This window comes from Podarcis liolepis, assembly GCF_965112155.1.
Source record: "Podarcis liolepis genome assembly, chromosome: 12".
Lineage (NCBI taxonomy): Eukaryota > Metazoa > Chordata > Lepidosauria > Squamata > Lacertidae > Podarcis > Podarcis liolepis.
This window is the reverse complement of record NC_139563.1, coordinates 35,187,235-35,320,213: the sequence shown is the minus strand read 5'-3', so window position 1 is coordinate 35,320,213 and position 132,979 is coordinate 35,187,235. Positions and strand designations below refer to the sequence as shown.

The 132,979-nt window shown below is 41.6% G+C and overlaps 3 protein-coding genes across 4 annotated transcripts; 1 reads left to right on the top strand and 2 right to left on the bottom strand.

The window, feature by feature from the left end:
* The first annotated feature begins 22,957 nt into the window (after nt 1–22,957).
* Nucleotides 22,958–93,876, top strand: IGF2BP3 (insulin like growth factor 2 mRNA binding protein 3). Of its 2 annotated transcripts, none has more exons than XM_083468228.1 (15): nt 22,958–24,355; nt 26,242–26,302; nt 50,810–50,858; nt 69,460–69,511; nt 69,615–69,678; nt 74,962–75,246; nt 77,104–77,238; nt 78,367–78,489; nt 82,743–82,878; nt 83,547–83,630; nt 87,507–87,626; nt 88,804–88,878; nt 90,291–90,422; nt 90,544–90,657; nt 91,238–93,876. In XM_083468228.1, the coding sequence occupies exons 1-15, from the start codon at nt 24,181–24,183 to the stop codon at nt 91,337–91,339; spliced, it is 1,707 nt and encodes a 568-aa protein (XP_083324354.1). In that variant the 5' UTR covers nt 22,958–24,180; the 3' UTR covers nt 91,340–93,876. The 2 variants fall into 2 exon arrangements, with proteins under 2 accessions (XP_083324354.1, XP_083324353.1); XM_083468227.1 differs by having other exon boundaries at nt 22,963–24,355; nt 83,547–83,678.
* A 3,002-nt stretch (nt 93,877–96,878) lies between these two features.
* Nucleotides 96,879–102,780, bottom strand: MALSU1 (mitochondrial assembly of ribosomal large subunit 1). Its single transcript, XM_083468588.1, has 4 exons — nt 102,426–102,780; nt 99,707–99,885; nt 98,432–98,513; nt 96,879–97,271 (listed from the first exon to the last, which is right to left on the bottom strand). The coding sequence occupies exons 1-4, from the start codon at nt 102,682–102,684 to the stop codon at nt 97,114–97,116; spliced, it is 678 nt and encodes a 225-aa protein (XP_083324714.1). The 5' UTR covers nt 102,685–102,780; the 3' UTR covers nt 96,879–97,113.
* Nucleotides 102,781–105,384: 2,604 nt separating this feature from the next.
* On the bottom strand, nt 105,385–126,721 carry GPNMB (glycoprotein nmb). The gene is made up of 11 exons (XM_083468245.1): nt 126,497–126,721; nt 119,941–120,093; nt 118,104–118,247; nt 117,154–117,336; nt 115,760–115,918; nt 115,023–115,331; nt 113,653–113,784; nt 111,713–111,815; nt 110,793–110,995; nt 109,135–109,228; nt 105,385–107,781 (listed from the first exon to the last, which is right to left on the bottom strand). Exons 1-11 carry the CDS (start codon nt 126,573–126,575, stop codon nt 107,628–107,630), a joined length of 1,713 nt encoding a protein of 570 aa, XP_083324371.1. The 5' UTR covers nt 126,576–126,721; the 3' UTR covers nt 105,385–107,627.
* Between the last annotated feature and the right edge of the window lie 6,258 nt (nt 126,722–132,979).

The following is a 132,979-nucleotide window of genomic DNA, read 5'->3' as shown; positions in this document are numbered from 1 at the left end:
TGCCTATTGTTTGTCTCACACACACAATTTGTTTGTTTGTGCATGTTTGTGTAATGCTTGAAAGAACCCGCTGGGAAGAAAAGTAATGTTACGGGCAAGTAGAGGCAAGTAGTGAGGAAGACTCACTAAATAAGATCAGAATCAGCCTGTGCTGATGTGCATTTTTTTTGCATCTATTATAGAAGCATAGAGTTCATCTGAGAATCATCTATGTCCCATATAGGGATCGAACCTGCAGCCTTAGCATTATCAGCACTGAACTATCCACTTGGATTAATAATAAAAGGATTAGGTTACATGATTTGTTGAATATGTCTGCTGTTACCACTTTCATATCCCGTTCCACAAACAGTTTAACATTTAAAATACTTCGCCTCAAAACGGTAAAGAAACGAAGCATTTTAAAGCAGTCGACATATTTTACACTACCACCACTCAAAGTCTGAACACATTGGTTTAGCATGCCTACAATAAGGCCCAAGTCATGTGGTCATCCCTAGCATGTAGGATTTTTTAAAAATCAAACTACAGACATGGGTCTCTGATCCAGAGTTAGAGCGCAGCATGGGTGGAAGGGGCCTTTAACTCTTCTCCCCCACCCACCAAAGGCGATCCTGTTTCAAATCAACAGACCCAGTTGTGCAACTTCAGAGAGCTCCCCAATCCATTTGATCCTCACAACCCTGCAAGGTGGTTGCTGGGTAGCTACTGATAGCTGCCTCCTACTTGCTCACATTCTAGGAGGTCCCATTAAATGTACTGAGCAATTCGGATTACAGTGGTACCTTGGGTTACATACGCTTCAGGTTACATACGCTTCAGGTTACAGAGTCTGCTAACCCAGAAATAGTGCTTCAGGTTAAGAACTTTGCTTCAGGATGAGAACAGAAATCGTGCTCTGGCGGCGGGAGGCCCAATTAGCTAAAGTGGTGCTTCAGGTTAAGAACAGTTTCAGGTTAAGTACGGACCACCGGAACGAATTAAGTACTTAACCTGAGGTACCACTGTACACTTGGATCACTTTTGGTGTGGTGTCTCTCTCCCATTCCTTTTACACACAACCGTCCCTTTCACAAAACTATTACTGCTTCGGCAGAGGCACCCTGCATTGTAAGTGAGGCTGAATGTGGGAGCAGAGAGTTGATGCAGCTACAGTGGTGCCTCGCAAGACGAAATTAATCCGTTCCGCGCGTCTCTTCGTATTGCGGTTTTTTCGTCTTGCGAAGCACGGCTATTAACGGCTTAGCAGCTTTAAGAAAAAGGAAACAAACTCGCAAGACGTTTCGTCTTGCGAAGCAAGCCCATAGGGAAATTCGTCTTGCGGAACGACTCAAAAAACGGAAAACTCTTTCATCTTGCGAGGCATTCGTCTTGCGAGGTACCACTGTATTTTATTTTATTAATCCAAATAAGGTAAGTAGTGGTATTGATGAAAAACTGATAAAGATGTTTGAACCAAATCACTATGCTAAATGTGCCTGCATGTACAGGCTTTCACATTCTATGGAAGCCTTTTCACACAGCCTTTAAAACTGTTCAAGCCATGGGTAAGCAAACTAAGGCCCGGAGGCTGGATCAGGCCCAGTCGCCTTCTAAATCCGGTCCGTGGACAGTCTGGGAATCAGCGTGTTTTTACATGAGTAGAATGTGTCCTTTTATTAAAAATGCATCTCTGGGTTATTTGTGGGGCCTGCCTGGTGTTTTTACATGAATAGAATGTGCTTTTATTAAAAATGCATCTCTGGGTTATTTGTGGGGCATAAGAATTTGTTCATCCACCCTCCCCCCCAATATAGTCCAGCCCCCCAATAAGGTCTCAGGGACAGTGGACCAGCCCCCTGCTGAAAAAGTTTGCTGACCCCTGGTTTACCTTGTTTAAGCCTTTTGAGCTGTAAATGTTTACGTTTAACTGTATAACCAGCTTACAGTGTAGACTGCTATTCTCAGACACAGCCTTAGGTGGCAGTATTTCTTAAAAGTCAGCACTTTAGCTGCTGCAGCAAGGAAGCGGGAAAGTACTTCTCCTTCCTAGTGATGTGTTGGCAAACATCATTTGCCACTCCCCTAGGGAGCAGGTTAAAGGAGAGGGATAAGGGCTCTCCGAAGCACCCTGGGGTACATCCCAGTTACATTATAAATGTGCCTGTAATTGCCTTAACAAGTGTACATCAATGGAGCTGAAATACAACTTTGAAATTGGTACTAGCTTCCTGAATGCAGAGGGAGCAGCACTGGCTAATCTACACTGAAAAGTCTGGTGTGTCTTAAGAACATGGGAAGCCATACCAAGTCAATACACTGGTCCATCTAGCTTAATATTGTATGCATTAACCAGCAGTGGCTTTCCAGCGTTTAATGGGTTTTCTGGGATCCTTTTGCATGCCAAGTTTTAGATCTGCTGCGGGGGTTTTTAATGCTGTTTTTAATGTATGTGTTATATATTGTTGTGAGTTGCTTGGGTTACTTTTGTTTAAAATGTTTAACCCTTCTTTAGAATAACTGAAATTCAAATGTCAGTGCTATGTTAGTTTGTGCTGTTTGATCTTAATCCAAGGAGATTACATTGCTGCAGAAAATTCAGGCAAAATGCGTATTTTTGTTAGATGGAAAAAAGGAGAGTGATGGAAATAACAGTTGATTGTCCTTCGGCAGAAGAAGAATCAAGTCTTCTAAGAACTCCCCAGAAGGGTTTTCAGTTCTTCCAATAAGCTAACTCTGATTCCAGCACAATAGCCATTTAATGTGACACAGAATTTCTTAATTTTTCAAGAACAGGGACACCAACTTGCAGTTCGTCAGATATCCATGAACTTGTGTTTGTAAAATATGGACGTTGCTTTGTGATTCTTCTTCTTCTTTTGTCTGTTTTGTTTCTTTTAACCTGTCCTCCCAGTGACCCTGAAAGGTTGACCCTTCAGTCTTATGCTTGAGTTAATAATGTGTCATATCTTGTTGATAGGAGCAATTTCTAGCCAACATATTGCGTTATTTTATCCCATAGTTCTCCAGCTGCCTTGATTATATCAATTATTTTGCCTGTCTTGCTGTCTTCTCTTACAATTGTTGCTGGAAAATCCAGTACATGAAAAAATGTTGATCTTTTATAGAAAACACCTGTATATATGTACAGTTCTGGTCACCGCACCTTAAAAAGGAAAATGCCAACTGGATCTCCACGTAATTAGCTTCAGGACACACAACTGAGCTTAAGTCATTGATTTTTTAAATAAGCTTTTTGGGTGACTTCATTAGCAAAGGTGCTACCTAGCTTAAATTTTTCACATAACAGCACCTAATCTTCCTGTGCCATTTAACTTCATTTACCCCATCTCTGCACCACCTCTGCACTGTTAGATGAAATGCTTAGTTCACATTGTGATCTTATTCAGAATCCTTGTGCCCAAACACACAGAGTATTTCTTGGGCAGTGGGGCTGGCTCCAAAGAGGAATGGCTTGATTTTAAACATTTTCCGCAGTTCTGGTTTTTTCCTCTTTTACGAGATGTGTGAATGTGGTGGTGGTGATGATGATGATGATAATAATAATAGTAACTTATTATTTCTACCCCACCCATCTGGCTGTGTTTCCCCAGCCACTCTGGGTGGCTTTCAACAGAACATTAAAAACAGAATAGAAATTCAAACATTAAAAACTTCCCTAAACAGGTATATAAAGCTTCTAGCTTTATATGATACACATGAACAAAGCTGCTTTTCAGCAAACCATTGCTTGCATTTTGTAGCCTTGTGTTCCAGAGACACTCAAGAGTCACCTAGTAGCACATGTGTTGGGTTCCTTGATAGTGTATACTAGCAATTTACAGTAACAAACCATATTTTGATCCACTCCAGGGGACCAGCAGCCCTGGAGCAACAGAGAGCCAAGGGCAGTTTAGCGCACGAGAAAGAGCAGAGCAATAGTGGTAATAAGGAAGCAGATAGTTCTTGGCCACAACCCAAGTGACAGCTAAAGCATCTCACTGGCATGATTTACATCAAAGCAGTTTTGAATCGGTAGCAAGCTGAAAACAGGCCTTTGGGGTTTTTTGCCTTGCAGACCCACTTTAAACCCCAGACAGCTCAGTCAGTAGAGCAAGAGACTTAATCTTAAAGTTGTGGATTTGAGCCCCATGTTGGGCAAAAACATTCCTGCATTACAAGGGGTTTGGCTAAATGACCCTTGTGATCCCTTCCAATTGTACGATTATTTTCAAACCAGTACAGTATCTGAATACCAGCTCAGTGCATACACATCCCTAGAGTTTTAAGTTGCAAACTATAAAAGGGCATGCAGTACTCAACCTGTAAATAAAACTCAGTACAGGCAAGCCCCTTATCAACCATTGTTATCTCTAGAAAGGCTGCGTCATATGGTACACATTTCCTACTTGGAAAGCACTTTGCAGGGAGGGAAAGCATCTACCATGACACATGCTGATTATCAGATGCAACAATAACGTATCTGCCTTTTTTGAGTTTGTAGTCACGTCGGACTGTGATTGGCCCTGGCTTTCCAAGCATGCGTTTACTGTGAGCATGCATACTGTCACTGAGGCATGTGGATGATTGGCACAGGTGATGATGCATCTGGAGGTTTTATTCTAAATCCTACGCAAGAAGCCTTCCAGCCCCTCGCAAGCTGCACAGAACAATAAGCCTTTTTAGTCCTGCAATTCAACAATTGATATCACTGTAGCAAGGGCAGTGGGGAAGTATGCATAGTCAACAACAACAAAAATGAAGCTGCTAATTATTTGGCTGCCTATATAGTGAGACCATTAGGAGGGAGCACAGCAGGGTGGCAAAATATAGGCTTTGGATTTACAAGGTCCTAGGGGCGTGGGTGGTGCTGTGGGTTAAACCACAGAGCCTAGGACTTGCCAATCAGAAAGTCGGCGGTTCGAATCCCCACGATGGGGTGAGCTCCTGTTGCTTGGTCCCTGCTCCTGCCAACCTAGCAGTTCGAAAGCATGTCAAAGTGCAGTTAGATAAATAGGTACCACTCCGGTGGGGAGGTAAACGGTGTTTCCGTGCACTGCTCTGGTTCACCAGAAGCGGCTTAGTCATACTGGCCACATGACCCGGAAGCTGTACGCAACCCCAGAGTCGGTCACGACTGGACCTAATGGTCAGGGGTCCCTTTACCTTTACCTAGCTTCAATGCCTGCTATCGCTAGTTTAAAGGAAGAGATAGCAACTGGTTACAAGGAGCTGCTGGTAGTCAAACGAGATAGTAAGGATCTAGACCAGTAGTTTTCAACCAGTGTGCCGTGACACACTGGGGTGCCTCGAATGATGGTCAGGGGTGCTGCAGGCAACACTGGCCTCTGCCCCTCTTTCTTGCCCTCTCTCTGATGCAGTCTTGTCTCTGCCTCCCAAAGGCTTGCGTAGCTGTTCGTTGCAGCAGGCCTGGCTCCCCAGGTGAGTGGTGCCTCTGGGGTTGGCCAGGGGGTGCTTCCCAGGCCCCTGTGGGACAGTGTGAGGAGGCACCTCTTTTGGGGACAAGGGGGCAGCTCAGAGACCAGGGGCCACAGCTGCGACTGCCCAGAGGATTCCCAAGGGGAGGGGAAAGGAGTGGAGGAAACACTCCACAAAGCAGGGTGTTCAAAAAACGGTGAGGCTGCCAGCTCTGCAGGCAAGGGGTGATGTGACTGGGCTCCTGAGTCCTACAGGGGTGCCTCAGAAAGAACGTACAGTGGTACCTCGGGTTACATACGCTTCAGGTTACAGACTCCGCTAACCCAGAAATAGTACCTCGGGTTAAGAACTTTGCTTCAGGATGAGAACAGAAATCGTACTCTGGCGGCGCGGCAGCAGCAGGAGGCCCCATTAGCTAAAGTGTTGCTTCAGGTTAAGAACAGTTTCAGGTTAAGAACGGACCTCTGGAACGAATTAAGGTACTTAACCCGAGGTACCACTATAGTTGGGACGCGGGTGGAGCTGTGAGTTAAGCCAGAGCCTAGGACTTGCCAATCAGAAGGTCGGTGGTTCGAATCCCCATGATGGGATGAGCTCCCGTTGCTCAGTCCCTGCTCCTGCCCACCTAGCAGTTCGAAAGCATGTCAAAGTGCAGTTAGATAAATAGGTACCACTCCGGCGGGAAGGTAAACGGCGTTTCCGTGCACTGCTCTGGTTCACCAGAAGCGGCTTAGTCATACTGGCCACATGACCTGGAAGCTGTACGCCTGCTCCCTCAGCCAATAAAGCGAGATGAGCGCTGCAACCCCAGAGTCGGTCACGACTGGACCTAACGGTCAGAGGTCCCTTTACCTTTGACCACTATAGTTGTGTCAAGGTAGCCATGGACTCAAAAAGGTTGAAAACCTCTGGTATAGACTGACAAATGATCTAACCAGCTTCCTATAGGAAAAGGAAATTGGGGAAAGGAAATCAAATCGTACTGTGGCCAAAATATATTTGCTAAATTAATAGGTGTACTTAATTAAAAAGTGAGAGAATTGGAAATAAGGCTTAAGGAAAGTTTATGGTTCTGCGAATGATTGTTGTGTTTACATAAGAGTAAAAAGCTGTTGTGAGTGGTCCACGTAGAGCCAATGAAAAGCAGTCCCAGAGAACCTAGTTTATGAACACACACAACATGAAATAAAGCAGAACAGTTAAGCAGCTGATTAGAGTAACCAGGTTGGATTCAGTCGTTTTGTAGCTTAGTAGGAAGGGATCTATCATACATAATTAAATAATTCTGGCATTTCCAGGGATAGTTAAAAAAGGTAGAGGTCCCCTGACAGTTAAGTCCAGTCGCAAACGACACTGGGGTTGCATACACAGAATATCAAATGTTTGCACAAAGGATGGGTACCAAATTGGGCTTGAAGATTTGGCCTTTCTTCACGCCCTAAAGGTGGGTCGGAATTATGCAGTGTGTGTGTGTTTGTGGAAGCTTCCACATCCAAGTCTGCTTGTTTATTTACTTGTTAAGACCATTTGTACCCAGTCCTTCCATTGCAGTACTGAGGGCAACTTACAAAAAATAAAGTTTTAACAGAAATTGATTCAAATAGAACAGCGTTAAGACAGAGGCAATATTGCACAGATCACTCCACAAAAACCCCTCTGAAAATACTGTTCGTCTGGAGGAGAGACATCTGAGATGATAGGATCTCCATCCATTCTGCTGAGACACCAGCTCCATCAGGATCATCGCTTAACAGTCATCAAGAAGACGTTCCACTGGGCTTCAGCAGAGGAAGAAACACAGCTGGAGGGTGTCCATTGGCTCAGCAGAGAGACCATTTGGCTCCTCTCTTCAATGGTTTCCATTCCTGGTCAGGAAGGCATATGAGGCCTCTCTGCCTTACCTATTTCAGCAGCTCTGGGTTTGGTCATTGCCTGCATGGGAGCCTACCTAACAACCATATTTTGGTTGCCTTGGATTTCAGGATAGGTGGGATATAAATGGGGAAATAAAGCATCCAGCTGGCTGCTATAATTATTTTGTAAATAAGAACTAGTGCCTGAGTTTTTTCCTCTCTCCCAATCCTTGTTTTGTCATGTCTTTTAGATTGCAAGCCTGAGGGCAGGATCTGTCATTGTCATTTCTAAACTGTTTTGGAGTCTCTTTTCAGCTGAAGACCAGGGTAAAATAACTTGGATATATATACATATCTCAGCCTGGTGAGTAAAACCTTTGGAATAAAAAATGTTTTCAGTAGGTGGCGGACAGGAGAGATGGGGCCAAATTAACTCCTTGGTAGGGAGAGCCAGTCTGGTGCAATTGCAAATCCCAAATCCATGATTTAGGTTTTATTAACACTATATCACATCCCATTAAAAGGCCCAATGATTTATAATTTTCCCTCTACAACCATTGAGCCCCAGAAGAGCCTCCCCTTCAGATCTGAATGAGCCAGTAAATTGAGATGCTAAGTACAAAATTAAGAATGTGACAAAACAATCAACAATGCTGAATATAAATCATGCATCCTCCATGTGCAGACTTTAAAACACTGCAGGGTGTGTAATCTGGAGGTTTGTATATGGGTGCAAGAGCCCTATGCCTCTAATCCACGTTCCTGCCATGATGTTAACATAACTCTTCTCCCATTACATTTGGCAGGCCTGGGATTGTCAATCAACTCCTATGCAGCAGAAACAATGTCAAAATTCAGATTTAAGCCCATCTGTTCACACAGGCTGTGAACACACCATACATTTACAGCACATTGTCTCCGTTCAAAGACTCCTGTAGTTCACAGGAAAGCTAAGATTCCCAGTACCCTTAAACTACAGTTCCCAATGCTTGGGAGTGCTTTAAATGTATGTATACACATGCATACATGCTTATAGTCACCTCCAGAATTTAAGGTGCCATCTTTTGATGGGACCCTCTCACCACACCATGCCACTAACAGCTTTCGAAATTCCCTTTGATTTTAAAGTCTTGCCACTAGTGCCCAAAGGTTCAAGAAATGCAAGTCCGAAGTGCTCTTAGATACATGGAACTAGCAGGGCCAGTGCAAGACATTTTGCAGGCCACAACGATGGACAAAACGTTGACCCTCCCCAATTCCACATACAGAAACCTGGATTGGCATTTGAATAGGACTTCAATACTTGCTGCAGGTTAGCTCTCCCAAGGGTAGCTGGCTAATTTAAATGAAGCAGGACAGCACAGGTGGCATGCACAATTCTAGGAACATAAGAGTCCTGCGGAATTAAGCCGGTAGCCCATCAAGTTCAGCATCCTAATTTCACAGTAGCGGCTTGGATATGCCTGTTGGATCTGTTCTCTGTTCTCCAAGGGGAACCTCTGGGGACTCAGGAGGAACAGCCACTAACTGCTGCACCCACCCACTCCCACCTGCCGCTTGAGGTTATCTCCATATGCCTAATGGTAGGGCCAGCCCTAGGAACGATTTCTGCCATTCTCTCAGCATCAGTCCCATCTTTCTGTACCTCTCCCAGAAAGAACAACATGACAGGTAACCCTGATGCACAATCCTAAACCAAATTTTTATAAGCAGCAGGCTGCCCAAATAATGGACCTAGTGTCCATGTGCCAGACATCAATCCAAGTGAGGCTGTGGGGCTCGGCCTCAAAGTGGCACCTGTTATACCCAGACCAGCTGTTGCGGGTCATGTTTCTGCGTAGCGCATTGCCAGGATGCTTTTTGCACAGGTGCAAAAACAGGACTGACCATCCCAGGCTTTCAAGGGTGAATACGCAGCGCACAAAGGAGACAGGCTTGGGGTAAGCTACTCTGTACGTCTGGTTCCATGAGGAAGCCCTGGAGGGGGAGCCATCACTGCCTTTTCTTCGGAGATGGTCACATCCACACCTTATATTCAGAGCACATGTTAATTCATGTGGCTTCCCACAAAGAATCCTGTACGGTGGGGATCAGACCCCAGAAAGATGAATATCTCACAAAATCAACTGCTGCTTGAGCTCATAATTTCACTTGCCTGGGTTGTTGTTATAAAACGGCTGATGCAAAAATGTGTCCCACATCATTTACACAAGCTCCTGACCGAACCGTTTTTTCAAATGTGGGCACAGAGCTCTACCTCTGAAGCAGTGAGACCTCTTGATCATCATTTATTTTCTCTCTCCCAACTCCCTTCCCTTAAGCCCAGTCCTGGCTGCTGAAGCTTGATTGGGGGAGGGATGAAGGAAGGAGCCTGGTCTGATGGAGAAGGACATTTGGCAGCTGTGTGGGGGATGGGAGGGCTAAGACAGCTGGGAGAAGGGTGGGGGAAGGGCAGATGGTATATCTGCATCCCCAGAGAGCCAGGCTTGCATATCTCTGAAGGTCTCCCCTCCCCACGGTGTATTATTATAAGGCTGCTCTTAGGTTACGAGGGTTAACATTCTCATCTCATCTCAAGAATAGTTTCTTCAAGCTGAAGTTCCATGGGATTAGTTTTATGGCGCACATATACATATGCGCTAGTTTTGAAATTAGTGAACTACAAACACAGGTTTTTTGGGGAGGGTCACTCATGAACAGTTAATTTCCAATTCCAACAACAGTTATGTACAGCAGGGTTCAGGGAAGGAACATCATTTTCTTCATAAGCAACACCTTCAAACCGACAATTCAGCCAGAAGAAGAACCCTTCAGAAACAAAGCATTAAAACACAGCTGAAAATCTTACCCCTGCTTTTGGAAATTCAGTCTAGCCCAAGGCTCCGCCAAGCGCTTTAAAGGCAACCTGTGCACCCAACAATTGTGTCCTATTTTGGCTTTGCTGTTTCCATCCTTTCAATTGCTGGCAGAGTGATGATTTTCATATTGATCCATATATATTTACCTGGTGCTATTCCCAAGTGTTTAAAGTGCTTCATATACATTTACTCAATGGTTCTGACAGTAACCTGAAAAGTAGGTCAAAATTATTATCTTCAAGGCACTGAATCTGAGACAATAGAGATTTCCTGATGCGACCAACTGACTTTCGTGGCTGCGATGAGATTTGAAATCGAGGCTGCATACGCATCACACATTTAAAGCACCTTCCCCATCACACATTTAAAGCACCTCTAGTTCCCCTCCCCCAGGAGCTACAATCCCCAGCACCCTTAACACTCTACAGTTGCCAGGATTCTTGAACGGTGCGGATGTGTACTTTAAATGTATGGTCTATATGCAGCCTCAACATTTCTGGTTCACAATTCACACGGTTAACAGCACAATATAGGGTTACAGTCTTACACCAAGGTAAATATTCAGGATTGACATGTAAATCCTCTTCACTGTAGGACTTGCACTGATATGCTCCACAAGCTCTCTTTCTGAAAGATTTCAAATAAAACAGGTAAGTCATCGAAAAGATTACAGTACACCCATTTTTATTTTTATCTACTGTGGGTTATATATAGATATAGGTATTTATAGATATGGAATATATATATTAGGAAGTGAAAAGGTCCAAATTCAGTTACTTTCCGGCTCTTTTTCTGCTTATTTCAAAATTGTGAATATGAACACGCTACCACTTGCATATTCTAGATCAATTTTTTTGTTTGGGAATACCCAAAGGACTCCTGTCCTTCTAAAGCCAATTTTTGCTACCATCCTTGGATTATCTCCTGGATTGGCCCTAAAACAGTTTAACCAGTTTTATAGGCTTGTAAATGTCATTAAGCATCTTGGATCTTAGCATCCACTGCAGATCTCAATTTAGCCTCTGTTCAGGGGTTGACCAGAGTAAATCTGGAACAGAAGGGGTTGTGGATTTTACACATAAGACATTACCGCCTGCAAATACTGTATAGCGTTTGTCTAATTGTAACAACATTAGCAACTTGCATCTTTCTCAAAGGAAGGTGAGCAGCACCCTGGTTCCAATTATGTTACTTGTTAAGTGTGATATTGAGTTCCATGAAATATACTGAGTCAATTAAGTCCGCTGGATAGATAACCAACTTTGACTCTAGACCCAAATTAAAAAACATTCCCCGTAGGTCCATTGTGTGTGGCCATAGACCAGGTACTGTATACAACCTCCCACTCCCCATTTCTAAAGTGGGAACAACAATGACCTACACCTACCGGTACATCAAAGGGTTCTTCTGCAACAGAGATAGGAAAAGCACTTTATTTGTATCATATCAAGTTACGAAACCTGTAAACCCGCATCTACAGTTACAAGAACAGTCCATATGTCCCTGGACTGGGGGTCTGAAATTCAGCCTACGCAGACCAAAATTTCCACAATGCATATTTAGGATGGCATTATTTCACACACTTGCCCTAGCAGTGATCAGATATTAAAATGTAATAGCTTCTATTCCATTGTGCTTTTTTTTTCCCTTACAGAAGAAATGTGATTGCTTGTTCGGAGGAAACGGCTAAATTTACTCCTTGCTATAGTAAATATTTATTTCCATTCAGGTTTGCCATTATGCCATTACAGAAGCTGACAATGGCAGGTACTTAAGGCGTAAACCGAGCTACTTCTCAAAATCAGCCTCTCCCCTCTGCTTACTTGTTATTACTGCAGGATTAACTTGCAGGTAGTGTCGCCACCGATTATTACGACTATGAATTCTCCAGGATCACTATGGAAACATTTTTGGGCAACAGCCAACGTTTGTCATATTCAGACCACCCATTAAAATAAATACTGGGGAACTCCCTCCCCTTGAATATTAGGCAGCCTCTCCTGTCTTTTCAACACCTCCTGAAGATGTACCTCCTTCAACAAGGCTTCTTTGCAGAGATCTTTTCCAGTCTGAATTTGTAGTGAATTGTTTTTAAGATGTTCTTATTGTTTTATCACTTGTTTGCTGCTCTACATTTTGGAAGAGCAGGATATAAATTTAAATAAGTCCCATTTATTTCAGTGAGCATATTATCAAGTATAATGGTTGGCCACCGCCCTTTGTTAACTTGAGGAAATGAGCGAGAGTCGTGGACTTTTGACAATTTTCAGCATGCCACAGTATCAGTCTTTAATAAATATAATTCAGATCTAGTTCACTGGTGTTCTGTTTTAAACATTGCAACAGAAAGAGAACATTTCTTGTCCAGCTGGAAACATAACAATGGACACAGAAAAAGAAGATAATGTTGTAATAACTTTTGAGGAAAGGCATTACACACATGTACTGGTCTATTCAGGGGGGAAACTAACCAGGGACCATAAAACGGGTGGTTACCATCTATTTTGAGTGGTCTGCTTTAAACAGATGTATATATTTAAAGCATTTTTTAAAAATATGAAGTATTTATGTACTACCTTTCATCTTACTAGAGTTCATAGTAGTTTAGAATGGAAATACAGTAAATACGTAACAATGCCCAACCAACGTTTTAAATATTCAAACCTAGAGAGCATACTCAGCATCTCTCAGTAGTTCTGACATAACTAGTATGTGTTAAATAGCCCTGAGCACTTGCTTTAAAGAATATGAGGATTGCCTTTTCCGGATCAAGGTCCACCGAATCCAACTCTTTGCAAGAATCCGAGTGACCAGCCGGCATTTGTGGACACTGTCTTGAGTTCTCCTTACGCCTTCCATAAAACACCGCCTTTATTGGGGCTAACAAAAATCTTTACAGGGCTTTCTCCATTACCACCATGACATTACTTCAGGCATAGCTTGACACTATGCTTCCTCTCAGAAACACATTTTTCTCCCTTTTTTCTGATAGGAAAATGCAACATTTAGTTTGTGGAAGAGGTTTTGGTAACTCAAATAAACAAACAAAAACTGGTGCTAAATAAGACATCAGTTTACTGTCCCGGTATACAAGCAATTTGAACTGCAAGATCCTCAGAGGTTAGTACTGCTATCTGAACTTTTCAAATGTATGTTTATCATTTTGTAACGACCTTGGACACAACTAAACGACAACAACAGCTTCACACAGGTTGCAAAAAAAACCCCCAAACCCCCATGTGTTTATATATCTCTAATGCAGGATAAAACCTCGTGCATCTGATGTACAAACAGGACTCTGGCTTATAGCATGACCATCTGTTAGCCCCCAAGGCACCACAACTCTTGGTTGTTTAAGACAAATCACATTTCTATACTCTTGCTAGTCTGGATTTTACATGACAAAGTCAGTGCTTAATATTTACACCGCAGTTGTGTTCTACTTGGTGAAAGCCTCTTGGTTAAATTTCAGAAAAGTAGAACGTCTCCCAAGAACTATAAAAGTTGGATGTGAGATTGTCTATTTACAGAGATAATTCTATTTGTTCCAGTACCAATAATCTGCTATCCCCTGCCACCACTCCATCACTATAAACACATGAGCTTTGAAAACTTGACACAACTAGTTCTCTCTGGCAAAGGAAAGTGAAGGAGAAAAAATAGATGGATAATTAAAGCTGTAAACTTTTTATGAGCTTTAAAGTTACATGGGAGGTAGATACCCAACATGTGCAACTTTCTCAGTTCTTCATACTGGTAAACACTTAAAACTGCCTGCTTCTGATTTAAATTCTCATTCTGAGCATTGCCCAGAAAAATTAGAGAGACCTATATTTGATTTAGAAGAAATTGCCAGCAAAACTTTGCCTAGCACATTAAATGTGCACTTTTCAAGAATATTCTCACTGATTCCTCCTAGCTAAGAATTGATGCTTGTTTTGATTGAAAATAAAATAGTAAAGGTATTCTAGTATACCCTTGTCCTCCACACCTTGTGTCTTACATGAACTCATACCTGAAGACTGCAATAGAAATTCCACTCAAAGATGGAGCAATCCAAATCACAAATGTTTTAACATTTCAGCCATCTGAAATTAATAGTTTTGTTTCTTTGCGTTATCTCATCTGTCCTTCTCTTCTTAAGGCTGTAAATTGAAGTCTTGATGCACTTGCAATAAACAAATTTTATTGTAGCCTTTGTAACTTTCCCTCTTGGATATTTTAACTACTGGTTTTGATTAGTCTGGAGGGGGAGGGTTCTTTTTTCACCAGTTTCAAAATCATCATTTCAGAGGAGAGGAATGATTCTGCACTGCCAGTGTGTGTATGTGTGTGACATGTTTTAAGATTGAAGAATGCAGCAAAAATGCCTGCACTCAATGTTAGACACCACCCGCACTAGACCCCTATGCAAACAGGATTTTTGGGGGAACAAACTTAAATTGTACAAATAAAGAAAGCAGATCTTCCTCCCAGGGATTTCTCAAAAAGTGTATATTATTATTATTATTATTATTATTATTATTATTATTATTATTATTATTCCAATGCATATACCAGAGTTTTAGAAAAAGTTAGATGCAGCAGGTAAAGTGGATATTTACTTTCCCTTAGCTGCTAGTAGGATAGTCTTGTTTGCTCATAGGTTGCTGCTTTTCCACAGGTCTGATGCAACAAAACTCCAGTTTCCCTCTGCCCTCCGTGACCTCTATTGTGGAACTTTGTAAACCTGCATTCTCAGAAGTTACTGCCCATGTGTGTGAGAGAGTATTCTTCTGCAATGTCCAGCTCATAACAAATGAATGTGACCACTGCTTTGGCTAGGATAGTTGAAATTTAATTTAGCTAAATCAACTACAGTACTGAAACTTATTTTCCTGCAATGTTGTGTGTTGCTACTGCTGTTTCTAGCTGTAGGCTTACTGATATTGCACTAACAATTCTTTAAAAAAATAATTAAAAGCTGTGGCATGCAGCAGTAGGATTTATTTCAATTAAAAAGGTTTTCATGAAATAAATACCAGTGCCAAGGAACATATTACATTGCCCTATAGATAATAATCTTCAACAAATTTAGAACCAAAAATTGGTTGATTTGGAAACAGAACTATTGCAGGGAGCATTCATCTGTAAAATGTATCACACTGAAGTGCTTTAAGATGCTTGTCAAGAATGGAATAGTCTGAAGCTCTAGGGAGTAAAAACTTACTGACTGAAAGATACCTCCCCAACTATTATTTTTCAGGGAGTTCAAATTACTTGAGCCTGAGTTACAGCCAAGTAATATTTTACAACATGTGATAACCTAAGTAAACTGATACCTATCTGCTTAACTCTTGAATTGCCAGGTTCAAGGTTAACAGAAATGTATTATCATTGCGGTTTCCACCCCAAACCCCACTTACTTACTTACTTGGAAGTAAACCTCACTGAATACAATAGCACTGACTTCCAAGTAGACATGGTTGGGATTGCAGCTGAAATAATCTTCTTACCCATTATTTTTATACTACAGTACTTACTTTATATTTTGTATATGAATTGCTTCAGAACTAGCAAATGAACTAGGGGGGACGACCAAATCACAGATTTACTAGGTAAAAATAATATACCTTATACTAAACTATTTTCAAGCACGTTTCCAGGTTCTAATTTTCAGGTTCAAATGAACAAATTGAGTAGAGAACTAGATAATATTTAAATTCACAAATTGCTTTGTAATGTTGCAAAGTATAAACACAGCAGCTTATAATGAAGACTGAATTCATCTGACAATGTATTTAGTATAGTTTTTCATGAGAGAATGTGTAGAAATGTCTGGCTACAAGAAGAGATATAACACAAAAGAACTGCTTTGCTTCATATATATCAGTATATTCCTGAATATCATATAGTGGTTTGGATCCAGACTAAGGATCCAATCTGATACACACCAACCTATAGGAGAAAGTTCCACTGACCACATGGAACATACTTCTGAGTAGGTATGCAAAGGATTGTGCTGTAAATTAGCTGTAGCTAATTCCCATTAGGGTAGTCAGGTGAACAAAACAAAACAAAACAAAACAAAACAAAACAAAACAAAACAAAACAGGACTCCTATACCTTTAATGGTTATCAAGAAGAGGGAACATCATCAGGTGTAGCTTCTATACAACTATAAAATATATCAGAGCCTTGTCCTCTTTTTTTTAACTGGCCACCTTGGCTCCACTGAAATAAATGGGACTCAGTCATGACCAACTGTTCACATTAATTCAACAGCACAATCATATGCATTTCTACTCAGAAGTACTACTAAGTTCAGTGGGACCTACTGAAGAGTTTATAGGATTGCATCCCTACTCTGGATCCAGATTAATGGCACAATCTTAACCATGTATGCTCGGAAGTCAGTCCTTCTGAATTCAGGGCTATTTACTCCCAGGTATGTGGGTTTGGGGTTGCTGCCTAAGTGGATCTTAGTCTTTTAAAGTCTTCAGTCCTAGATATACTTATTTGCAAGCATATCTCACAGAAATCAGTGGTTCTTGCTTCCAAGTAAATAAGCTTTGGGCTGCAAGAGAAAATGCCAGCATAACAAATATTAGCAAATTGTGCAACTATAAATTATTACTAAACCTCATCATTCAAGGTATTTCTCCCATTTTGTCGTTCTTATGAAATGTTTTAGAAAGGAATGTAATAGTGTTAAACTATTTTGACATTTTAACAGAATTACTAGTATTACCTGAGTATTGCTTTGGAAGCATAAGGAAGGAATCCATTTTATGCTTCTTATTCCTGAAATGTAAAAATATTTGCCACAGGTATGTTGATTCTAAGAAAAGTGAAGCAACTGAGATGCAAACACTAAAAGTAGTTTATGAATCTAGAACAAATCCTAGCAAGTTATTAAACAAACATTTAGGCTGAAACCCCAACACACACTTACTTGGGAATAAGCCTCACTAAACACAGTGCACATAATTATATTTCACAGATGCAGTCCTAAAATTACCCACATAAAACCAATCAGTGGTATTCACTCCCATTTTTTAAAGACTGGTAGTGAGACAGCCCATCAGCTACTTATGATGCTGAATGATGTATGGAATATCAAAATAATTTACAGGGGGATTTCATACATTGAATTAAATCCATTGAAATCAATGAGACTTACTCCCAGTTAAACAAGAATAGGACTACAGTTTATATAATCCAACCCCTTTGCAAAACCTTTATTTTATTCAAATGATAATCAAAATCTTAAACTAAGTGAGATTAACCCAGGCATCTGGAGTGTCTGCAGCACCTATGAAAATACTAGTGGGGTGGGATTCCTAATTCACAAACACCCATCTAAATCCTACACATATTAAAAGCTATACAAAACAATTACTATTCTCATATATTTGCTGATCATCTTAATTCTTCAGAATCTAAGCTTTACATAAGTTTTATAAACTGTTTTACAGACACCTTGTCTACTGAAAATATAGAAGTACAATACATATTTTTGTTTCATCCTGCAAACTGTTAACATACATTTTGCTTCAAATTTCATATATTTATGTCACATTGCTTAATCTTTCAGGACTATTTGTTTTTCGTTTGTAGCATGTGTGAATCCAATGCAGACATGCAAACAATATTTATTTCAAACATTTTTAGCCACTTAATTGCAAAACTCAGCAGTAAATCAGTGGACAAATTGTGGATATTATTGCATGTTGTGGCTTTCCAGCTAACAGAATACAATATTGTTTACACACTTGAAAGTACTATATTAGATTATGCCAATTCCTATAAAGAGCTTGCAATGTTATGTTAAAAACACAAATGAACAGTTGAGCTACAATAAACTATGTAAGCAGACAAGTTAGTAATTAATTTCTATAGTGACAAAAAATCTGGTTACTTCTGAATTTGTTATGCTAAGGAAATTAGTTACTCCCTTTATATAACTCCAGATTAAAAAAATACATGGAACAGTAGAATGCAAACAAACATCCTATATATTAGATAACAAGAGAGAACTATTCCATTGAATTTACCATGTGCTATGTTTATTTTGACCCCAACTGGTATCACTTAAGAACCAAGCTTGTCACCTCTCTTTCTGGCAGGTTCTCTGCACGGTCCTTTTCATCATTGTGAAGACTTCCCTGGTGTAGACATGCATCCAAGGACAGCCTTTCTTTCACCTGCTCAATTGTTTCCTTCTCATGCAGCTATTTAAATCTACAGAAGCCCTGGCTGACAAGAAAGGTGCTAGCATGTACTGCATTATCAAGCTGCTGCAGAAATTTAGCAGCAGCACACTACTGGAGGGAACTTTTAAGCTTCCACAGCTAACGATGAGACCCTTTTTTAAATACTAATTTTTTAAAAGACTGCTGAGTAGTTTTGCCTTCTTTCCTTAGATCCTCCAGAAAACTGCAGTGCACAGGAAGAACGAGCTGTTCACCTCTGCTGAGCCTTTAAATGGTCTGTTATTCCTTAAAGTGTTACCACCAGACACGTTTCATGGAAGACTCTGCACCTTAAACATTTCAGCAACAAACAGTGCAGCTTCCATTCGAAAAAGTGGCAACTGTCAGTGGGGGAAAAAGACAACCATTGTGGGCGTTTCCTCGTTGCATATTAGGCAATATCCCAGGCTCCCAAACGAGTTAAGGAAAGCCATAAGCCGAGTTTATAACACAATTCCCTCCCCACCCAATTCGAATACTAAAAGCGATGTACAATTCGGAATACTTAAAATACCCAACGAACCATCCAAAATTGCAAGGTGAGGCTGCCAACTTGCAAAGTGTAGGGAGAAGCGGAGCTCTGTGGAAACGCGCGTGGGGGGGGGGGAAGCCTCGCCAAGCCAGAAGCTACAAGTTGAGGTGAAATGGCAAAGCCCCAAGGAGGAGTCCTGGAGCAGCCATTATTGCAAGGCTGAGGGGAAAGGAGGCAGGAGGGAGCGCAGGAAGCCCCTGGGCTGCGAAGGAGAGCCGCGCTTCCTCCTCTTTATTTCAAGGAGCCCCCTCAGCGCAGCCAGAGGGGGAAGGAGGAGGAGGAGGAAGGGGAAGGGGAAGGGAAGCCGAGCCGCCCTTGGCGAACAAAAGAGGTTCCCCGAGCTGCAATGGCGCGAGGCGGCGAGCCTCCTTTTCGCGCCACAAAGACAAGAGCGGCCGCGACGGCCCACGGAGCCCGTGAATGGAGAGAAAGGCGAGCGAATCAGGGAGCCGAGGGCGCCGGCGCAAACGAGGCCGAGCGCGCTGGTAGGTGCAGCCCTCGTCCAATCGGGAGCCGGCCTTGCTCCTCTCTCTACACACACAGCCGGGGAGTCTCATCCCGGAGCTCACGCGCGGCTTACTACGATTACTACGGCTACTCCCATGCAGCGCGCGCGCGCTTGTTGCTGAATTGCAACCTCGTCTCCTGCGAGATCGAGGCTGGGGGGGGGGGCGGGGAGGGCGCCTCCTTCGCAGTTTCCACGGAGCTTGCATAGGAAAACCTAAGGCCAGCTGGAAGAATGATCCCCCCCCATTTCTTTTTAAAGGTTACATATATTTTAGAGGTTTTTTCCCCATCCCCCAGCTGTGGGTGGTGGGTGGGTGGGGAGTAGAGGATCTGCGCGGTTTATGCGATTATGACACACAGCGCAGGGGCAAGAAACGTGTCTTAAAAAGGGTGTTTCGCGCATGAGTCAGCTGTGGGTATGTTGGAGCCAATTAAATCTGTGTCCATGGCATGCTAGGGGAAGCAATGCGTTATGCCCAAGGCAAAGCGAGGGGCAGGGTGGGGGTGGCAAAAACACACACACACACACAAAACCCCAAACCGACGTACTGCAATGCTAATCAAGGGCACTTTTTATTTAAAATGGAATAATGCCTCTGACAGGTTTGGGGGTTAGCTGCTTCTCCCCGAGGTGAAGCCATTTCAGACATCCAGACCCTCCCCCCCCCCAAGCGCGTTGAAAAACAGGAGCTTTCTCGACACGCGCGCGCTCTCCCAACCCCCCAAAAAACAACAGTTATAGGCAGCTCAGCTGTATTCCTAAAAGCAGGGTGAATGTTCTCCATATTGCTTGCAGATAATCCCGGGAAACCCAACAGTAAAAAATAGGTCATAGTTCATTAGATCAGGCCCAGGACTTCATAACAAGAGTAGACAAACACACAGGCTTGCTTTTTCTACAGCAAGTGTACCATTATTTAGTGTTTTTATCATTTTTTAATTGAACAACTGACAGCTTAGTCTTGGCTTTCATAGATAGCCTTTCAAAACCCTTTCCAGTGTTTCTACTTCCAATATTACACTTCTGCTCAGCCATAAACAACTTTTTGAAACCCATTGGCCACTTGCCATGTGAACCCATGCAAGTCTACTCAGGAGCAAGTTCCATGGAATTCAGGAGGCTTAGTACCAGCTGAATATAGCATTGCAGCCTTAATTAGAAGATAAATTCCTCATTTAGGCTACTGCAACAAAAAACATCAATTTATATTTAATCAAATTGGTTTGGTCATCCAAGAATGTTTAAGATATTTTTGGTTTCTGATCCTTTTTAAAAAAAATAAAAACCAAAGACCTACAGCAAGACCTATTAACTATTCATACTACTTACAATATTAACCTCTTCAGTCTGTTCTGATAGAAAACACTTACCAGTTAATGCAATAGAAATCTTTGGATGTTTTTATTTTATTCCCAAGTAAAGTTAAATGAACACAGCTTATTACCAGGAAGCTCCCCAAATCAACCAAACTAATACATTAGAGTCTTGGAAGTATTTTGAAATACTATAAAACTAGACCACTGCATTTTCAGCATTAAATGTATATTTATCAAATAAATTGAAACAAATTAACTTGTAGTTAAGAAAACATTAGTTTAGTGTTTACTTAGTTTAATTTTTGCAAGTCAAGCTGAAATAATTTGCTTGCAGATTGGGCTCTTAATTTTCTCTTAACATCAGAAATGTTTTTTTATATACTATCAGGATTTTAATTTTATAAAACTAGCCAGTCCTTGGCCTGCTTCTCTTTTACAAAAATGAATTCAATTATTTTAAAGAAAACATTTATGGAACAATCTGATTTATTTTTTAGAAAAGTGGCAGATTCAAAACATGTTTGTTCCAGTGTAGTAAATTCTGTTGAGATCTGTGGAACCAATTCAGTGGAACACAATGCAACTTACATCTTTGAATAAGCTTTCTTACATTTCAATTTAATTTAGTTATTTTTAAACTAGTGAATGTAAAATAGAAGAATGTTTAAGTCAAGCAAACAATTATACATTTATAGTAAGCTGTGTTCGTACCTCATATTCAAAGAAACATACATGCAGTTTTTGCAGAATAATTGCAGACCAAAACTCCCAACTTAATTATTGGTAAAATGAATTCTAGAAAAACCCATATTCAAAGACTTCCCCCTTTTTTATTCACAAGTATTCTATCAGAGACTCAGAAACAATTGTACGAAATTATACACTTCAACACTGAACGAAGAAAGGTTAGATTTCTGAACAATGATCTAAATTATAAGATTTTTCCATAAATTAGAACTTTTGTTCTAAATTAGAATTTTGTTCTATAACAAAGTCTAATCCATCTTGTCTAAATAAATTTTTGAAATAATACCTGTTCATGAAAAAAGTTGCTTCGCTATAACAATTAGTTACAGGGGCTAGTTACAACTTTTACATGGTTTAAAAGACTCTACATTTCTGCATCTTGTCATTCTATTGCAAGTACTATCCTGTTTTCCATTTGCAAAGCATACATACCAAAACATTTGATCGCTACTTTTGTCTGACAAAAGCACAGCTCTAACAAAGGCATTCATTAATGATACTTTTGCAGATTAAAATTACTTTTGCTTACTTTATAGTTTTAGGACTGGAGTTAGTAAATTATAGCAACAACAACAACAACAACCCACCCCTATTTTCTCACAAAAATATAGTGAATGTGATTGTCACTATGTAACTAATAAAAGTACTTAACTGTTTACTATACCCATTATGACCCAATTCCTCCCTCCCCAGTCTTTGCAGCATAAATGAACCCATTTACTAAAGTGAATTCTTAAACAAAACCTACTGGATTCCTATATATTAAAACAGTGTTGGCTTTCATTTCCGTATCCTTTTCTTCATCTTCAGGCAACATTTTGTTTGCTCTGGAACAAGGCTCCTCACACTCTGACCCCTCCCCCCACAAACCCACCATTGTGCTTTACAAATGTTGAAAATTATGAATGGTTCCTTGAACCAAGAGGGGAGGGGGGAGGGGAGAATGGGGGTAGGTGGGTGGATTTCTCTGTGTGCTATGGTAATCCGAGGGCTATGTTGTCCAATCATCCCCATTTTTTTTCTGAGCTAGAAAAACCACCATTAACTCGGTTTAAAAGAAAAAGGGGAAGGAAACAGCTTGGGGTGGAGGTGGGGAGGGAAGGAAAGGGGGGGGGGATGTGTCCGGAGTAGCACGCTCATCTCTGCCCCTGCGCACTCCCACTTTTTAATCACCCTCCAACTGGCCTCCACCCCCTTTGTCCTCTCCAATTCATAACGTTTGAGCGCTAGAACCGCTGCAGCCAACGCTCATCAAAACGGCCAGGAGCATTACTATGCAGGAAGGAAAGGCGGGTGGGTGGGGGTGGGGGTAGGAGCTGTTTCAAGGAGACCCTCGCTTCTCCCTCCCTCCCTCCCGCCCTCGGCGAGACCCCTCGCTTTTTCTCTGGCGCGCAGCCAATGGCGAGCGAGGGCGCAGGCAGCGCCACCAAACACGAAATCGCAGACAAAAAAGTGGCAGTGGAGCACATGGGTCGCCCCGACGAGGAAAGCATTGTAAGGCGGGGTCCCCCTTCCCCAATCGAGCTCGCCGGTTCCCCTCGACCACGAGCTGCAGTTGGCACCCCGCGCTAAGCGGTGGCACTTTGCGCCAGGAAAGGCACCGAGTGGCCCTTTAAGGCTGCATTTGGCCTCCTTCCTTGTTCTATCTCGCCCCCTCCCTTTAACCAACCAACCCTTTCCGATTGCGTTGCGAAACGTAGAGATAGTTCCCGCAGCCCTTGCTGTATAAGGTTGCTCCTTTGCCCCCTCCTCCTCCTCCCGGCGAAGGATTTATTATTTTTTGAACGTCGGAAGCGAAGCTTTTGATATGTGTGTTTGTGCGCGTGTGGAGCAACCAAACGCCGCCGCAGAAAGTAGTAAACAGGGGGAGGGGAGAGAGACCACGCGGTCCGGGCTCCGCGCCCATCCAACCTCCCAGTCTTAAAAACTTGTCCTGGACAGCCAAAGCCAACTTCGCTTCTCCTCCTCCTTTGTGTGTTATGCGAGCTTAAAACCTGCAGCTATCTAATTGAGGCGTTGGGATTCCTCACGTGAGAAGTTGATTTGTAGTTTGAACACGTGGCTCATTCAAAAAGCCGGAATATTCAAGTGATTTCTCTCTCTCTCTTTCTCTCTCTCTCTCCTCCCCTCCCCTCCTCCCACTCTGTTTTTTTTTTCCCCTTCCCTTCCTCCCTTTTTGGGAGGGGCGGTGCCTACATTCACGTATTGTAACATTTTCATACTCCGCCTGCTGCTGCCAAAGGGGCTTGGGGGCAAGACAAAAAAAGTAGTTTCTCTGCCCCCCATCTCTCCTCCCTTTCCTATCTTTTCTTTTTTTAAACCGCCATCCTAGTTCCAAAAGCGTCGTGATTTCCACTATCGGTTCGGATAACGTTGTGAACCTTCAGTATTCGGATTTGGTCACGGGCTTCTTTTCCTTTTTTTTAAAACTGGTGTGTGTGAGAGAGAGGGAGTGAAAGAGGGAGAGCGAGCGGGGTGGGTGGGGGACGGACGGACGGATACAAGCTGCAGTTGTGTGTGTGTTTTTAAAGCCCCTTGGCATTTTTATTTTACTCCCTGGATCGTTTGAGGGGGCGTTTATATATATATATTTGCATTATTGTTACAAGACGGCGCGTGGTGGTGGCGTCGTCGCCGTCGTCGTGGTTTTTTTTTTTTTACAAAAACATTATTACTATTAAGCAGAGCTCTATTTTTTTAATTAAAACGAGAAGATGAACAAGCTGTACATCGGGAACCTGGGCGAAAACGTAAGCCCTTTGGAGCTAGAAAGTCTCTTTAAAGAGTCCAAGATCCCTTTCACCGGCCAGTTTCTCGTGAAGACGGGATACGCGTTCGTGGACTGCCCCGATGAGAACTGGGCTATGAAGGCCATCGAGGCACTTTCAGGTGGGTCCTTCTCCTCCTCCTCTTCCTCCCACCGCCGTCTCCGCTTTTGGTCCCCACTATCCATCCTTCTTTCTTCCTGGGCGCCATCCTGCCCCTTCTCCTGCCCAGACCCCGAGCTATTACTCCCACTCACCCACCCACCTCGGGGGGCCGCTCGGCTACACGCAACGCTTTAAATCGAAATGACCGGCCGTGCAAGGATGCCCCGGGTTGTAGCCGAGGGCAGTTGCTCGGCCAGGGGTTGCCGCGCTGGGTTGAACTGAATTTATTTCGGAGGGCTTCGGCGGCGTTATAATCTGGGGCCTTGAACGAGGGGGTGGGGGGAAGGCTAAGGCTGCTGGTGCTGCTGGGCCGGCCTTCTGCTCTCCTCTTCTCCCCCACCCACCCCCATTTGCAACTCTTAGACGCGCAAACTGTTGGCTTTAAGAAAACCTCGCCCCCCTCACCCCCTCCCCTCTTTCCAAATGGGGAGCGGGAATGTGGAGCGCGCAAGGCCGCTGCTGCGCTTGGAAGAGCTTCTTCCCCACATTCCTAGCATGAGTATATAATCTTAAAAAAAAATATTGGCGGAGAGGTGTGCGCGCGCGAGGTGAAAAGAGAGCTGCGTTTGCGGGAGGAGGAGGGGGGTGGGGAGCGAGGCGCGCAAAAAACATCGCCCCTTGCGCGCGCGCGGGCGGGCACGCTCCCGTTCGCTCGCCTCAGACGCATGCCAGGGCCCAGCCAGCAACCGCCAGTCCCCCCCCCCCCCGTCTTGCGAGGGGTTTCTCCGTTCGCCACAAGAGCACCTCACACTCGCGCACGCGAAAACCCTCGGCCTCCTCGCGCTCTGGCGGGAGATGCCGGAGGGCAGGTGGCGGGGGAGCAAAGTAAGGGGGGTTCCCCCACACCCACCCACCCCGCCAAGGGCAAACGCCCTCGGTCCGCGGCGCAAAGACGCGCCAGCCTCCCTCCAATTCGGTGCCCTCGCTCGGCTCTCCCTCTGAGCGAGGGCGCGCAATCTCCCGGCTTGCTCAAGCAATCATTTTCCCACAGCTCAAAGCCTTGGCGTGTTAACACGAGACGCCAAACTTTGGACGTGTAAACGGAAAGGCCCCCTGTTTTCCCGTTCCCCACGGCGCGCTTGGGACAGAGGTCGAGGCCTGGAGGCCCGCCTCGGGAACGCGCGCGCCTGCACCTTGGGGGTCATTTATTTCGCTTTCGCTTTGGGCCATCGCGCCCCGAGTAAAGCATGTCAGTTTTTCTTAGCTTCTCTTCTACATCCTGTTTTTGTGTGTGCGCGCGCGCGAAAGGCAGCTTGGCGGGCTGAACGAGGGAGGGTTGTTTGGTTGGTTGGGCGGGCTTGTTTGGGTCTTGGTTTTTGCTCTACTCCGCTTCATGAGGGGCGATGTGGGGGGGGGGCGACTTTGGCCCAGCGGGTCGTGGTAGGAGGGGGCGTATGAAAAGAGCTTAAACGGGTGCATTTCCAGGGAAAAACGCGTGGGGAACACACTCCCTTTTCACCCAAACCACCAGTTCCTGTTTCCTCGTGACGAGTTCTTAGAGGCCTGTTAATCTCATCAGGGGAGGCGTACATATATGCATGTGTGTGTATGTACAACTGAGTTTTAACGTATAGGTTAAAAGAGAATAACTTCCTGCTTGAGAGTTGCCCTGAATACATTTTCAACCATTTCTCTCGGAACTGGCTCTACTGTACGCCAGGTTCTTGGCGTGTGGCTATTTATCATTCCCACCATGCTTCAGTTTCTGCCCTGTAACTTTTGGTGAGCAAACTATAACATGTTGCATTTGTGTTTCCTTTGCTGTTTTACATCATCAGAAATTCATATCGGGAGTAGGGGTGGGAGAGCACCCAATTCTAAAACGACTTGTATTATTGTTTGTAGGTAAAGTTGAACTGCATGGTAAACTCATAGAGGTTGAACATTCAGTTCCCAAAAGACAAAGGTACGTAATGAATTTATTTTCTTTTATCTCCCCCCCCTTTGCGAATGGAAATCATCATTCAGAAGAAACTGGAAGCAAGTTGATCTGATGTTTAGCAGCCTAAACATCAATTATTACTTTGTGATATTAAATCACTCATTAATTTGTGATATGCAGTAATGTTGTTCTTATATTAATGATGAATGCTGTCAGGTAGCTGTGGCTTTAAAAGAAAGTTGAACAGTCATAGATGGTCAAGAGTAAAACATTTGAACAATTTCATATTGTAGTTAGGAAGTAGTGGAACATTAAGAATCAGTGTGTTGAACTGTAGAAATAGACAAACTACAAACATCTTGCCCATCTCGTGTTTTTGTTGAAGTTCGTATAATATTTATGTAGAGAAAGTTTTATTTGAGTCTGTAACCCCACTTACCTTGGAGTAAGCCCCATTGAGTAGACATGATTAAGATTGCACTGCAAGCTGAGGTATTTCTTTATCACCTGATATTTCTGTATGGCAATATGGGAGACTTTTTTTTTTAATGCAAGGAATAGTTGATACATAGTTAACTTTTTCTGTTTTTTTGTGAAAAGAATTCTTTACAGAATAATACAGCTTCTGTGGGCCAGGTAGATACAAAGGTTGCCTGAATCTAAATCAAAAACTTTCCTGGAGTAGTTAAATCTGCTTTCATAAATGCATAGATTATGAAGCAATCTTTATTGTGCTAGTATCTCACATTTAGCAGATGCTTATTTAAAATCTTATTCTGTACCTAGGTAAGAATACAGTCCAGATGAAAAAGCTTTTCTTAAAGAGACAGGCATTTTTAGGCCTCTAAAATAGTTGTTTGGAAGTGTTAGCTGCTGATTGTTATAATTTACTTTGGAGAATTAAAATATGCAAGGCTTATTGAACATTGTATGAAAATTTACGTTGGAACCAGAAGAGATTTGTGGACTAATACAATTAGGAAGCAACCTCTGTTAATGTACTGAGGCATATTGTATCTATTGGCATGCATTCTGGTATGCTTAATACTTGTTTGGTTTACACACTGTCTTCATTGAAAATGGGGTAATTCAACTTCTTTACTAATAATATGTATCTGTTTACTTAAAGGATCAATTCTTTTGTGTACCCTAGCCATTTTCAGTATTTTCAGTATAGTATAATGTAAGGTAGTAAAGTAATGGTTGTATGTGTAAATGGAAATCTTACTGTACTCCAGAAATACTTGTAATAGTGAATTTTAATTACCGTATTTTTCGCTCTATAACACGCACCCGACCATAACACGCACGTAGTTTTTAGAGGAGGAAAATCCGTAGGCATGCCACCCGTAGGCATTCCCTCCATAACACGCACAGACATTTCCCCTTACTTTTTAGGAGGAAAAAAGTGAGTGTTATGGTGCAAAAAATACGGTATGTTGTCTTGTTGCTGTGATGTAATGAAAATGTGATTTTAAAATATTCACTTCCTGATTAATTCTTACTTTTTTCTTCCTTTCCTCCTGCTTTCTGGTCTGCAGTTAAAAATGATGTGCATGAATGCTACAAGTAGCTTTGAAGAAACATGTGAAAATTTGTTTAAAGTAATTTTGTGATGCACAAAATTTTCTTTTTAAAGATTTTTGCTATATGTTCATCCTTAATAGAATTTTATATAATGGAGATACAAATCTTTAATGAAATATACAGACACATGTGCTTTGTGGACTTAAGCATCTTTGATATGGAACCTAATTTAAAACATACACTGCAATTCTAGTTATGTTTTGGAATAATTCCCATTGAACTCAGTGAGACTTGCTTCATACTGAATCATGCATTGGACTCTGTGTATAGTCTCTGTGTTTGTGTTTTATAGCCAACATTTCAAAAGTGTGCCATTCTTCCACTTTGTATCTAAGGAATGGACTTTATGTGTCATGGAGCTATCTTGTGTAGCGTACAGATAAATAACTGTCGTAATGTCCTACCCAAAAAAGATGAAGAAATAATGTTATTTACAGATGTTTCTCTGAGTTAATGTAAGACTTCCAGATCAATTGATCTGTACATCATAAGATGTATCTAGGAATTTGCTGTTTTGGAACCCTAGGTGAAATTGCTTCTTCACCCTTTCATTTCTTAAATTCTCTTCCTCCCTCCCTTTTTCATTTTAAACAGAGGGTGCATGCAGTTATTACCAGTGGGTCAGGGACTTTTGGTTGGCTAAATGCTTCAGTTAAAATTAAGAAGAAGTTTGATACAGAATATGGTGAAGTCCCGTAAAATATATTTATTAAAATGTATTGATATTTTTCAAAAAGTTCAAAGCAGTGCACAGTAGTATATTAATCTTTATCATTGAGCACTACTGATATGAACGTTCTCATCTATTTAGTTATAGATCTACTACTATAGAATATATAGTTCATGCTGTGTAGTTGTAGATATTCTCCCTTCATTCATTGTGGTGAGATTGTGCACTAGGGGTAGACATGGGGATATTGTTAATCCATATCCTCTCATAATAGTGTTAGGAGCTCTTACAAAACTAAACTAAATTAAATTTGAAAGGCCAGTCTCTAAAGCTAGCCTGGTTTGTTATTTAAAGGGAGTTTTAAGGCTCAGCAGTTGCATTCCAGCAGTTTGGACTTTTAGATTGAAAGAGGACACACCCACACTCGCAAAAGCAACCTTTATACCTGCTGTGAAAGGCTGTTTAGGACTGTGGTGTTCTAGAATGGTCGTTGAGACAGGCAAATAGGCTGTATTGTGATTGAGTTGGGATAGAGGGAATGGTCTAGATTTTAGTTGAGAGCAGAGAGAGAGAGAGCTGTTTATAATATGGCTCTAGCCAGAAGCTGATTTCTGTCTTACTATGGAAACCTCAAGGGAATATGAAAGGAATGTAAAATTTTTGCATTCATAACCTCATGGATCATAGAAAACCTCTAGATACTTTAGGGAAGCTTGGATCACTTCATTCAAAACTTGGAAATGGCATTGTAACAATGCGGGCTGCTAGTCACATGTTACAAAAAGAATGTGGAGTATTCTTAGCTGTGATCATCAGCAACCACAAATGTTTGGGAAAAAATTATGCAAAACAAGATAGTACATGTATATTGGAAAACTTTTGTACAAGCCCTTTAGATACTCCCTAGCTTGCCACAAGAGCAGCTGTTATCTTGGTGGGGCAATATACATACTGGAAACTGATTATTCAAATAGCACTGATGTCATTTGTTGTGTGATGGATGGTTTAGCTTGGCAGGGAGGTGGGTGGGGATCTGATACTGGCCAGCTGGGGGCTGCATATTGATGAGCTTGAGTCTTGTTAAATCCTTACAGATTTCATATTTCTGACATTTATTCACTAAAACTAGAATCCGTATTATAGTACTGTTTCTGCTTCAAGGTTGGATGCCAACCCATTTTTGTATCACTTTTGTTTTCCCCTGTGGGTTTGAAAACAAAATTTCATGTTTCCCTAACCACATGGGAGTGATGGTTTGGTTTTCAGAAACTGAACCACAACATAAGGTTGGGCTGTGTTGTAATCAGGATTTCTCTTATTCGTTGCGAATACCGTGCCAAGTGCAATATAGAATCTATGGAATCAGCAAATTTTAAAAGCAAAAACGGCTTAGCCTTTGGATAATATGGTCCTGGAAGTATTTAGGCAAGGAAGAAGGCTGAGGATCCAGTGATGATTTGGGGTGAGGTGGGAGCTCAGGTAGCTATTACAGTTGTTACATTGAGCAGATGTTGTGCTTTATGTTCCTCTTCGTGTCTTCCATGCAGCAACACATTATTTGCTTCTTGTGCTTCATTCTACATTTGCCTTCCTATCCTATACAGAACTGGTCTTTGCAAAAGATATCAAGTTTTGTTTAGAGTCACTTCAAGCAGGCAGGTTACAAAATTCAAGTTTATAGTTTCCAGATATTTGTTTATCAAAACATGTATATCCTTCCCTTTTGGTGGGCTAACAACATTTTTAAAAATATAAAAAGAACAGTATAAAACAGAACAGTTTAAAAACAAACATAAAAATATTATCTGCCACATATACCAAAAGCCTGTCAGAATAAAACAGTTTGTTTCTACATTAGTTATTAAAAAAATTATGTGGATACCTCAAAGATCTGTTGAAATGGCATGTCCTAAAATGGGATGGGGAATTTATGACCCTCCAAATGTTGTTGGACTCTCAACAACCCAGCCCACATGGTTAGTGATCGGGAATGATGGGAGCTGTAGTACATCATCATCATCATCTGGATAGCCACAGGACTCTTGCCCCTGGTCTGGAGAAAGTACAAATCTTTTATAAAGTGTAAATTTACAGTTTGCAGTCCTTTATATAAAAGAAAAAAACCTTTAATGTCTGTGGCAGCATGATAATCTTACTGTATTTTGGGCAGAGTTCTAAGTAACATTCAATATAAATTATACTAAACATCCATAGAAAGTATATGGCTATTTGGACCTTTTTAAATGTAGGAAACTGAAACTCTTCTGACAGTTCTTGTTAATTTCTACAGTGTGATACAAAGACTGACCCTTCCAAAATGGAATGTAAGGTATGGTGCTGCTGGAAAATGTCTTTTCATCAATATGTTTTCATGTTAGTAGATAAGCTTGAGGATGCTTCAGTAAGACAGTATGACTAAAAGAATAACCATGGGGAACCACATCTAACACCTTATACTGAAGCAGGATTGTCCATTTCTAAACCATCCCAATACATAGATTTGGTTAGTAACACACAGTTAGCATTTAAATTTGTTTCCTTCCAATGTAAGCCTTTTGTATATACAAAACTTCCTAAACTAATACAATTTCCTAAACTAATATTAGTTTAGGAAATAACACTTCTGACCCTTGTTGCTCTTATTAATTGGTATCCCATTCGCACTTTTTCCTGATAAATGAAGCAAGCCTAAGTTTGTATTCATATAACGTGAATCTGCCCCTGGCTCCTTTGAATGGAAGGGCAGGGTATGAATTTTATAAATTCAAATAAATAAATCTGTCCTCTTACTTGCTGTTGCTATTCTTCTAAAAATAGTGTTTGTAAAACCCAAATCCAGGCTTAATTACATGTCTGGGTTAGAATAGGATGCTTTTTCTGAGTAGTAGAAAATGCAATTATATTTTGTTCAAAAAGAATGACATTATTTCAATAATTCCTTAAAGAAATGAAATGTGGCATTGCTGAACTGCGCTTTGCAAGTTATAATTCAGGAGGTGATCAGTGCCTTTCTCCCCTTAAAGCCAGCAGAAACGGAGGGTGCAAGGATGTGCAGCTGCTAACTACTTGCTCTTGTAGCTTCTTTTCTACTTTGTGGCTGTAAAGTCAGATGGCAGGGGAGGGACTGACGCAGTCTTTGGTTGTATATGTTGCTGTACTAGGCTTCCTTGCTAGGAATAAATGCCGGCATGCTGTGGCTGCCCACGAACTGGGCACACTCTGTTCCTGCCAGGTCTGAGGGAGACAGCACAGACATGGCAGCCACTGTGTAATGCTGTATTTCACCAGCTGGATTAACACAGATGAACATTCTACAACATATTCTGAGGGGGCCCTCAGGCCCTATAGTTAATACTTGTAGTTAATTAGTACTCAAATTTATTAGTTAAAATAGCTTTTCCAAAAAAAGTTTTCCAAATTGGTTTATGTAACAAAATACACAGGCGCCAAACAACAAAATTATATAAATAACAGTATAAAAACAGGCGCAGGGGATAAAATTGTTACAAAAGCCTTATGGAAGAAGTGTGCTTTTTCTTTTTTGATTGGGGAGAAAGGGTCTAATTAGGTTGTGATTACTTGGAAATCAGATCTCAGGGGCATTGTAGATAGAAGGCTGAGTAAAATGGTACAGTGTGATGTGGCAGTGAAAAATTGCAAATTAACTTGTTAGGAATTGCTGGGTAAGGAGTTGAAGCTTTTAAGTACCTGTGACAAAAACGTTATTGAAGGGGAGAAGAAGGTCAAGACAAAGAGGATGAAATTGCTTTCGTCCTTTTACCATCCCATTTTCCCACACTGCCCTGCTCAATAGATAGCTCAGGTTCTCCTCTGGTTGAGCAAAGGAGTCAGAGTAGTGGCCTTTCAGTCCCTACAATGCCTTTGTTGGCTGAATGTTGTATATGTGAGCGCTCTCACTCCTGACTAAGCCTCAAAGTCATCTTAGAGGTTTGTCTTGGAAATGAACATAGCAAAGCATACTGCTGATCTCAAAACACTCAAAACAGTGGCATAGTTAATGAAGGGGAAGATCCATTCTCATTCCTTTTCCCCTCTGGCAACCTCCCTATTAAACCCAACTCCAAGGGAAGCAAATTTTGTGATGTGTCACTTCCTGAAGCCAGCACACCTCCCCAACATCTTTACGTTTTGAGATGGAATGGTCCCTCACGACTTTAAGGATATTCTTTGGCACCTTGGGAGGTGCCCATTTCATGGGGCCAATTTCATTTTACCTTGTGAGATTCCTGAAGTTGAAGAGTAGGTTCACTCTGGTCATTTAAAGGAGTCTGTATGTGGCGAGGTGATAGGTTTGATGAGGTGCATATTCTCCAAGGCTGCATCTCTCTCTTGCCTCAGACACGAAGGCCTGCCAGTCTCAGCTTTCCTTCAGCCTTGATTCCATAGCCTTTGATTTCCACGGCTCCTTGGGTATGCTAATGTGCAGGAACAGGAGCAATCTGCTGCCCTCCTCCTATGCCTGTTAGTGTCTTGTATGTTTGTATGTATGTATGTAACATGCCATTTCTGTAGTATAGGATGTGATGGTTGAACCTAGAATTCTGTGTGTGATTCAGTTTCTCCCCAACCGAAAAAGGAAGACCTGGAGAAAGTATAATAAATGAAATTACAAATGCTTCCCAGGCAAAGGAAGCTTAATTAATGCTACCTGTACCTCTTGGGTGCTGAGTTGAATAATATCCAGAAGAATCTTACTTTCGATCAGTGTTACATTTAGTTATATACTCATCCTCCATGTTGATTGTTGTAATGTGGTGAACAGAGTCTACGGTATTTGTCGTCCTGTTTTTTAAAAAGTAAATCAGAATGCTCCAAAGCAAAAGTTGATACCTGAGTGTGGCTTCTCTAGATATTGTGGACCTACTTCAGGATTTCCAATATTTACTCTGCTAACTTGGATTACAATCATTTAAATGGAACCCAAAGGTTCAGGTTGCTACAAGTAAAAAGTAAAGTGCTTGCAGAACAGGTATCACTAGTTGACTGAACTGGCTGTTTTCTTTAGAAGATACAGTTGTACCTTGGAAGTTGAACAAAATCCGTTCCGGAAGTCTGTTCGACTTCCAAAACGTTTGAAAACCAAATCACGGCTTCTGATTGGCTGCTGGAAGCTCCTGTAGCGAATCAGAAGCCCCGTCGGATATTCGGCTTCCAAAAATAGTTTGCAAATCAGAACAGGCACTTCTGGATTTGTGACGTTCGGGAGCCAAAACGTTCGGGAACTAAGCTGTTCGAAAACCAAGGTATGACTGTTCTTCGTTTATTTAATCGATACATTGACTACTTTGAATGTGTACTGACTCTTGGACCTATGCACGTCTCTCTTTAATGGAGAAGTAACAAGTACCAAAGTTGCTCTAGTCAAATGTCTGCATTAATTAGCTCATCATGTTCAGTTTGCATATTAAGAGTAGTTTGCCAAAGTGATTAGTCCCTGTTTGTCTGTGAATGGCAATGGACACATTTTCCTGTATCTATTAGAAAAAGAAAGAAAAGAAACCACAGGCACAAGGGCTATTTTGGTGGTTAATATTTCTGTGCTGGCTGAGTAAACTAACATTGTCTCAGTGGGATGGTTCATTTGAGATTCCTAATGTGTAGTTTTTGGAAATGCGAGTGCTAAACCTTATGGAACTGGACAGATGTTCTTCAGTACTTTGAGGTCTAATCAGCACAAAAGAACACTGGACGCTCCATGTGAACATTTTCTAAGTATTATACCTGTGCATTTACATTTTGCTTGAACACTTCATCAAGAATTCCTCTTTAAAGAGAGTCTGGAGAGCCTGTGGTAGTGAATGCTTTTGATTATTACTCCTTGTCCATATAATTTGTTTCCCTCCTCGGTCAAATGAAACGTGCTTCATTTAATCCTGAATAAGGTGTTCCTCTTTCTCTGGCTGTGTGCAGACACAGGGGACGCTCAGAGAAAGAATGATTTGCTGCTTGTAGTTTGTGCTCTTACACTGTCGGTGCACTTTGAGTTTATCATCCTTCGGTAGTACACAATCATCAAATGTAGATGATTCTATAAATAGTCATTCTATAAATAGGCAGGAGTAGAAGAAAGTTACAAAAAAGCTAGTTTAAATTGTGTAGAGAAAATGTACAATATGTTTTTAGAGAAGCTTTCTGATGTTCCTTTTATAAGCCATACAAATGCTATTATTTTCCTGCATCTTTTAAATACGTAAAAGTTTAAAACACTTACGTTAGAGCCCTTTAATTCTAGAAATCTAAAAGATGAGTCTGTTAATGGGGCTCAGTTCTTGCCTATCAGATGTGTCTGAAATGGCATTTACTTTACATAAGGAATATTTTGAAATGTTTAGTTTATATAGAAGATGTCATTAATTTTGGCTTAGATGTAGCATATTCATGTCTTGCTTCAGACATGAAAGCACTTATCTATATGTAAGAATTTCAGGGAAACTACAAAATTTATCTAAACGTGTGATTTAATATTCTTCTTTTTACACTGTGTGTATGCCTGCCAGGCATAAGTGTGTATCTTTGAGTATCTGTGTGTGGTTATTTTTTTATTTGCTTGGAAAAAATGTATTAACTGCTTAATCAAATAGCTTTCTAAATGATGTACATAATAAAAGTGTAGATAAAACACAGTTAAAATCCACAAACTGTTTTTAAATATATATACATAATTATAAAATAGATAAAATCAGTCAAATTTTAAAAATTAATATAGTAACTAAATCATGTGCTTGGATAGGCTTGCTGCAACTAAAAAAAAAATTGGCAGGTGTGTAATACAATGTAGTGAGGGTATCTGCCTAGTTCTATCCTGTGAACACACAAATGCCTTTGAACTGGGATTTGGTAAAGTGAATTGCTCCTCACTTTTTTTGAGATGTGTGAGATTAAAAACCTCATCAGTGCATGCAGGTTTAATTGCTTGTGGATGTGCCTAGAACTTTTCTATCCTGGAAGCAGTGTAGAACTTGTCTACGCTGGAAGTAGAAGTGTATTGTCTCATGGATAAGAATTTTTAGCAAGCTTTTTAAAATTACAAGGTTGAGTACTGCTAAGAACAAATCTGCAAAATGGCTTTTTGTTGACTGTATGCCCTTTTCTTGATCAAAGCTTCCGGAAACTGTCTAAGGAGCTTTTTAGTATAATAGATGATTTGGTGTCTTTTCTATGTTTGTGCTTTTTAAATTATGTACTGCTAAGTTGATATTAAGCAGTTCCGAGTTTGTAGTGCATATGTAGTCCAATAAAATGGAAAAGTCACACTGGATAATGAAGGGGAAGTCACATTTTTAAAACTTTTGTCTATATATATCGAAATCACTTTGCAGTCAGAAAACTAGCACTGCAGGAAATGAGCAGGATAGATCTTTTTTTCCAGTGGTGTTTTCACTTGCGGGAAGTTTTGAACATGTGAGAGCAGTAAACCACCCCCCTCCGAAGTTTGAATTGGTGTAGTCCATCGCAGCACACAATATAGTTTGGGATCTACCGGTTGCATCTCAGAATGGGCTTCCAGTTCCTAGTGGTTTAACCATAGCAACAATAACAAATCTTTTTTTTTTTTACTGCTTTGGTTGTATAAACACTATACCTTTAAGGCACATTTGAAGCATATTTCCGTCCACAAAGAATTCTGGATACTGGAGTTTGTAAGGGCTGCTGGGAATTTTAACTTTGTAAGGTGTAAGCTACAGTGCACAGAATTGTTTGTGCTTTAAAGGTATTCTGTGTGCGCAGCCTAGTGGGCTGCTGAAATCTAGGAAGCTTGAATTCTCAGCCTGAGCATGTTCTCAGAGCACCTTGTGTCATAATTCTGTGTCTGCCTTCCTGAGCCACACTTCACAGCTCTAGTTAGTGGGAAAATGAAGTGCCTCTTGCAAGCCTTAAAGCTGCCCACCCTATCTGTTGTCTTAGGACTCTACCAGAATCTGCTGCATTTAGATGCTGTCAGAATGTGACAGCAGCCACACCCTGGAAAACTGCTTTATCTGGCTTGCTAAACCAGGTGAAGGTAGTTGATGGGTCTCAATCCCTCAGTGAGTTAGGCTCTGGTGGATTGAGCAGAAAAGACCAATAGTGGGTCCAACAGTCAAGAAGGTGGTTTCTGCACATGGCGCCAGATGCATTTTGCACATGGCTGTCAACCACTTGTGACCAAGTGAAGATGCACTTGTACTAGGACGGCGTCTGAGATCTCCACGATTTAGAGTTGCATGCCTGGGGATCCTTGGATCTTTCCTGTTTTCACACACTAACAACACATCCTGTTGAATTCTATTTGTGGTATTTTACCCGCACCATCAGAACGAATTTCAGGAACCAAAAAGTCGTGTTGAAAAATAAGATTTTCAAGCCGTCTGGCCCCACGCTGGCAACCAGACATTCTCTTTTGGTGACACTAACCCTGGTTTAAGGAGCTATTTGACACCTAGCATATATATCTGAGTTTCTAACACAGCTGGGAAGGTAGCCCGTCTAAAACCTTTGCTGCCTTGTGGGATCGCTTCAGGGGAAGAAAAGACTTAAGAAGTAAATCCTACTCAAATCTGCAGTTGAGTCCCTTGCACACCTCTTTCCAGCAACTCCTGCAGCCAAGCTGGGCTTTCCTTTGGACCACATCAGCGAGGCTGAGGGAGGCGGTGTTGTTGTCTGGGCAGTCCAGGACCTCCATACACACTGCCCAGGCTTGTGTCCCAGGAAGGTAACTTCAGTGCTGCTAAGTCAATAGTTTGACCACCCCTGGAGGCACACTCCATTGTCTCTTGAGGCAGATGGATGCCTGCAACAGCAAGAGGCAAAGCCTCACTTCAACCAGTTGTCTGTAGCTTTTCTTCTTCCATTTCTTTGTTTGGCTTCTCTTTATGTATTGCTTCTCAAGTTGTATATATAGTAAATAAACCCCTTTTTCCAGAATAAGAATCAGTGGTTGAGAAACCTTTTTAATTTGTGCTAATGTTAAGGAGGTGAATATGGTATGTATTGTATTACAATACATAAATTGGCTGAAAGATTGATACGTGTGTGACTTTCAGCAGTAGGCAACTGGGGATCACCTGTGGAATTGGGCTAATGTTGGAAACTTTAGTGCAGTAAATACATGCATGCAGTGGAAAGACTAATGTAACATCAGAACATTAATGCTATTGTGCTACCACCACCCCCCATTGGCTAGAGAAACAGGGTGCATAGTTTCTTGGTGTGCTCTGCAGTCTTGGTTCTCTGTAATAACACTGTCATTTGTATGCAAAACAGACTAGCGTTGACCATTTTGGGCTAGGAGTACTACACAGAGGAAACGCTGAAATACTTGCGACTGATGCCTACTGTATTTAGCACCCCTAGCCTTCACATTTAGGCTAGCGTTTGCACAGAGAGAAGTAGGCAAACAGTATTTTAATGAAAATATGTCATTATCCCATTTGCATTTTGTGTGTCCTTTTCCCTGTAAAGAAATTATCAAATATTGGCAGGGCCCTTTCAGTATGTTTGATGACAATTGAGGCAGTGTTCAATTCTGAAAGAGCTTTACCAAACTCTTGCTATTCTCCCCCAACACCAAAAATTGTAATTTTAGTAATTATGGTGTTCCCCGTGGTATTGAGTTAACATCCAGTTTTCAATAAAATGATTGTTATCCATTTCTTATTCCATCAAAACTCATTAGCTTTGCCATTTATTCTTTCTGTCAGGTAGCTCCAAAAAGTTATCTGAAGGTTTCACTGTTGTTCCTGTATATAATAGAAACGAAATAAATATTTAAATTCTACCCTTCAGATAGTTTAAAAGCGACAGGCGACTCCAGTCATCCACATGCCCCAAATCTTTGTAGTTGTTATAATTATGTGTTTAAGGAAAGCACCGTTTAAATTTTTTTGCACTGCATCTCCATACAAATAATACCCTTTTAAAATTGGGCATTTCGTGGTTTTAAATGGCAGAACAGCTTCTGGAATGTGCTTCTGTTTGATTTCAGTCAGCCTCCCAGTTATTGCAAAGTGCAAGCTAAGCTAAGGTTTTGGTGATAGTGACAATACAGTTGCATGTGCATTAAAATGTAGTTTAATCTTATTTTTAAGGTATAGAGCCAGCACTAGTATCTTTACCGGGGTAACAAGAAAACTGTACCTCTGTTAGAATACACATTTCATAGTATTTAATGTCCTTAGTTCAGATTTGTGCTTTCCCACCATAACTTTTTGGAAAGGGGATATTGCCACTTGGTGAAGAGCTTGCAGTGTTGCTTGTTTTTATGCTGTGTAAAGTTCTCAAAATGTAGATTGCAACTATCAGCTATGTTGGCCATAAATTGAGTGCCTTTCTTCCATCCAGCCCCCTAAAAATAGGTTAAAGAAACAAGAAGCCCAAAATGGATAACATTCAGTTTCAGGATTGGGCCCCAAGAGGGTTCAATTGGGCTGGACATAAAAAGGTATTGAAATGATTTTTGGGGAGCTTCACTATAAAAATGTAAGACAAAAATATATTGTTTTTTAGATTTTGCTTATGGCTAAAATTGTTCCTAATGTGTCTTCAAATTGTTTATCATTCCCCACCCCGATTTAGCCTGTTATCTGACTGAATGATTAGTGACTGGTTATACCCCCATTGTGACAACATTCCTGGTGTAAAACAATACTGTTTCTTCCCACCCCACCCCCTGCAAATCTGTCAGCACAGTTCCTTCCAATTACATTGGCCTTAAAATGGGGTTGTCAGTAACTTGTGGAATTAAGCTAGGTACTGTTTGTTTTATAGCTTATGATCCTAGTAAAATTAATAGCTGTAATGCAGGTCAGTCATGAATAGATATCACAGAAAAAGCACCTTGGCAAAATACAACCAGATTTTAAATTAAAGCTCTTATTTATTCATCCTTTTTGAGGTTTTGTGTCTGCAAGCCCTTTTGATTTTGTATTTGATTCCTCTCCTTTTGGTTTGTTACTTGGTAAAGTACAGTGTCTAGTGCTATTTACATTCATTTTACTTTCCATATTTATATAGCAACCAAACACTTTGGGTGGTTTGCAAGTAAAAAATCAAAGCAATAAAATGTCCAGAAAAGCATTTACAGTTTTCAAGAGAAATCATTTGATTTCTCCCAGTGTTTTGTGGCCAGTTGATCTGAAGTGGCTCACAAGTTAGAAGCCTCTCAAATTATATAGAAATAGGTCCAGGGTTTTTTGTGCAAGAGGTATTTAAAATTATGGGGTGTTTGTGGGGGACGGGGGAGGAATTTGCTGTGGTAACTTTGTAGGTTCCAATTCAATAGCCTCATACATGCCCTAGGTTGTACTTCAGCATCCTTCTGTTTAAGCAGAAATGGGATTGGAGAGTTCTGATAAAATCATTACCTCTGATTACAAGCTTGTCCTTTCTCTTCCCTTCCCTTCCCTTCCTCCCTCTACTCTGACATTTTCAGTGTATGGTAAACTTTACACTATTTTCAGGTTTATCAGATACTTGTGTGCTGTGTTTTTTTGAGGGGTGTGATCTGAAGTGCCATGAAATGAAGTCCTTAATTTGGTATGGAGAACCTTGGACACTTCCAGCTTTGCTGGATTCTTTGAATCCACTGCATGCCGGTACTAAATTAAATGTTTAATACCAACACTCTGAAGTGGGCACAGAAACAACTGAAAATCAGTTTTTACACAATGCATTGTCAATATATGACTGTATCAGCCAGTCCTTGTGGGCAATCTTGCCTCCTTCTCTTCAATGGGATGATGCTTCCAGACCACATCCCCATGTACGGTACATTGCAGTAGACCAAATGGATAAGTGTAGCTAGGCTGTCTGTCCAATACAATGGTATCTCTGGTTACGTACTTAATTTGTTCCGGAGGTCCATTCTTAACCTGAAACTGTTCTTAACCTGAAGCACCACTTTAGTTAATGGGGCCTCCTGCTGCTGCCGTGCCGCTAGAGCACGATTTCTGTTCTCATCCTGAAGCAAAGTTCTTAACCTGAGGTACTATTTCGGTGTTAGCAGAGTCTGTAACCTGAAGCGTATGTAACTCGAGGTACCACTGTAGAGTTGTAGTTGGTATTGAGTCACCGAGCCCAGATCACCCTCAATACAGTGGTACCTCGGGTTACAAACACTTCAGGTTACAAACTCCGCTAACCCGGAAGTAGTACCTTGGGTTGAGAACTTTGCCCCAGGATGAGAACGGAAATCGCGCACTTGCGGGAGGAGGCCCCATTAGCCAAAGCGAGCCTCAGATCAAGAACGGATTCGGGTTAAGAACAGACCTCCGGATCAAATTAATTTCATAACCCAAGGTACCACGGTATATGAATCTGATAAATGATACTTGAAAGCACTCACAAGTGTTTCAGAGAAGTAATATTTATTCAGATGAAACTGGCGATTTGTCCCATCAGCAGATATTGGCTCAGTATCCAAGGTAATCGGTTGTCATGTGGAGATAAAGAATTTGGGTTTCTCTTGGAGGTTTAATGTTGCCAGCCAGTATCTCTCAGCTCTGGTTCCTCATCTGTAAAATTGTAACAATAGCCTATATGTGGGGGCTCTTAACAGCTGCTGAGCTTTCTCGGTTTATTTCCCCTATGCAGTCAGTTCAAGATGACAGTTGTCTGCTGCTGCTGCCCAAGGATAATGCTGGAAGTTGCTGGTCGTTTGGGAAGTTGGGGCCTCGGTTTGATTTATTATCAAGCTATATTGTAGTTGTTATTTTGGGGCATTTCATTGCATAGTCAACACTACGCCTTAAATACATTAACTGAAATGGGAGATATGTATGATATACTTTAAGGAATTATTCACAAGAGACACCATATAAAAATTAATGCTTTAAAATTTACACACTTTTTTCTGATATACTTTACATTAATTTTAAATTACTTATAAACAATATACATTGAAATGTCAGATCTTGGCTCATAGTGCAGTTGCTGATGGTTTTCTGTTGAATCTCCCAACTAACCTACTCTGGGAATTTTAAAATTCTTAATCATTAATGCTTACTCACAGATGCAAACATTGTTCTACCTTTATTGATGGAACAAATTTTACTTTTAGAGTTTGATTCTATTGCCACTTATCTGCATGCACATGGAAACTTTCTAGCTTCCCGTACGCTCCATTGCATGAGGAGTTGGTGCTAAAAGGGGGGGAAATCCTCCATACGTGCCATACTCATATAAGTACTTTGCTTATGTGCATGCTTACACAAATGTCCTCTCTGTATCTGGCATTTGTTTGCAACCTAAGAATTAAATAGAGATAAATTGAACTCACATGTAAAAACTTAATAATAAGACATTGTTAAGAAATAATTATTATGCAAAAAGTGCATTAATAGAAATAATTTATGTACCAAGTGGATTTAGATAAACTGAATAATAAGTGGTAAAGCTAATGGATGATGTTTTGAATATGATCCTTTAAGTGTAGCCTCTGACCTGGTTTTAAAGAGTAGCCCTGTGATTTGAAATATTGCCATCTGGCAGTTATATTAGGACAACCTTAATGACTCTCAAAATGAAATTGTTAATTTTGAAGATTTTGTTTTTGTTGTGTATTCTTGGGTAATACTGGAAGCTTAAAGAAAAAATAATTAAAGCATTGGTTAAAATACTGCTTTTGTTTGCTAACGTAGATCTGCAAGGCATCTTTTGTATATCAGCTCTACAGGAATTGAAGCTACCGTCAACCACATAGTCTATTATGAATGTATAGTGATTGATAACTTAATGGTAAACTTCTATATGTGTAGTTCTTGAGTACAGCATTTGTAATTTTCATTAAATGATAAAAAGTCATTAAATGATCTACAAATTGGGAAGTGTCAGAAAGTTACCAGTTCGTAGAAATATTTACTTAATTGACGATGCTTGTGTGTTGTATACAGTTAGGAAGCTGTTGTCCTAGCTTCCAGAATCCAGGGGAAAGGAATAGATAAAGGAAAGGTGAAGCATAAATAGCAGTGTTTCCTGGTTGATCAGACGAATGAATGTTCCCTGGAATTTTTATATATGTTACCCCATTCAGCAGCTGCTTGACCCGCTTAGCCTATTGCTAAGAGGTTTGCTGGATTTTATGTATTGAGATGGGTTAAATAATTGATTGCTGAGGAAATGAAATCCAAGGATTTTAACCAGCAGAGGAGCAAAAGAGGAAATAGGTGTTGGAAGAGAAGCAGGTTAGCCCCTTCAGTAGAATACAGTGGTGCCTCGCAAGACGAATGCCTCGCAAGACGAAAAACTCACTAGACGAAAGGGTTTTTCGGTTTTGTGTTGCTTCGCTAGACAAATTTCCCTATGGGCTTGCTTCGCAAGACGAAAACGTCTTGGGCTTTTTTCTTAAAGCCGCTTGAAGAGGCGCAGTTGCGACGGACCGTGCTTCGCAAGACGAAAAGACTCACGAAATGAATTATTTTTGTCTTGCGAGGCACCACTGTACAGACATTCCCACAATCATGACCACCACTGCAAGAGGCAAGAGCTACTTTTATGGTTTTAAGCGCAGGAGGGATCCATCTAGCAGCCTTTCTAGAGATTTGCTTCATTCCTCTTGTGGCCCAGTTTTTAGGCATCTAGAAGAGCATGGTCATCATCCCCAAAGTCTCAATCTATTCCCAGTAAGTGTACCGAGTAATGAAATGGCACCCCTGTCGATGCGTTTTGTCTTCTGAGCTAGTTACCTCTATCATCTCTTAAAACCAGGAGAAGGATGAGTGGTAAGTGTTCATTAATGCACTTGCTGCTTGCAGGTCCATCTTTTAACATGGCATGTATAATGAGAGGAAGAATGCTCACACTTCCTTCAACTCTGGCAAAGGGAGAGGTGGCACTGTTTTCTGAATGTCTGCAAGGTTCAATTTTATGGGAACAATCCCTTGCCTTTCCTACCCTTTCCAGCTGTGACCTCCTAGAGCATAGAAGTGGTCCTCTCTTCCTTTAAGGTAGATGTAAGCTTTTGGTTGGTTTAACACTTTCTCCGCAAAGTAGAATCAGACTAGTTGGAGGGAGCATTCAATTCTAAGGTTCATTTCTGCTTCCTCACATAATGTCAAGCCATGGTTTTGTGTTGCATCTGAACCATCACATTGGATACAAGATTGCTGATGATATTTTTAATGTTTTATGTGTTTACTAGTGGGGATTTTAGTGATTTGCCTTGACTTTTTAAAACATAAATTACCACACTCTACACTAACTAGATGGAAAACTGAATTACGCATTTTAGAATAAACCGTGAAAATAGACAAGAAATAACATTTCTTTCTCAGGAGTCAAAAGGGCAGTTTTTACAAGTGGAAAAGCACCACCTCCTCTTCAGGAAATTCCTTCCTTCCTTATTGGCGCTTTGTTATGGCTTGGAAGCAAGGTTGTTTCAGAGTTCTGTGGTAATTATTCCACTATTTTTCCTTCTCACCACCCCACCCTAAGCACTGTGCCCCTTTCCTCACTGGCCCAATGAGGGATTAGGGTTGGAGGAAACATGGAGGGACCTTTTGTTACAGGGTTTTAGGCCACAAAGGAAAGTTCGCACCCAACACTTCCTTTCCCCTGAGCTAGGAGGGTTGGGGCTTGACAGTTGAGGCGTTTGGATCCAATGTATCAAGAGAGGAGTAAGTGACAGTGGGAAGAGATGGGAAATCTCCTATGGTTGAGATAGGTTATAAAGGCACTTGGTATTGAAATTTGTAAAAGAGGCTCATGGAAACTGTTGAACTGACATAATCCCTGAACTGAAGTAGAGTTGGTTGTCTGTCTGTCTGTCGTAGTGCTTTCCACACTTTGGTAAAAAAGCAATCCGTATTTCTTTACGTGTAGATTCTCAAATATATGGTGGGGAAAATAGGATGTGAACCATTTTGCTGAAAATCAGAATTAAGAATGGAAGGAAGATGATGCAATGTTGATAGATTGCAGTGTTTACCATAAACCATGTAAAGTTTTCTATCACTTTTTAAAGACTTGTTTCAGTTGTATTCCATAATGGAAATTGGTAGGAAAATGCAAAGATATATTTAAGTACTTGGCACAAGAGTTGTAGCTGCTTTACTAAATCCTTTTGCTAAGTCACACTTGGGAATTATCAAATTATGAATGTAAGTTTTTATAGCCTAAGAAGTGTGAAGAACATTTGGAAGTCCTTGTGCAATACTTTCAAGTACACATGTTGTACAGAAGTTAATTTTTTTAAAGACAGGACGGCACTATTATAAGCTTGACTCCTTACAAGCATGGGGAAGTTGGCAGGTCCTGTGCAAGCAGCCTTCTTCAACCTAGTTCCCTCCAGAGTAAAAACAGTATTCAAAATATCTGGAGGGTACCAGGTTTAGAAATGCTGCTGTTCAATTTTCCTTCCATGTGTTGACCTCATTTTCACATCTAATTTTCATGAAGGAAGATACAACTTTTCTGCTTGCATTCCATCTTGTATGAAATTGCTCCGCTCCCCCCCCCCCCGTTGCTTGGTTTTACTATAGAATAGTGTGGCTGGTATATTTTAGCTCTTAGCCAATATGGTTCAGAAGAAAAACATAGTTCCATGTACCCAAGGGAGGTTGTGGTTTTTGTTTTTCAAACTGCAGGCCACCTAGGAAGACACTTTTGAAATGGAACCAAAAGTGGTGGTTGTGGGCAAGGGTCTACTTATTGAAAGGGGGAAAATCGCACTGGGCATGTTCCAAACCCTTGGACATGTCTAAAATAGCTCTTTTGCTCTCAGCCATGTTGTGCTAGTCATAATTCAGCATCCAAAATGGTTTGTGTGTGCCCAGAAGTATGTCAGTTTTTGTTTTGTATGTTTCTGGAAAGTTGTCTTTCAGTGCAGTCTTATACTCCAGTGGTGGCTAATCTGTGGCCCTTCAGATGATGTTGGATTTGGATTTCTATCATCCCTAGACAGCATTACCAGTGTCTAAAGTCCAACAGGATAGAGAACTACAGGTGAAGCACTCCAGCTATACATGTCTACTCCATTAGCCTATTGAGTTCAGTGAGATTTACTGTAAAGGTGTAGACTGCTAACCTTTCTGGCCTCACAGACACATTTGGGATATTAGGAAGAACCTATGCCTCAGATCTGTTTTTGCACGATGGCAGTACTGAGCTAATCAGTGGTTTAATGGTTCAGCCAGTGGAGACAGATGTAATCTGTTATTTGATTGGGTGAAGGATAGCTTATGCAGTTTCAAGAGCATCCATTTTATGAGATCTGATGTGATTGTGCATTTGCATCCTTTCTGACGCTCTGTCCTTCTCGTCCTGTGGTACTCCATTCCTGTCTCTCCACCCCTGCCCCTGTTGCTCCCTTCCCAGTCTTACCAGATCAGTCTTATTTTCTTCCTGCCCTCTCAGTCATTCTGCATTCAGATTTAGCTGCTCGGATGCCAGTCAGCGCCTTGATAAAGCAGTTATGGAAGAGGAAATGGAAGAGGAAGTGGGAGAGAGCATCACTCTTCTAGCTTCTTCCTTCAACCTTATGTGCAATATTAGCGACCTAATATTGAAACTAGAAGGCTAGTATAGAGGGTGGAAATTCTTAAAATAACCGTGTGAAATTTGTCCTAGCTGCTTTTGATTTTGGCATCTAAAAATACTTCTGTGGAAGAAAACTGCTATATTGTGTTTATTTTTGAAAGGACATTTACAACACTATCACATGTATGTTTATTGAGAACTGAATTCTACTGTGTGCTATAGGGCTTGCTACCAAAAAGAGGTATGAAGGCTCAGGAGGAAAACAACAGCAATGGGAAGGCGTACCCCATGTTTTTTCTGAGACTTCTCCAAACTTTTCAATCGAAAAAATGGAAATTTATGGGGATTGCTGTTGTTGTTTCAAAAAATGAGAACCTGCTTGTTCTTTGGCAAGCAGGAATTATATTTATTGCCTTTTAAGAATAATGCACGATGCAAGCTCCCACTTGAATGGGTTTAAGTGGAAGCAATTCCTTCAGAAAGCAGGCTTGCATTCAGCAATGATGAGTTGGTTGGTGCTTATTGCTGGGACTGGCAGCACTCAGGAGTTCCCTATCAGGAGCTCCCAAGTGCACGCCCCAATTTTGGCAGGAATCTTCTTTTTAGCAAGGAGAACTGCTGTTTTGCATGTGCTGTATGAAGCTGTGCCTGCAACGAAAGAAAGAAAAGAATCAAGAGCATGTTTAGAATTTGCCCTGATCCTTTGCTTTTGAAATTGGACCACCTGACATCATGGTGATTGACAGGTGCGCCACTGTCAGGGGGGTGTATTGTGTATTGTGGATATTATATTTGAACTGCCAACCTTCTGATCGGCAAGCCCTAGGCTCTGTGGTTTAGGCCACAGTGCCACCCACATCCCCCCCCCACTACATATCTAATATGCATTCGTGCACCTAGAGGGTACTGCTTTCATGAAAGGAGCAAAAGGGTGTTCTTGCTTGTGAATTGCTGCTTGCCTTCCTTAGGTGGCCATTTGATCTAGTGGCTTCTACTTTTTAAGTGTCTATTTTTTGCTACTTCTCAGACAGCAAAAAACTAAGATGCATGTGCCTCAGTACATAGGGTGCAGCTACTCTCCGTTATTAAGTATATATATTCACAATTATGCTGATAAAGAACCCAAGGCATGTATACTTTTGAGGCCCTGAGCACATTTGCCTGGTAATAAGCTGAATAAGAGTGCATCTTCTGAGAAAACTTGCATAGATAGCTTTATACATCTCATAACCCAACTAGTACTATTGCACATGCCTAGATATAAATGATGTAGAAAAGCAGATTTAGGTTTCGTATGACAGTAAATACAGAATGTATTTCAATTTCCCCCTCAAATTAGTTTTTTCCCCTCAGAGGGCTTATGTGGCAGAAAAAACCCTTATTTTCTCATGTCTTCTAAGTTTCAGGAAATCTTAACATTTACACTTCCAGGTAGGCGTGCATAGGATTGCAGCCCCAAGTGCTACTTAACAGGAAGAGTGACATTGTTCTTCAGCTATATTCAACATAAAGTCTAAATACTTACTCTGTTATCAGACAAATGTTCTTAAGCCTAAGTATTTTGGTGAAATGCACCATGCACTCTAATTCACATGTGCACATTTCAGCTAATCCTACAGTCTTTCTGTTGAAAAGTATATACTGTCCTTGGTTACAGACTCAATTGAATTCTGCTGCTTTAAAGTAGTGTGAAAATTACAACAATGCATTAGTATTCTGATTATGTTCAAGTATTTAGTAATGACATAATTCAAGCCACTAAAAGTTCAGTACACAGTTGCTTCCATAAATTACTTTTAAGATTTATGCACCTTGGGTACATAAGCAAGAAGCTAATCTTACTGGGTAATATCTAGTGTAAGTCATACACAGTGTAGACTTTTTGAAACCAGTGGATTTAAGTTACATATGGTCATTTTCAGTTTACTGATACCTGGCATATGAACTACCGCAACTTACGCTGATTTTACTTATGTGCTCATAGCTTTATACGGGTCCTCAATAAATAGATAGATAGATAGATAGATAGATAGATAGATAGATAGATAGGGGGCAGGAGGCTGTTACTTATTGGGCTCTGAAGGCTCTCACAGGGCCCTGTGAGATCTCGTGGGAACCTCCCAGAGCATTTGCACAAGCATCTCAGAGCCCGGCAAACTTTTTGTACAGGGGGAAATTGCGCAAAATAGCTTTAGTTAAGTTATTCACCTTACTTACCAGGCTTTGGGAGGCTCTGAGTTCTTGGGTAGTGTGAGTAGTTCTGATGTTGCTTTTACACTCAACCCCTGGTAGGATAATCCTTGCATAACTTACGATTGCACTGTACTTAAATACAAAGTCTAATTTAAAAAGCAAGTTATTGTAACAAGGTTATTAGGTGTTCAGTGCTGATACTGGGGATAGTGGACTGCCAGTAGTTGTGAAAACTTCACCTCTCGAACACAACTGGTACCCTCTCAACTAGCATGTTTCCTCAGTAACAAATTATATTGGCCAAATATTTAGCTTTTGATTGCCTCTTTGTGGGCATGCCTTATACCCTGTTAAGCATTGGCACAATGGTTTTGATGGAGGATTTATTATTATTATTTAAAATCGTAATAGCACGAGTAAAGATACTGGATTCATTTAAAAGCAGTGGGTTTGGACTGCATCTTGTCTGCTGTCACACAGTCCATAAAGCTAAATTGCTTGTGATCAAGTTAGACATGAAATGTTTTAAAGCAAAATTAGAAGGAAGGTCCAAAAAGGACACCAAATAGTTAATGATGAAACTTCATTACGAAAGTTAAAACCTCTTTTGTAGGAAAGGAGAATTTATTCCATAGCATATCAAGCGGTAGTGCATGCATTTCCCTATGCTCATTTATGTAAGGCTGCTAGAATTTATGTTTAGGATTATTGCTTTATCTTTTAAGGGGTATAGACCTTGGAATAGGAAATAATGACATTGAAAGCAAAGCATATCTAGAACTGAACACATCTGTTAGGAAATTCTCCTTTCAGCAATTCCTGCGCAAGAGAAATTTCTGTTGGGTTGTATGTAGTGGACAAAGCTACTACTGCATCCCTGCAATATAACAAAGTAGAATCAAATATTTTTTTAAATAAAACTTTTCCAGGTTCTTCATTTATAGCAGCCCTCCCAACTGAGTGCCCCCAGATGCTGTTGGACACAACTGTCATCCCTGATTACTGGCCATGCTGATGGGAGTTGTAGTTTGAAAAGGCTGGGTGTATAGCAATTCACCTAATGCAATTTCCTGATGCACCTTAAACACTAGCGTTCATTGTACCATATAACATTTCATTGGTTTACATTCCTTTTCATTAGTGTAATCCATGAAAACTTAGGCCATAATTAATGTCTTAGTCTTCAAGGTGCCACAAGATTTTAGTTGTTTTCACCTAAATCCAGTTGACGAGTGAGCAGTTCTTACGTAACATTAAACCACAGTTTAAAATATAAAGTATGGTTTAATGTGCACAAGAGCTTTGCTTCCACCACATTTCTGACTGTGCCACACAGGGAGGGAAGCAAGTGAACCCTAAACAAATCAAGAGTCTTGTGGGTCCTGTGGGCTCATTGTTTGTTTCTCTCCAAAGAAACAATGAGAAGTCAACATGTTATGAGTGATAAGCATTTCATGGAAACAAGGCTTTGACTTGTTTCCTTTCTCTCGTGTGGCATAGTCGAGAGTGAGGGAAGAGTGAATTGCTCATGCACATTGACTATAGTTTATTTTGTATATGTTGTATACGACAAAGTCATACTCATTTAGGTCAGTGGATATGACACTGAATATGACAAGTTCATTGAATTCAGTGGTTCTACTCTTAGTATGACTTAGTTGGTTTAACTTTTTGTGAACCACACCAATGTAACATTTGCAGTATAATCCTATGTCTGTCTGTTCAGAATTAAGTCTCGTTGATCTCAGTGGGACTTATTACTGAGTACGTGTATAGGGTTGTTGCCTTGATTATATTTATTGCATTCTTTTTTTTTTGTCTATCTCAAGAAATCTCCTTAATTGTGAATTTTCTGAGTTCTTGTATGAATAAGCCTTTCTAGCTTTGAAGAAGTACATACACTTCCCATGTGATGTACAGAACCTTTTTTATCTGTACATTGCTGAAGATCCCAAGGTTATGTAGCATTCTGGGTGTGCATTTATTCTTCTTCAGGTGAAAAGGAATGAGAGGTGAAGAGACAAAAGGTTTGGCTATTATTCCATTCCGGATGCCACTGGGCCTTGTTTATACTATTACAAAGCAAATGCTTTTATTGCAAGATAGATGAGTGAGGGCCAATATATCTTTGAAACAAAGGTGACAATACAACAGCTAGTCAAGATTTCAGAAGCGTGGAATGTTAGGAATTCAAGTGCTAATTAAACTGACCATGGTTTTAGAATTTACATATTCTTTCTTTCTCTCATGCACCATTTTGTGAAGTTTCAAATTTGGGGATAGTTTTTACAAGTCTAAAAATAATGCCACCATATTTAAACAGTATGATAGGAGACACAATATTCTTGAAGCAAAGATGTTTCATGTGTTAAGAAATGCTTCAATGTGCCAAGAAAATACTGCGAAGAGGAGCGTTAGTAGTATCTCTTCAATTGACTCTTACTGGTGAGCATAAGGTATATAATTATTTGTAGGCATATAATGAAATTATTTTGTGATAATTGCTTCTTACTATAGAACTCATTTTGACCTAGTAATTTTCAGAGATGTGTTATGGAGTGTACATTTTTTGTGTTTAAATAACAGGCTCTCTCTCTCTCCATCCCCAGGAGTCGAAAACTTCAAATCAGAAATATCCCGCCACACTTGCAGTGGGAGGTAGGCATTCATCTTTGTTTTCAACCTGTTTTAAGAGGATAAATTGGTGCTTTGTTTTTCACCTTTTGCCTCTTTCGCCCTCTCCCTTGTTTTCTCACTCCTTTTTCTTGGTCTTCTAACACATGCAAATTGTTGGCAAGAGCAATTTTGTTCTTTGAAGGATAATTTGCAAAACTGAATAACAGAACCTTCCAAATATTTCTTAACAGCTGCCGTTAATGTTAGGCAGTTGGAGATATATTTCAGGGTTCTACAGTACATTTCCAGGTGACTGAAATATAATTGTAATTCTTCTGCCACTAGTTATTTCCATAGCAGCACATCATAATTTCAGAAGCTCTATGATAACTAGGTTACAGTATATAGATTTTTGTAAAAACATGTCTTTTTATTTGTGCCTCTTAACCTTAATATAGGGACGCGGGTGGCGCTGTGGGTAAAACCTCAGTGCCTAGGACTTGCTGATCGTATGGTCGGCGGTTCAAATCCCCGCGGCGGGGTGAGCTCCCGTCATTCGGTCCCAGCTCCTGCCCACCTAGCAGTTCGAAAGCACCCCTAAGTGCAAGTAGATAAATAGGTACCGCTGTATAGCGGGAAGGTAAATGGTGTTTCCGTGTGCGGCACTGGTGCTGGCTCACCAGTGCAGCTTCGTCACACTGGCCATGTGACCCAGACGTGTCTTTGGATGGCGCCGGCTCCCGGCCTCTTGAGTGAGATGAGCGCACAACCCTAGAGTCGGTCACGACTGGCCCGTACGGGCAGGGGTACCTTTACCTTTACTTTTTAACCTTAATATGCCAGGGACATGGATGGAGCTGTGGTCTAAACCACAGAGCCTAGGGCTTGCCGATCAGAAGGTTGGTGGTTCAAATCCCCGTGATGGGGTGAGCTCCCATTGCTCAGTCCCAGCTCCAGCCAACGTAGCAGTTCGAAAGCACGTCAAAGTGCAAGTAGATAAATAGGTACCGCTCTGGCGGGAAGGTAAACAGCATTTCCGTGCACTGCTCTGGTTCGCCAGAAGCAGCTTAGTCATGCTGGCCACATGACCCGGAAAGCTGTCTGCAGACAAAACGCCGGCTCCCTCAGCCAGTAACGCGAGATGAGCGCCACAACCCCAGAGTCGTCCATGACTGGACTTAACAGTCGGGGGTCCCTTTACCTTTTTTAACCTCAATATAGTTAAATATAAACAAGCCCCTTACTGCTGCAATTTGATGACACACACATGAATTGTATAAACAACTGATCAAGCAGAGGTTTGTGTAGAGAAGATGCTCAAGAACTGGCAGTATTTTTAAAGCCAAAATTAGAGAATATATGTATATTAACTTACAAATTTTGTGCCGCTCTTTAGTATAATATTTCCAAGATGACTTTTAACATAAAAGAAAAAAATGCTTCAGTGAATTAACAGAACATTTCTCAACAATAAAACAGCAGATAAAATAATAGGATTAAAACAACTTGTAAAATTTTTAAAGGCCTGGGGAAATAAAAAGGTATTTGCTTGATGCAAGAAGGATATTGAAAGAGGTATAACACAAACCCCCACCTCACCCTTCAGGGAAGAATTTGCATGTGGGGTGCCACAACTATAAAAGCCCTTTCCTTAGCCACTACCTGTGTGGCAACTTCCCTCAATAAGGATGGGAGCGATGTAATGTGACTGGATTTCTTTTAGTGTTTTTAAAATGTACACTCTCTCTGTCAGAACACTTGAAAGGTCTGTTATTATTTCTTAATAACAAGCAGTAAGGTATGACAGTTATGTGAAAGGAGAATTTGTCCTCACCCAGAGAATCAAAGTAAGGATGAGGCACTTTCAGAATAAAACTAGAATTTTATTTACATACAGATGCTGAGGGTTATATCTTAATAATTACTCTAATAGGCACAACATAGGGATGCGGGTGGCGCTGTGGGCTAAACTGCAGAGCCTAGAGTTCCTGTTGTTCAGTCCCAGCTTCCTAGCAGTTCGAAAGCACGTCAAAGTGCAAGTAGATAAATAGGTACCACTCTGGCGGGAAGGTAAACAGTGTTTCCATGTGCTGCTCTGGTTTGCCAGAAGTGGCTTAGTCATGCTGGCCTCATGACCCAGAAGCTGTCTGCGGACAAATGCCAGCTCCCTCGGCCTGTAGAGCAAGATGAGCACCGCAACCCCAGAGTCGTCCGCGACTGGACCTAATGGTTACCTTTACCTTTAATAGGCACAACACTTTGTTTCAGATGCATGTTCTTTACAGAGATAGCTAAAAATATCCTTAAAATTAAACCTGTCTCTGAATTGACTAATGACTCTTAGAACGTCTTGTAGGACCTTTACTTTACCCTCAGGAATACAATCTGGGTTGCCCTGTCTAGCTAATCCCTAATTCAGCCCTAACAAGGTTCAAAACAGATCCCTATATAGGCACTTACCAAGTCCTAACTAACTGACAAACAAGCTCCATTTGAATGTTTAATGGTTCAAGCTCACTATTCTTTCCTGATTGGACAAAACTCCCAATCCTGATTGGTTTCTGGGCTACCAGGAGGCTGACCCAAGGTCTGTCTGTTATCACAACCTGCCTCACCTTAGAGAGCAAGATCTGGAACAGGCAGGGTTATGTCGGAAAAGGCTTTGTCACTGACACCTCTTGGCTTTCTAGGCTGGATCTATGAGCATTCCCCAGACTGCAGAAATCATCCTTTGGCTGGGGCAGTGAACACTACTACCTGAACCAACTGCCCACTAAAAGTAGTCACCATTTTGAATGCACAGAGAGAAGAAAGCATATCTGTTCCCTTTTGGGGTTACCAGCAGCTAAATCTCAAATTAAATTCATAGTATAAAACATGAATGTTAAATATTACTTAATAGTGATCCACATTTTGTAGGTTTTTCTACAAGTTTATTCAAAACATTGTCTCTTTAAAAAAGATATTTTGAGGCAGCCAGCTTGTACCATACTAAGAAGGACTTATTTTAAGGACTGCCTGCCGTCCCTATCGTAACCTGCCTGCGCATTGAGATCAGCCTCAGAGGCTCTGCTTATGATCTTGCCTGGCAGGCATGAGAGATGGGGCCTTTTCTGTGGTGGTTTCCATGTTGTGGAACTCTCTTCCCTCAGATCTGCATGATCTCTGCACTGTGGGTTTTTAAAATGGTGTATAAAAAGTTTTATATATATATATATATATATATATATATATATATATATATATATATATATATATATATACACACACACACACACCGTATTTTTCGCTCTATAAGACGCACCAGACCATAAGACGCACCTAGTTTTTGGAGGAGGAAAACAAGAAAAAAATATTCTGAATCTCAGAAGCCAGAACAGCAAGAGGGATCACTACAAAGTGAAAGCAGCAATCCCTCTTGCTGTTCTGGCTTCTGGGATAGCAGTGCAGCCTGCATTCGCTCCATAAGACGCACACACATTTCCCCTTACTTTTTAGGAGGGAAAAAGTGAGTCTTATAGAGCAAAAAATACAGTAAATGTCTTTTATTTTAAAAAAATTCTGCAGAGCTGTCTTTTGTTAGTTGCTGTACTGTTTGAATTGGCATTTTAATGACTCAGTGATGTTGCCTTTGTTAATTTGGATTATTTTGTATTTATAGCGTTGTAAGCTGTTTTCAGTGGGTTATGCCCCCAAAGGCAGCATATGAATTACTTCATAAGTAAATAGAGAAAATAAACCACCTTTGCTATGGTTCTTTGTGGTAATTGGCAGGGATGGGGCAATTGCTTGCTGTGGTTAACATGTGCAGTTACTAAACGTGTGTACCTGATATTTCTAACACAAGGTTGCCATATAGGGTCAGCTTGGCTTGATTGTGACATTTGGTTAAACCTTGATGCCCTTGGTGGATAAGGTCTAGAATTTCTTGCCTTGTAGATTGTGGTTCAGAAAAACCAAAAATAAAATACATTTCCATTTTGTTATTAGGCCTTCCAATTCACTCACTTGTCCATGGTCAGGAAAATGCTTTCTAGTCATCTCTGACACATTGCTAAGGTATTTGATCTGATATAGTATAAAAAGATGTGAAGTTCTGGAGCGCCATGAATAGTTGTTTTGATCTAGTGAAACTGACTTACAGATGGTAATAGAGAAGCATGTACAGCACAAATGTAAGCCTTAACCTCCTTCTCTAACTTGTGTTTACTTACATTGTGTGGCAAAGTATCTGCTGTGAGGAGCTCTTTTCTGTCGAGTTGCAGCTCGGCATCCAGAGAAAAATCAGTCTCACACCAAGATAGGTTCCGAATTATGGCTGCTCCTAGGGAAACATGGCAGCTCCTAGGGCTAATGCAGCACAGCTTTTATTGTGTGAAAATCAGAAAGATACAAGCCAAGTAAGGATACAAAAAATACAAGTCAAGCAATTTGTTCTAGCCAGCAGATAAAGACCTTGGTACTAGACCATGCGAGCGATCAGACCATACTACGTTAGCCAATCATATGGGACAGCACGAGCTGTTCACGCGCTATTCATGCTCCAAGGATGCTTCTAGCTATGAGATCACCCTGTAACAATAAGAACTTTGCTCATGCTCTCATGTACAAGCAATCATTTTCCCACATGTCCCCTTTTCTTATTTATATTATTAGAGGAAAAGAGGGACCATTAGTCCAAATCGTACACTTCATTGCCTAAGCGTCTACACTTTGCAACATAAATTCCTCTTGTAACCCCTGTGGTGGGCCGTGGTCGGTACCACCATGCAGTGCATTGGGAAATCAAAGAGGGTATGCATTGAATGCAACAACACACCATGATGAAGCCAGCAATACATGCAATTACAATCAATAATATTTTTCTTAACCATACTCCATTGGGTAACCAAGAAGACAACCACTCCCATGGATCAAAACCTTCAGGTGGATTCAAAGGATTATGGGCTATCATTTGTTCCATATGATCAATAGTAGCAGAGATATTGGTCGATTGATCAGTTATATACATGCAGCAATGAGAATGAATTAAGGCACAAATTCCACCTTTAGAAGCAAGGATCACATCTAAAGCATAATGATGTTGAAGAACTACATTTCTTATTTCTGATATTTCTTTGTTAATCATTTTTAAAGCCAAAATGGTGGAATTAAACAAATTTTCTGTCCAGTTTGCCAATTTATGCAAATCACGGTAATTCATGGCTGCACCTAAAGAAGGCAGAAGGGACCTAGAAATGGCTGTCCCTGTATATTGAGAAATAGGTGATTGTACTTCCCTTCTGTTACGCAAACGAACCTCTGGGAGCTTATCTATCAGGGGTATCAATATTCCTAGAGTGTAGGTTCCAGAAAAGGCAAAAGGGATTACTGCAAGCAACAAAACACAGGTGATAAACTTATACGATTGTCCTTCATATTATTGCTAATCTTATATGAAACATTTACTGGAATGCTAGAATACCACCACCAAAAAAAAAACCTCAAAGCTTCAAGAAGCTTTTAAAAATCATTTTTCTCAGCAGCTAAAAAAAGGCACTAGCCAAGCATAGTCCGCTTCAAGCATATTCCACTTGCTGTAACTAAAAAGATTGCAACAAGGTCGAGAACAGAGCCCATTGTAGTCGCGGGCCGTGCTAAAGAACCATATTGTAACCTTCTTTCTGTCCGGGAACCATGCCAAAGCACAAGAATGAAACAACTGGAACACACTAAAATCCCTCACCCCCTCCCTTGCCAAGAGTCCACAATAGTTCCAAGACAGCCCTCTGTACATGCTCAGGGGAACACATCATAAGGCAGGACTCCTGAGGGAGGAGAAAAAAGGAAGAGATCTGGGGGGTAAAATCCAAGTGATGTCAATAAGGATGAGAATGGTAAATTAGTCCAATGGCCACAAGGTAGAGGTGGGCAGGTCCAAATAACTCTTTATCCAATTCAGCTGTCCAAGGATTTGTTGTAAATCCACCAGTTTAAAATCAGGAAACTGTAGTTGAGGCGTGACTGGAATGGCTGCAGATGCTGTCAGCTTGTGTCCCAGGCACGTAATAGGTAAAGTCCGCTGGATTTTTCTTTAGCCACTGTCAATCCAACAGGTTGTAGCCTTTGCAGGATTTTGGGACACGGCGGAGGACCAGGCCGTGGCTAACAGGCTGTGGCTAACAGTGCCCACTGACTGGCAGGCTTTAAGCATATCAGCAATGGCTATATTTGATGTTGCCATTAGAGGGCGCAGCACTTGCTTACCGTCCTCATGATCAAACGCAAGCTGGCGTACAATCAGTTCTTGTGTTGCCAGGTCCTGAACTTGCCGCTTGAAGGTATTGTACAAGCGATCAACAAATTGTCCATAGGGCTTTGCAGGATCCTGTCTGATGCTGTCCCACCGGCCATTGCGCTCATTCTTGTCATCAGGGACAGAGGCCAGAGTCTCTTGGGCTGAGGCTGTGGTGGCTGCCCAATACTGAGGGTCGAGAGTTGGCTGTTGGGCAATGGTAAGAAAATTGCTTCCTCCCGTCAGCCCATCGAGAACATCGGTTTGGGTCAGCATGACGGGGGCTGGGGGTGCAGGAGCAATCACAGGAAAGTGATTTGGAGTATCAGAATCAAAAGGCAGCAACGGAGCGGTGGTACAAAGAGTCTCTTCTTGGAGAGGAATAGTAGGAACGGTGCCAAATGCCTTGGGCGGAGGGGGTGGAAGAGCAGGGGGTGCTGCAGAATTTGAAGAATGCAGGGGAGTGACAGGAGGAGGCGGCGGTTTAGGAGGTAGGTTTGAGGCAGGCAAAGCGGGAACCGGGGGGGTGTTTGAAGAAGCTGTTCCAGCAGCCAGAAGAATGTTTGAGGGAGTTAAGCACGACATAGCTTTGTAGACGTTACCCCAGGCATGCAAAACCTCTACATCAATCTGCGGATGATTTTGAAAGAAGTGTCCAATTTTTTTCCAATCGTCTAACTCCCAGTTTCCGTCCTGGGGGAACCACGGACAGTGAGTGTCCAGGGCTTTTATAAGGGACTTAAGGTCAGCTTTCCGAACAGCAAGGTTGTTACTGGCCAAAAGGAATTTAAGGTCTTTTAAAAAATTTTTCTGTGGTGCAGAGAGAGATTTTCCCATGATTGCAAGAGTTGCAAAAAGAGCAGGGAGCACTTACCGAGGGATCCGTAGGAGGATGAGAGAGAGGCGCCTTTTTGCCCTGTCCGGGCGGAGATAAGTGCTGATAAGTCCGTAACGTAGTCCAGAATCACATTCACACGGGAGCTCTCACCGGGGATCCACTACGTGGATGAACGACGCGTCTGCAGCCCTTGCGGGGCGAGGTGAGAGCTGAACGTTGTACACACGGGAGCACTCACCAGGGATCCACTACGTGGATGAACGACGTGTTGGTGAGTGCTGAATAAGCAGTCACACGGGGCACCAATTGTCGAGTTGCAGCTCGGCATCCAGAGAAAAATCAGTCTCACACCAAGATAGGTTCCGAATTATGGCTGCTCCTAGGGAAACATGGCAGCTCCTAGGGCTAATGCAGCACAGCTTTTATTGTGTGAAAATCAGAAAGATACAAGCCAAGTAAGGATACAAAAAATACAAGTCAAGCAATTTGTTCTAGCCAGCAGATAAAGACCTTGGTACTAGACCATGCGAGCGATCAGACCATACTACGTTAGCCAATCATATGGGACAGCACGAGCTGTTCACGCGCTATTCATGCTCCAAGGATGCTTCTAGCTATGAGATCACCCTGTAACAATAAGAACTTTGCTCATGCTCTCATGTACAAGCAATCATTTTCCCACACTTTTCCAGGAACATACTGTGCTACTGGGTTGAATCATTCTTCTTAGAAGATGTTGGCATCATAATTGTACTTGGTTCAAATAATTCGTTTTCATCAAGGTCACCAAAGGTTTATAGTCAGTGATGAGTCATGTCCCTTTATCCTTTCCAGCTTCATTTTCACCTTGTGCGGAGTAAGGGATTGAGGATTCCACAGAGTGTTTGTACACAGCATGGTTTGTCATAAGGGCTTAAAACAATGCCCATAAGATCGGCTTTTAGGAGTGTAGATTAGTGTCGCCAAAACATTCAGTTTACTCCCATTGTTTTCAGCAGTTCATTCTAGCAGTTACTCCACAATTTAGTAGATTGTTTTTTGTTTCTGGGTTATGACCTTGTATCACATGCATGTTGAACACAAAAATCCCCTGCTGATAGTAGTAGTAGTAGTAGTAGTAGTAGTAGTAGTAGTATTTTAAAAATTGTACCCCCACCCATCTGACTGGATTGCCCCAGACATTCTGGGCACCTTCCAACATATATAACATCATAAGAGATTGTAGGTGATCTCTTCCTTGTGCATGTCTGAAGGGTTCTGAAATCCTATGTACATATTCTGATGTCTGCTACTGAATTTATTTTTAAATAAGTTGTTATACCAACAATAGGTAGGTTTGTTCTCCAGGGATAGTGCCTTTATCAAATATGATGCCTTAGAAATGCTTGACACACTACTGCTATGATCACCAGTACCAATGCAGTGTAGAGATTAGATTATCAGACTAGCACATGGGAGTAGGCGTAGGGTTAGGGGTACAGTCACAGGTACGCTTGCTCAGCCAGTGCTCGAAATTCCCCAGGTGCGTTTTGCTACTGGCGTGGGTCCAGTTGCAACCAAGTGGAGATTTCTGGGTGCCCAGTTAGCAACTGACTTCTGCAAGGAGCCAGCTGACTCACGCACAGTCCTCCATCACCACATCAAGGAAAGTAAGGGCAGAGCTGAGTGCAGATATATTTGACACTGCTGCAACTTTTCCACAGGCCACCCAAATGGAACTAACGAACCACAGTTTAAAAACCTCTGCCTTAATCCATAGTTAATCCCATTTCCATTTCCACTGTGCATGTTTCTCCTTCTTGCATACTGGGACAAGTGAATTGTTGAAAGAGCAGGCTACAGTCAAGCAATGTAGTTGAGACCATAGAATTGCAGTGTTGGAAAGGACCCTAAGGGTCATCTGGTCCAACTCCCTGGCGAATAGACATTCTGGTGTGGTGACTGTAATCTAGGTTTAAGATGCCGTTTTGCGCCTAGTTTATAGATACATGAGTTTCTAACACTGCTTGCTATGGGCCTTGGAGGGCTAAGCTAGCCAGAGGGTCACGTCAAGGGCCTGCCAGACTTATGCTATCATGCCAAAAATGCCCTGTATCTTCCATACGCTCCCAGCCTCATACCCTGATTTAACAAGGTTAGAAAGTAATATAAAAACTAGGTATATTTGTGGCATAAAGCTATACATTGCGTACAAAGCTGGTGCAATATCTATAAAGAACTCAAACATTTTAAAGCTTTCCTCCCTAAGGAAGGAAACCTTTGACTCAAACCCTTAATTTCTGCAGACAAAGTACAATAATAATGGAATGACAGATTTCATTAAGTCAACAGCAGATTTCTGCTCTTAATTTTCATCAGCCCCATACTTACCACATCACACTACAGCGATCAGTGCTTCAGTCTCGCCATCGATTCCGCACTTCTTGGTTATAATTCAAGCTTTCCTTCCAACTATTCAGTCCCTTTCATATTCCTTCCTGTGTCCTCTCAGTCCCCAGTATTATGTAGTTCTGACATGTTGCCAAGCTTACTGAACTTCTCATTCTGCCTAATGCACACAGCAGTAGAAGGAAAATAGTTTGATGGTATATATGTCAAGACTCCTGGATAAGGGGCAAATCCAGATGCAATGGCGTAATGATAATGGAAGTGCAGTGAAGTTCCTGATATTGAAATTAATGGTGTGAGAGGAGATATCTGACTTTTGAGAGTGAATGGGAAATGGACATGGAAGATTGTTGTTGTACATACAAATCAGATCTGATTTTTTTTAAAAAAAACCTGTTCATTATACTTATGCCATAAACAAGATGCTTAAGAAATGCCAAAGTTTTTTTAAAAAATAGTTTTTATTAAAGATTTTCATGAACTACAAAGAACTTTCAATTTCTTTCTCTTTTTTTGATCAGATTATAAAGTATTTTGGTACATTCAATGTAAAATGTAAAACAATATGTTTCTAAAGGTAGGAGAAGAGGGGTTTTCACGTCGGTGTCAATTCTGTATATTTGTTGGTTTATATTGGCGATGAAAGAAGATTTGGAGGGGGCAGGGCATGTTTGTTTGCCTTTAATTGCCTTTGATTAACTGTAGTGAGATTTGTATGTGTTTGCGGAAGGGGGATATGGAATATTGGGTCAAGTTAACCATATTGATCAGTATGCTGGTGGAAGATCCCTGCTATTACTGTTGTCAGTTTGAGCCATACCGGGGTGAATGTGTCATCCTTCTTTTGTCCTCATGTCAGTTTTAGTTTGTTGGTTAACTTTTCTAACAAGGCCGTTTCCCATACAATTGGTACCAGTGGTCCATGCTTACTCCAGACAAGTCACTTCAGTGTCTTAACTATGACATTTCTGGCTGCTGAGAGTAGGTGGGTTATAAGGTCTTTATGGTGCAAGTGAGCATTATTGTCTTGGAAAATATTTAGTAGGGCCAATTCTGGGGTAGGTTCTAATAAGTGTTTAGTTGTGTTACATACTTTTTGTAGGGCTTCTGTCCAAAAGGGTTGGATTCAGGGACGTTGCCACCACATGTGAAGGCATGTGCCTGTATAAGTACAGCCTCTCCAGCATTTTGGTAAGCTTCCTTGATGTGTTACAGTGGTACCTCCGGTTACGCCTCGCACTGCTGCCATACGACTTCCGCTCGCATCCCGGGGCAAGGGGATCCACTTCTGGGTTAGCGGAGCTCGTAACCCGCCGCGTTTGCAAGGAGGATGATACGTAACACGAGGTTCCACTGTAATTTCAATTTCCTTAGTGTCAGATGCTATTGTTAATTTTCAAAACGAGTTTCCTTCTTTTGGCTGAGATTTGAAGGGAGATTTGGACCACATTGGGTAGAGTTTATTTTGTAACCTTTGTCATGTTCCCATTGTTTTTTAATAGTGTCAGGTGATAATATTGCTGGGTTGTGGAGCAGTATATCGTGGATATCATCCCCCTACTATGTCCATCTGCCAACAAAAGAAGGCTTTCAAAGGTGGTCAAGGGACTAGTGGCCACTGCTTTTACTGCTAGGTTATTTAGACTGCTAGGTTATTGGGAGTAAATTTGTCTGAGGGTTTGTAGTACAGAAGGACTGAAGTTCATGCTGGTAATACTGCTAGTAGGTATTTCCACTCGAAGCAATCAAAGGCTTTTAGTATATCTAGGGACATAATTGTCGGTGGGTTTTTAATTGTTTTGCTATGGTTGATCAGGTTGAGTAACTTACTGATGGGATTTGTTATGTTGCAACAAGGGATGAAGCCAGCTCAGTCTGGGGCTATTAGTTTGTGCAGGAAGACTTAGCCAGGATTGATGTGAATATTTTGTACTTCTGATTTATCAGTGAGATCGGGCAATATAATTCTACTTTGAGGCTATCTTTGAATGCTTTTGGGATAGAGACTATTTTGGAGGAGGTCCAGGTTTTTGGGATGGGGGGGGTCCTTATAGGATGTCAATAAATAGGCGAGTCATGTAGGGCGCCAGACTTACCTTGATATTTTCTTTTATAGAATTCTGCTGTGAAGCCATCTGGGGCTGGGTTTCAGGTTTTTGAGGAGCATCTCTAATTCCTTTGAGGTGATAGGACTGTCCATGAATTCGCATTGCTCTGCAGTTAAAATTGGCATGGATACTCCTGCTAAAAAGGTTTTGATTTCTTACTCATATGGGTTCTGAGAAGAGTACAGATTAAATTCCACAAATTCTGAAGTTATTTCTTTAGAGGATAATGTTGTGTTTCATCTTTTTTAGTAATGCAGTGTAGTCTTGTTTTAAGTGATTTTTCCCCTGCACCTGTTTGCTAATAGTCTAGAGTTTTCCCCTCCATACTTGTAAAATTGTTGTTTTGAGTATAGAATGTTGATCATGGTTTTATTATTTTCTGGTGAGTCAATCTCCCTTCCTTTTTGTTCTATGAATTTATGCAGTTTTTTAAGCTCCTGCTTGTTTGTATCGTGTTGAAAGAGCTGTGGCGTCTTATTCAAGCTTGCTAATTTTTGAGGAGGTTTGTTTTTTGAGTGATGCTTTCTCTTTTATGCAAGCTCCTCTAGAGACCACTTTCATTGCGTCCCAGAGAAGGGGGCTTGTTAAGTTGTCTGCATCATTTTCCTTGAAATAGTTTTAAAGAGTTTTCATGAGACTTTCTCCAGTTACTTGGTTTGTGGTTAGGATAGGGCTAAAGGACCATGATGGAGTGGTTTGTGTTCCCTCTCCTAATTTAAGGGTAGTTTCCACAGGGCATGGTCTGTTACCTTGATGTTACCAATGTTTGTTGTTTCAACCAAGGAGATCAGGCTTTATGTGAGCAGAATGCTATCCAGTCTGAACGTTGCACCATGGCGCCCGGACTGAAATGTGTGACTGGTGTCTCCTGGGTTTTTTTCACCCCAGATGTCCTGTAGGCCTCCATTTTTTAGCATTTTTTAATGATTTCCAGGTGGAAATCCTGCCACCCGCTCACATAAGTTGGAGCTTGTTAAGTAAATGGTAAGAATGAAACCTTGGTAAAATCCTTGATTGTTGCTTGGCCTCCAGGATGCTCATTATCCTAGCACAAAAATTTCAGGAAGGGACTGGTATAGTGGATTACAGCTGTCCCATTCCTAGCTATGTGCATTTGAATCCTACTGAAGACTGAGCTTGTGTGTGCTGAGTGTAAGATTGAACCATTGTTTTTGAATAAGCTGATCACTCTTAGACACTCTATTCACTGCCAGAGCTGACGAGTAAGCAAACTAGTCTTAGCGTTCTTCTGTGGATAAAAAGCATTGCACCTCTTTAATTTGTGCAGCAGAGTAGAAAGCTAGTTCGTAAAAGAACTAACAAATTTAAGAAAGGCTTATTTCACTTACCTCTTGTTCCTGCTCCAAGGAGCTTGGGGCCATGTATGTGATTCTCCACTAACCAAGTTCATCCTCTCAGCACCCATGTGATGTAGGTTAGGTTATGAAGTGGTTCACCGACTGAACAGGAATTTAAACCCAGATCTGTCTGATCCTAGCCTGAGCCACAAATTGGCTATTCCTGCACTGTTCACTATTTCATAATTCTTCTATCATATTATTTTCACATGCATATCCCAAATGCTATTTTCAGTTTCTCAGAAGGAAAGCTAGATGCATTCTGCTCCAGTGGTTTTCCTGAACCAGTACGCTGCCACCATTTAATATCGTTTACACTCTTTGCTGTCTTAACTTACCAATATTCCATGGAACAAAGCCAATCAGGTCTAGGTACTATATTTAACAAAGATATTAAAAGTTTTATTTAATACAGGATTATATATTGCACAGGTTTGCGTGGGTACTTTAATATAGTACTGTCTCTTTAAATGGGTTTGTTTGTTTATCTATCTATCTATCTATCTATCTATCTATCTATCTATCTATCTAAATTTCTATCCTGCCCTTCCTCCCAAAGGAGCCCAGGTAAACACATTGATAACTTCTTACTGCCGTTTTAAATGCCAACAGCTTATTTTGCACTACTGTTACTAAACTAAGAGAGCTTAGAGGAACCAGTCATTATGAAAGCTCCTCTGCTAGACTGCTCTTGTATTTACTGCACCCCATTTAAGCCCCACCAACACATTTGAGAGCTCTATTTCAAACCCTACTTGACCTATTGAATCGAAGGTCTGTTTTTGCTGTCCTGTCCTGGACTCTTTTCTCTGCCTCTCCTGCCAGACACCAGAGCCTAGTATTCCATACTGCCTCTCACTTCTGCTCTTCATAGACAGGTTATCTTCTCATCATCCATGCCAAGTGATTCAGCTACCCTAGTAAGTCTTAGGCTACCTAGTCACTCTGCCTTCCTTTCAGGTCTTCTTCCTTCTTCCTCAGTTCTTCTCCTTGGTTGTTGTCATCTTCTTCTGCATTCACCACAGAGGCCAACCATCAACCAAAACAATCCGACCCTGACTGACTAGCACCCAGCCATATATTCATTTTTTCTGCCTTCCAACTCCCAGTCTAGCCCCAGCCAGTCACAATAAGAATTATGGGCCGCAACCACCAAGATCCTATGCATACTTTCTATCCTTCTTTTGCATACTGAGAGTTCTGTTTCCAACCCCTACTCAGCTGTCACTTAAGGCCCCTCAGTGACAGATAAACCAAAGTTCACCTTACCAGACTTCCCCCATCAAACACATTGCAACATACATCACAATGTGACTGACACAATATCCATTAAAAGCAGTTCAAACAAATTGGTTTTCTTTACAAGGTCTAAAAGGGGTAGGGGGATTGTGGTGTTACCTCCAGTCCTGCTACTGCTGTATACTAGCCCTCCCTTAAGAAGAAAGGTGCAGCTTCAACAAAAATCTGGAAGTTTGTGCTGCCACAACTATAATGGCATCCTGTGTAGGCAGCTTTTCTCCAGCCAGTATTTCCTTTTGTATAAAGACCAGTTCTGTATACATCAAAACTTTTATCTATCCTATTCATGAAAAATTTGGTTTGATGCAGATATCAACTAGTGGGCCAGCTACGCATTTCATGTTGAACATCCTCCCTGTGCAGCAATAAAACTGCTAGCACATTTGCAAAGTTAAGTAGAGTCCAGTATGCTTTCACATTGGATGAGGAGCCACGTCTTGCAGTTCCTACATTGCTGGGGGTTGGACTAGATGACCCTCTGTGCCCCTTCCAACTCTGCAATTCTGTGATTTTGCTAGTTCAGTAAAATGTATTTTTCCAAACTTCCATTTTTGCCTACCAAGTTACTACATGTGAGAGTCTTTTTCCTGACGTAACTACCACTTTCTGTCATCACTAGTTTTCCATTAAATTACAAATATGCACCAAGTACGTTTGGATGTTCTTATTCCATTACCCCCATTTCTAGACTTTAGTTCGGTGGTCTAGCATTAAATTTTAAGAATGCCAGTGTAAAAATGTGTAGGCTTGCCTTTTAAAACAAGCTGTTAAAAATCTTCCAAGTATTGTGGCATCAGTGTAGCTTGAAAGCATAGTTTTGCTTATGGTACAGTGGTGCCCTGCAAGACGAATGCCTCGCAACGCGAAAAACTCGCTAGACGAAAGGGCTTTCCATTTTTGCGTTGCTTCGCTAGACGAATTTCCCTATGGGCTTGCTTCGCAAGACGAAAACGTCTTGCGCTTTTTTTTTAAAGCCGCTTGAAGAGGCGCAGTTGCGACGGACCGTGCTTTGCAAGACGAAAAACATCGCAAGACGAAAAGACTCGCGGAACGAATTATTTTTGTCTTGCTAGGCACCACTGTATTCCTTTTAAATATTAGTCTATATTGTAGTTTTTAAAGCCTTTATTGATTTCCACGTGTGCAGTCGACCCTGTGCTATAGTTTTAAGTTGCTCAGCTGACAACCATGCTCATAACACCTTAGCAACAACTGTGTGAATAAGATCACTCCATGTGTGTGATAACTCGATATAGATATAGATATATAGATATGTATGAGAATGAATGAGAAAACTGGGTTTGAATTGAAACACTTCAAAGATTAACTCCCCTAGAGCTTTGGTGTAGGATAGTACTGTTTATAACACAGTCAAGAGTTGGCTTTTAGAGTCTGATGAATGAAAGTCCACAGTGTAAGACTGCAGCTTTTTGTGTGCAAGAAAGAGGCATCTGTGTTATAACAAGAGGAGGAGACCCAATGTAGACAAAGCCAGAGTTCCTTCATAAAAAAGGAATGAATTATTTTCTAGCTGGAGTAAATATTTATACAAACAAACTTTTCTTTTCAGCTGCTCATCAGGATTGCTATCGCACTACCAACTTGGCTAGAAAATTGGTTTTCGTTGCCCAACACGGCTGCACGTGGTGATAGGGAGGCGGATGAGGAGTTCAGACAAAACTGGCTTGTCTCAAAGTAGAGCGAGAGGATTTGGCTGTTTGAAATAAAATGTAAAGTGATGGGCATGTCCAAATCAAGCAGGAAGCAGGAGCCTAGATAGTATGAAAAGTGTGTAAGGAAACTCAAGCGTGTAAAGAATCTAGAATGCAAAAGCTAATTTTAATTAATGCTGAAGGGGTTTCTAATGCATTGATATACATGTTGATTTAAAATTTTTGTACCAGTATTTTGGTGCTTGAGGCGTGGTGGTTTTTTGTGGCATGGTCCTCTCTTGGTGGCATGCTTATTATTTGTTATGTTTTCATGTGATGGTGTTGTAATTTGGCCTTGCAGTTTTCCAACTTGTCCAACATGAGCAAAGGTGTTGTTGTGTGCTGGTGAACAGTGAGCTAAATATTTGGTGGCAAATTCTCATATTTATATGCAAGCTTGGTTTCTCATATTTCCTTCAGTCTGTGAGAGTAACCAGTGGAACCTGTGTGTGTGTCTGTCTGTCTGTATACTTACTTCTAACACATCCTTGGAAATGGACACAATTTTTTATGTATGTCAACAAACAATGATAAAGTCTCCACTATTGCAGTATGCTGATCTTTAGACTCCTTAACTATTTGGTTATGCTATAATACAAATAACACCTTCAACCATGTCAGACACCTAAACCAGATCAACTCAAAAGGCTGATGAAAATTAATAAACAGAATCTCCACTAATGATTTACCCAAACATTTCTATAACATTGTACCTACTTAGAAATGTTTATATGTGTTGTGCACATGTATGTATCGTTTCTAAAAAGAACAGAACAGAACTTTCATTATAAACAGCACAGTAGTTTATCTTGGCATTACTCCCCCCTCCCCACCAAAAAAAATTACAACAGCCTCTATAATTTCCTTTATAATCCTGATTTTTTTGAAGAAGCAAGACATCATTTGACACCCCACAATAATAATATAACAGTATTCAGCTGTCTCAAACATAGTATTAATAGTAAGAGAGGAAAATTACACTTCACTGTATTACACTCTCATACAAGAATACTGTTTTAACTTAAGGGAGAGGGAACAATGTTATATCACGTCTGCTAGCAAATAGCTATGGTATTTTTCTTCCAATGTCCAAATAGAGGTTTTAGCTCAAAAGTGTTATTACCGTATTTCATATATTAATAGCATCATGCAATAATGGAAGTTTGAAGATTCTTTCCACAGCTAAACATTTATATTATTGTAAATATATCTATTTATTTAACTGCATTTTTATACCAATTGTAAATAAAACATTTAACCTGCTTACAAATGTAGCCACCAAGAATTTATCATACATTGCCCCATACTAAATTGTTGGTCACACAAAGACATGCCCAAGCCACATCAAATACCTTAAATCATTTCTGCCACCTCCACCCTTTGTTCTATATCAAAAAGGAAGCAAAAAGCATCATGTTACTTTATCCTGGGTTCTTTACAATGCTTCCCATTAGCCCCCAAATAATTTATTTTTATTCAGCAAAATCTATATACCACTTGATTGTAGTGAAACCTCTAAGCAATTTACAAGAAATATTAAAATTATCAATAAGAACAGTTAAAAACAATTAAAATAAGTAAAATTAACAGTTAAACAGGCTAGCAAGCCCTAAAGTAGCCTAATGCTGATGGGGCAAAAAGCTGTATTTCCAAAAATTAGTTTCCTTTTTAAAGGGGTCTTTTGAATCTTAAAATAAGAGGGCTAAAGTATAAGTAGCTATTGTGATGCTAAAATGTGAGGTGCGTTTTAAAGTCCTTCCAAGTACTTTGGCATTGTACCTAACGAAATATTCTTACAATTCTTGCTGAATTTAGTCTGAGTATGATTAACAAAGATGTTGTTGGTTGGTTGGACTTGAAAGGTTACATTCCAGGCATACACAAGTAAATTCTTATTCAGGTGTCAGTGAAAATGTTTAAATAATATCATTCACTTGTTAATAACTTTATGATGCAGTCCTAAACATATTAACTACCATGAAAGATCCATTCAAATTAGTGGGATTACAGGACACCTCACTGAGTGAACATGTTTATAAAATAAAGATTGTAAAGTACTTTTTGCATCACATGACTTTTAGTAAGTAGTAGATACAGTAACTGAACACACAAGGTGCATTTGAAATATTTCAAGGGTTGCTTATTTCGATTCAACTTTATGTTTAATGAGCATTTTCAGTTTTAATTGCACTATGATAGTTGTTGTTGTTGTTGTTAATATAATTCAACAATTTCACTATAAGGACCAAAATTATATAATAAAGAGTAATTGAAAGACTGTGATATAGGAGCAAAGGAGTTAGAGCAGAGAACTGTAAATTTACCATTACACCAACCAGACTAGTTCCTGTTTTGTTTGTATTTTATTGATTTTCTCTTCTTGTCTAAATCCCCCCCCCCCCATTCATAGCTATGGAGAACTGACTGACTTGCTGTAAATGCTAGTTTTCACAATAGGTTTGTTGTATGCATTCATTTTGTTGCTAGTCCTTGAACTATACTTGGAGTTCAAATAGAGAACACAAGATGGAGAAACTTTCGCGCGGTTCGGGGGAAAGCCATGCCCAATAGTTTTGTAAAAAGCAAACATAATTTGGGGTTTCTTACAGGCTCTTTTCACATACAGCTACCATAGAAACTAATTTTAATGTGCTCCTTTTTCACAGGTGCTAGACGGATTGTTAGCACAGTATGGAACAGTGGAGAACTGTGAGCAAGGTAACACTAAAGTCAGACAATTAAAGAAAAAAATTAGGGATGTAAGCATAAAATTACGCCCGCCCCCCCAATATAACCCTTTTCCTTTCCTTTCTTTTTCTAGTGAATACGGAGACAGAGACTGCAGTAGTTAATGTAACATATGGCAATAAGGATCAGGCCAGACAGTAAGTGTCTATTTACTTGGATTTTATATCTGAGACTTACATCAGACTAAACGTGGCTAGGATTATACTATAAGATTCAATTCTATGGACTAAAATTCAAAATTGTGGGCTAATGCAATTGCCGTAACTTCTTGTCTGATTGAATGGCAGTTCCATTGAAGCTGATAGAAATCTTAATTGGCGTTTGTGGAAAATGCCATAAAAGTTTGTGCAACGTATATGTAAAAATACAATTTATATCTCTGGTTTGACACAAGTCTTCTAGTCCAGTATTTTTCTTACCTTTTGGAGGATTAAGCCTGTTCCTAATTTCTAGTTAATATATCTGAGGATTTCAGAATTGGATGTAATGTAAGCTTGTTACATCGTCTGAGCATTCATAGTATTCTGTTTCATTCTGAGGGGTCAGGGAGAGGGTATTAACATTTATCAGTGGCTTTACAGCATGTCTGATGAAATATACATTATGATATAAAACTTCTGCCGTCACCCAAAATGGTCTGCCTTTAACCTTGGCTCTTAAATGCTAGCTCAAGCAAAATTTTAAAGTATTCTGCAAAATGATCAGGGTTCAAAATTTGCTAGGTCTCCTGCAGAAGCGAATTCCATAGTAGTAAGCAGCCACTGGGAACAATATTTATATGCCCTTGCTTTTTAAATTCCCTCACTGTAAGTAAAGTCAAGAGAGTGCTTTTAAAGGTCACAGTGGCACATAAGTGAGGAAGAAGTCTCTGAGATATGCAGGATCAAAGGTTTTATAAGGATAAAACATCAGTTTTATTTATGCCCAGATGCTTGAGCTCTAGTGTAATGTGTTTTGGTTTGTAGTGCATTGTCTAGCCTCTTCAGCAACAGTACAGTTGTCGAGACTCATGAGCAGGTCACAACAAAAGGGAGAGTTGATGAAAAGATACACCGGTCACAGTTGAAGATAATTTTCTAGCCCAACATTGAATTGGGCTAGTTGAATTGGGTGAGAGCATCTCACACCTTCAAAGCTGCATAGCCAGAGATGACTGGACAGCAACAGTGTTCAGAGTATTATTACTCCCATTCTCACTAGCTATGAACATTTGATTTGATGAGCTTAGTTGTAGCCTTGCCTAGATCCAATGTACTGAGCTATATAAATGGTCAGATCCAGAGTTCTGTGAACAAGGGTAAATTTGAAACTCAATAATCACTGGCTTAGATCAATATTCAGTGACCTGGTAGCAGTCAGGGAAATGCCTCTGACAAAGACCCTAGGAACTGCTGCTTCTCAGTGATGATAGCACTAGAGTGGACCCACCTTTTTATTTGTGACAAGTTGGGTTTTTTCGCCTGTATTTGTATCCAAGGCAGCTGTCTACCAGTTCCATCTGGTTCCTACCTGCCTGCGCACTGTCTCACCAGAATGGTGCATGCTCTGGTTATCTCCTGCTTGGATTACTGCAATGCACTCTACATGGGGCTTCCTTTGAAGGTGACTCAGAAACTACAACTAATCCTGAATGTGGCAGCTAGACTGGTGACTGGGACTGGCTGACAGGACCATATAACAACCCCCCTCAGCAGCAGATTTTAAAATTCCTGCTCTATATTCCACTAATCTGCTATGTTAAATTGGATGCAGAAAATGCATGTATAAGTGCACCTTCTCATATGGACACTTTGGATAGAATTCTGCATCCTGTGAGCATAATTATTCTCTCTTTCCCCACCCCTCACTTTCACATGAACCTCATAAAAACAAAAAGAAGTTAAAAGATACAGTAATAGTCTGTCTCTTTCAAAACTTGCACTGTCTTGAATATCTTGTTTACTGTGCTGTTCCTTTGAAATAAGCTGCTCTTGACAGTTGTTCCATCCTCCCACCTGTTGTGTAACATCCTCTAGGAAAATGTATAGCTGCATTGCTGTGGAATGCAGGCTTTAAACTGAAGCAGGAGTTATAAAATACTTAAACTACTCTCTCACTGTCCTGTTAAACCACTACAAAAGAATTAAAATGAGATCCATTGGAAAACTGAGAAGGAATTCAAGAACTGTTCTGTTGGTTTCATGTAAGAATGTTACAAAGGCGATACTGAGACCAGTTGTGTGTGTGGAGAAAAGCACCCCATCTCCCATGAGATCTGTTCTGGATCATATACCATGAAGGGACTTGTTGAATGCTACAAATTGGTCAGTGTTAACCAACCGACAGCTTAATGCGCCTTTATGCAATATTGCAATTAGCTATTTACGTGATTGCTTGTGGGGAAGTAGCACTTGCCTCTAGGCAACCAGGTGCAGCCCCACAGCAGGTGTGTGAGAGCAGCAAAAGAGGCAGAGAGTGAGTTTGCCAAGTCTGGTTGGCTCCTTGCCCTGCCTGGAGAAAGCGAGTGAGGGTGCTATTCGCTGCTGTGTCTAAAACCTCTAATCTGTAACTGACTGCTTTTTATTATATACAAGACATCACTTCATTCCCCATTGCCTTATTTAAAAGTGAGTACATCCTGATAAAAGGGCAAATTATTGAGGCATGTGTTTCGGCTGATATATCCGTGTGTGTGTGTGCAACATTTTCTGCATTCCCTGATAATAGAATCATTGAATAGTAGAGTTGGAAGGGACCCTGATGATCATCTAGTCCAACCTCCTGCAGTGCAGGAATCTCAACTAGAGTATACATGACAGTCGGTCAACCTGTTTGAAAACCTCCAGTAAAGGAGAGCCCACCACCTTGGACATACACTCCAGCACAAAATCCAGTATTTGAATCCCATTGATTTCAGTGGAAGTCAAACATACATTCAGTTTTCCAGTTTTAATAAATGGGTATTTAAAAGAACTTAACTGTGGCTGGATCGTGCACTTAGTTGGTCATCGATCTGCGTTGCAAAAGAACCAGCCAGATTGAAAGAAACCAACTTTCTGAAGGATTTCAATTTGAAACTCAGATCTATATAGAACAGGGGTCGGCAACCTAGGGCCCATGGGCCACAAGCGGCCCAGGGGGTGGTTTAACTGGCCCACAAGCAGCCCTTGAACCGAGCTGCCCGTTCGGCGAGTCCCTGTGCACTGCACTAAACCAGCACGGCTCAGGGACTCGCTTCCGCGGCGACGGAAATCTCATCTGCGTAGGCGCAGACACCTGAAATCGCATCTGCACAGATGCCGAAAATTGTGGGCGCGCGCGATCTGGCCCACAGAGGGATCTCTGCTGGAGTGAACTGGCCCAGGCAAGGTAAACCTTGCCGACCCCTGATATAGATAAGCAGCACTTTCTCTTCCATCAGTTTGCTGGAATTCTGTAAACATGTATTTCAATCCGCTTAGCACTAGCAAGTCATTAATGGGGGCACTGGTCTTAAAAGGCAGAAAATATGAGTTCTGGCCATGAGGAGATAAAAACAAACCATTCTGCATTCCAAAGTATGTTAATAATAAAACATAAGTAGTGGTATATTCATTGGAACATAGGATGCTGCCTTATCCCAGGTCTGATTGTTCAGCAGCATAGCTCCATACTGACTACTGGCTGACTGGCAATGGCTCTCTAGGATTTGAGGTTATTACTTTCCCCATCATCCAGTTCCTGATCCCTTCTACCTGGGCGATGCCACAGGCTGAATTTGGGATGTTCTGCAAAGCATTTGCTCTGCCACTGAACAATCACCATTCCTATATGTTGGGAAAGCATTCTAGAGTTTCTCCTGTATGACCATGGGAATACATGGAAGAGTGGTAGGCAGTCAACAATCCCTTCTTGCAAGGTTCTTCATGCTTACAGAATTGATTTTGAAGCACTCAAGCTTAGTCCAACATTGCCCACTTCAGGCTGTGACAAAAATCCCACTATTGAACAAGGCTTTTAAATTATTTGCTAAGGTGCTTGAAGTCTGCCCCAGCCCTCTTCTTTTTGTACTCTGTGTATGGTGAATAGTGACAGAAGACAACGTGACCAGGTGGCAATTGTAAGACATCTTTTTGAAAGTCTAAATATAATGGCGCTTACTTCTGAATGAATAGGATTGCACTGTCTAAAATGTCACCTTGTTTGCTGACCTTTAGGGATAGGGAAAATGAGACGACCAAACAATTCCCCTTCCCCCAAAAACATAAGAATTTTGAGCAGAGTTAAACAGTTAAATTTTTCATCATAGCACTTATATTTGTTCATGTTAAAATTCTGTTATAATGCATGCTACTCGGGAACAGCTCAGTTGCTATGGAAACCTTTAACTTCCCTTAATTTCCTGAAATTAATACTGTTGGTCATTTGTGTTTTTAGAGATGTTTGTTGCTATTTGCTTTCAAGTACTCCATACAGTTGTACTTTAAAGTAACTCAGTACAGCTAACCAGAAAGGATTTGGCCATGCCTTTTCCTACATTGAGATTGGAACTTTTTCTACACCAAGGTAATGTGTATCCAATGCTCATTTTAGAGCCCCAGCCTTATTCAGTTTCCCATCCCTATGAGTGTGCCAAACGCTGTATAAAATTGAGCTGTCAGTTGTTCACTCACATACAAAAGATTGTGTGGTGTGATAAAAGTCAGAGTTCAGTTTCTAACTGAAACCTCTTTTTTATCTCTATACCTCACTTCTTCTGAAGACCAGATCACACTCATGTGTTTCAAAGAGGATTTTACTCATTTGCTGAGGTGGTTAAGTACTAAATCAGAATTTTACCATAGTTACTTACAATATGATGGTAAAGTAGTTGTTTTCAGGTATGTTTACTTCTAACACCTTTTTTACAGTTGTAGGGAAAGCAACTCACACTTGTAACACACATAAACGTGACAGATTTTAGCAGAGGTCGAAAACTGTAGGAACCACAGAGAAAGAACTGTATTTAAGCCGGGGGGGGGGGGGAGCTTCCATTAGTATGCCTGAATTGATTCCCGAAGGAATTGTTCTTCAGTACTTAAAGGCTTGTGTGCTTTATGGGCTTGTGAAAGTTGGCAGAACCAATATAAACCATAGTGCAAATTATGAAATTTGGTAATTAGACCGTGCCACTTGACCCCAGGTGTCATGATATTTGAGGTCCTTGTTTCACAATATGGGGAATCATAGGATTGTTAAATAAATAATGATAAGAACAAATACTATTTCATGGTTCAAGTGCTTGTTTCTTGTTTCAAGGGCATTATTATGTTTTACATGATGGTGAATAAAACACTAGAGCTCTCCCTACAAGCTTACTTGTGAGCGAAAATGTTACTTGTGAGCGAAAATGCCTAGCATAATGATTTCTTGTTCTGCCAGCTCCCACTTACAAAATCTTCCCTTCCTTGAAACCTGTACAGAGCAATAGAAAAACTGAACGGATTCCAGCTTGAAAACTACTCACTGAAAGTTGCATATATTCCTGATGAAATGGCAGCGCAGCCACCTCCTCAACAGCATCCACAGGGGAGACGTGGATTTGGGCAGAGGGGTCCTCCCAGGCAAGGTTCGCCTGGCGCAGGTACAAGGCAGAAACCACAGTCTGATGTTCCACTACGGATGCTGGTTCCTACCCAGTTTGTAGGAGCCATTATTGGAAAAGAAGGAGCCACCATAAGGAACATCACAAAGCAGACACAGTCAAAGTAAGTTCTCCCATTACATCTTTCTAGGGTGTTTTTATTTCATGGTTGCTGAGGTTTTGATAATAAAATAGTTCAATACAGTGGTACCTCTGGATGCAAACGGGATCCATTCCGGAGCCCCATTCGTATCCTGAGTAGAACGTAACACGCGTCTGCGTGGGTCGTGTTTCGCCACTTCTGCGCATCCGTGTGATGTCATTTTGAATGTCTGTGCGAGCGGCAAAACCCAGAAGTAACGTGTTCCGTCGCTGCGGAGCGTAACCTGAAAACGCTCAACCTGAAGCATATTTAACCCAAGGTATGACTGTAGTTTAACAGTTGGGGTGTGGTAATATATAGGAAGAGAAGAACTCTTTTCTGTTGGATCAGCAGGTCATGTGAGCAAGGATTCTGGTCCTGACCAGGCATGCCTCAGTACTATTGCTGTGAACTTTTGCTTTACGGTTTATTACCAAATTTGAGAAAATAGATCGGTATTGGGAATATTTCATACTGATGCTATGAGTGCTGAGGCCTCGGGTAATGAAAGTGAAACAGAACTGTCAAAAGAAGTACAGTATGTGAAATAAGATTGATGTTATATAGCAGCAGGGATGCGCAACATGAAGCCTGCCTTGTACTCTTCCCCAAGTTGTTAGCATTGCTATTTTTGGTGGTCAGGACCAGTGTGTGAAAGCCAAGTACTACTTGCTTTGGCCATTTTCCATGGAGAGAGATCACTACATTATTATCCGCTCAGTATTTTTATGTCTTCACCTGGCCGTTATGTTACAAACATGACCAAGCCAAACGTTGCATTACATTCAGATATCTTTTTAAACCAGGTTGTTTTAAAAATCATTTAATATAACTGCTTGGTTTTTTGCAAAATATTTTATTTTGCTCCACCCTCAGTTGCTAGTCTCACTTTCTCATCCTGGTTTCAGTTTTCTGTTTAGTGACTACCTACTGTTAGTGATAATTGTTGTATGTTGAGCCATACTTAAAATGTGAATTGAAGAAGGGAGGGAGGAATTTTCAAGGACAAGGCAGGAGAAGAGGGGAGGAGCATGCCAAGCCTGTAGAGTAAGGTCCAGTGTCTGATCTGGGCCAGTGTGGATCTGTAATGGATTCTCATTAAAACTTAGTCAAGGGATTCTGTCCAAAGAAATCAAGACTTTGTATTTCAACTCAGTGCAGACTTTAATTTATATAGCCATGTTAGTGCTCTAGGGTTATTTCAGAACTTCTAAGTAAGACATTCAACTGAATTGGAGGATTTGTAGTAGAGCAGTGGTACAAGTAGTGAAATGAATGACAAGCAACTGACCAAAGTTTGACATGTCTTGTCACTTGCAACAGAGAAAGAGCTTGAGGGTAGTGGTTTATAGGAGGGCATAACAAGATGTGGACAGTCCCTAGATATATTAGTGGAACTGACCAAACTGCCCATGAAGTTAACAGTTTCAGCAATGTGTTGCTTTATCCAGTTTTATTGTAGTGAGTGAGTATCATTTTTATAGAATTTTGCTGGATACTCAAACTTTAAATAGAATGACTTTCTTCAGAGTTGCTATTGTTCTGATGCCGTAAGAGATGTGTACAGAAATTGTTTTTTGCATGCATGCACAGCTGATGATGGATGACCACTCTTTTTTGTATTACAATATTCATCTGGGCTCCACTGAACAGGATAGATGCTTTTTTTGGTATGAATGAGGATGCATATCCACATCTGGAACCATTAGCTGTTGCATGCAACCTGAACTGTATCAAGGCCTACAAGTTCATAGGCAATTTTATCTACCAAAGCAGAACTCAAGACTGCTCTCTCAAGACTGAATGCACATTTTTTTACTACTTTTTCTTTCTTTGCAGAATTGATATTCATCGTAAAGAAAATGCAGGGGCTGCTGAAAAACCAATTACGATCCATTCTACTCCAGAAGGGTGCTCAACCGCTTGTAAAATTATCATGGAGATAATGCAGAAGGAAGCGCAAGATACTAAATTGTGAGTAAAGAATGCTTTTATTAAGAGGTCATTGGGTTTTTTAATAGTCCGTCTGAAGTAGATAATTGACAATTGTAAGAATGGATAATTGTAAGAATGGAACTGAAAAGTGAACCCATAGGAATGTCAGGTCTTGATCCTTGTGCTATGTTTATGTGTAATATAATTATAAAATAGCAGAAGGCAACTGGTGAGCAATTCTGAAGCAGAAAAGTAAGAGGTTTTTGTTTGTTACACCTTTCAGCACCTTTTTGTGCAATTAAAAGAAAATGTAAGAGGATGGGTGGTTGCTTACTTTTCAGATAAATTCCTGACATTTGATGGTTAGGAATGATACTCCTGAACCAGGCATACAGGCTTCCATAGTGAGCCATTCCCAGGCCACCTAGCAAAGGTTAGGTAAATAATGTCTGAAAAGCCGGATAACTAGTAGCAGAAGTAATTGTTATGGTATTCAAACCTAACATGCAGCAAATGAAAGACAAATATCCTTTGTGAAAGAAACCTATGGGAGAAGGGCAACCTTCTCTCTTCCCACACTTCATGCCTGTTTTTCTTCACTTGTAAGCTGGAAGAGGGGAATACACCTGAGTTCTTGCTTAAGCTCTGTTGTATCAAGTTGAAACTAAAGCAGCAAATGCCGTTACGGCTGTTGACAAATTCATTCTCCTCTTCCTCTCGCCCCACCCTCAAACTGGTGTCCAAGAATGCCTGTGGCTGTTGGGTAGAAAAGAAGACTGAGCTTTCTTTGGTAATTGAGAATACATGAAGTGTAACAGATGCAGCCTGCTCTGTTTTCTACCCAGAGATGGAAGGAATCTGCGTCTAATGGGTGTGAAGGAATCCTGCTCAAGGGTCATGGAAATGGCAGAAAAGTTCCTTCTGTAAAACAGCCTTTTCCATTAGTTATTCCTATGGATTAAGCAGAACAATTAATTACACTTGAGGAAATCAAGCAGGTTTTTTCTTGACTTGGAGGAATTTATCATGACAGTTTAAGAGTCTCCTGATTACATGGTTAACTGTCTGAGCCCTGAGTCATTGGAGAATGACTCAACTTTTTGATTTGTTACTTGATAGTGAATTATGTGACTCTTGAGTTCATGCAATTCTCTGGACTGCTTACAGTACAGAAGAAATTCCTTTGAAGATACTAGCACATAACAATTTTGTTGGCCGTCTCATTGGCAAAGAAGGAAGGAATTTGAAGAAAATCGAGCAGGACACAGACACTAAGATCACAATATCCCCGTAAGTATTCAATTCTTGTTAAATGGTATATCTTAGTTTTTAAAAAGTGCTATCACTTTTAAGTGCTTCCTCCCCAAGTTTCAGCCACAGAGCTAATACAAATTAATAGATCCATAAATCAACAACCAAATCCACTTTTTACTGAGGATAGGATGAAACCTTTTCTAGGAAGCCATATGATGAGCTGGCAACTTTAAATGTTGTTTTTATCAGAACTAGTTTAATGACCAGGGAGGTTTCCTGAAAGCTAGAGTCCCTGTGTTGAAAGCATTGCTAATTCCAGTAAATATATTTGGCTGTGCATAGAAATTACTTACTAGTTGTCTTCAGTATGTTACGTCCTTTTGTGTGTGTTTTTATAGTAATTTTTATTTGCCTGTTTTACATATTTTGTATGTTACGTCCTTTGGGTTCCCTTGTCTACAAACACTATCATAAAAAATATCTATTAAGGCACAACCGCCACCGCCCCCAATCTGCCCCATGGCACTGATCCAGAGGGCATCAGGTTTACCTGACTTGGGAACATCCCAGATCTAGTCCAAAATAAGTTTGGGGCCAGGGCCACTGTTTAAATAGGGTTTCAAAACTTGTGGTCTGTCTTAATAAAGGTGTTTAAGAGTCTTGGAATTCACAGGAATGGTACAAGAGCCCCAAAAGGGATCAGATCTGTTGAGACCCAAAGGGGCAATAGTAATATCCCCTGGGGATAAGGTTATACAATGAAATCTTACTGACCATTGGAAGTTATCCATGGGCCTTCTAAACATCCTTCTCCACGGACACGTTCTCTTGGCACTAGGCAGCTACAAAAATATGAATAAGGAGTATCTTCAGTTTCGCAGAAGGGGGGTCCCTTTTTCTGCCTTGCTTACTGTCCACAGACTTCTTTCATGGAGGTTGCACCTGACACTCTCAGGCTATATGCCCATTGTCCTTGGAAGCTGACAATCCTCAAAAGTTTTGTTGCAGGCTGCAGTGACTTTGGCTCAAACAATCCCTGCCTCTTGTCAATTCTGCAAGATCTTCGTGTTTTCTACATAGACAGATCTGCCTGTCATTCATGTAGGATATTCTCAGTAGCTTTGTCTCTCCTGCTTTCATCCCAGTCCTTAGGAGAACAATTCACATGTTTTGCATGCTTGTAGAGTGATCTGGATCTGGTGCCTTTACTTGGATCCTGCTTGGAAACAGAACATAATACCTTCAGAAGGCAGAAGGGCAGCCTGATCACTCATCTTAGCTTGTTGTTCTTGTGAAACGTTTCCCAGCGACTGCTAGGGGCTTTTGGTTTGCCGCTCTTATTTCCTTGACTGCGGTACCACCTGGAGCTCAAGCCAGCCTTCGTCAAGAGTCTTTGGGGAGAACACTTCTTTTGTCCCCACTGTTCTCTCCACATTTTTCTCCCGTGTTTTCCTTTTTGGAGATGCTAGTTGATACAAGAAACATTTTCATAGGACTTCTTGTCTCTGGAGAGAAGTAGCACTGTTCAGTGAGTCCAGTCCTCCATTCTAGTATCTTGAAAGGTTGCTGTAATTGCTTTAAAGCCCTGCTTCTGTGGAGGTCAGGCAATAATGCATTATGACTATTGCATCAGCAAACAAGAGCAACTACTGATCCTTACTTTTTTGGGCAGGGCTTTTCCTACTCTGTTGGAAACTTAAAGCTTTTGCTTTATGGCAGTGATGGCCAAACCTGGCCCTCCAGCTGTTTTGGGACTACAGATCCCATCATCCCTAGCTAACAGGACCAGTGGTCAGGTCAGGGATGATGGGAATTGTAGTCCCAAAACAGCTGGAGGGCCAAGTTTGGCCATCACTGCTTTATGGGAAATACCCCCCAAAAGTTTACCAGGTCACATCCTATAAATTTATTGTAATGTTCTGCTGTAGTTGAAATATCCCTTGGGTCAGTTCTGTTTGAATAATTGACAATACGCTTAGGAAAATGGGGTGCCAGGTGATGTGATTTGGAGCCTTTTGCTTTATAGGACAGGAAAGGTAATTTTATCTTGGTGTCTTGTGGTCAAAGATTGTTAACAAATGTTTATAAATTAGGTACATCTTATTTCTGTCTGAACTATATACGTTTTGTTGGATTTTTGCTGTTGTTTGCCAAGTTTATGGCTGGTAGCAATACAAATGAAATGAACTGTGAAGTCCTTTTCATCTGTAGCAAATTGAATTCAACACATATATCTTAAACAAAAATGTAAATCATTGTGCAACACTAAGACACAAATCACAACAAATTATGTTGTATGTTTGATGTACTTGTATGCAACAATGTGTTCTTCGCTAAACAGTAAACTGATTTGAGAAGTGATTGTCATTTAGCATACATATGGGTATCTTTAAACTAGCAAAGACTGAAAGCTCAGACTCCTTCCTCGCCTCCTGGGGCTAGAAGGATTCTTGGCTCTGCTATTTCTCTTGGCCTAGCCGGACTCCACCTTATGGTCAAGGCAGGAACAAACGCTTTGGAAGTAGGTTGATGCTGCCATGATGCTGTGATTTGCTTCCTGCCTCCATTGAATTCAGTCATGGTTGCTGTTGCCTCATGTATGTTCTCCTCGGACTAGTTATTCTCAACATACTTTCTATCTTGTGCCTCCATCATTTCAACTTGTGTTTTCTTCCTCTGTCTGCCTCAGCTTTGTCTGTGATGTGTGTGTAATAGTGTTATACTTTTATTCCTGGTGTCCACCCACCATTTTAGTGCCCATTTCCACCACCATTTTGTTGCATCTGCCATTTCATTTCCACCCACTCAAAACAAAAATAACACTTTCATCCTCCTTTCAACCATTTAACTGTTATTTAAGCTCTTCTCCATTTTCTTTGGCTGAAATTCAAGGAAGGGAATAGACAGGAGTGCCTTTTTCAATTGTTTTCTGAGTGGAGATGGGGAAAGAGCCCCTTTAAATCTGAACAGTATATCTGTTTGCAATCCATGGGTGGGTTTTTGTTTGTTTGTTTGTTTGTTTGTATGTATGTATGTATGTATGTTTTGCTGCCTTATTAGAGACACCTCTGCAGGGCAAGTATAGAAAGGAGGCAGGCAGATTATTCCCATTAGATTGCTGCACAGGAGAAGGCTCCTTCCTTGAGCCATCTAGTTCTGCTTACTTGGCGTGTTGCTCTGGCCAAATGTGGTTCTCGAAGGAGGCTGTGCCTGCTCCAACAACTAGTAGTTTGGTAAGACCCAGCTATAATGTCTGAAGGAGGGCTGGCTTGCAGGCAGTCTTGGCCATGGGATCCAATAATAATAATAATAATTTATTATTTATACCCCGCCCATCTGGCTGAGTTTCCCCAGCCACTCTGGGCAGCTCCCAATCGAGTGTTAAAAACAGTACAGCATTACATATTAAAAACTTCCCTGAACAGGGCTGCCTTAAGATGTGTTCTGAATGTCAGGTAGTTGTTTATCTCTTTGACATCTGATGGGAGGGCATTCCACAGGGAGGGCGCCACTACCAAGAAGGCCCTCTGTCTGGTTCCCTGTAGCCTCACTTCTCGCAATGAGGGAACCGCCAGAAGGCCCTCAGCGCTGGATCTCAGTGTCCGGGCTGAACGATGGGGGTGGAGACGCTCCTTCAGGTATACAGGACCAAGGCCGTTTAGGGCTTTAAAGGTCAGCACCAACACTTTGAATCGTGCTCGGAAACGTACTGGGAGCCAATGCAGATCTCTCAGAACCGGTGTTATGTGGTCCCGGCGGCCACTCCCAGTCACCAGTCTAGCTGCCGCATTCTGGATTAATTGCAGTTTCCAGGTCACCTTCAAAGGTAGCCCCATGTAGAGCGTGTTGCAGTAGTCCAAGCGGGAGATAACCAGAGCATGCACCACTGGCGAGACAGTCTGTGGGCAGGTAGGGTCTTAGCCTGCGTACCAGGTGGAGCTGGTAGACAGCTGCCCTGGACACAGAGTTAACCTGCGCCTCCATGGACAGCTGTGAGTCCAAAATGGCTCCCAGGCTGCGCACCTGGTCCTTCATGGGCACAGTTACCCCATTCAAGACCAGGGAATCCCCCACACCCACCCGCTTCCTGTCCCCCAAAAACAGTACTTCAGTATACAAGCAACAGTTTCAGGGACTACCTCTCCCTGGGGTTTCAGCAGCGAGGATAATTAGGTCGTGCACATTCCACAGAGTGCATTTCTGAAGTTTTCAAGGTATAATTACTTTCTGTTTCAGCTTTAAATACAAACCATTACATGCATAGCAGTTGACTGCTTTCTGCTTTGTAGATTACAGGACTTGACGCTCTATAATCCAGAAAGGACCATTACAGTTAAAGGCAGTATTGAAACATGTGCCAAGGCTGAGGAAGAAATAATGAAGAAAATCAGGGAGTCGTATGAAAATGATATAGCTGCTATGAATGTAAGTTGATTTCTAATTTGGGGGTTGGGAGGTGGGTAAGTTAGTCATTTATTTGATTTCCTCCCAATAAATATATTGTATCTTTTTTACTTCAGTGGAGGAAAGCATGCAGGGGAAGACTGGTACCCAACCATCAGCTTCATAGAGAGAGACTGATGCATATGTTTGTCCCTTCAGATGGAAAACCAGTCTAGTTCAGTACACACACATCAAACCCATCATCCCTGGCCATTTGCTGCATTTGCTTGGGTTGATGAGTGTCAGAGTCCAACAGTATGGGGTCACCATTTCCCCATCCCTGTTGTAGGGTGCTTCTGGCAAATGTTTCATTACATTTGTTGAACGAATATGAGTTAGTTATTGGCTGTGCTGCATGCATTTCACACTGATTGCTTAATCTGACTTGCAATACTGCCATAGCACCATAAGGTGCATTTTATTTAAACCTCTTTTTTTGGCTAACACAGTAGTTCATAGAGTCAAAGTACAATTGCTTCTAGCAGAATAGTGACATCTGTCCTACTTCACGTTGAACATTTAAAAAATGATACAGGATTTTGACACTTGTTGTTTGCCAGGTTGAATGTCTCTAAGTTAAAACATTTTGAAATTTGAACAAGAGCACGTTATTAAGAGGGAGTGGCTAATCATCTCCTGTATCATTGCAGCTTCAAGCACATTTAATTCCAGGATTAAATCTGAATGCCTTGGGTCTCTTCCCACCTTCTTCTTCAGGGATACCACCTCCCACAGTAGGTGTTGCTTCAGCTGCTGCTGCCTCTTCATATCCTCCATTTGGGGTAATTATATATCTTCCTTTATTGCAGGCACTTGGTCATAGCTCTTCATGTTTTGAATCACTGGTACCTATAGGTGAGAATTGGGCTTATAATTAGATTGTAACAGGGAGCTAGGTTGTACCTCACCGTGTGTTCTGATCCAAGATTCCATTGAGCAGCATCCAAACAAGAAGGAATGAAAATTATTGTAACAGACATCATATGTAGGTGACTCACCTTTTGTATTTTTGCATGATAAGGGCATACCCAGCCATTAGTGTTGAATCCTGAGGTTGGTCTATGTGATTCCTTTCCCTATACATCTTGTTAAGCAAGGCAAGTGGTACAGGACTGCACATCCCTCTAGTCTGCAATGTATTAAGTAATGTGTAAATTCAACATAAGAGGGAGTAGCAAGGGGAAGTGAATAACTGAAACACCATTAACAGAATTAGCCAAGTCTTTGGACAGCATTGACACATTTGCATGTTTGGGAAATTGGCAATCTGCCCCTTGTGAATGGGGTTGCATTCCCTCTGAAGGAACAAGTGCATCACTTTTAGGTACTCCTGGGTACATCTTTCTCACTAGAGGCCTCAGGGTCCTCTTTGGCTAGCAGTGCCTTTTACCAGCAATCTGAAGGCTGGATTACTTTAATGCACTCTATGTGGGGCTGGTTTGTAAGTTCCAGCTGGTGCAGAATGCAACAACCAGATTGCTGATGGCAGCTTCTGGTCAAGAAAATGTGACACAATTGTTGAAACTTCCTGTATTAATTTACAAAGCTCTGATAAACTTAGGACCAGGGTAGCTCAGGGACTGCCAGAACCCTGATATCCCAGCTGGATCACTGAGATCATCTGCAGGAGTGTCAGTGGTCTTTCCCCGACTTGGTGAGGTTCATTTGATAATGAGAAACCGAGCCTTTAATGTCATCAGCCCAGTCCTGTGAAATACTCTGCCAATAGAGATTCAGCAGATGCCTTCTGTGCCAACTTTCAAATGCCTGCTGAAAACTTTTCTATTCTGTCATGCCATTGCAGGCAATTAAGAGTACATCCTACCACCGTGGTTTACTGATATTTATTTTTGAGTTGTTTTAAACTTTTACTGTAGTTTTATGTTTTACTGTTGTAAACCACTTTTATATAGCTTTATGATATAGTGATATACTAATATTTTTATAAATAGCACATATATGTTTATAGGCTGCCTTTTAGGGCATAGCCGTTCCAACCTTCAGCTTACATAATCCAAAATACACTAGAAACAAGAAAATTCAGATATAAGAGCAACATATTTATTTATTAGGCCACTTAATTGAAACGTTAATGCAACAGCAACATGGATTCTATAATAGAGGAGGGAAGATAAACGATGCATTGAGAAGCCCTGTGTTCTTCCCTACATCTGTTGTTGGTGTACAGTGAAATAATTAAAACATATCAAAAGTTACATTAGAGCACACTACATGGTGGTGTGAGGTAACAGAAAGGGATGGAACTACTAGCATCATTGGCAGTACAGAGGAGAAGCTAATTGGGGCATTAGGTTTATTCCCCAAAGACATCCTTTCTAAAGTTGCTTTGATGGGAGGACAGCAACCGGCATGGGAAGAGGGCCTGTCCTCTGGGCTGGAAAGGGAGTCTCCAATTTCATACCATAGGAGGCAAAGTCTCAGTGCTCACTCCCAAAACAACTTCTGCCTTTGACATAAGAGGCAGGTTCCAGCTAGACTGTGTTCTAGTGAGCTTGCCAAAAGATGACAGGCACATTTAAGAAAAGAAGAAAACTGGAGCGAGGCAGAAGAGGGAGCCATCTAAAGATGTTGTCTAGAACTATGCAGATATTTTCAGCGTACCTGATTTTGTCCATTCATGGGAATGAGGGACAAAATAGAAAAGAGGCGGAAAGGGGAAATTTTTTCCAAAGTTTTGAGGTATTAGGTGTAGCTTGCCCTAGTAATTACTAAGACAAGGGAGGAAGCTTTTTCCCGTCCCCCAGCTTAAAAAAGTGTTGCATGCCAGCTCCCTCCAAACCACATTCCACTTCCGGGTCATGATTCCATGGAAATTCTGGACCTGGAATCCTGGAAGTGGAGTACATTGCAGAGGCTTGGAAGGAGATGGTGTGTGATATTTTTCTTTAAAAAGAGGAGATACAAATGCCCCATCTTGTTTAAATATAAACCATCCCCATCTCAGCCCTAGAAGGTATTTTTAAGGAAAGCCACCACCATCCTGAAAACCTCTGAGAAATGTTAACCCAGAGATCACCCTGGGGGCACAAATGGTCACTCAAAAGAAGAGTGATTTTCAGGACAGTGTTCATGTTGCCACTCAAAATGCTGTGCAGACAAATATTAACTGTGGCTTAGGCATCTAGAAATTTGCATGTCCTGGAAGGCATCCTAGTCCGCACTGTAATCTCTTCAGGAGCTGTTCTTTTACAATGACAATCAACATCACATGATATCAAACAAGCTGAGCTATTAATGGGTGGTCTGGGCCTATTGTGATAGTTCTTCTCCCCAGCCCCCAGCAGTTGTCTCGTTTTTGCTCCACTCCTATTGGCACTCACCATCAGAATTGGCTATTGGAGGAGCTTAGGCCGAGAGTTTCTACTAGTGCATAAGTATGCATATGGCGACATATATGACAGGGAAACGTGTGGTGTTTGATCCAAAGCTTTTATTCCTCCACAGGAACCTTTGGAGCTAACAAATTGTGAAATTGTTTTAGCTATGCTTAACATAACTGATTATTTTATATGTTTTTACTTGCAATATTGTTTGTGCTTCTTTCAATACGTGAATCAGAGCCTACACTAGTGCTCTAAGTTCTGTCACCACCAAGAAGTTTGTTTCTGGTTTTGTTCCCTGGATTTTCTTTGTGTGCTTTGGTTTTCTGTTTTTAAATATAGCTGAAGCATAATACGTCTGCATAATCTGACTTCAGTAAAGATAATGTATTCATTTTATAAGATTACTTCAGGATGTATTAGACATAGTAACTGAGTGCAGAGGGATATCTCTTAAAATAAATGACTGAAAAAACAATTTGTTTTGTGCTACATATGGCTTTTCAATAGAGCTAATAATGGAATTGTGTATTAACAGAAAGATGTCAACCCAATATGTCAGACATTGTAATTCATTGTGTATTAAATAGCAGAACACCTTAATCAACCAGTTATTCTTTATAAATCAGTCCATGGGGTCACGAAGAGTCGGACACGACTAAACGGCTAAACAAAACAATAGATAGACAGATATATAACAATGAAGTTAAAGTCCTTTTTTAATGTTATGGGATTGCTGCCAAGAGAATCCAGGTGCTGCACGCAAGAGACTTCCTTAGTAATAATAAAACATTTTTATTTATACACCACCCTACTGACAGGGTTGCCCCAGCTACTCTGGGCAGCTTCCAATAAATTTAAACATCAAACAGAGTAAAATATCAGACATTAAAAACTTTCCTATATAGGGCTGCTTTCAGAAGTCTTCTAAAAGTCAGATAGTAGTAGTTTATTTCCTTGACATCTGGCTGTAACCTTAAAGTTTGCCGCTGATCATGTAATGCAATTTTTTTTGCTACATTATGTTTGTTCCAAACCTCTTGTGAGTAGTTCTTAAAACACAAAAATCTAGAGTTGCATTTTTGGAAATCTGGTGCATTTAATCTTTCAATTAGAATGAATTTCTTCGTTGTTAGAAAACAGCTACTCAGCCACACATGGTGGTTGGAAATAAGGCGTATCTGTTTGCTTTCAGTTGGCAACTACAACTTGATTGCTACCGTTCAGATGGTTCATTGCCTGACCTTTCCCCCCACTTACCTATTCCAGCAACAGCCAGAGTCTGAGACTGTTCATCTGTTCATCCCAGCCTTGGCAGTGGGTGCCATTATTGGCAAGCAGGGGCAACACATCAAACAACTTTCTCGTTTTGCAGGTGCATCTATTAAGGTAATATTAAACTGATCAACTTCGAATATCCCCAATCTTTGTAACTGTCAGCAAGTTTCTGCAAGCTTGCTCTGTTCCTGCGTCTACCTTAGACACCCTGCTTTGACTGTAAAGCAGTAAATGGTACTCTCTGCTTCAGAGACAAGATAATTGCAAACATGTTTCTAGAAGTTCTTTGAGGGTTGAAATATAAGCTGTAAAAAAAAAACCCTGCTGCCTTGGTGGGCTTGACTTTTTGTTCTTTGAGATGGTTTAGACCTTTGGGCCATGATTTTTAACTGAAGCTTATTTTGCCATAATGTACAGAGCTGAAAATGAGATTTTAGTTAACAAACATGAAAGCAATTTAACTGTTGTGCTTCTCATGTTGCTTTTAGTTCAAAATATGTTTTTAGTTCAAAATAAGAGGAGCGTATAGTTCGCCTGTGAGGTGATTACAGTTTGGAAAATCCACTCTCTAGAATTAAGGCTGCCACCCTTATTACCTGGGTGTAAGCCTTGTTGAAATCAATGGAGTTTACTTTTGTATGGGCAAGTATAGGATTGTGCTATAAATACAGTTCATTATCAACAATTCTGAGTATGCCTTGATGGTTGATCCAACATAGCAGAGGGTATGTGGGTAGGACTTGCATTCACCTTTCTTGTTTTGAAGTGGGGATAAGAGGTTATTGGTTAGAATTTTTCTCTGTTACTGTTCAAAGGATTTTTTCAGTGATTGTGTCATACAGTGTATCTGACTAGTGATCTTACCTCTTCATACATCATTCTCCCTGTCTCTCTCTTCCTGCTCCACCCCCCAGTTCTGCTGGCACTATTGAAATTTTCTATGATCTCATCTCTCAGCTTTATCCAGCTCCATTTTTTAGGAAAGTGGTATGGCTTAGCCTATAATCACAAATACATGGATGGAGTAGTAAGATTGACTGACATCAGGAGCACATTATTTCCCTTTTTAGAAGCAATCACCAGTGGATTTGTACCCTCATATAAGGGTTCACAATTTGTAGGAAAACATTAACACTAATATCCATGCTTAATGTTGCCAGTGCATTTGTACTGGAACAGCAAGATGGTGGTGGTTTTCATTTAAAAACAACACCACCCTATTATTCATCTCATTGAGTAGTGAGGAGAGGGCACCCAAGAAGTTCCTAATCTGTCACTTCTTTTCTAGATTGCACCTGCCGAAGGACCAGATGCAAAGCTGAGAATGGTGATAATCACTGGACCACCAGAGGCACAGTTCAAGGTATAGTGTTCAGCAACTATCTGGCTCTTGTGCTATCTTGACTTTCATTCATAGTTTTAAGACAAAACATGCATAGTCAAGAGAAGGTGAAAATCCTTCTGCCTTGTTAATTGAGTAAGTTGCTTATGTGTGATGTTCCATTTGTTGTTTAGTCGTGTCCGACTCTTCGTGACCCCATGGACCAGAGCACACCAGGCACTCCTGTCTTCCACTGCCTCCCGCAGCTTGGTCAAACTCACGTTGGTAGCTTTGAGAACACTGTCCAACCGTCTCGTCCTCTGTCGTCCCCTTCTCCTTGTGCCCTCCATCTTTCCCAACATCAGGGTCTTTTCCAGGGAGTCTTCTCTTCTCATGAGGTGGCCAAAGTATTGGAGCCTCAGCTTCAGGATCTGTCCTTCCAGTGAGCACTCAGGGCTGATTTCCATAAGAATTGATAGGTTTGATCTTCTTGCAGTCCATGGGACTCTCAAGAGTCTCCTCCAGCACCATAATTCACAAGCATCAATCCTTCTGCAGTCAACCTTCTTTATGGTCCAGCTCTCACTTCCATACATCACTAGTGGGGAAACCATAGCTTTAACTATACGGACCTTTGTCGGCAAGGTGATGTCTCTGCTTCTTAAGATGCTGTCTAGGTTTGTCATTGCTTTTCTCCTAAGAAGCAGGCGTCTTTTAACTTTATGACTGCTGTCACCATCTGCAGTGATCATGGAGCCCAAGAAAGTAAAATCTCTCACTGCCTCAATTTCTTCCCCTTCTATTTGCCAGGTGATGGCACCAGTGGCCATGATCTTTGTTTTTTTGATGTTGAGCTCCAGACCATATTTTGCACTCTCCTCTTTCACCCTCATTAAAAGGTTCTTTAATTCCTCCTCACTTTCTGCCATCATGTTAAGCATAAAAGCGTATGTATACCTGTTAACATTTTTAAATATAGGTAGAAGAAACTATGTGGCGACTGTTTTAAATGCAGCCAATCAGCAAAATCATGGTAGTGTTATTTGCAGTCCTCAGTTCAAAGTGCTCATTCGCAGAAATAGGGCTTCCATGTCTCTCTGCACTGTGCTTCCATAACTGCAAATTCAATGCTCCTGGTATGGTTTAGGGGTTTTCATTTTCTTTCTCCTAATAGTTACTTCTGCCCTCTTCTAGTCACCACCAGAAGCTTGTACATTCTCATCCTGATGTCATTTGTGTCAGGTGCCAAAATGTAAAATGATTGTATGAATTTATCAAAACTGTAATTTAATTTTTTTGAACATAATCTTCAGATTTGTTTCTACCATTATGCCTATTGCTGATAACATGGAATTAGAAAGGAAACACAATCTTTTCTGTAGCTTCATGGGGTTGGTATGTAGGGCTGAATTTAGTGGCAGACTGATTTGATTGGCATATATTTTATTTTAAAGGCCCAAGGAAGAATCTATGGGAAACTTAAGGAAGAAAATTTCTTTGGACCTAAGGAAGAAGTGAAACTTGAAGCTCATATAAAAGTGCCGTCCTATGCTGCTGGTAGAGTTATTGGTAAAGGAGGCAAAACGGCAAGTAGCTGACAAAAAGTTGACTAATAAACCAATTACTTTTTTAAAAAAACAACAACCCCAATTTATGTTATAAAACATGGTACAGCAGTGCAGTGATTGTACGATTTGTTTTACACAGGTAAACGAGCTTCAGAATTTGACAAGTGCCGAAGTTGTAGTTCCTCGTGACCAGACACCAGATGAAAATGATCAGGTGGTTGTGAAAATTACTGGCCATTTCTATGCATGCCAGGTAGGTGTAAACAGAGACCTTCGATTTTTTCAGTGATGTACCCCAAAGACGAGAATAGAAATTTAGTTAAAAATGAGCTGGCATGAAATTTCCCCTTGAACCCATTGAAATTTCACCATTACCTTTGTAGTCCTGACAAGAAAACAAGGGGGAAATACTGTTACTAGTTCAACTATCAGTAAATACTGGATTATTTTAAATTGTGGGATTCTCACCTGTCCCCTCGCTTCCTGTCTTTTGGTGAGCAAAAAAAAGTCCTTTTTACACATTTGGTTCTGTGTAAGTTAATGATTTTTATGTGGCTGGTTTTATATATGTACTGGTATACTTAATTTGCTGTTGAGAGAGAACATTTTAATGGTTTAATCATTGTAGCAGCATTTTTCAGGGACCAAATGTGCTATCTGCTGTGCACATTTATAATTGCAGTCTTCTTTATTTTGAAGGCATTTACAGTCGCAAATGCATTTGAATAACATAATTGGGGGGGGGGGGAGAGAGAAAGAGATGAGAAAGCAAGCGGTACAAAAGTTAACCTAACATGACAGGTGACGGTTGGAATTTTGTTAACTCCCTGCAGCTTGCCCAGCGAAAAATTCAGGAAATTCTGGCTCAGGTAAGAAGGCAGCAGCAGCAACAAAAGACAGCGCAAAGTGGACAGCCACAGCAGAGACGGAAATAAAGGTTTAGGAAAAGACCCTTCGGAGACAGATGCCAGACCAAAGAGAGAGACTGTAACGGACAGGTTCTGGGCACCTGTTGGAATGATATGCAGATGTTTCACAAAGCCAGTCACTTGTTTGAGGACCAGGCCACAGTTGGCATGCTGTCTCTGAGAATGTATTCTTTAGGCTCTCTTACTTTTGAAACCCAGCTTTAAACTTACGGACCCCTTCACTTCCCTTTTGTTCTATTCCTCACAGTTTAACATAAACTTGTTAGCCTTCTTTTATTGTTCTTGCTATTCCCCAGCAATTTTAGAACTTGGTTTAATGAAGCTTTCTCTTTTGAGTTCACTGATTTAACAAGAAAAGGCATTGCTCTTCTAGGTCCATTTGTAAAAGAAGAAAAGACAATTGGAGGGTGGGGTTTGGGGAGGGAGGGCGGGGTTTGGAACAAGGGCATTGACAACGAGGTTACGTGTTACTCCCAATGTTAACCAAGTGGCATTTCTTTTAAACATTTGGTTGCATTTTTACATAACACTGCCATGTATAAACTAAGGGAAGTGTTCATTGGTGTTGGCCAGGGCATGAAAAGATAAATATGCATTTTACTAAACTACCTCAGGCATTTAATACCTCAAATAAGAAATTGTTCCTTTTTTGCTTCTTCTTTTTTCCTTTTTTTTCCTTTTTGGTATTTTGTATACTTTATAAAGCTAATAGTTCTTAAGCATTTTATTTTTTTAAAAAAAGAAAAATTTGATCAGCCAATAGTCAGGAGCACTACAGAGTTTATTGAGCGGGGGAAGGGAAAGAAATATAGTAGATTGCTTCTAACTGCTGGCTGACAGGAGTGAGATGGAAAAATAGAGTCTTTGATTATATCTGAGGGTGTCAACACAATCATTTAGGGTGGGGGTGGGTAGGGAATCAGTGAATGTTCAAACGATACTTAAACAAATGCCAACATTCTGATAGCAGCAATGCCATTATTTTTTCTTTTACGATGGGATGAAAAAGTTTTTGATGGTACTTTTGTTGGGAACAGAACAAGGAAGTGATGGCAAGAGGTTGGGGCTTGGGGGTAAATTTTAGAAGGTCTTTTGGAGACTGGACTTTTTTTCCTTTTTGTACTTGATTGAATGCATGAACCCTTTGTGCCTTTGACCATCACAACCTACCTACTAACGCTACACCTAAACATTTGCAGCCCATTTGTACTTTGCCGGTTCTGTTTCAGAGAGCAAGCTTCATCTTCAGTTTGGTAGGATTCTTCATCTGCTGGAGCAGTTCAGAGGTGTGGATTCTCTGCGCCTCCAGCAGATAGCTCCATACCGTTTTCAGTTACCATAATATTGGGTGGGGGGAGGAGGAGGAATCGAACGCTGTTTGATCTCATTTAAAGGTATTGAAAGGCTAAGTTTACATATCCAGCCGCTACTAAGGGCCACACTAAGCCACTTCGAAGGTTTTTTTAAAAATAAAATAAAATAAAAAGAATACAACCTCAGGCTTGGCTAATGAAATAAGATAACAGCAAGATTTATGCACATTCTGCAACTGACCACAAAAAAGGAGGAAGAAAACTTATCAAAAGGCAGGGATCGCAGGAAATTTACCAAATTTATTTTTATTTTTAATTTCAGAATGTAATTTGAATCATGATTGTGGTAATATGCATTCGAGTTTCTACAATAAACTTCAGTCTACCTCAGTTTTAACAATGTGGCAACACATGGTGCATAAAGACTGCTGTGTGCGTACGCGCCTGCCCGTGTACACGAGCCTTGCTATTACCTCGGACCCTTTTGTTTGTGATGTTTCTGTGCATGAGAGGATTGGAACTGTTACGCTGCACTGATTTGAGGGGCACAATTAGCAAAAACAAAAAAAAGTTTGTTTCACCATTTTGTTGATCTACCTCTTAGATTGATATTAAAATAGAGGCATTTCTTCATAGAATAGATCATTTTCCCAAAGATCGTTGTTGTACAGGTTAGATAACTTTTGAAAAATGATCTCTCTCTCTTTTTTTTTACTGGATCTTTTCTTTACTAATTGGTTTAAAAACCACAAATCTTTGTTGTAGTTTAGCAGAAGGGAAAAATGAAAGTTTCTTTTCTATTTTGGACAGTACTTAACCTAATCTTTAGGAGACTTTTCTTACAATGAATTTACATTTACTGAAGAATTGAGAGAAGGTCATAGTGTGAATTTTTGTTGTCTGAATTCAATATCCTTTTCTTAATATTGGGGAAAGATTGACTTGTTTTCCATAACAGTTTTATTTTGCAAAATAAGTGCTGCATTTACATCTGCTGGTTTAAATATTGTAATTTTTCTTAAACTTCTAGGCTTTAGAATGGTAAAATCATGTCTTTTACTTTCAATTGAGACTTGGTAATTTGGAGTACTTGGAAATAGGTAGGAAGTGATTCTGTAAATGACTTCAGTATTCACAAAAGTATTGATCATTTCTCCTCTGTAATGTGCCCCCAATGCAGCTTCACTTGCCAGATGCCTCTGAATGGAATAAAGAGTTTAACTCCTATTATCAGACATATGTGACTGCTTTTGTGTTCCCTTCTTCCACAACATGGCAGTTAAATGATTTGTTGTTGAAATGAGATCTTAGCCTTATTTTGCAACCTTACAGAGAAGGCACTGGTTGTTATGTGATATGGCATCCTTGCCTACCTTGGTTAACACTGAATAGCTGCAAACTTCTGAAATTTGCTTAGGGGATTTGGACTTGAAGTGAGCAGTTTAAACTGCCCATCAACCCAATACTCTCCATGTACAAAGACCTTCAATATAAGCTTAAAACTTAGCAGTCATATGATAATGGGGATGAGTCCTCTTCCAGTTGCCTATGACAAGAAGGAACAGATTTTTAATGGCGATGAGATGCAGTATAATGGTGCACATGGAGACAGCTGCAAATTTACATGCATGCACAGGGTTTCTGCAGTCATCAGTGTGCTGCGGGGCAGTAAAAACGACAAATTTATATGCTAAGTAAGGTAAAGGTACCCCTGCCCGTACAGGCCAGTCTGGACAGACTCTAGGGTTGTGCGCCCATCTCACTTAAGAGGCCGGGGGACAGCGCTGTCCGGAGACACTTTCGGGTCACGTGGCCAGTGTGACAAGCTGCATCTGGTGAGCCAGCACAGCACACGGAAACGCCATTTACCTTCCCGCCAGTAAGCGGTCCCTATTTATCTACTTGCACTCGGGGTGCTTTCGAACTGCTAGGTTGGCAGGCGCTGGGACCGAACGACAGGAGCGCACCCCGCCGCGGGGATTCGAACCGCCGACCTTTCAATCGGCAAGCCCTAGGCGCTGAGGCTTTTACCCACAGTGCCACCCGCGTCCCCTCATATGCTAAGTGCCACTGTTCAAATAAATGTCAAGCGTCAGAATGCAATTATATAGACCAATAGCATGTCAACATGTAGAAGACAATGGTAGTTCTATCCCAGTGTAAACTTGTTTCATACCATGTGCCATTTCATTAACAAGATATAAAGTAAGGCTGTCAAATGCTTGCTTGCTTTTAACTCTCTCCTAATGTTACATTTCTCTGAAAGAATTTACAGCACACCTGGCACTTCCTTGAAAGTGGTGTGTGAAGTATCCCATGCAGGGACAACTTGCACAGCAGCAATGGTGTAGAAATGAGAAACAAAAACCCCAGTCCAATGGTAGAAATCAGAGGAGGAGAGAGAGAACAGGGCCCATTCTCTCATAACAAAGTAAAATATTTCAAAGCATTAAATTGATGTATTTCAAATGTTTAATGAACAGAAACATGCAAACCAGTAATGAGAGGACAAAACTATTTCAATATGGCTGCATGTTGCTGCATACTGGGTTTTGTGTTAGTGATCCTTTAAAAAGCTAGAATGGAGAATGACACCCACCCAAATCACTTCTTGGTAACAAAAGCCACTTTAGGGTCCGCACTCTTGGGTAGTGGTGGCTACCTAAGGACCACTTCCAAGTGTTGCCTTAACCCTCCATGGGTTACATGCCAGTGGTGCACATTGCCAAATATACATTTCCGTGTGCAAATACAGGTGTTGGGGTGGGGTAGGGGAGTCCTAGCCATCATAGTGCTGAGATGGAAGGAGAGGTTACATTGGGTGCAAGCCTTAGTTGTCAAGTACTCAACTTCCATTTTAAAGTTCCAATTGCTTTATGAGCGCTTTTTCTTGTGACAGTCATTTCACTTACATGCAATAATAGCTGTGTTCGAAAACCATTTCTTTGGACTGTTTTAATGAAATTAATGTTTGCCACATTTTTCTAGAACAGAATGGAGGACTTCACCAGTGTGTCTGGAAGTTAGTTCTTCTGTGCAGAGAAAGCAATGAATCTAAGTTGTATTTGTAGCAACTTTGTGACGTTAGATCAGTTCATTCTTCCTTCTGCCATAGATGAAATGAAGCAAGGTTTTATTGCTCAAAACCGGTTGTCCGCTCTTTCAAACAAGCCTTTATTCATTATTAATTTAAATTCACTATCCTAGAATGTTTTCTTCCAAGTTACCTTAAATTTGTTTCATCTATTGTATATACTACTTATATTCAAAATATAGAAGCATTTATGCTTTCTTGAATTTTCCATGTTTCCATTTAAAGTGATGGCAGAAGAGGAAACTAGCCCTTATGTTAGTCTGAAAGCCTGTACTCATACTGGCTAGGATAGGCATCCCTAACCTGCAGCCCTCCAGATGTTTTGGCCTCCCATGATCCCTAGCTAACAGGACCAGTGGTCAGGGATGTTGGGAATTGCAGTCCAAAACATCTGGAGGGCCCGAAGATTGGGGATGCCCGGGCTAGAATAATCACACTTGGGCCACTAGCCATCTAGCACACAACAACCTTTCTGCCTAAATTAGTTGGATTGACCTTTGAGTTCCCTAAACTTGGGTATGTTGTAGTACTTCCAACATTCATGTTGAGACAGTTCCATTAGATGTGGCTCACTTTTGTGGTTTGTGTGACAACAATGGGACACTCATACAGCTCTGGGTGGATGTTGAATGGGATGATGGTGGTTGGTGAGTGAGACAACTCAAAGCAGTTCTGTTGTTGCAGACAGGCGACTACATGGTAGTAGGTCTACTGAGCTTTCTAAACTCTGCTGGGCCTATTAGAATGGTCTGCACCAAAATCCAAATGGCCCTTCTCTCGTTTGCTCTTAATAAACCTCTGGAAAAGGAAAATGGATCAGCCAATCATTACCCCCAAGCTGATGTTATAGGAGCACCTATAGCAGGCATAGGCAAACTCAGCCCTCCATATGTTTTGGGACTACAACTGACCTATAGCAATAGGCAACATGTGCCCAGGTTAATGAATAAAATTCTGAAACCATTTTAGAATGAATGTATTTCTTCCACTTTGGGCTAAATTATTAACCAAAATACCTTTCAGACAGACTTTCACCTGTTGCCAATAATGTAGTACAGCAACCAACTTTTGTTCCACCAGCAGCTACTTGTAAGAAAACCCAGATTCTGGGGTGGGGTGGGGAATTATGACTAGGCTCTCAGAAGTCAATCTCTGCTTTATACCCACAACATATGCTTTTTGCAATACATAAACCAAGTTTCCTTTTTTATATTCACTTGAGGAGTATTCTGTATGATTCTGTTTGCCACCAAGGTCTCCAATTGAGGCTTCTGTCCTCTCTTCCTGCTGCATCTCCCAAGAACTGAAACCCAAGTCTCAGCTGTGCGGTGTATTTCATGCAGACCTGTTCTTTCCCCTACTTGGGAGACCAATCACTGCTGTTCAGGAGTTAGCCCAATTATGAAATCGTCAGGCAAGGATTCTGGCAGTATCTGTGCCAACTGATCATCGTAAGATCGGAGTGTCCACAGCTTTTCCAGTTCATAGATTTCACGTGTCTCTGGCAACATGAAATGGATCACAATATTACCTGTGAGGATGAGAAGAGTCACAGTAAGCAACAGTGAATTTGGTCTATATGGTTCTCCTACAGATAAGTGTGTTTTGAGTTGGACATAACCCCACTAGAACTTCTAATCAACCCACCAGCTAAGCATCTCGCAGGCTCGCTGTAATTGGGGGTGAACTGATGTTAGCACTCCCTTTTCCCTGCCCTCTTTTGCACACAAGAAAAGCAATATAAAAGCTTCCACTTAACCAAATCACAATTTCCTGTTACATGTAAACTCGAGAACCATTTTACTTAGCTTGTGGACTAAACTGCTTTAAATTAAGAGGAAACTTCTTGTCAAAAGTGGCAGCTGTTGGCATTCCTCCCCCAGTTACTTGCTTGCTCATCCCTGCTCCCCATGGACCTGGGTGGTGGTTGTAATGAACAAATCCAGCAGGTTATTGTCAATGGCCCCCCTGCATGTGAGCCCTTGGCAGGTGCCTGACCATGCCAGCTCTCAACACTAGCCTGCTTTCAGTCTATAAACAGACAAGGACTGGTGGAATGGGAAGAGGGGAGTGCAAGAACCTGAAGCCTGCCACAACTTCCTCTTCCTCTACAGTTCCAAACTATAGTTTAAGATTGAATCAAGCCACCCACTTTCATTTCCCCTTAAATAAGGGCAGGAAACAAACTTTTTCCTCCTACTGAAAAGGCATTTAAATGCCTTAATTCTCATTAACCGATATATTTATGATCTTCAGGGGAAGGTATCATGCTTATGTAGCATGTCTGTAGCAAGGCAGCTTGGAAGGGCGACTACTGCAGCTCAGGCTGTGAGTACTTTACAAAAGTCCGGAATACTACTGGGCACTGAGCTGAAACATTTTCAGCCCCACACAGGCAGCTGGGTTGAGAGAGTAGTATACAAGAATCCTGCAATGTAGTTCACTTCTACAGCACCAGAATTTAAGTACTTTGTATCCAAGCCAGAACAACTCGCCAAACTGTCACATGCCTTCTTCAGGGTCAGAAAGCAGGATATTAATATCTGTGTTAACAAATTATGCACCACTGTATGTTTGGGTGCAAGAAGCCACTTCTATCCAAATGTGTTCTGATAGTTTGTAGTTATACCCAGGATGCTCTCAAGCTAGTTATACCCAGGACGCTTCATTACTAGAAACAAAACGATTTACCAAAATCTATGCAAATCCAATCTTCGCTATCTTTCCCTTCAATTACAACATGGGGATCCCAGTCTGTCCTCAAATGCTTGTACTGAAACAGAAAACCAGTAGTTATTAAACCCATTAAATGTTGCTGCCACTCACAAGTGTGGTATGCTATGCATCGCCCTCATACAACATTGGCAGTAAACGAGACCTATGTCACAATTATTGTTTTAATAATTGTTTTAATGTTTGCTGTTTTACTATGTTTTTACATATGCTGTAAGCCACCTAGAGTGGCTGGGGTAACCTGGCCAGATTGGTGGGATATAAATAATAAAAATCATCATAATCATTTATTTTATTAGGTTATTTGGTTTCTGCCATTTCATTTCATTTATTATATTTCTGTGATGCTTTTCACTCTCACAAGTCACAAAGTGGCATACATACAATAAATAATAACATAGTAGAACATCACAATTGCAACATAAATTACATTAAATAATAAAACAACTACCTTCTACAAAACACTATTAACAAAACATAAAAAATAGATTAAACAGCACAACCAAACAAAAAGTCACGTAAAATTTGCAACACTCATAATCCACAAAATATTAACATTAACAAACAAAAACAAAACAAGCACTGCTGAATTCACACACACACACTCGCCGCCCCCATGACCTGAACTGAGCAGAAGACTACATCAAAACACATTCACAGAATGGCCATGGTAGCAACTTCCTTCTGAAAGCTCTGAGGGCTGGAGGATAGGTCAAGACAGGTGGAACAAGTTCTTCCCTGGTGGCCAGCATAGAGTCCCATTCCTCTCCCAGCTCCTCCTCTGGAAACTGCTCCCTTATGAAGGCTGGAGGGTGGGGAAAGGCAGGCAGGAAAAGCTCTTGCCTGGTCAGCTGAGTCCCATTCCCCTGCTACCCCTGAAAAGTAACTATTTGAGAGCAACATTAGTGCCACTAATGGCAAGGAGCTGCAGTCCAGCAACATGGTGAGCCAGAGGTCCCCCATCTATGGGATAAATCATGCCTTTTCCTCCAGCCTTTCCCATATTCTTCAAATTTCCTGTTGGGGCACCTTTTTTCCTGGAATCCCACTCTTAGTTGAAGCCAATTTATCTCCTTTGTAATTCAGAAATCTTTGGTATACTCAGGGCCTTATATTTTATTATCTACTATTTTTCCCCTAATGGGCAAATTTGCAAGTATACTTTGTATATACCCAGCCATCCCTGTTAATAAGCTTCTCCAAGCTAAGAAGAGTGCCGAGCAGCTGACCTACCATTTTGACCAGGTACTGAGCCATGGCATGGAGGTGCCTGGGAGATGTCCCGCTGACAATTATAAAATAATGGCTGTATTTCAGTTCTGGAGGCAACTCAATAACGCAAATGTCCTTGGCATTTTCTTGTCTCAGAAGCGATACCATGTAGTCAATGCTGAATACTGAAGAGACATGATCTGAAAGAGGCAACAGAATGATAAAAATGAAACTGTGGAAAAGAAAAAAAGATTGCAGGAAGGAAAGGGGTGCATGCATTCCTGGGGTTAGTTCCTTATTTGCAAACTATGGTTTACAAAGGGACACGGGTGGCGCTGTGGGTAAAACAGTGCGTAGGGCTTGCCGATCGTATAGTCGGCAGTTCGAATCCCCGCGGCGGGGTGAGCTCCCTTCTTTCGGTCCCAGCTCCTGCCCACCTAGCAGTTCGAAAGCACCCCTAAGTGCAAGTAGATAAATAGGTACCGCTTTATAGCAGGAAGGTAAACGGTGTTTCCGTGTGCTGCGCTGGTGCTGACTCGCCAGTTGCAGCTTCGTCACGCTGGCCACGTGACCCGGAAGTGTCTCCGGACAGCGCTGGCCCCCGGCCTCTTAAGTGAGATGGGCGCACAACCCTAGAGTCGGACACGACTGGCCCGTACGGGCAGGGGTACCTTTACCTATGGTTTACAAAGAGTGCCTCTGTTAACTCTGGACTAGGATTTTGGAATATGCCGTTCCACTATTTTGGTTTGCCAAACTGAAACTGAATTATAATTTCCAACCCATTTCCATTCTGTGGCAATTTTTAAATTTGACACCAGTGTGCAAGAGAAACTTTCACAAGTGGCATCTCACACACGCTGCTTCTAAGCTGGATCAATTCATCTAAACGTACGTTGTTAGTATGCCAGCATGTTCTCTGCCTGGATGCAATTATGGTGAGTTCATACTACACACAAATACACGCACAGTGGCTATGACCCAGTTTAAACAAGATACTGAACACAGGGAATGCTGCATGGGAACACCACATAAATACAATTTTTCTTACTGCATATCACTTTTAAATGAGTCACATTTGAAGAAGAGAAAAGCAGCCAGGCACATGTGCCTTATCCTTTCAAACTGCATAACAAATCCTGGGGGGAAATGCAGAAATCTCTGGAAAGAGTTAACTGCTTATTATTCTGAGGGGACTAATTGAGGTAATCAGTGAGGTGACCCAAATAATGAATAATCCCCAAAAGATTTTATTTACAATTTAGCTCAATGTGTTGTGTGTTACCAACAAGAGCAGCTGACGGTTCACCACTGAAACTAAGCAATCAAGACCCCTCCTTGGCTGCAGGCAAAAGTACCCTAGGCTGTAAGCAAGAGACGTGCTATTGTTTCACAGTTTAAACTTTCCCACCACCCCTTGAAACTTGTGACTGCTTAAATTACAAATTGTTTGAATTTTATTCTGGAATGGAATTTGCCCTCTCAAGTTGCACTCCAGCTCTCAGTCCCTTCTCTTCCATTGTTACACCAATGTCCCAGGTTACGTACACATCATACCCTGGAAGGTATCATATATCATAGCCAGGTTACGTACACATCATACCCTCTTTCCTTCCAATAAATCTAGGTTGACTTGCTTCTATTCTTACAGAGGTTTAATAGACGGAAAGCAGCTTTTCATGAAATGGCGCTAAACCTAGTGTGGATCAAGCTACAGGACCTGGTAATATACAGCACCTTTGGGGTGTCAGCTAAAACTCAGCGCCCCCTGTGCACTGAGCTTGCAAGGATCTGAAAGCTCACTGAAGAGGACTTTGAAAGTGAAGCCTGGTGAGCTATGATGCTTTTGGATCTGCTCTCTGGTGGAAAGCAGCCAAGGAATTCATCCCTTGTCATTGGCCTTGCTGGCTGGGGCTTTTAGGAGGTGTGGTCCACAACGTCCGAAGGGCACCAGGTTGGAGATGGCTCCTCTACTTGTACACAAGTATGGAAGCAGTTGGCCAGCTGCCTCTCCTCCTGCACTAGCTATGGGGAGAACATTTGGAAAATATTACATGCTTTGAAGTATTTACTGTATTTATCTTGATTTTCTTAATGAGCGTGTGTGTGTGTGTGTGTGTGTGTGTGTGTAAATATATATTCCTATAAATAAAATTAAATATGCACAGTCTCTGGGGGTATTAATGGAACATAGCCACCACTTCCACGCACAGGGTGGGTATCAAAGGCTTTAGAACAGTGTCCGTCCAGATCTTTTCGGACTACAACTCCCATCAGGCCTGACCACGGGCTGGGACTGGGGCTGATGGGGTTGGAGCTCAACAGCATCTGGAGGGCCATGCATGTTCTCCATCATGCTGTAAATCCAGCACTGCAGGGGGCTTGATTAGATGTCCCTCGGGTCCCCTTCCAACTCTATGAAAGGAGGACCCATCCGCATCGCACGTCGAAAAGCTTAGTAGGGTTGCCCCTGCAGACGGCCAGTCGTTCTGGCCCTTGCTCATAGGAGACCAGCTTGCACCGCCAAAACTACCCGTGCTTCCAACGCACCGATGCCCCCGCGAACAGGCAGCGGCGCTCCAAGGTTTCCTTTCCGAGCTCTGCCTGGAGATTCCGGGGGCTGAACCCCGGGACCTTTCGCTCCCTGACCCTGCACCACCGTACGAGGAGGTTACAGCTGTCCAAGGCCCACCCGCCTGCCCCGATCCAAGCAGCGACGGCGACCCCGAGCGCTACTTACCAGACGCACCCGCAGCCTCTCCGGCACCGGAGCGAATGCGCTGCTCTTGCCCGGCTGCCCCGTCGTCTTGCAAGCCTTGCTCCACCTCTGCATCCCGCAGCTCCGAGCTGCCCGCCGCGCTGAATCTCCGCGAGCCCGCGCGAGAGAGAACGCGGGCAGCCGCCGCCGCCTCACGCAACCCGCTGCTTCCTCCTCTTCCCGCGGCTTGCCAAGGCCTCAGCCTCAGCAGCGCCCGCAAGCAGCGGCTGCTCCGCCACATGGCGGGCCGTCGGTTCCCGAGGAGGAGAACACTCAACTTATGAACACTCAACGTTCCAAATGGAATCCCTCCGGGAAACTCCCCCTCCTCGGCGCGCAGGCTGACGCGATGCTGAGGCCGCTGGCGATTGGCCGCGCGCCTCCTCACGTGAAAGCTGGGGGCGGTGAGCGCAGGCGCACAAGCTTTTCGGGAAGCCACTCCTGGAGTAGTGGGGGCGAGACTGAGCTTTCGGAGCGCCTTTCTTTCGCCACGGCGCGGCGCGCTCCTTTCCGAGAACCTGCTCCGTTTTCGCCCTGCTCTGGAGACTGTGGAACAGTTGATGGAAAACACAAGCCAGCTAAGAAAGTTTGGTGGCTGCCCTGAAGACCAACGATGCAGCTGGTGAAATGGACTCCAGCCCACAAAACTTTGTGCCATCATCAACTCGCTTAATGGGGACTCTCGGCTCCGCCTTGGAAATCGAGTTTTTTTAAAAATTATTTTATTTTCAACGCAAAATCATAACAAAAATTACAAACATTTAATCCAAAATACTACTATACAAACAAAAAAGGAAAACAGAACATACAAAAAAGGAAAACAAAACAAAACAAAACAAAAAAATACATCTACAAATAAAACCATATCATCATTCTAATCTAGTCAATACATACATATGCACATATTGACTTCCTTCCTTTGTTCTAAGACCTCAGATTTTTTACTCTTACTGTATTGTGTCTAATGTAGATTACTTCCGTCTTTGTACTTTTTACACCATTTTTTCTTTTTCTTTAACCCTGTAAAGCATCATTCATTACATACCGATATGCTTATTCCAGAACAATGTTTTTTCATATACTCTTTAGCACATCCCCATTCTTTTAATAATTTCTGAAATCGAGTTTCTTAAGGCTCTTAATCTCAGGGTTGTGAGTTAGAGCCCCAATTCTACAAATCTGTGATTTTCAGGTGAAGGAAGTGGACTCCGTGAAAGCCATAAAATCAGGCTGCACAAAGAGTGCAGGTATCTCATTCTAAGTGTTGGAACCGTTACCTGGCCAGGTACCCTAAGGACCAACTTTTTCCATTCGTTCCTTCTGCTAATCTCCAGTCATCATCCAATACCTTGCTCTAAAATGTGAGAGGAGCCCTGCTGGGATATAGCCCAGCATCCTGAGCTCACAGGGGCCAGCATAATGCCTATGGGAAGCCTGTGAGTAGGACATGAGCACAAGGGCCATGTTTTTATTGTGTAGCACGCACCTATATACAACTAAGTCACATGTTCAAGGCTGAGGTGTTAACTGAGGTGGTCATAATGGAATAAGGAATAAAGTAATAAAACCCAGGTGCACAATTTTTGAAAATCCAAAAGAGGAAATTTCCATTTTGCAGAGCACTATTTTCAAGCTTAAATTTTCCATAAAGCACTGTAGATACATGATAATCTTACGGTGCTAACACTGTATTGAGTTATGTCAACCCACACGCAACTCCCAACGGAGGATAAAACCTCATACAACTGATTCATTTTCAGTATCTTTAGAGGGGTAGCCCTCTTAAGCCTGTTGCAGCTCCAGCAACAATAAAGCTTGTGACATTTATTTGTACAATGTTTTATTGGTTTATATGATAAAATGGCATTTATCAGCTCCAATAAAAGCAGCAAGGTGTTCCATGCGTATATCAGTCATGTGGGGTGTGTGGAATTGAGCAGGGACATTGTTAAAGAACTGAATCATTGAATGCATTGCCAGGGCTTCAACTATCTGTGACATAAGTAAGTGTGAGCGATATGAGGTTCAGTATTAACATCACTCCTGTTTACACACAGCTGATATATGGGAATCACAATCACCCTGATTCTTTTGGCCTCTAACAACACTTCTCTATTGTGTTAAATGCACTGAAGGAGCCAGATCCCAAACTTTCCCTTGCCATCCCCATCAGAGGATCTTTCCAATGGGAAGCAACCTATGAACATGCAGTGAGCAGCATGGTAAGGTAAAGGGACCCCTGACCATTAGGTCCAGTCGTGGACGACTCTGGGGTTGCGGCGCTCATCTCGCTTTATTGGCCGAGGGAGCCGGCGCACAGCTTCCGGGTCATGTGGCCAGCATGACTAAGCCGCTTCTGGCGAACCAGAGCAGCGCACAGAAACGCCGTTTACCTTCCCCCTGGAGCGGTACCTATTTATCTACTTGCACTTGACGTGCTTTCAAACTGCTAGGTGGGCAGGAGCTGGGACCAAACAATGGGAGCTCAACCCGTTGCAGGGATTCGAACCGCTGACCTTCTGATCGGCAAGTCCTAGGCTCTGTGGTTTAACTCACAGCGCCACCCCCATCCCTGAGCAGCATGGTACCTTATGTTAAGGGCGGCGGGGGGGGGGGGAGTCAAGTGACAAAAAGGCTGGAGCAGGACTTGTGGCACCTGTTACCAACATATCTCAGTTGGTAGAGCATAAGACTCTTAATCTCAGGGTTGTGAATTCGAGCCCCACATTGGGCAAAAGATTCCTGCATTTGTAGCACATGAAGAGGCCTTATGTAAAGAATAGAAGTCCTTTGATATGTATATTACTTCTTACCCATTGAGGAGTGGGGGGGGGGAGCAAAAGAAGTCACAAAAGCAGATTTTCTTCAGACAGGGATTGATATAGAGCATTTTGGTCTTGGAAAATATAGCAAAGGACTTTAATAAAATCAGAACAATATATTAGATAAAATCAATACCTTTATTGAGAGTTGCAAGAGGAAAAGACAGAAAACATACATTTTCTCTTCGCAAAGAACCTGTAAGATTTTGCAAGGATCTCCATAGACTAAAATCTCAAACATACTACATTTCTAAGTCAGGCCAGGAAATGGTAGGTTATAAAAGACAGAACCCAAACTATAATAGTGTAGCTTTCTACTCCAACTTAACAGAGTTGCAATAAGTGGGGCAAATCATTCTTATTATTTCTTGTCTCAGACTGAAATAGTGATGTTTCAGTGTAAGGCAAGACACATTCAACTTACAATTTCTTCCATGACATTAAAACTATAATCATTTACACTTCCTCCTCTTCCTAGCCTTTTGTATAAAAGTATGTGCACTTCTACAAGATAGAAAAATAAAAGTTGATAATACTAATTCATACTTCCAAACCTTTAAAATACACTTATCCTGTAAAGCTTATAGACCCATCATACTATATTAAGGCTGCACACTTACCAGGGAGTATGCCCCATTTAACTAAGTGGGACTTCTGATCTGAGCAGACATATATAGGATTGCACTGTATGTGACATTTTAATTTCAGTGGGGCTACCTCTGTTTAGAACCAGCCTTGGGTCATGCAGACTTTACATAGCTAAACTGTCCTTTGCAATACTGCAGATTTATTGAACTACATTCAGGTAAACATTCGTCCAGCATTCCAGTTCCGTGCCATTAGTAATTTAGGAGCAGTAATACTTAACACTTCTATAGTGTGCTTTCAAGTCTTCAAAAGCATTTAGCATGCGTTATATAGCTGCATTTTGAACAACAACCTTGTAAGCCACTATATTGCTTCAAGCTACTTTATGAGTTCATTGCAAAAGAGATGGTGCAAACTAGGGTCTTCCAGATTCACAGCTCAGCCTCTGGCCACTATGCTGCACCTACTAGTAAAAAATGTTTACACCAGTGTGGTGGCATACCAGTCATGTGCTGCAAAACAGCAGTTGTGTGGGATGAAAACATTAATTCACCATTGTTAAACTTAAATTGCCTGCATGACTATACTCTTAAGATCACATAACATCCACAGTGCCATGATAACTACACCGTTATTAAAGTTACAGGAGAGCTGTGCTTCTTTGCATCTAGAGCTCACTGTGCCTATTCCTGCAGGGGAAACATTGCTATCAAAGAGGACACTACCTTGCCTATATCATAAACACCACTGCAAAGATTAAACTTGTTGGGAACAGGTGCTGTGAGGCAGTGCAAAGTGATTGCCTCCAACTTTGGGTGCTATTGCCATGTTTTTAACACCTGGAAAAATTGTGAGATGGGAAAGGGAAGAGGGAAAGGACTCATATTTTTGGTCCTCCTTTCTTCCTCCCTGTCCCATCTCAATGATTTACAGAGAAAGGGGGAAGCAGACAAAGGAATAAAGAAAAGGCTTTCCCCCTTCTTTCTATCCCGAAGTTCCCCAACCCTTCAACAACCTTTGTGTGCTCCCTTCATCCCAGTAGCTGAGTTCTAAGAGAACTTCTCACACTTCCCGCTAAGTGCTTTGCCATGAAACCACAGGTGTTCAGGAAAACTGTCTAGTAAAAAAACACACACCATAGAGCTGTGTAGGATCACTCCATGTCAATATCACATGGCATATTCTGCTGAGCAGAGAAGTGGGGACTAGTGAGGTCTGAAGACTTAGGAGCATGTAGGCTACTCAAAAACAGTCCCACACAAACACATCCCAAGGGAACAGAGCAATGGATATTTCAGTGCACATTGCCTGCTGCTCCTTTGGGTGCAGAATGTAAGTCCTGCTCTCATGTATCTCAAGTATAAGGAATATAGTAGGCAGAGGAAACAGAACCAAGAGAAGTCATGTAACTGCAAGTTGCTCATCTGGTGGAGAGTATATTGGGTATGTCTACTATGGAGAAAATCTTTCGGCCAAGAAGACACTTAGCAATACTCAGGAGTAACTAGTCTAGGAAACCGTATCAACCTTAAATGATTTATTAGCTAATATACCGTAGCAGATCCAAGAACATAAGCAAGCAAAATGTATGATCAATTTCTCCATGAGATGCCATTTTAACCTTCTAAGACAAGTCAACACAACACCAGCCATTCTATTGTACTGCAAGCTTACCACATAAATCCTGATTTTAACACTTAGGTATTATTCCATCGAATGACAGTTCAATGCAAATCCCCAAATGCATACAAATATAAGTGATTATACTGAAGACTTAAACAATTCCTGGCTTATTTTTCAGCAGAGGATGTTTCTCATTGTTTGCCGGGAAGAGGACAGCCTTGACATTGTTGAAATAAACACTCAGTCCTTCGTTACTGGCCTCGTCTCCAGTTTTTCTTTCAATAGGCTTGTATTCTTTATATCTCCTGGAAGGAATTTTCAAAATTAATTTACTGAAAAGTATTCCCTTCATGGTGCATTGCTATGCCAGTACTGTGGCTGGGATGAGAACAAACAAAACAAGCCACTTTATTCTCCTGTGCAAAATGTTGCTGCCCAGGTCAGTATTTTGAAAAATTCTATGGCATGTGCAAGAGCTTCTTGCCAGGGAAAAAACTGGTCAATGTGTGTGTATAAAACAATCTATTTAATGCTTAGAAAGACTTGTGGTGTGCTTCTCACGCAACAACAAACTTCTCTGCAAATACTTTCCATAGGCTAAACCATGAAGGAGAAAAACTATATTTGATGTTGTTGTTCTGTAACCCCCTTTTTTAAGTGATCCAATGTGATGCAGTGGATAGAGCATCAGATTAGGACAAGGGGTGTAGGAGGGATTCATTTTGCTAATGCACACTTCTCAAAACAATCCATGAACCAAAGGCACACAATTTTGTGGGGGCACGAACCAGACGTCCGCATGCAGGGGTCCCCGCCCCACCCTGCACGCTGCCAGGAGTCTCTGGGCCCTGGAGACTGGCCTGGCCTCACCACCAGATCCCAGGCCCCCTTGCTGAATTGCCTTCCAGCCAGTGTCTAATAATAATAATAATATTTCTTATTTATACCCCGCCCATCTGGCTGGGCTTCCCCAGCCACTCTGGGAGGCTTCCAAAAGAATATTAAAATACTGTGATACATCAAACATTAAAAGCTTCCCTAAACAGGGCTGCCTTCAGATGTCTTCTAAAAGTGTCAGAGGGATTCACCCATCAAGGGCCACGTTGGCCAACCGGGCTCCCCCTAGCATAGGTGGGCAGGTGGCATTGTGCGGCTCCAGTAGCAAGGGCTGGGCCATGAAGCAGGCTCTGTGAACCCTCCGTGCTCTGCCCCCACCCAGCGTGCCCACCTGGCAGCATTGCTGGCACGGCTGGTTCTGTTCACCCTCTGCACTGTGCACACATACACACACACCCCAGGTGCCAACAAATACCACAATGCCACCAGAAAGTGGACCTCAGCTTCCAAGGTCAAGAAAAGAGTGTTGCCCACACCACAATGTATCCCTAATATATGGTACCTTTATGCATTTTAAATGCAAGTTGCCAGGGGATCCAATATTGGCTTTACAGCAGGATATAATTTATACATAGATAAGACAAAATGAAATCAGTACTCTTGCAGGAATCTCCTTCCAAGGTAACACTGGTTTCTCCTCAGTTCATATACCTGGTCAATCTGTATTGTCAATGTTCCTTGTGAACATTAAAAATGGTGAGAGTGTTGGAGATCGTAAAATAAACAGGCACTGTTTTTAAGGTCTGGGCCAAGCAACTTACTTGTAAAGGAAAAAAGTCGCGACGGCAACAAACACCACCAAGAAACCGCAAGCGAGCAGAACTCCTTCTGCTGTCCTTGAAAATGACCCTGCAGCTTGAATGACAAAGTTAAAGGCCATAATGTTAGTTCACACTCCTTAACTTGGAGTTATAGCAGCCTTCGCTAACCTAGTGCCATGCAGATGTTTTGGGCTACAACTACCATCAGCCTAGCCAGCATGATGGTGCTGGCAGGGGCTGAGGGGATTTGTAGTTCAAAACATCTGGAAGGCACCACCTTGACAAAGACTGTCTTACAGCATAAAATATCTCGGCAGTCTACATGTGCCTAATGCTACCACTGACACTGGACATCATTGCAGCTGATGGGAACTGCTGTAGACACAGCACACATTCTTTGTTGGAATGGAGAAATGGTGCCTGTCTTATTCCAGAGCTGCCCAAATAATTTTGTGACCCCCTCCAGGTCACAGTAGCTTAGTTCAGCTGAGTTGTAGGGAGCAGGTGGCGCTGTGGTCTAAACCACTGAGCCTCTTGGGCTTGCCGATCAGAAAGTCGGCAATTTGAATCTGCACAACGGGGTGAGCTCCCATTGCTCTGTCCCAGCTCCTGCCAACCTAGCAGTTCAAAAGCATGCCAACATGAGTAGATAAATAGGTACCACTGAATCAGGAATTTAAACAGCATTTCCGTGCGCTCTGGCACTCATCACGGTGTCCCGTGCAGTGGCGTAGCGTGGGGGGTGCAAGGGGGGCAGGCCGCACCGGGCGCAACATCTGGGGGGGGTGCGCTCGCTGCCTCCGGAGTCGCCAAAGAGCCTCGGGCGCAGGCTGTAGCAGAGCCGCATGTCTCGCGGTGCCCGGCTGAAGGCGCCCGGCAGGCAGCGGCTCTCAGCGCTCGCCGCGGAGGACGCGCCAGGCAGCCCCTCCTCACAGCCCCGCCTCCGCCGCTGCCGCTGCCGCTGCTGGGCCATTGCATTTTCCTCGCCTCTCTGCCCCCCTCCTCCTCCGGGCAAGCGGCGTCGTTTGGGCAGCAGCGCCAGCGGCAACTCGCAGGTTAGGGGTTAGGGGGGGCGCAAATTACGTGCCTTGCCCCGGGTTAGGGGGCGCAAATTACTTGCGTTGCCCCGGGTGCTGACAACTCACGCTATGCCGCTGGTCCCGTGGCGCCAGAAGCAGTTTCGTCATGCTGGCCACATGACCCGGAAAGCTGTCTGCGGACAAACGCCAGCTCCCTCAGCCTGAAGTGAGATGAGCGCCACACCCCATAGTTGCCTTTGACTGGACTTAACTGCCCAGGGCTCCTTTACCTTTACCCAGCCAAGTTATTTTGACCACTGAGGCTGAAGCACCTCTCTCTCCTTGGTTATTTAGTTACAATAATAATACATTAAATAACAAGGCATTTCCTGATCTTTCAGGGCATCCACAATTAGTTGCCTGAGGCAGCCACCTGACTAATGTTAGGGCCGGCCCTGCATGTGACACCAATCCTGCACTCTTGTCAATGCAACTGCACAGTCCTGACCTTGCCACTGCCTGCCTCCATCCTGTCCTGACAACCAGCAGCTACGGGAGTGTTGGGAGACAACTCCACCACACTTCATGAGCCACAAGGTGCTGACTGCAAATGAATGAAGATGTTCAGCCAGGACTCACCTCCATTGATGGATATCAAAGTACTTGTGAGAGCCAGGCTCGCTGCATCACCCAGTGTAATGTTCACACAATAGGTTCCGGATTCGTTAAAGGTCCGTCTTATGGTCAGTAGGCACTCATCTATGTCAACAGGGTCACATGCCTCGCTCTGTAACACCTGGCAGGTGGGGTCAGCAATTATTGTGCAGGCATCTGTAGGAAGACTAGGGCGCGGAAAGAAAGAAAGATGGATGAAATTATGGACTTTTCATCAGTTTTCATTTCGCAGAAGTCAACACGTTTATCACATTTCTGTTCTGCTTTTCTGTGAAAGCTATGTTCAGATGGATTTATCTTAAAATATATATTTAAAACCAACACAACACAATAAAAAGCAGTAAAGTACAAAAATCAGAAACCAAATGAAAGCAACACCCAAAGGCTATCAAAACTCAGGAGTAAAAACTAGCAGCATTATTCAGCAAAGGCTAACAGAAAATAAAGGTCTTCTGTAATATTTAACAATTCACAAACCTTGGTGAACCAGACATTTTATAAATCCTGATGCAAGGTTTTTATGTGAGCAGGGACACTGTTAGCTGCTTTAAGAACTTGGAGCATGGGCTCCTGAAACAAATCTGTATAAAATTTGCACATAATAATTTATCCCTATATATGCCTCTGGGAGACTAAGATGGTGAGTGGGTCTCACCAACACTGCCTTATAAGCACAGGGGGAAAGAGGCCAGAGATCTGGTGACTATCACAAAAGACCCAGAACTTCTGCTCCGTGAACCATCCTCAGCAATACCACTTTATCAGCAAGAAGTTCAGTGAGCTAAGATGAGTGCTGCTGCAACGGAACAACTTAAATGTCTGTAGCACTTCATGGTCTAAGTTTTACAAGAAGCAGAGTTATCAGAATTAATGAAAGCACTTACCTCCCTTGACAGGTTACCACAAAATCAACCATGGAGTTTTCAACCTGAGTAGTGGCCACCTGGACACTTGTCATTTGGATAATATTGACCCCAAGGATCCCCTCTGGCCAAAGAAACAAATTGGCAAAATGTCAGAATTTCTGAGACAAGAACTTTGACAGCAAAAATAAAAAATTCCATTTGGAAATGTAGAGAATAAATTGTTTTAGAATGATCTTAATTGGATCCGAAGGCTGCCTGCAAATGGAGCTCACCTACATTTTGTCATAATGGATACACAATTCAAAAGAGTGTGGAAATGCATTGCAACTTATTTTGTTTTGACCATTGTATTAGATTCCTGCTGTTCTTGAAATTAACATTTTTAAGGCACCTCAGTACTCCAGACACTTTGGGATGGTTCACCCCAGAATTTATTGTGTGCTTGCAACTGTTTGTGTTCCCATTTTATTTGCATAGTCCACATGGTACTACCCTCACAACACCAGTCTAGATGCTTTCCCCTTGTGAATTCAGGCTTACCATAAAAGGATAATCCAATAAACTGTGGGAAATCGGGCTGCAAAGTGCTCCACTTGGGGTCACAGACTATTTGTTCCAGTGTTTTGGAGTGGGCAGATCTATCCTCAGTTTCTGCCGCTCCCCTTCGCACACCCACTAATTCCTCCGTACATTAATTTCTTCCCCAGCTAGGCTTGTAACTATTTCCAGAGTACTCCTGAACTATATTTCCCCACCTGCAATCCCTTTGATTTGCAGAAAACAAGAAATCTGCACAGGTAAACCACGTTAGAATTTTCTACGCTAGATATTGCATAGTAAGTTATTCTAAAAAATAGGGGCTGAGAATTTACAACTGCTTTAATATATTTCCCGGCTGATCTCTTCTACAGGATTTTTATAGCCATCTGTTTGGAATGGTAGCTTAAGCTTGCAGCCTTAAGCACTCCTAAATTAGATGTAAGTCCTGTTGAAACCAATGGGCTGTCAACAATATCATTGGAAGAAGGACTTCCTAGCCTGAGAAAACTACACAGCCAGAGAGGTGATGAGGAACAGCTGCATCAACGTCACAAAATGAGACAATAGCATTGCAGAGATGTTGGAGCAGCGGGTGTGTATAGGGGACACCCAAGAAAGGTGGGGAGACTTCACAGACCATCTCCTAACCAAGAGAAAACATTTACAGGCGAGTATGTTTAGTAAAAGGTCAAAAGACATTATTTCATTGAGTTGGATTCAAAGATTCCCCCTGCGAATGGGATTTGTTGTTGGGCAGAAGGAATCTTCCTCAGGTCCTCCTGTTAGAAGAGGCCTCCTTCAGTTCACAGAAGGGAATTTTTGGATCCAACCCACAATGTCTGCCGCATGCAACCTGACCACAGCTGTCAACATTTCCCCCCTTTTAAGGGAAATTCCCTTACTCCGAATAGGATTCCTCGCAAGCAAAGGGAAAAGTTGACAGCTATGAACCTGACGTGCAAAAATAAGAGAGTTGATCTTGTCAACAGTGGAGACTGGTCCATTAGGACAAGTGGGGCACAGCCCCACCAACCTCAGTCTGCCTTCAGCCAGACCTCACCTCCCTGGCTGTCCTGGCTGACACCTTCCTCCTCCTTAGTCTTAGTGTTGCTCCTGTATAACTCAGCAGGGAGGAGGATGGGGATAAAACCAGAATGGGTTGATTCTGCCTGTCCTTGGCTCTGGCTCCATCTACAGTTGGCCTCCTGGCCTTCTGCCCCGCCAGCTGCCACTAGTTGCCAGCTATTGATATTCTGTATTGGTACTCTTCCGAAATTTGTCTCTTGAGCAAAACGGAACAGCAGCCAGCCAGCAAGAGCAGCTTCAGAAAAGCCACTTTAATGACATGCACAAGTTCAAACGAATTCCCTTTATTACCTATCAAACCACATTATTTCCTTACGGAGGTAGATGCATACCTGCAATGAAGAGAGATGCTTTATAAGGTCCAGATCGAGCAATATGGCATCCTTCGACAGGAGACTGTCCTGTTGGCACCTCTGTTAAACTATTGAAGCTGGGAGTTACATTCGAAGGCAGCGGGGTAGTTACTGAAACAACGGAAAGGGAAATGAGTTAATGTATTTGCACTTTTAGCAAAACATTTTGAGCATAACAAACAGAATTTATCTGGAACACCTGCAAGTCTTGCACTCTTGCTTAGCTCCCATAAATTCCAATTGGACGTGTTATGGCCAGATATCAACTGGATTTGTGTATTTCACACAACTAAGCAAAGGCAAGTAAAACACTTATTACACCTAGTTTTTTTGGCCTTGGGAGTTGGATGACCGACAGAGTTTTTTTGTATATACCGTTTACTGAACGGAAAGAGTTTGCCTTATCTAGAAGGTTTGTATGTATAACATAATCTCTATGGCGACGCTGATTTAATTATGCATTTATTATTCTATTTATTGTGTACATTGCTTGATGTTCTGTAACCCACCTTGTGACCTTATGTGATGGGCAGAATATACATTTTTAATAAATAACTAAATATTTGTCCTCTTGTCCTTTGCTTTTATGAATCCATTCTTTTACATATCTTATTACACCTTCTATTTATAATTCCTCCCCCAACATCTCTCTTGGTCCAGCTTGCCATACTTTAAAAAATCCTGAAAGTCTTACTTCTTCACATGTTTCCCCAGCTTTATTTCTTGCTGGTCCCTAGTTTTGAATACACCCTCTCTTCCTCTTCTTTCTTCACTTGCATCTAGCCCCTGTAAACTTACAAGTCTGTAAACTTACAAACAGAGAGCCAGTGCGTTTAGAGTGTTGGTCTAGGACTAGGGAGTCCCAGGTTCCAATCCCCACTAAGCCACAGAGGTCACTGGCTGATCTTGGGACATTTACTCTCACTCTCAGACTAATCTAGCTCAAGGGTTTCTTGTGTGGATAAAAAGCACCATGTGCACTGCCTTGAGCTCCTGGAAATGTAGAAATTAATGCAGCAAAAGCAATACCATCATCATTATTTTATTTTATTTTACTTTACTTTATTTTTGTAGCACTGGTGCTGCATAATGTAGGGAGAGTGAAAGAAGCCACTTCAGTATTCTTACTATATATTAAAAACATTTGTCCTAGGACACTGAAATGCTAATAGCCTACTTCAACTATTCCCTTCAAGCACTCTTGTAAGAAAGGGAAACACCGTAAGTATGCCACAATTCTTTGTTAATCAGTATGCTCATTATTATCATGAAAAATTGTCTGGTTAACTATTCCATATAATGAACCCATTTGTTTTCTTTCAACTTAGCCTGGAGCCATGGCCTCTTACCTGGTGGAAGAGATGTTGGTGGAAGAGGTGTTGGTGGTCCACAAGGGGCAGGTATAAGAGCATGGACAGACAAGTCAAGGCTGAAATTTCCCAGAAGTTTATATGTGTGCATCTGAACAGAACTGTTGGAAACAAATAAGCCACTGCCGTCTCCAAAATTCCAGCGGTAGGAAATAGCAGAGCGGTTCAGGTAGTGGCTAGGATCGTGAATCTGGACATCAAATGTAATAGGGATATCCTTGATGAAAATGTAGTCTGAGGCGTTGCGATCATTCTTCTGAGTCATGTTCACATAGAAAGGGATTTTATCTGCATAGAAAATGAAGTCAAGCAAAAGGATGAGATTGTGGCTGGACTCAAGATAGGTACCGTATTTTTCGCTCTACAACACGCACCTGACCATAACACGCACATAGTTTTTAGAGGAGGAAAATCCGTAGGCATGCCACCCGTAGGCATTCCCTCCATAACACGCACAGACATTTCCCCTTACTTTTTAGGAGGAAAAAAGTGAGTGTTATGGTGCAAAAAATACGGTAATCCTTGGGAACTGAAAAACCATAGAGGTAACAAAATTTGACGAAGCTCTCATATTTAGGAGATGTTTTTGTATAAACCAATGTTTGTTGTGGTATACAAAGTTCACATGCACACAATACAATTAAAGCACTATTGTACTATGTTATTTAAACCATTCAGGTTTGCCAAGTTATTATTTATTTAACCTACCCACTTACCTGTTACGACATAAACAACATTTGCTGTGGCTACTGGTTGAAAGGATCGATAATTTCTCCTATAAACTGATAATTCCATAATTTGATTGCCAAGTGTGATATTTGTTGTGTTGATGGACACCATAGCTGAAGAACCTCCCGTTGTTTGATAATACTGGCCTGTGAAAAAGGGGAAATATGAAAAAAAGGATTATCGCTGTGGAACTGGTCAGGCTTGCAATTTTTTTCCTTTTGAACATAGGCACCCATTTCACTCGAGTAGGTAAACACACTTATCCTTTCCCACAAGTTAGTAAATAAGTCAATAAAACTTTCTGAAAACAGATCTAAAAAGGGATTGCATTTGTTCCAATCATTATTACACAGAGGTCAGGGAAATGTATGTGGTGGTTTTGCCATTTTACCTCCACAGCTCTTTGGGATGAGATAGGGGAGAGATGGAGATTAAACCAAGGTCACTCATTTAAGTTCATGACGGAGCAGGAATTTGGACACAGGTTCCCTCCATCTAAGATCAACGTTCTATCCACTTGCACTTAAAAGCCCAAGACAGTCTCACAGTGACTATACAAACTTGAATAAACCAATACTGGCACTGACTACCAATAGGTGCAAAACGGATGCTCCACCACTGAATTAGGATCCCTCCCCATTGTTTTCTGTTGCACAATCACTGCTCATATCATGGAAGGCATAAGAGGACATACCAGGGGGAGCTAGAAAATAACTTTATTATCTCTCACCAACAAGATCAAAACAGACAAGAAACAACCCTATTCTTATCCTTATTATTTAATAGATTTCTAGATCACCTTACAAAATGTAAACATCTTCCCGAGGCAGCATATACAATATGAAGGACAAGTTTTAAAACTAAACATCAAAAGTTAAAATAAAACAAAACAGAAAGAGCATTTGAAGCCAGCAATCCCACCTTAAATATGAAACTCTTATGGCCATTAAAATGCACAGTATCAAAATACTTCCTAATTACAAACACATATCATAATTGTATATATCCTGCTTTCTCAGAGTTGTTTAAATGCCTGCCATACTGAGCCGTTCTCCTATAAACTGTAAATCCACTCAGGAGAGACTGCATTTGAAAAAAGGTCTCTGACTTCCAAAATTCAGAAAAATAGCTTCTGTAGTCTGAACTGACTGTCCTCTCACATGAGGACCACATTATCTCATATAAGTCTTTCTTTATATGTAAAGAAGTTTATAAAGCATCTTAAGTGTCTTCTTTTTAAAACTAAATAATTATTGTTATGATTTTATTAGTAGCAACAAGTACTATTATTAGAAGAAGTAACAAATACTATTAGTAGCAACAAGTACTACTAATTATTAGTAATAACACAGTAAGCTAAAGGTGCGTTTTTAGGACTGACCGAGAGTGTGAAACACATAGATGAAGTTTCTCCTCCTCCAGTCTTTGTGGCGAGGGAAAGGTCTGCCATCTGGAAACACATTGTGACTACTGTTATGAGAGCAATTCTGCCCGTCGCAATCGTCAATCCACTGAGTCCAGTTGTAAACATACAGGTCGGGAAGATTTGCATAATCAGAAGAACCTTGAAGCAAAGGAAAGGAAAAATGAAAAGAAGGAAACCTTTCCAGGAAAGTCAGTAAAGACACAGGTGGAATCTAGACACATATAAAAACCGCTTTGAAAATGCTTTTTTTTAAAAGCGTTTTAAAAAATACACTGAATACACATAAGGCTCACCACCGCCACCTAGTGTCACATTGTATATTGCACTTAAAACACACTCAAAACGTTTTATCTGCTGCTGTGTAGCTGAACACAGCAGGCCTTATTTCTGAGTAAACATGCGTAGGACAGCACTGCACTTGTCTATGGACTAAAACAGCAACCTGGCATTTATATGAACTTGGATTTGTGGCTTGCAATGCCACAAAACTCCCATCAAACTTTTGTAAAGTAAATACAGTACTTCAAGGAAGCGTCATAATTATAACCAAGGAAATCTCATCTGTTATGAGCTGTGTGTCCCACAAGTCACTCCCAGCAAACATATCATGTCAGCTATCCCGCGTATCACGTAAGAAATTGAAAAAGGTGGAGAAGTAAATAACTTTCCTAGTACATCAGGAATATGTCTGCCTATCACCAGGGTCTCCCATCCCACCGGAGTCAAAGTGCAATGTCTGTAAATCTCTCTGAGTCCCATCAGGACCACCACCAAGCCACAGAGGCTCTGTCACTTTGCTTTTTTTGTACAGAATAGAATTTCTGAAAGTGTACAGATACAAGACGCAGGGCAAAGCTTGAGAACCATTCACACTCCTAGCATATGCAGGTACTTTCATTACTTGCCGTTGATGCAGTGTTGATCGTATATTATATTGCTGTCATTATCTTCTCTTTGACATCTGGGAAACTTGAGGATCACATTAAAAGACACATTGGATCCCACCAGAGCTGGACTGTCACTGGTCAGACTGGCCACAACCCTTCCCCCTGAGGAAGTCAAGATGCATTTGTTTATCACTTCCGGTTATATCTCGCGTTTCATATAGGATTTCAAAGTAACATGTTTTCTCCCCGTGCCCCCTCTCCATTTTATCCTCATAGGCAACCCTGTACATTACACAGGATATTTCCAAAACATTTCTTATTCATTGGTGATCTTCAAAACTACACTGTAACATGGAACAGACTCCCCCCCCCTTTTTCAGAATGTTATTTAATTGCATTAATTTATATTCAAATAAAGCAGCATAATATAACAGGTTTAGAATTCAGTTGCACTGCAGTTTGTTTTGTTATGTTAATTGCTATCCTCCACTTATCTGTTATCTGCATGTAGGTGTCTTGCATTTATTGCGTCTTTTGCAATAATCAATTTTGCAGGTGTTAGTCTGAAACTATTGAGCAATACGATTTCAATATGCTCAGATAACTATTTTTCTAATAGCATTATTTAAAGACCTAAGGAACATTTATATCTCGTTATTCTCCTAATACCCCCAATGTCTCTGAATGGATCCAAAATGTTTGGATAATAGAACATGACCACCACATATAGATGCAGTCTGCTAATAATAACCACAAACACAACATGTATATGTGTATGTATTGTTTTTATATTTTGCATGGCATCCAATTGTTGGGTTTTCTTAATACTGATGTGGTCGATGGTGCTACTCAGAGGTGTGTTTGTAATTATAACCTGCATAGCAGCACATCTGTGAGCTCTTGACAATTCAGCACACCTGTGGTATCTTAACAATTTAACTAATTAGCAGGGGGAGTTTACCTGCTGCACCGAATGCAGCGATGTGACAGGGTAATTGATTATTTGAAAACTGTATGTAAGTTAATCAAGTGGTGTTGTGTCTACTTTTATAGGAATACTGTTAAGGAATGCTATTGAGGAATGGTGGTGAGAAGGGGTGTTTTGCAGTTGTTTGATTATTATTGAAAAATAAAGTAAGCAAAGATATTGCGGGCAAGTTTTTATTCCATCACCCCAGTCGCTGAACAAACTCAGTTGGCGAAGAAGGTCCAACACAACACAAATACCAATAGTATAACAATTTATACTTTTATTTCAAATGGGAGTGATAGAGTTTGCTCAGTCTCTCCCACAAAATTCAGTCTGATTCACTATTTGTCAGAGGTCTTTTTCATTTGTGCTCCCCTGTTCTAAAGTCGCTCCCTGGACAGATCTGTCAGCACTCCAGTCTGGCTCCTTTCAGAAATCAAGGTTGTAGCTTCATAAGGTGCTGAGAGTTGTTAGGAGACCCCAATTTCCCTCACAAAGCTACGATTCTCAGAGTTCCCTGTGAAGGGGACTAGATTGTTAACCCACTGGGAATTCTAAAAAATATTCAGAAAACTAAAGAAAGCAATTGTGTATGGCACCAAAAATGGATGGGGAAACACCACTATTAAGCTAAGAGACCAGATAATTCAGAAATGACAATAAATAATATTTTCGCAAATACAAACAGGTTTTAAAGCCGAAAAGTTCTGAGGCAGCTTCCTATATTCCTAAGTGTTGGCATAAAAATAAGAGCCGTTTTAAATGTTAAATGCAGAACAAAAATACCGTTCTGACCTTGTTCCTATTTGCAATGTGTCATCAACATTATTCCATACTGACCCTGCATCTCCTCCCATTGAGCCAGACTGATCTTTCATGTTTTACCTTTCCAGCAGTCTTTCCATCTGGGATCTCCTTCTTCCCAATATGGGTAAAGCTTGTCATTCCAGTTGTTGTGATCGGAGGACCAGCTGCTTAGCCCCCTATGGAACTTGGCGTGAGAAGGTGCCCTTCCTCGACTCATCACATCTCGAAATTCTAGAACGAAGGGTTAGCAAGGGAGAAAGCGTTAGCACAGTCCCTTTGGCTTATTTGACATACACTGAACTGCCAAGGCAAACCCCATAACAAAACACTGCGAAGAAAGCACATGTCTAAGCTATAATTCTCTGAGGTTTTTCCTTTGCCTGTGGTATGTTCAAAGGCTAAAAAGGACTTCTGTAAATGCAGAGGGGAATGAATGAACATTCTACAATGCTCATCTTTGCTTTCTCAAGAACACTCTACAAATGTTTTTTTGGGGGTTGTAAATGAGTAACAGTTGCATGCAAACCAATTGCAGCTGGATGTTTGAAGGAACATTACAAAATTATATTTAGAAGTTTAAATAATACATGTTTGACACGTGTCCATGTTTACATAACTGCGATGAGTGAAATTATAGGAAGCACAACAGCAGCTCACATTCATAGAATTGTAGAGTTGGAAGGGACCCTGAGGTTCCTCTATTTATTTTTTTTAAAGATATTTATTAAAGTTTTTAAAACATAACAATAAAAATGAAAAGTAAAAAAAACAAAAACAAAATACAACATACAACATAAAAACAATTAAAAAACAAACAATTTTCCTGAGGTTCCTCTACTCTAGCCCCCTGCAATACAGAAATATGCAGCTGTCCCATACGGGGACTGAACCCGCAACCTTGGTACTATCAGCACCATGACTGAACCAACTGAGCCATCAGGTTCTCATACCATGCCACAAACTCTCCTTGTAAGCTTTGCTTGCAATGTATTGTTTCCATGCGCCACAATCACAATGTGGTGAGTTTGCAGGGGTACCAGTGCATACCCTCTGATTTGGTTTCATTTTAAATTGTCATAAGCCCCTCTGAGTAGTGCATAGGCACAAGAGGGATGGAACAGACATTTCTGTGCAAAAAATAAATCTTGCTTCGTGTGAGCAGGGCTGGTAAAGAGTTGAGAAATCCTTTTCACATCCCTGCCACAGGTCTTTAAGGAATGACTTACCTGTCATGTTATTCGAGATGGCTTAATTAATCAACAGCCTGCCTTAATTGTGCGTTGCAGTGGAGCAAGAACACACTTGTTAAAAGCAGAATCTTTGCCAGGAGCCAGGACATTTCTAAGGCTACACCTTGCGGAAGATCATAATCGTGCATCATATGATGGGATTGCTGCATGTTCCTGCCTTCCGCTCAACTGCTTTGCATTTTCATTCAGGTTTCAAAAAGTTCCCATTATTGTAAAAGCTTTTGGTAGATGTTTTTAACTTCCAGAGCTTCTGATACAATGTGGTGCTAAACTCAAAATGTGGGAAATTCTTATGACCTGGTGATTCTTTGGTTCTTCTAAAACAGGAATGGGGCACCTTTAGCATATGAGCCAATCTTGGCCCACCCATTTGGCCTGCAAGGACATTTCCCCTTGCCCACCCGTCAATTAACTGGTGTCATTGGGTGACATCACCTAATGGTCAAGGGGTAGAGTTGGTGCTGCTTTGCCAGTTCCTTCTGTTTGGGGAATGTGCTGATGGAGGAGCCCCCTGCAGAAAGCAGAACTGAAGTCTAAACTCATCAGCTGATGTGTGGGGAGTTGTGGACGGAACAGCTTCATCAGTACCTTTCCTGTGAGGAATGCAAAGGTGAAACAAATTCCCTACCAAATCAATTGATTGTGATGGGGTGGGGGTGGGGAGATAAATATCTGTCCCACCAGGCCCCAAAAACTTCCGTGATAAAGGTTTAAACAAACACGAGCACCTGAAATCAATGATGGTGACACACATCACTGATTTATTTGTGGAGACTTCACAAAATGGTTCTGCTTCATGTTGGTCCTTAAGGATTATATGCTATGATGTCCTATTCAGAGTAAAGGTAAAGGGACCCCTGACCATTAGGTCCAGTCATGGACGACTCTGGGGTTGCAGCGCTCATCTCGCTTTATTGGCCGAGGGAGCCGGCGTACAGCTTCCGGGTCATGTGGCCAGCATGACTAAGCCACTTCTGGCGAACCAGAACAGCGCATGGAAACGTCATTTACCTCCCCGCCGGAGCAGTACCTATTTATCTACTTGTGCTTTGACATGCTTTCGAACTGCTAGGTTGGCAGGAGCAGGGACTGAGCAACAGAAGCTCACCCCGTCACGGGGATTCAAACCGCCAACCTTCTTATTGGCAAGTCCTAGGCTCTGTGGTTTAACCCACAGCGCCACCTGCATCCCAATGAACCTGTGTTAGTCATGTCTATTACTTTCAATGTGTCAACTCTGAGTAGGGCTAGTATTATTAAATACCTCTCTAAGTGCAGTCCAAAAGCAAGCCATTTTGTGGGGGATGCAGAATTTTGTGCTTACATTTTCCCCACTGAGTTTCCACATATAACTTACCAAATAATTAGCTCAAGGCTGTCTGAACTCCACTTCACCACCACTTCATAGAGACTGAGACTTCATTACCCACTCCCCCCCACTTGAAAAATGCATGAGTCAAATAATAGGATTTTTTACTTTACTGGTACAAAAATATCGCTTATTATAAATGAAATTGTTAATCACATCATCTGGCCTAGTGGATGAATGCCGTAGAAAAATTCCTTTAAAGATTGTGCTCATTTCTAGCGAACTTCAAGACACTTCGTACAGTGATCACACTTGTGTCAGCCTCAACAACAAGGAAAGAATGCCTATGGCAGTTTTTTCCCCCTTGTTATGAAAGAGCAAGAATAAATTGCTACCAGATGAAGAGAGACTTTGTTCATCAAAACAGCCAACATTACGGTGAATAGTTCAGAAAGAGTTGCAAGTTCTGACTCTATGCAATGTGTAACTCCAAATTATTTTCACCTGGAGCAATCGCCATTCCACTTGGTTTTGTATTCACAATCACTAATGTGGATTAGAATCGCTTCCCCAACTGGAATGGTCGGGAATTTATTTATTCATTTATAATCATATTTTTACTTAGTTAGCCTGGCTTTGACATCTCATTGGCAGCAATGTGCCAACTCACACCTGGCTCATGATTGACAGAGGTGTGGTGCTCCCCTACACCTTACAAGACCCCCAGGCCCAGGACTAAGAACCCCAGGCAGGCATCCTGTGTGGCAGCCCCTAGTGGAAACCATAACTGGAGAACAGTCTGCGTCATACAAGAAGTCATGGCGGCCATGTTGGGCCATGAAAAGAAAGTAGGTCAAGCTCTAGTAGGCCAACCTTAAAATAGCATTTTAAAAAGTCCTACAGAAGGTTTCAAGTTCTTTAGAATGCGACATCAGCCTAGATGGTTGTATATATCAGTGTGTGGGCAAGAGAGGGAGAGAGAGAGAGAGAGAGAGAGAGAGAGAGAGAGAGAGAGAGAGAGAGAGAGAGATGTGGCTAAGGGTCTTAAGATGGAGAGTGGGAGGTAGCAGACACCCCAACTGTGTCAAGTGATCTTGAGCTTGCAGCTCATAAGCCCAGCCCTTTATGCTCTTTCCTGGAAGAAAGTCTGATTGATCTCATGATCGTCAAACTAAACAATCCTAGAACTGAGGCTGGGCTGAGAACTGTTCTCGCCCTCCTGGACTCGCCTCTCTGCTCCAAGCATATGGGCTGCCTCTTGAGAGAAAACAGCAAACTTAAGAGCTCTTTGTGCTCCCTCAACACAGCCCTGGTTCAGAGAGATAGGAATCATTTGGCGTTCAGGGTTTCAGAGGACACAGGAGGAGCATACAGATTTTGCAGAAGTTCTGAGCACATTCCTCCTGCACATCTGATGGTCAAACTAGGCGTGGCATTCAGTGTGCACAACCCATATGCACATTCACAATCCCCTCCTGGTCACCTTGGGGAAAGGGCTGTGGCTCAGTTGGAGAGCATCTGCTTTGAATGCAGAAGGTCCCAGGTTCAATCCCCAGCATCTTCAGGTAGGGCTGGGATAGGACCCAGTCTGAAACCCAAGAGAGCTGCTGCCAGTCAATGTAAACAACACTAAACTAGATGAGCCAATGGTCTGATCCAGTATCTGGAAGCTTCATATGTGGCTATGTAGTGGGTTGTTGTTTTTTCTCAATAGCAACCACAGGAGAGGTCAACCCAGACTGGGTCCATGGTGTGGACAGAGGGAGGATTGAACTCTGTCCTGGTCATGGTCCCAAGTTGAGATTCCCCCTTCCCCATGGCTGCTGTATGCCCCAGAAGAGAGCTGAATTAGTGTTACTGGCACCAATAAGACCTGCAGGGCACAGAGCACCCAGCTCGTGTCGATTTCCCAATATGCTCACATTGCACACTTAACAATACCCTAGGTTTTGAGAACAGAAAAGCAGCTTTATACTGAGTCAGACCACAGGCTCATCTACCTCCGTACTGTCTACAGTGACTGGGTTTCAGACAGGGGATTCTCTCAGCCCTGCCTTGAGATCCCTGGGATCGAACCGGCATGCAAAGCAGATCCTCTACCACTGCGCCCTTCTCCATATCCTGAGCTCCACATGTGTAGCACACATAGAAAGAGGGAAACGATGTTTGCTCTTGCTCCATGAAAAGCTGTATCTTGTTCCTATAGGCCCTGCATTCCACACGTCTGGTTTCATATTAAAACACTAAAGTGCTGATAAATCCCCAGTCTCTCTTATCAGGGCCAGACAAGCGATGAAATCAACTCTGAACTTGAGAGGTGGGGTCGACAGAGAAGGAAATTTGAAGTCATATCGCCCCCGCGCTCCTATATTAACTATTGCTGTATTTTGTGTGCAGAGCTTGCTCAAATCTTTCTTCCACTCATCCATGTCCCTAAGGGGCAAGTGACATGTTAGGGACTAAGGTGTCCAACAATGCCTCAACAATTGTTTTAAAGCAGAAGTGGCAAGAAAGGGTGCTGCTCTGCTTTCTCCCCACTTCCAATTTCACAGATACAAAATTTGCTCCCCAAGAGATCCTCCCTACTCCAAGTTCAAAGTGTGTGCTTGCACTCTCACACATGGGGTGGGGGGGGGAGAGAAACTGGAGCGGGAAAAGCAGTACAACCTCTCTGCCATTTTAACATCCTCGCCCTTTCTTTCTTTTTTTCATTTTTCAGAAGAATGCTGCTGGGGCATGACTTTATATAAGTGGTATCCCTTTTGGCAACCTTATAATATGCTGCTTAGAAATGGTGGCATTAAGCAGCGTGCCTGGATAGCTCAGCTGGCTAAAGCATGGGGCTGATAATGCCAAGGTTGCAGGATCGATCCCCATGATCCTCAGGGTCCTTCCAATTCTACAATTTTATGATTCTGCAAATGCAAGCAAGCACTTCTGTAAACTACAGCAAGAATAAAAAAAGTGGTTACATGCATGAGTATGTAGTATGCAATCAGTCCCTAATGGACATCACCGAGTGAGGAGCCCTGCTGGAAAGAAAGATGGCAACACCACCGTATCCTATGGAGGAGTCAAGAGAAGCGTTCTCTCCCTCAATCTCTGTTGCTACAGAGGCAGAGGGAGTTGGTATGCAGTGTATAGCTCTGCAACCAACTGTCCAGCAACATTTGACAAAGTCTGGAGAGTGCAGTTTCAGAAATAAAATCGTGCTCACGCCACATGCAGACTTCACACTCCTTGTTAATTAATTCAGAAGGGTTAATTCCCCTCCTGTATTCCAAATTCAAAAGTATGAATCAGAACCCCTGTCCCCTGTAAGAAAGCATTGGAAAGGAGGGGGGAAATTCTCATTACCAAGAGTAATTGATTAAAACTTAATAGAAGAAGAAGAAGAAGAGTTTGGATTTGATATCCCGCCTTTCACTCCCCTTCAGGAGTCTCAAAGCGGCTAACATTCTCCTTTCCCTTCCTCCCCCACAACAAACACTCTGTGAGGTGAGTGGGGCTGAGAGACTTCACAGAAGTGTGACTGGCCCAAGGTCACCCAGCAGCTGCATGTGGAGGAGCGGAGACACGAACCCGGTTCCCCAGATTACGTGACTACCGCTCTTAACCACTACACCACACTAATAGAGGTTAAAAACAACAAAAACAACATTTTTTAATTTATTTATACCTTGCCCATCTGGCTGGGTTTCCCCAGCCACTCTAATCTGGACCAAGTGATCTTGAAAATGGAATGCAATGGTTCAGTCCTATACTTACCCTCTCAGAAGTAACCACACTGAGCTCATTGATACCCCCAAGTAGCTGGGTATAGCTCAGGTTTAGTGATGGTGAAAGCATCACTATCATTCCTAAAACTCCATCTCTGCAAATGGGTGGTGCCCCCATTCAACTTGACCCTTGATCTTGTGCTGCTAGCATCTTGATCTGGATGCTTCAACTTACCTCTGGGCTTCACTTGTTATTCCTAAAGATCAACCTGTTCTTAAAGATGTAAGAAGAGTGCTATTGCAAGTAATATTTTTGCTGTGCTGGGGAGCATAGAGAAGGGGAGCAAGGCACTCACGTCTGGTGGCCACAGCAGATTGAACTCCTTCAGCCACAAGCAGGTATCCAAGGAGGAAGAAGAGACAGGCCCCCTTCATAACTGGAAATGCACAGCTGGACTCACAAGCACAGAACTTGCATGGATCAGCCTGCTGTTTCTCCAAACCTCTTCAGAACAGAACTGGGAATAAAGTTTGCCTGCTGCCCTCCTCCCTTCTGATTAAATTAAAGCCCCAGGGCTCATCATGTGATGGCATTAAGGAGAGATGCATGATTTTGTGTCTTTGGCTTTCCTTTCCCTCCCTCCAGCTCATGTGCTTATGACTCATGCCTCTCACTTTCTACATCCACTGGGATTTTTAACAGCTTTGCTTAGATGCAATGGCCTTTTGCCTCTCAGGCATTTCTGGAGCAATCTTGCACCTTTCACAGAGGGTGTAGCTGTTTATCTTACACCAAGTTGTTAATTCCTACAGATGTTCAGGGATGACCAGCTCCTGCGTTCTTTGGAGACCATTTCTGCTCTCCAGACAGCGGTTAAAGGATCAGGAGTATATTTGGAAAAGTTTTTTTTTTTATATAATGGAATCAGTGCCACCTAGCAGCAAGAATTACTGGAGCTAATATACTTCAGGAATGTCCAAGGCATTATAGAAAAACACCACCAAGAGGTCTAATGTCAAAATATAGTATTTCTCATTTTCTCCAACAAATTTATTTTCCTTCCATGTGAGAAGATGTACAGATCCTTACATAAGATGAGAGGAGCCCTTAGGGAATGCACAAGAGGATACTTAGGTGCTACACTGCCTTGCTTAATACCAGAGAGCCACCATGAAGATGGCAAAAGAAACCCGCCACTGGGGTCACATATTATCACATGTGGTGGGAATGACCTATTGTAGATTCATTCTTGGGTAAAGCCTTTGAGGCGATATTATGGAGCAAAATATAATTGTTTTATGGACTCCAAACTGACTGAATTAGCCATGTTCCAGAAGCTGAATGGAAGTCCAAGAAAGGGGTCTTGTTGTCTGGGCAGCCCAATGTGGGGCTCAAACCCACAACCCTGAGATTAAGAGTCTCATGCTCTGCTGACTGAGCTATCCCATTTCAATTATCTTTATTGCTTCAGTACTGTGGCTTGTGAGCCCAGGACAGCTATTGTGTTGCATTACGTAATGTGTGAGAGTTGTTATAAATGATAAAAAAGATGCTGTAAGCATTTGAGGGAAAACTTTTATATTGACCAAGTTCTAAATCAAAGCATTAAATTGTGGGCCAGAGCCACTTTGCCGTATCCATGTTTGTCTGTTAGCTCATGAGTCTAAGCAAGCCCCTGTTGCGTGTCAGTAAAAGTTGTGACACAGTGTCATCACTTTTATCACAGTGATGCAGAATTCAGGGGTGGCATACTTGTCTACCTTCTATGCAGCTTTTAAAGGTACAGGAAAGTCTTCATAAGCTAATCAGGATTATTTTGGTGTGGAAATAGGGTTGGAGCTATTTTTGAAAAGGTAGTGCGGTATCATTCACTCTGTATGGATGGTAAATCTGGATGCATATTAAAGAGTGGCAGCTCACTGTGACCAACTCCTACACGTAGTTGACTCCACATTAAGAAACCTTTACAGTATTCAAGATTTAAAATGGCCTCCATACGACTGCTAGGGGTTCAGTCCTGCCCCACCAAATGTTATGACTGGAAAACACACCAGCCTGTTCTTATAGGCAGGTAGAGGCTACAGCTCCACTTCTCCCAGAGACCTGTAAGCCAACTTCATATCAACATAGTACTCAGAAGCAGCTCAGACAACAAAAATGTCCATGCATAACTGATTGTTTGTCTGATTACACACAGAGATTTATATCTATATACTTTGAAGACTTGTCATGTGATAAATTCCAGAGTAGTGACTGTGTTAGATTGTTGCCGCAGAAGTCTGCATGTTGTCATATGATATAGCTCAAGCAACTTTGTGAACTGGAAAGTGTTTGTAGGTTTATGTAACTTCCCTTTAGCTCCTTGTCCCTCACCCTTTCTGCCATTCCTACCTGTGTTTCATGTTAAGCAAAATGAAAAATTTAACAGAAGCATTAATGATGAGAACAAATTAATGGCAAAGACCCAAAGAACAATAAAATGAATTCCGTGCGCTCACAGGAAATCTAATCAAAGCACAGCGTCCCACACGCCTCATGGCAAGTCGCTTTCAAAAGTGACAGACATTTCAAAAGCAGTTTGGGCTGTGACGTGGGGATTGACTGCTCCAAAGAAAAAAATTTGTTAAAAACAAAACAAAACACTGGGAAGCGCAAGCCCTTCCAAAATAAATGTGAGGGAGGTGGTTCATGATCAGCTCGCCCAATATATTTTTATTTACTTCAGAACCGCTTTGGAGAGCTCTAATTTGATTGAGGAAGTTATGCCCTCATACTTAAACCAAGCAGATTAACAGCTGAATCTTCAACACTGATGATGACTCTGGATCCTCCATCACATTTAAGCTCAGAGGGTGCTGGGTAGGTCACAAGCCACACACACTGATCTGTCCTTTAACACGTTGCTGTCATTTCCTGTCCCCCAAGCACCTGCCACCTGAGGTAGCTGCCTCACTGTACCTAATGGCCAATGGGACAAGAACGAAAATGTCTGGTTTTTTCTGTGTGATATTAAACAATACACTCACAATATCATTCCTGTTCTCTCTATTCATTTGTAAACCAAAGAATTGCAAACTAAGCGACTTAGCAGTTTTCTAATCTTGAACATCAAATGTGATATGAAATTGCTAATTACATGGCGGCAATATGTGTAATGAGCTTGGTTACGCTGCTTCTAGTTATTGCAACTGACACAAAGACTATCATTCATTCACTTTTACAAAATGACTGTAAAAGCACCACTGTGGTGTCACAATAACATCTCACTTGTTTCATGCCACTCCATCATGATGGCATCTATTTGACCATCTTAGATGGACTCAAATCTTCTGTGCTTTAAATTAGGGCTGTGGTTTGAACATTCATAGTTGATTCCTGAACTGTATTGCTGTAAGCCACCCAGAGTGGCTGTGGAAACCCAGCCAGGTGTATGGGGTATAATAATTTATGTATTATTACAGAGGTACCTCAGGTTACAAACACTTTGGTTTACAGGCTCCACTAACCCGGAAGTAGTACCTCGGGTTAAGAACTTTACCTCAGGATGAGAAAATAAATTGCAGCCATCGGCCCGGCGGCAGCAGGAGGCCCCATTAGCTAAAGTGGTACCTCAGGTTAAGAACAGTTTCAGGTTAAGAACAGACCTCCAGAACGAATTAAGTTTGTAACCAGAGATACCACTGTACTACTAATAAAAACTAACTGATTTATCAGAAATTTCTAACCTCAATGAGTCGGCATTAGCTGAGAGTTAAGGGCACATTTGTTTATTGGCTTAAGTTATTTTGCTCTGATGCCTTATGTTAGGGAATACAAAATAAAATACTAGAGATGGCTTTTACTTCTAATAATATGTGCTTTTTTTGTCCATAATGCTGAATATCATCTCATATTTCCATGAAGATCCTGAAATTCTTGTTTCTTCATTACATTCATAGAGACATTTGCCTATTACCAGTGCCTCACCACTTTCAAATATTGTAAATAAGGCAGGCCCTGCCCTCGGGCTTTCAATCTAAAAAACACAGCACAAAAGGAAAACAAGGTGCAGAGGGAAGAGGAAAAGAACAAGTTCATCCACCAGCTGAAAATGTAACAGTTTTTCCAGGCTAGATGGAGTGCAACAGTTCAGCTAGTCTGAAAGAATGGCTACCGCTAGGTGACAGTTGAGGTTTCAGTACACACAGGGCATCCCTAAGAACAAAGGATGTTTTCATGTCACATTGCTTCAAATAAACCTATGCCTTCTAAGTCTGTCATTCTAGAACTGCAGTCTTGAGGGAAATCTTAAAAAGAAAGGAAACCAATGAGCCTTAAACAATCTCCCTGAGTAATCAATCAAAACATTTTGAATCCCTTAATCCCACTATTAATCAGCTACCAGTGTGGTGTAGTGGTTAAGAGCAGTAGTCTCATAATCTGGTGAACCCGGTTCGCGTCGCTGCTCCTCCACATGCAGCTGCTGGGTGACCTTGGGCCAGTCACGCTTCTCTGAAGTCTCTCAGCCCCACTCACCTCACAGAGTGTTTGTTGTGGGGGAGGAAGGGAAAGGAGAATGTTAGCTGCTTTGAGACTCCTTCAGGTAGTGATAAAGCGGGATATCAAATCCAAACTCTTCTTCTTCTAAATGTTGCAGAATTACAGTAAGAAAGTCTAGAAACACTTTGAGTGGCTAGCAGAGAAAGAGATAAATAAATAAAGCAAGTGCGTATATCTGGCAGTAATTTGTTTTTAAGTAGTTAAAACATTTTTAGCCTCCTATTCATCAGAAAGGGGAGGGGAGGGCTCCCAGAGTGGGTTTCAAAAATCAGCAGTAAGACAGGGCCTGCCCTCAGGCTTTCAATCTAAAAGACATGACATGAAAGGAAAAAGGGATTCGGAGGAAGGAGGAAAACAGCAAACTTGGACACGAGGCTAAAGTTACAGTCTTTACAGAGTAGCTGGATTTAAACAGTACATCAGTCCAATGGAATGGCTGCCTATAGCAATGCTGACATACTGTGATTTAATATTCTCAGTTGGCTTTTCCTGCATTAATTCGGGGTTTTAAACGTCAATCATTTTAATGATTCTTTTTGCAATACAAAAAGGAAGAGGGGGTGTTTTTTTAAAATAAAACAAAACAAAAAACTCAGTACTTTCAATACAAGTAAGTAAGCCATCAATCTGAGACTCAAGGTCATGGGTTCAAGCCCCATGTTGGGCGAAAGATCCCTGTACAGCAGGGGGTTGGACTAGATGAGCAACTTGTGGTTGGTCCCTTCCAACTCTTCAGAGTCAAATTCTATATCCACTTACCTGGGAGTAAGTGCCATTGAATTCAGCGAGACTTATTTCTGAGTAGACATGTTATATGCTTATGCTGTAGATGTACAGCTCAAAGGGGTGAAAACAGGGAAGGGGAATCGGTGCCCTTCCAGATGTTGTTGGACTCCAAGTCCCATCAGCCCCAGCCAGACCCTGCCCACCCATGAGGTCGAGTGAAGCATGTCTCCCACCCCTCCTCCACCATCGCTTCCATAGTGGGGGGAGGCAGTAGTGGGGGGGGGGGCAGAGGAAGGCACATTCCCGTTTTACCTCAGGGATGTTGCAAGATGTAGTCCAAAGATATCCGAAGGCCCACAGATTCCCCTTCTCCTGCCTTTAAAAAAAGGCAGAACAATTTTTGAGGTTTTTTAAAAACCATGAAGGTAAGGTCATTGGGATTTTTTCCACATCTGAAGCTCATCTGGAAGAAAATGTCACGTGCAGTGGAAAAAATATATATTTCCAGGTTGTAAAACAGCTTGCACAAAAAAACGATGCCACATCAGTGCCTGAATCCAAATGCTCCCTGGGGGGTGCAGGAGCACATGAAGCCCCTCTGTGCACAATGGCGTTCTCACTCACTTTCATGGAAGGGGCAAATGCTCTTATCGCAGGGACCAGATCAAGAGCACTGAACACACACAACTGTGGATTGAGGAAAAGGTTGTAAACACTAGACTGACAGAGGACTTGAAATGGGGGGGGGGGGGATATGCCTTGGACATTTTTATTTAGCCCCTGCTTCTTTTCTTTTTTTAAGGAGGCAGGGTTTGACATTTTCCAGTAGACGAGAAAATTGTTGATTCCGTGGGCATTCTTGCTTGTGTGGAGAAAGTTGCAAGAGTTGCTATCTTGAAAAATTAGAGGAAGTACTGTCAGCAGACACGACAGTAGATCAAGGTCCCTCGTGCAATTTTCTGGAGACGTTTCAGCCCATGTCATGCATCTGAGGGCACTTGACAGCAGGCGTTTATAATGTGTACGTACTGTGGCTTTGAAAATAGGACAATTTGATCTTCTTTATCCAGATTATATGCTCTAGGGGTCTAGGCCATGCAGCTTTTGAGAACTACATATTATAACACCCTGGTCTCAAATGAATTATGCCTTTTATTGATCATGCTGCATTGGGCTTCCTCATGTCAGTATCGAATCTACATGAAGTAATAGAGCTGAAATGAACTCCCAGAGTAGTCAGCACAAATAATCTGAACTGTGGTAGGAATTGGGGGGAGCCCAGGTCAGAGCATATGGGGGGGCGGGCACCATGCAGAGTTTGGACAACTGGGAGGTGGGCCTGGCCTGGCCTTCAGTTATACCTGGCAACTATCTTAAATGAAGGGCTTATGGTAATGATTTATTTACTGTTTCCAAGATCAGAGGCAACATGCCTCTAGATACCTGTTGCATACCCTCCAACATTTCTCTCATGAAAATATGAATGTCCTATTCAGTAATAAATAAATAAATAATGATGATAATAATAATAATTTTATTTATTTATATCCCTCCCATCTTTCTGGGTTGCCCC

What these genes read in the sequence shown, in the direction of transcription:
- MALSU1 (XM_083468588.1), bottom strand. Translation starts at nt 102,684, where the DNA reads ATGTGGCGGAGCAGCCGCTGCTTGCGGGCGCTGCTGAGGCTGAGGCCT. An exon ending in CTCAGTACCTGGTCAAAATG is followed by an intron (nt 98,514 to 99,706) that starts GTAGGTCAGCTG and finishes TTTCTGTTTCAG; the next exon opens with TACAAGCATTTGAGGACAGA. An exon ending in TTGGATTTGCATAGATTTTG is followed by an intron (nt 97,272 to 98,431) that starts GTAAATCGTTTT and finishes TCATCCTCACAG; the next exon opens with GTAATATTGTGATCCATTTC.
- GPNMB (XM_083468245.1), bottom strand. Translation starts at nt 126,575, where the DNA reads ATGAAGGGGGCCTGTCTCTTCTTCCTCCTTGGATACCTGCTTGTGGCT. An exon ending in ATGGAAAGACTGCTGGAAAG is followed by an intron (nt 118,248 to 119,940) that starts GTAAAACATGAA and finishes TGACTTCCTCAG; the next exon opens with GGGGAAGGGTTGTGGCCAGT. An exon ending in TTTGATATCCATCAATGGAG is followed by an intron (nt 109,229 to 110,792) that starts GTGAGTCCTGGC and finishes TTGTCATTCAAG; the next exon opens with CTGCAGGGTCATTTTCAAGG.
- IGF2BP3 (XM_083468227.1), top strand. Translation starts at nt 24,181, where the DNA reads ATGAACAAGCTGTACATCGGGAACCTGGGCGAAAACGTAAGCCCTTTG. An exon ending in ATGATATAGCTGCTATGAAT is followed by an intron (nt 82,879 to 83,546) that starts GTAAGTTGATTT and finishes GTATCATTGCAG; the next exon opens with CTTCAAGCACATTTAATTCC. An exon ending in GCCATTTCTATGCATGCCAG is followed by an intron (nt 90,658 to 91,237) that starts GTAGGTGTAAAC and finishes AACTCCCTGCAG; the next exon opens with CTTGCCCAGCGAAAAATTCA.